Genomic DNA, 144179 nt, shown 5'->3' on the forward strand with positions numbered 1-144179 from the left:
AAAAGAAAACTATATACAGAAGACAAAATAGCCAGCCTAAGTAATTTATGTTCTTTGCCATAATTGGTATCTTACATTATTAGGAGAGACATCTTACTTGGATGACAGAAACAAATCAGACAGTAATTTTACAAAGATTTATCCTGAAACAATACACTTAATATGCCTCCTTGTCTGTTAACTTTACGTAGTAACGGCTGTGTAGATTCAGTAGCAAAGTGGCTGAAGAGTGCTATAAATCACTTGACTTGCAGAAATAATGTAGCTTTCCTTTCACTTAACACTGCTTGGGGATACAGATGTTTTCTGCAAATTTTAATTCTTTGTAATACTTATTGAGAAACAGAACACTTATTTTTCTACATAGCAAAATATACACGAACCACTTAACATAGTAAGCTGGCAGGCAGAAAACACTCCTTCGATAACACATTCGTTGTTATTAATCTTGCTCCTGATCCTCTTTCACACTGAAATAATCTTACCGACATCACTATCACTCCTGATTTACAACAGTATAAGCAAGGAGTTAATCTCACTTTATTATTTCTGTTGTATTACAATAAACAAAAAATACACATTGGCTTGAAATCATGGAACCATGGAATCACGGAGATTTTGCTACTGAGTTTATTAGGGTTGGATTTTATCCAATGCGCTATTAAACCTGTAAGCGTAAAACACAACCGCAATTGCTGAGTTACATTTGACAGCAATTCAAAATTATTTTTCCCATTTACTACGTGTGCAATCCAATATCGTTCTCGTGGAAGCAGATGAGCATTTTGAAAGCATAGCAAAGGGGCTCGGTTTTCACCTAGATTAAGCGTTCCCAGACTGCAAGATGAGTGCCACCAGCAATAGGCAAGACCTTTCAAAATGGACTGCATCAAACCCAACCAGCTGAGTATTCCTCCGAAGAAACAGGAACAGTCCTTCAGCTGGCGAATGTTTTCTCTTGTAACGTGTATACCACGGCACGGACGTGGTATACACAGGTACACTTGAGTGGAGCATGACTCCTCTTCATGCACACAACATGGTGATGTGTGCTGTTGCTGCTGCCACAAGAGTATTCAAACACAACTCTCAGGTCCACTGAGGGGCCTGAACAACAAAATTCAGGCATCCCAGACCTAGAAGGACAGGCGTCAGGAGCAAGATTTCCCCCTTTAGATATGGTTATTAAATGAAAGGGAAAAGAGAAACATTTTAAGTAATTCATTTTTCTGTTGATCCCATGCATCTTGGTAATTATCTCTGTTTTGGTGTATTGATTCCAATGTGCGGCTGCTCTTACTTCAATCAATAGTGAAATTTCAATTGCTTCAGTTAAAGCAGGGCTGGATCATAAGGAGTAATACTGAATTTTGTGTTCGAGTAGCACTCGCAATGCAAAATACATACAAGCTACAATGAATGTTACTCTTGTATGAGCTCAGGACCATCATAAAAAATCCTGAAACAAATGAGTGAAAAACATCTGAAGATCAAGCAAGGTTAGAGTGCTTTAAATTTCATGGGCTGGCTCCAGTGATTGTCCTCATTTCCAGCAAAGGAAGAATCTCTAAAACCAAAACAAACTTTTGAACTTGTATTCAGTGTTCGTTAAAAACCTTGAGCTCTGTTGAAAATCCGCCAACCTGAAGTGTGTGAGTCATGACTTTGAATATCTGCTGGAGATAACTATGTAGAAGATGGACTGAAGACAAGGCACAGCATCATACTCCTGCATGTCTGGCTGTGAATCAAATAGCGAGGGGTGCATAGTTCCGAATGTAACTCAGTCGGAGGAGAGGCCACTATGCTGCCCTCTTTGAAGATGGCTTTATGTTAACTTCAGATCCAGCGATCCAGTCAAATGCCCTCCCTTCATTTTACAGATGACATCAGTGGAGGCACAAACATTTTTGACGCTTGCCCAAGGTCACGCAGTGACTTACTCAGAAAATTCAGGGCTTCTATGCTTGTTGCCCTGTACCTGAAGAAGGCCCGGCTCTCTCAAGTGCTGAATCAAGTGTAAAATCGTATGACTGCACTGAACTTTTTTTCACCTTTGATGAGCAATTCTCATTCTGAGAGATCTCAAGAGTTCAGATGGAAATTAAAAGCTGTTCAGCTACCTGACATCCTGTGCTCACTCGAGGCTGAACAACATGGATAGGAGGAAAATAGAGCAACTAGGAAAAAACCCGTCTCCAAAATGTAAGCGGTAGTCCAAGTTCCAACTTGGCATGGGACCAATACACTACAGAAAACATCATGCGCTGGGAGAGCAGAACCCAAGTAGCAGCAGCAGCACATGCAAGGATAGGAAACGTTAACAAACGCCAAATGCAAGGTGCAACACCCTGCAGAGACAATTTAATATATTTTGTATTAAAAAAAGGCTCATTATTGTTGCCTGGCGATAGAAGAATACCCGCAAACTGTGCTTAAATGCTTAACTCTGTGAAGCGCGTAAGGGCGCCGGTGGCGCAGGGGCTCCCCGCCGCCAGCTCTGCGGTGGGCGCGCTTTGTGCGGGGCCGGGACCACGCGCCGCGCCCCGGGCGAGCACGCGTGCCAGGCGGCAGCAGGCCTCCCGCACCCGCCGCTGCTGACGGGGGCCCAGGGCAGGTCTTGCCGCAGCGGACCTGCGGCCTGCGGCGGGCGCCGGTGCGGGGCGGCGACGGCCGCGGCACATGGCGCTCCCGCGGGCGGGCGGGCCGGTGCGCTCCGCGGCACCGCCCCGCTCGGTCCTGCCGGGACCGCTTTTTTGGCAGAGCAGGGGGGCAGCGGTGGGTGGGAGGAGGGCAGAGGCCGCCAGCCCCCCGGCTGCCCCCAGCCCCGCTTCACCCTGCGCGGGGCGGGGGCGCGGCCGCCGAGCGGGGGTGGGGGGAAGGCGCGGCCGCGCACACAATGGCCGCGCCGGGAGCGGCCCGCAGGCCCGCGCCGGGCGGGGGTCGGGGCGGGGATACGCCGCCGCGGGCTGCGCCCGCCGCCGCCGGGCCGGGGCGGGGCGGGGCCCACCTGGCCGTGTCGCCCAGCCGCGGGGCAGCGGCGGGCAGGCCGCGGCGAGGGGCGGGGGGGGGAGCGGCGGGCGGCTTCCCATTGGCCGGGCGGCGGAGCCCCGCGCGGCGGCGTCGCGCGGTGCCTGCGCGCCGGCCGGGAGCGGCCGCGGCGCTGTCGCCGCCTCACAGGTCGCGGAGCGGCCGGGGCGCCGCGGCGGCAGCGCGGCGGCAGCAGCGGGTGAGGGGCGAGCGGGCGGGCGGACGGGCGAGCGAGCGAGCGAGGGAGGGAGGGAGGGAGGGAGCAGGCGGCGGGACCGGCCCCGCGAGCCGCTGCCCGGCGTCGGCGAGGGGATCCCCTGCCTCGCCCTCCCACCCTCGCCCGGGGTCAGGTGCGGGGATGCCCGGGGGCTCCCGCCGCAGGCCCGGCGGCACGTTCCGGTTGACCGGGCAACAGAGCCTCGGAGGAATGCGGCGGCCGGGCGGGCGGCGGTGCGAATGCCGCCGCCGGGGAAGGGGCGGGGGCGCCGGCGCCGCTTTCTTCTCCCGCCGTCCGGGCGGGGGCAGGGGAGGTGCCCTCCGGCCCACGGGTGCCGCTTCCGTCGGGGGTGGGGAGGGCGGGGGGCGGCCCCGGCGCCGGCCCCGGCAGGGACGCCGCCCGGCCGTGGGCAGGGGCGTTCACCTCCGCGCTCCTCCGCAGGGCGCGCAGCCGAGCGTCGGGCGGCTCCAGGGCGCTGGTGATGAGGGCGCGGAGCAGGGGCTGAAGCCGGCGGCGGCGAGGCGGCGACCATGACGGTGTTCAGGCAGGAGAACCTGGAGGAGCACTACGAGACGGGCGAGGACCTCGGCAGGTGGGTGCGGGCCGGCGGCGGGTTTGGGCGGGGGGGGACAAGGGGCAGCTCCTGCCGCTTGAAATGCCCCCGCGTTGCCTTTCCGCCCCCTCTCAGGTGCCCGAAGACGAGAAAGGGAGTTGGGTTTTATGCTACGGCGTCTCTGCTTTTTTAGTACGGGTCTGATGGGATTTTGGACTTGGGCAGTGACCAATCGGTACCTTATCAGCCTGATGCCCGTCTGGGCGTCGTGCGGCGCGTACGGGCGTACCTACTGCCTTCGGGCCAGAGGGGCAGCTGTGAAGCTGGAAGGCTTGCTGCTGTTAGCCCCAGGCGGGCAGCTGGAAACGCGGTGGGTTTGTAGGATGGAAGTTTACATTGTGTTGGTAGTGAAGGACTCCGTGCGTATTGCATGTCGGTTTTCCTTTAATAACACGATTAAAGAAGTGAGAGAAACTCTGTCTTTCATCGATAATGCCGCGGAGAAGATCACTTTCTAGGCATCACTGTTGGAGCTGGAAATCAGATCGGGGGATGCGTTGCAGAGTGCTGCAGATGAAACGCTGCCAGCTTGAACCTTGGTTCTTGAATGCTGTGTAGCGATCTCCTCCTGCCACGCTATTTGTGTAAAGAGCTCAACCTGTTAGTCGTACCTTGTTTTTTCAGTGCTTTCCGTGGTTAAAACTGTTAGTTTGACACTGTGTTAAACATTGTGTTATGTGCGAGTCCTTTAATCTTCCTTCCCCCTTCTTTAAGGGGGAATCTGATGGCATTTTAGCACACCAGTATGGCAGAATCCTTTCCTAGTGTTCATCTTGGCGATTTCAAAGCTTAGGATCGGTGTTTAATTACCGCAGGGCAGTGTATGTGGGGCAGATGATCCCATGTCTACTTGTGTGTACCTTAGTGAAGGGTCCAGTAATAGCAAATGTTGCAAACAAGGTGCTGGCATAGGCAGGAACTTAGAAATGCAACACTGTTTCTTAAAAAAAATCCAACCAACCAAACAAAAAGCCCACACATTATCAGAAAATTCATTGCACTGTATTTAAAATAAACTTCACCCCATTTATGTACAAGCTTGTTGCCGTGACTTGTACATGACAAATTGTGTATTTTTTTTCTCCACAGTGCTCTGGGTTGACTTTTTCACACATCTAGAATGACAGGCTGTGTGGGACAGCGAAGTCGTATTAACTTATTGAATATCTTGTTAGAAAGATGTGTTATTGTGCTAAACCGTTAGGTTTAGGTTGTGTGGTCTAAATGTTTTGTTTGGACACATAAAATTGTTTGACTTGATTTCCATTCTTTTTGGCAAGAATACATAAAGTGTTCTGAAATTCAGGTTTAGGTTTTTGGACTCCTAAAAATAAAACTATGCTTGTGCTTACTGACACTGATGCATGATTTACTCTATAGAAGAAAATAAAGACACAGATCTAGAAACGATCTATTGTGTTTTCTTAAGGTTCTTCAGGGAGAAGGCTATGTCAGTATGCTAGTTTAGAAAGTGTTAAGGTTTATGTAACCTTTCCTGTATTTATTTTAAAGAGAAACTGTCAGTGCGATGCTTCGTCCCCAATACATATTTATGAAATAGAACAATTGCCCTTTGGCCAATTGCATAAGAAATGTTTAAATATATGGGGATTTTTCAAAAAAAACCCCATGCTTTGGAAGTCACATGTTAGCTCCAGAACACAGCAGTGAAGACCAAGCGTTCAATTTTTACAGTATGGGGAAGTGCGAACACTGAATAATGTTATATAGTTAAAAAAAAAAAAAAAGCTTTTTTCCAGTTGGCGGAATATTAGGTGATGGAGTTCAGTTAAAAAATGGCGTATTAATGTGATCAGTTACAGACAAGGTATTACAGTACTGAGGTGGGTTTTATTCATCTTAATGCTATATAAGCTTGGCATGCAGTCTAAACCTATAATATTTTAAGCATTTAAAAGAATGTTAAACTCTGCTCTTGTTTTTCCTTGAAAAAAGTAGAGAAAACTAATAACCTCATCAATTTTACCTACTTTTGTGAGAAGATACCAGTGGATGGTAAAACATTGTGAAATGTCTGACAGAGCTTTTGCTTTAAAAATGGAGTGCACTTATTTAAAAGTGCTAAAGCTGGCACTTCAGCATCATTTTGAGAAACAGGGATTATTCCACTGCGAAGTGTTGCCATAAAACCGTAAGAGTAAGCAAATCCCAGGATAGTTGTTGTACGGTTTAGTTCAGTGGTGTTTTAACTTCTTCTTAAGCTTAAATTTTTAGGGTTGGTTGAAATACTGTCCTGTAAATCCCATCGCTTTTCATTCCTCGTTTACCCCTTAGGTAGGTTTCTTACCGTTATATTTGCATATAAATGTAGTTGCAAATGTCAACCCTGAGGCTTAAAACTCAGAAAGCAGTGAACATTAAAAACACCTTTGACTTTAACATTTCTTGTGTTCATTTGGGAACCCCGAATAGTGATTTAATACTTGAGCTAAGCAATGATGAAAGGTTCCATTTTGCAAAATCAACCAATTTTTCCCCTTGTTAGAGAATAATTCTTTTATTTTCTCTTACTTGGCTGCAGTCATGCAGCAAACAAGGTGAATAAATGAACAGATGAGGTTTTATTGATAGAGGTGTGTTTGAACGGATCCTGAAGTTCCTAGGCCAACCTGCCTTTTGAGAAAGCTCAGTGAAAATGCAAATACTGAGAAATGTTAATAATCTTCACTATTTTCCCTTTTAAATTATTTAGCAGTCTTTCTTACCTTATAATACTTCTGACAGTAACTAGAATAAAAAATCATTTTAATAAGAAAGTAATCTAAGAAAGGTGTCTTGAAGAAGGTAAATGGGTTGTGTAAATGAAAATTTTGATTGAAACTAAGAAAGGAGGTTTAAATATTGCTTAACATAAAACTTAGAGTTGTTGGAAACAAGGAAGAGGCATAATAGTGTGCCTGGGCTGACAAAAAAAAAAAAAAAAAAGCACTTTCTAGTTTTCTGATATTTCACAGTGCCTTTGCAGAGAAAGTAATAAGCAGTCCTCATCCTGTTACCAAAATGTTCAAGTTTTATTCTGTTCTTCAGTTGGTTTTGATTTATGCCTGGGGAGAATAAGAAAAAAGGAACTTGGTATTGTGAATACTGACAGGATCACCCTTATTTGTCTTGCTTTATGTGATTTCTTCTGACCTGTTTGTGGCTGTTCAAGTAGTTTATCTTAAGCTTTTGTAGCAAAACAGTCTTGTGAGACTTGTGGATCAAATGTTGTCTTTAGCACAGAACATAAAAGAAGATTGTGCTCTTGATCATTGTGTACGTTGCATTGCATACGCTTTTTTTCCGTCTTACAAATTTGAAGTGATACGTATTACGTGCATTGTTCAGATGCAGGCTACCTACAGCTGTGTTAAATAATCATCTAACCATGAAATTTCAAGGGGTAGTAGAGACTATCCTGACAGAGCAACAAATTTACTAAAGCTATTTTGTTCATTTTAATTCTGCCTGCAGTTGCAAGTGGTGTGACCGTGCATTTTAAATACCCTGCTGCAGTGCTTTTACTTCAGGCTGCCCAAAGACAGGAATTCAAGTTCATCAGTATTAAAAACATCACCGTGGTGAGCATGCAAGTAAAGACCTTGAAACCAGATCAAACTAATCAAAGTATTTTATTACCCTCCTGTGACTGGCCTTACTTGGGAGTTGCTACAGTACTGTGAGAAATGACGCATTGCTTAAATAATTATAGGGAGAGGTACCCAAGCAAAGCTGTGGTATAGATCCATACTCTGTCTATTTATGTGAATTGAAGGGGTTTAGTTCCTGGTCTTACAAACAGCTCTCTCCTCCTTCTCCCCCTGCACACCCCCACAAACAGATGCACCCCCCACTTCCACCACCACCCCGCTCCCCCACTGGTTGTTTTGGTTTTTTTTTCTTTAAACTTTCATGTGCTTCCTAAAAGAAATGCAGATTGTTGAAATAAAGTTTTGGAATTGAAGAATGCTATTTGCATTACACTGTGGCTTGCAATTTTTAGATTCTTGTTGATTCAAGAAGTGGGAAGAGGTATCTAACAATTCTAAACTTCAGGCTTGTTTGGACCTGTTGGACTCACTAGGGAAACACTTGCAACCTATTGTTGAATAAAAACTATGATGAATATCAGCAGTTTTAGAAACCAGTCTGTTTCTGCTTGGTTGCTCACTAAGCAGAGATAGTAACAGTAAGAAGCAGTTAGCTAACCCTGCTATCTGAGGTATCTAATCACTATCAGTTGTGAGAGAAAAATGCATAGGATAGCATGCTGAAGATGCCAATAACAGAGAACAGGAAGTTGTGCAAATGTATATTTACAATCTGAAAAATGTTCTTTTACCTTTGTGTGTTGGGTGAAAAGAGATATTCCTCCCCCCCTGACGCTGGATACTGATTTCTGTAGTAAGCAGGGAGTATGTAGGCAGAACATATGTGTGTATATATACATGCATGTATGTATTTTTGGTTATTCACATACCAGTTTAGAGAAATGCTTTTTGGGACTGCGAAGGCTGTCCATCATCTATCCACATAGCATAACTGTAACTACATTACACTCTGTGTTGTGAGGAAAGTAAAAACACCGAACAAAAAATACTTGGATGGCAACTAGAATTTGACCTTCATGGTGCTTTTCAGGCTTGTTAACCTAAACTAATTTTGCTAACTAGCCAGTGTACTAAAATTGTGTGAGTATTGTCAAGGTCTGTTGTGAGATGTGTAGGATATGAAATTCCTTTGAGATCATACTTCCTTTCAAAATGGTCACATTTAAAACCCATGCCAACCATCTTTAATAATGTTATAGTGTAACATTTTTTCCTATGAATTACCAGATTGGGGGGGGAAGGAGCAATGTGAAAGATGGTCTGGTAAGGCTAAAAGTATTGTGTGTAAGATATAAAACTTTTAATTGTGATACATGGAAATTTCCAGTTTCTGTTTTCTTGGATTTTCTTGCTGTAACCTCATCTCCATTGCTCCATTAAAAGGCATGTGTTAACCTTCCTTTTCATGCAGGGGTAAAATGGTTAAATCGTGAAGATGCAGAAGGCGCAAACAGCTGCAGTACAGTTTCCTGTGTTATTCATACAGACACAACACTAAATACTGCAAGAATTCACTGCTTCTGTAACTACATGTATGCAAATTCCCATAGAACATGATAATTAATTATAGTAAATTGAGTGGGCTATATGAGTTTTTCAGGGACGAGGACCTGGGAAGGAACCCTGAAAACGTTACCACATAAAGGAAGACGCAGAAACGTATTGCACAAGGATATGGGGAGATACCTGCCCCTACAATTCATCTCCAGTATTAGCCTGTTCTTTAACTGCACCAAAACCAACAGGAATATCACCCCAACAACTGACCAAAAGATGCAGGCTTCACTCTTGCCATGTCATCCCCTAAGTGATGAGATCTCAGAGTTTAACAACATTACCTGTATTAGACTCCTTGGCACAGGCCCTTGTACCCTGTTCTACTAGATTTCACACCATTTATGGTACTCCAAAATTTACTGCATTAACAAAGACATGCAACAAAATAGTTTATGCTTGAAGATCTTTAGGCTTTGTCCATACTCCTCTCAGCTTCTGCCTACCTCAGCCATGAACTAGTGATGGTTAAGCAGGATCTACTATACTGCATAGTAAGTCGATGAACGCTTTTCAGGTTTGTTGGATAATCCTCATTTGCGTCACCTATCTTTCTGCAATGGGGTCAAAATACAGTTTGAGAAACAACAGTTTTATTTGAGACAGAGCTTCTATGCAAGCCACTACCATCCAGGAAACAAACTACTGAGCCACTTCTTTAATCGGCACATTTTCTTTGGAATATAAAATTGTACCAACAAGTTGCACAGGTTCGCCAACCAACTCACTTAAAACCAGGAGGACACCTGGCCAGTAAGCCCAGCTATGGGTCTCACAGGAAACATGTAGTTTCCTCCAAAAACTGTTACACCTTTGAATACCTGTGACCAATTGCACCAACTGTTTGTCAAGGTTATTCCAGAACCGCTGTACCATCTGTCATTCTCCTAATTTCCACCTGAACTTCCTTGTTGTCGGTTTATGTTCTTCTTTTGTAGTAACCTGACTTTTTATCTCTGTCGCTTGTACTTATTTAACTTGAGGTAGATTTATTGAGGCAATCACAACTCCACACAGGCTGAGATTTCACAGTACTTTTAGCTGATCTGAGTGTGCACTGCTGCCATAAATCATAAAAAAAGATATGAGGTGGGGGTGTTTTCCCCTTTGACAGCACCGCTGCCTCAAAAAAAAAAAAAAAAAACCACCACACAGAAACACACAGCAGAGGAAAGTGATACTGGCCCTTTCAGCCACCGATAGCATGGACTGCACTTGGCACACAGGTCTCATGAAAACGCAGCCTCAGCCTCCTTTTTCCTAAGCTAAAGGGACCTATTTCTGTTGGCTACGCACAGCTCCAGCAGAGGAAGTGATAAACTTGAACATCTGTAAAGGGACGTAATGGGCAGGAAAAAAAGAGAAACACCAAAAAAACCCCACAAACACAGAAGGCCAAAAAAGCAAAGTCCGGAAAGTCGGAACGAAAGTTTCAGCACACCACTAACACACCAGCTCTGCTACTGATCGTGCTTCACTGAGCCTGGCTAGAAGAGAAATCAAAGATGAGCTTTTTTATCTGCTTCCTGATGAGTTTAGATTTACAAAGATTTGTGCGTTTAAACTGAAGGCACAGAATAATCAGCAAGCTCTAGTTTTAATTACATTTTGTTTTAAAAGACCTACAAAGCAGGCATTATTCCCCCACCTCTGAGCGAGAAATAAACTAAGCAGTACCAAGCAGTTGTTATACCCAAAAAGCATCTGCACCTCTTGTGCTTTTCATGCCTCCATTTCAAAGAGATTGCTGCTGTTCTGTTCTAAAGTAAAGAAGAAACACTAAGGTGGTGAAGCTGTGGGAAGAAGCTTTTTAAGAGAGGAGACTTAAGACTGTGGTACATTTAGCCTTGCACCACAAAGCTTGGGATGGTATGATTTTTAAATACACTGGAAGAACAAAAATGCTTGGAGAAACTTTTGAAACTAGATTTACATTTACAGTGCTCACAGGTGAGTCTGCAGGCTGGAAATTGAAAGGCTGTTTGCCTCCAGGAGAGTGAATTTCAGGGCTTGTCTTTGAAATGAAGCCAATGTGAACTGGGAACCTAAATTGTATCAAGACTGAGCTTGTAAAATAGAAGGAAAGGATTGCATGTACTGTCTTGGGGAAGGAGGAAACTGGTAAGATACAGTCATTGTAGATATCTTAGATCAGTTTTAACTCTTTCAGAGTTTCCAGGCATACTGCAGTCCTTCAGGATGTTGTCCTTTTGTACTAAAGGTATTATATTTTTAGTGTGTTGGAGTTTGGTGGGTTTTTTTGATTGTGGCATACATGTTGGGGAGAATGGGTGCTTTTCACCCAAATCCAGAATAGTTCACATGGTTTAGGATTGCTGTAGAACGCCACACTGAGTAATCCACATGATGATCTGCAACCTTATACTTTTGGTTTTGATGGTTTATTTCCTTCCCCTTATTCCCTCCTGATTACGCAAGAAAATGTGAGACAATTTCCACTTCAAGAGGCAATACCATGTAGGAGGAAGCATTGTTGCACGGCTGCCCAGACCACGTGCATGCATTGACCACTAGCAGCAGGGACATTGCAGTGCAGTGGTGTACTACTTCACTAGAGCGAGTCTTCTGCAGTATGGTCTGCCTGCAGGTGCCAGTCTGTTTCTTTGTTAGGAAGCTTAGATGGTCTTGCCTGTATGTTAACATAAAGGAAAATAACTCTTACTGGGCGATCACAAACATAAGGGGACATATCCAAAGCCTGGAAGAGTTCCCAGTCAGTCTAAGTTATAACTGGGTGTACAACCTGATTGAAAGGTGTAGTTTAATTGAATTTTCTGCTGAACTATGCAGAGAAGTGAGCCTTCGGAAAGGAAAAAATTTGCTTTGGGCAGTAGCGTACTTTCTGTGTGCTTCTTGCTTAAACAGGATGCTAAGTTAGCCTTTAACTGAACTGGTGTACTGGAAATACTTGATTTCCACTGCACCTTTATTTGTGAGCAACTAATTCTGTGTTTCTAAGTTTTCACAAGTTAGTTGAGGAGCCCTGCTTTCTGTCTGGCATGTAAATTGGCTTCTGGGCTCTTGTCCCTTTCCTCAGTATCAGTAAGTAGACCTTGCAAGACTTGAGGTCCTTGGGTGGGTGTGCCTGTGGAAGTGTTCACTTAGAGTATCTGCTTGTGTGCCACGGTAACGGGTAGTGGAGGGACATTTTTCCCTGGTCACACAGTCTGTTGAAGCTCTGGTGTTTTGAAGTTGTTAGTTTTACAGGACAGAGAAAGGGTGTTCATTTTCTGGAGTCTTTGGTGACTTTTAACTGTCTTGTGATTATAGAGGAGCAGTATGGGGCCTCTTACCTCCTCTATTCTCTTCTTTTTTTGTTTTTTGAAATTTTTAGTCTCGTTGACTATTGCAGGGTTGTCTGCAGCTTAAGAAGATTGGACTTAATTGCTGAGATGGTCTTTTGTAATCCTAAATGAGACTAAGAAAGCCAATGCTTAAAACTTATAATCATATGTATTGTATGTGGTGTGTGTTATTTGGTACTGCACTTACTTTGCTTAGTTATGTAGGTATAACTAGGTGGAGCTGACTTTTATGTTAATTGATAATATTGTATTCTGTTCTGGCATGGTTTACAACTAAATTATTCTGCCCAGTTTAATGGAGATTGAGATGTGGGGTTTTTCCCCTTTATCCACAGAGGTAAATAGTATTAGTGGGTATGTTACTTGGGTCTAACAACTTTGTGGCCAAGAACTCAGCGCTTTCCATAGCTTCATCAACAAAACTGTCAGTTTGTTATTTCCTAAGAAAAAACAGTACATGGGAGTCTTGGACGGTAATAAATTTTAGCCTGCTTTTGATACCTTTCTTCTTGCTGACTCTGATTCCTTTATTGGGACACTTGGCTCCTGTTACCTTTGATGAAGATGGTGCAGATGTAATCCCAGAGATGGATATTTCACCTTGACTCCCTCTCATTTCTTTATCTTTTGGGGGTTTTTTGTTTGGTGTTTTTTTTCTACAAGCATAGACTTCAAACATTTTGGTATAGGAGTTAGGACTTTTTTTGTATATTATCTGTCTGGCAGTATTTTCTTATCTCCATGAGCAGGGCCATCTGCGCAGAATTGCTGTTGATTCCCTGGGAAAGGAAAGCACATCAGGCAATGGCTTAGTTCCTTATGTCTCATCTTTTCTCACTGCTTTTTATTTGAAAGGGCCTTCTGATACTGTTTGCTTCACATTCCTGCCTAAAAGAAGGATGGCTTTTCCTGCGTTTGTTGCCAGTTATAACATTAACTGGAGAACAGACCATTCCAGATTATATCTTACGAAGCTGGTGCATTTCTGCTGTGCCTTTCGTTCCTTTAAACAGAAACCTTTACATTACTGTCCCTCCTGAGGGTGTGTTAGTTCCTGGTCAGCACTGCCCTACCTGCCTGCTAGCCTGCCTGCGTGTTTTTACAGGGTGGATAAACAAGCATACTGAGAGGCCAGTGGATGGGACCATCCTATTCCTCACCCACTGAGCTGCATTCTCCTGCTGCTTCTCCTGTGCTGACACTGGCACTGTCCCGAGTGCAGCCTGGAAGTGGGAGGGGATTACAGATTGAGCTCCCTGCACTGGGTCATCGTGGGCAGGTCAGGTAAGTATCAGTGCCAGCCACCAGCATGGCATAGGAATGCAGGGCCAGGGGGGTGGCAAAGCCTCTGGTTGTGACGGATGCTGGCTCAATCTACTAACCCGCACTGTAAAGCCCACGCTCCATGTGCTCTGTCAGTGCCATGCAGGTGTGGCCGGCTAAGACTGTGGAAGAGCTGCTCTGACCTGGGAAGCAAAACCTCACTGTTGATTAACCCTGGACAACAAAATCAGCGACTGCACGGTCTGAGTATGTTTTACTGCAGCAGCAGCCGTAGGGTAGCCAGACAAGCCCTTCTTTGCACAGAGGTCAGAGGGGGCAACTTGGAATATTTTTTTAAAATGTTCTAAATTTCTAGGTACCCAAGCTTGTCTGTGAGAGTGAGTAGTTGTGAATAAAGGCTGAAGAGCTGGGGAAGTGGACAATTACTTGGCTGTAAATAGCAGCTCATAAAACCATAATGTATATGGACAGTTGCTAAGGCACTTGGTATGAGATTTGTGTATGTGACACAAACTGTGCTTTGTTTGTAATGCCATGTCTTCTTAAAAAGCTGTCTTCAGTCAAGGAAAAATAGTATTTTCATCACTGGCTTAAATTTTTTGGTTTAAATCATGTGTTTATAGATTGTATTGCTTGGTGAGTTTCTTATGTATTTAGCTAACATCAAGTTAATAATTGGAGGAGAAAACCAAGAAATTCTCTCACGCGAAAAATGATTGCCATCTTCTGTGGAGTATAAGCTTGAGATTGTATTTTTCTCCTTGTGCTCTGGTACTGAATGGTTAGTAAGATACCTGTGGATTTTACAGTGATTCTTCGTACCTGATGGGAAGTAATGAAACGTGGTGAAATCCATTCTACACTTTTAACTCTATCGTTTCTTGGGAAAGCTGAGTCATAACCTGTTTGGGGCTTTGCAGTCCATCCTCACTTCTGCTTTTCGTGATTAGATTTTATCCTTTGTCTAGCAAGTGTTTGGTGAATGATCTATACCCTATCACCCTATTAAATGATTTTTCAAATATACTGAAAAAGCAACATTTTCTTACATTAGCATTGTTTACTGTATCTAACAGGTGCAACTGTGCTGCGAATGTCATGCATTTGTGTATTTTTATTTGTGGCCATTCAACATAGATATCTTCCAGAGTCAAAATCTGCATAGAAACGCTGCCTAGGGGCACATTGTTATTGCTCATTAAGATCATAGGTTGTATGCTTTAAAACAGGGAGGTTCTGAAAAGGTAAAATAAAGGGAAGCTGCTCATTGCAATGAAAGAGTGGATGGCGTAACTGAGATCTGATAAGCATTATCACTAGACTCTTCCTCTCCAAGCTGAAGGACAAACGTCCACTTCAGGCATGCTTTAGAACCCATTGCCACAGAAGAGAAGCAGGAAACTCAAAACATTTTACTTATGAAATAGCAGCAACAACAGTCTTTAGCATCACCAAAATCAAATGTTTGTTCTGCTCATATGTTTTAACATTCATCCCAGGCTCCTGGCTTAAGAATTTCTGAGCAAGTGATGACTGAGATTTTATGTTCAGTTCTGAGTCAAATGTACGTCACATGCATCTTCTAACATTTAGCAAGACTAACTTATGATTTAATGTTAATTGCTGAGCTAGTTTACAAATTTCATGAAAAGTCCAAATGAAGGGGAAAATGAAGTACTAAAGAGCAATAGAAGCATTAAGACTCAACCTCTGGCATTAAGTACTGGCACGGTGTATTATGTTCTTTATTTATATGAGTATGTACTTAGGCATTGATCCTTTTAGTATCCGTATGCACAAGTGCCTTTTTAATACTATAAATGGCAGTCAGGGTAGCACTTTGCTTGAAAATCTGTGCATTTCTCTGCATTATCCCACCTTCTTTCTGTCTTTTTCCTTTCCATCATAGATGTAGTTATTACTTGAACTGTTTACAAGTGTGAGTACTCTGCCTTTCATACTACAAGATGGTCTCTGAAAAGGCTGTAGCAGATGTACATGTATTCAGACCAAATGGGTTTCAGCAAGCTCTAGCCCAAGCATCATTAATAGGAAATGGCTGAGATCCAGCTGCCTTGGAAGTTTTACAGCCAAACATATTTCCCCAGCTTATACGTCAAATACCACTACACCTCGGCATGGACTTCACATTGGTATTTTAAACCACTGTGTCTATGAGTAGACTGCTGTCTGAAGTGTTTTCTTGAGTCCTTGCTTGGGCAAATAAGATAATACCTAGTTCTTCGCATTCTGTAGTTTGATAACCACTTAAATGTAAGTGCTTGTGTTGGACTTGAGGCATGGGACCTTCTCACATTTTCACTTTTCTGTGTGTTTGCCATCTCCAAGTTTTACAAGAATGATTCATGTGTGTTTAGGCTAAGTTCACTTTCATACTGGTTGTGTACATCTTCTTATTTGTCATGTGAGATAACTGACATGACATTTAGTGAAGAAAAAATTTTTTTTCCACTGCATATTGACAAAGGACCAGCTCCAAAGTCCTGTAGAACAGGTCAGTACTTTTTCCTTTTTGTCACAGTGTTATCGATGCATATGTCAAAGATCAGTGACTTGGAAGTGTTCATTGAGAGAGGACCACAGAATACCAAGATTCAGTCAATCTGATGCTATGCTTGTGTTTTGTGAACTGTAGAGTACAAATGAGAGAGGCAGAGAGAATGTGAAAGTGTGGTTTAGCCCTGCTGTCGTCTGTATACTAGGAAGCTAAGAGTTCTTGAGCTTTGCAGTATGGCTTAGTCTCATATTAAAAATAAAAATCTAATAAAAAAAAAAGAAAAAGGATTGAACATACGATGAAGAAGACTGTTTAAAAACTAACTCTGAAGTTTTCAAACTGTATGTATAATAGCTGTGCACTTAGGCCATCTCACATTGAACTATATTAGCTGAAATTTAAAAATGAAAAGTAATCATATGGTAAAATGAATTCTCAACAAGGAACCATGAAAAATTGTTTCTCTCTTGAGCAGTGAGAAATTTTACAGCTCCTAAAGAAAGCAAGTCACAGCATCTAGAGATTACACTTTTGCTTAGAAAGGAATAGCCAGCAACTTGAAATTTTTATTTTTTTTTTTCCTGTTACAATTGCAATTCCTGCCTAGGCAATAACTGGATCAGAAAGAAGAAAAAAAATCGTGTCCGGCCGTTGCTCAGCCTCTTGTATAACGTTTCAGTGTTGTTGATAACTTGCATTTCTTGTCTTGTCTACTGGCACAGTGACAAGCACGCATGTCTGGTCTTACCCAGACTGTACAAGTGAGTGTTGGATAGATAGTATGAAACTGAAGACACAGCTGAATTGTTTATATACATACAGGAAAGAGGGAAGGTTTTGTCTGTGCCTGTCTGGTGTTTGCCTCTCACCCACCTATTCTAACCATTCAAAGCAGTATAAAGAGCAGGAAAGAGAATTTAGTCTTTGTTTGGCTACTTTCAGACTTAAATAATTCAGTGAACTTCTTATACTAACAGCTTTACAGATTGCTATGTCTTTGTTTTGTATCTGCAGTAATTTATGGGTTTCCAGGAGGACAGAATCATCAAACTTTCAATAATGCTTCCAGCTTTTTCAGTGTGCCTTCTCTTCTGAACATCTGCTACCAACGTAGACCCAGAGTACTTTATTCATTCAAATTTGCATTCCAAAACCCAAATATGAATGGAAAAAAAATCTGACATCAGAATTCCTGCTTATGCAAGAGAATCTGTTTTAAAAAAACAGGATTACAGAACTCCATAAAAGCATGTAATATCTCTTTTGCTCTGGTTAACAGCAGCAAAAATCTGCTTATTTACCTGACTATTAAGCCACATCAATCCGTTGACAAAAGTGTAATTTAGAATGAACGAGACAGTACTGGTGAGCATATTGATGTAAAGGAGTTCCTTTCTGTTTCTGTGTACAGCTTGTAACTTGGAACAACACTTTCTCTGTTTGTACACAGATGCCAGTTTTTCAGTGCCAAGAATGATCCTTTCATACACTATAAAGTTCTAGCAACAGTGCAGCTCCTCTTTCTGGCAAGGGCTTTGTACGTGCTTGAGAGTTAAAATAAATCTTTCTGCTCCTTTTCTGCCTCATCTCCTCCCCCGCGTGCTTTCATTCCTTGACCTTCAGCTGCGCTAAACTAATTTTCAAGAGCACGGTTTGACCTAATTGCTTAGCAGAGTATGATCATGGAGAAATCCCATACATTGTCTGCTAACCCAGTGGTCATAACTTCTTTAAAGTCATATGCTCCTTTGAAAGAAGACGACCACATTGATGGGAGGGAGGGCTGTGTGCTGGTGCTGCCTGTGGAGGATTTAGCAGCTGCAAGATCTCTCCTTTTTGTTTCATTGTCTGAAATACCATTGTCAGTGCCACCTTTTCTTCTTGAAAACCCTTGTCCTTCATGCTGCGTGGCACTTAAGAAAGAGACAAACTCTTAAATCTGTGCTGGGTTAAATCATGATTCTGTTCTCTCTTTTTCCATCCAGATGAAAAATACCTGGGCGTGCGTTCCTGCATGTTGTTCCTTAGAAGGCTTACGTGCAGCCGTAGCGTAAATTTGAAATGCTCTGATGATTTGGAAACAAATAATAAGAGACCAGAAGACAAAGTAAAGCAGGAGATGTAGTGACAGCTATTAGCCCCCTTGTTCTGAAAACCTTCGAAGCGCAGCAGCAAGCAAACGTGGTCAGAAGAGAGAGGGAGCGTGACTGGCTCTTGTCTGTGTGCTCACAGCCAGGGAGCCCGTAGTGCCTTCTCACCTGCACCTCACCGCAAACCTCCAGCCTTCTTTTCAGTACTGGTGGTACTTTCTGTCTAGCTCATCAGGGCCACCTCTCAAAAACGTGAAGCTGTAGGCTGCCGTAGAATGAATCCTCCATCTGTTGAAACCTGCATTTCCTGCCGTCGTTCATTACAGTGATGAATGTGGGGTTACACCGTGAAAACTCTCTTAACAGACTTCTGGTTTAAGCTGTGCGTAATGGTAACATAAATGAAAGTCAAGGAAGAAATGTTCTCTCTGGCTCCTTTGTGAGGTAGATGGAAATTATTTCCGAGTTCCTTGTGTATGTCTATCTGTACTAAAACAAGTCCCAAATTAAGTGGGGGTGTGGGAGTTTTTCTAGCCTACGGAGTAGCCTAGCGACAGGAAACTCCACTTGTTAATAAGAAAGACCTTCAGTGTCAAGTATGAAGTTTCTAAGGATTATTGAAGTTAATGGTCTGCAAAGTATGGTGCAAGGAAAAACATCAGTGTTTCCTGGCTGCTATTGGATTCATTAGCTAAATAAATTAGTTGTGAGCTATTAATTTTTGTCTTTTCCTGGAGGACTGATCGAGCCTCTGTAGGAGGCTTCTCTATCATTGTGCAGCTCCTGCTGAATTCAAAGCTCGTCTGTTGTAGCAGTTAGTAGTATCCTCCATGCTGTTGTCATGCCCATGTTTTTTGAGGAGAGAAAGAAATCTGAGGTGGCAGAGCTCTTCTGTCACTTTCAGTTGAAAATTAGAATGCAAACTACATTGATTTGTTTGTTTGTTTGTTTGTGTGTTCCAGCATTAGTTATACCATTTTTCTGTCTTTTTTCATAACTTCTTAAAAAAAAGGAAAATAAATGTCACGTGTGTATGGTATGCCAAGTGTTGTCAAGGGTGTCTTTTCAAATTAATATTTTTCTGTTTATACAGTTCTTTGGTCTGTAATTTATACTGTAAAGTTTTACAGCCCAAACTCCTTGACCATACAACCTTAAGTCCTCCTGTAGTAGGTCTTTTGGAGGTAATGAGAGGTAAAGGCAAATGAGAATGTATTTTTGAGGGAGTTTACTCGCTTTGTTTCTTACAAACAAGGGTGGAGTGGAAGAGGAAAAAGACTTTGTGTGCCTGTTTGTGGTGACTTACAGGATGTGTGGTATTTGGGTTTCTGTGCTTGTTTTTTCTTCCATTTTTACCCCACATATAGATTGTATTGTAACTAGCATGTTGTGAGAGGTCCTGTGTTTAGTCAGCTGCATAAAATGGTTTAATAATAAAGTTCTGTTCCCTCACCCAATTCTTTTGCTCATTTGGGGGGATTATGAACTTTTAAAAGCCTTTTAAGCTGTCTCATTTGAATGCAGCTTTCTTATATCTACTACGTAGTGTTATCTTTAATAGTGTTCATGTGCTGGTGGTTTTTCATACGTTCTCAAGAATTACAAACTCTGCTGACATAAAGAAAAAGAGGTATCTTACAGAAACAGTTTCTCAGCTACAGTTAGAGCTGCGACACTGGAAAAAGCAAGATAAGATAATGTAATGTGATGCTTCTTGAACTGAGAATTGAATACATCCTTCAGGGAAAGGGATAAGCTTTATGGGTATGGTTAATATCATCCTGTTGGTGGTTATAAAATGTGCATGAGTTTGGGTGGCAGGTACCTACATGGAGGTAGTAGATAATGCACATTTATCGGATGCGCTGTGTGAGTGAGAGCAGGTTTACTCTAGTTTTACAGTGGGTATATGTAATGGCTCTGTCCTTGTGCAATGTGGAGCAGGGTGCTTACTCTTAAGAAAAGTGAAGCAGAACTGCAAGTGTCGGGTGCTGCCTGGAGTGCTGCTGCTCACCTTACCTTTTCAGTAGCTTTCTCATGTTTCAAGATTGCACAGAGAGAGAGGCTGGTTAATCTTTGTAAAGCTCAGACCAGGTTAAGCACATTTGACAACTTGTTTATAAGTGTAGCTTTGTTTAGATCAATTGTTTTCTGCCCTTTCTTCTCCCTTCTCTTTTTTCCTTGTTGTATCAAGGTTCAGTTGTTTCTATACACCATCAGAAACAACACATCACTGCATTCTGGTCTGTGTCTTGGGTGTTATCTTTGTTTACACTTGCCTTTTGTCCTTTGCACTTTGCCAGCTATTCAACCTCAACATGATACTCACTTCCTGCTGCCTGTTGGATTTTTTCCTTGACTTTATCTCCGAGTGTCAAAATGCACCATGCTGTCCTTAATCACTTAATAAACACCCAGAAGTTGGGATTTTTCAGGATGTACACAGTCGTGAAAGGATGGAAACGTCTTCAGTTTTAGTCTGAAAGCATCTCCTTCGTTTGTGATGTGGTCTTAGCCTGTCTTTCTCCAGCAACCTATCATCTGCCTCAAAATTGTCTTGTGTGGTAACAAGTTCACCTTGATACGTGGTCAGTTCTCATCGGTTGTTTTTTGTGGGTTTTTCTTATCCAGTCATAGCTGTTTTAACTGAAAGTTCCTAGAATATTGATACTTCGGCTTAAAAAGCAGTCATAAAACAATGGTGAAGCTGGGATCATTAGTATCAGAAGACATCTTATAGTGAATTCTTGCATCCATCTTAATTAACATTGCTAATTATTAATATTTGTCTTGCTTATGCAGATGTAAATGTGATGGAAAGTTTCATTTCTCTGTAGCCATTTAGAGTATGTATTCTGAAAATTGTAAGGTTACTGTGTTTTTACATAGGGTAGGAAGATGTTGAGAAAAGAATTAGTGTAAATGTCTTAATGTTTTTCACCTTCAGGTGCTTTTGGGAAGCCTCTAAAGGTCAATTTACTGTCTCTTCCTTGCCATTTGCAGTAGCTGCATTGCTTTTAAGCTCTTTTTTAGGTGTTCAGGGTGTGCAGTCTTTTGCATTTTAGGTTAGAGGAGGTTATGACACGCGGAAACAAACTTCACAACTCACAAAGAGTTATAAAGCAGGCATGTTTATTGTGGCACTGGGTGCAAGGGGATTTCTCCTCAAAGCTTGCACACTGGGTTAAAATCATGACAGGTATTTAAAAAATACCCTTTCCTTTCTCAATCATCCAGGTATAGACCGAATCTATTCTTTCCCATTCAGTTGGTCGCAGTGTCATGTTGTTATTATATATTACCACAGTTGCCAAATTCAACCCGTTTAGATCCTTTCCCGAACTTCCTGTATACCCAAAATAAGCGTTTGTCCAAGGCCACTCCCAAGCATTTATTAGGTTACAGTTCAGCAGAGTCATAAGAACCCATATCATCGCTTTTGAATGCAAAGCTTCAGTGATCCCATAGGTGTCGATTCCCATCATGGCTTAGCAGCTTTCTTCACTCTGGTGTGGTGCACCCACGAGGTCTGCTCTTTAATCTTGATCGCTGTATGGGATGTCAGCAGCACCTGGAAGGGGCCTTCCCATTTCGGTTTCAGAGGTGAATCTGTAAAGGACTTCACATACACATAATCACCAGCTTTAATATCATGCACCAGCCCATCAAGACCTCGGGCTCTGGTTCCTAAGACAAGTTTCTCTATCTCCTGAAGTTGTTTTTGCAGGCTTATCACATAATCAGATAACGTTTCGTCTCCAATCTGAGTTGATATTCTCACCTGTACAATATAGGGCCTCCCGTACAGTATTTCAAAAGGGCTCAACCTCTCTTTAGTTCTGGGCTTCGTTCTAATCCTCAGGAGTGCCAAAGATAATGCTTGTGGCCAGGACAATCCGGCTTCCTGCCCCAATTTTACAATCTGTAACTTAATTAAGTGGTTCATCTTTTCCACTTGACCACTTGCTTGTGGCCTATATGACGTATGTAACTGCCAATCTATTCCCAAGAGTTTACTAACTTGTTGAACAATTTTTGCAATGAAATGTGGTCCTCTATCTGCGGAGATTGTTAAAGGAATCCCGAATAACGGTATTATTTCTTGTAGTAGTGCTTTAGTTACGTCCCTAGCCTTACTAGTTCGGCAAGGGAATGCTTCTGGCCAGCCTGAAAAGGTGTCTGTTAGAACCAGCAGCTATCGGAACCCCCCTTTTCTTGGAAGTTCTGAGAAATCAGTTTGCCACTGCTGCCCTGGATAGTTTCCTTTCCCTATTTGTCCAGGTTGGACTTTAGGGCTTACTTTAGGATTATTTTTCAAACATATTTCACACTGCTGTGTCACTTGTCTAACAGTGGTGTAGAGGTTCTGGGCAACTATACGCTGACTCAAATGTTTATACAATGCGTCAGCTCCCCAATGGAATTTCCTGTGTTCTGCTATAACTATGGCCCACAATAACACAAATGGGATTATTATTTTACCCTGCGGAGTCTTTGCCCACTTACCTTTCTCTATTTCTCCACCTCAGTCTTCAACTAATTTCTGATCTTCTTTGGAATACCTGGGTTCACAATCGATTTGTATTTTACCATCTGGGACCAAAGACTGCACCTGTAATTCACCTTTCTCAGCTGCTCTTTTGGCTTTTCAATCCGCCATAGCATTGCCCAACTCTTGAGCCGTATCTCGTTTCTGATGAGCCTTGCAGTGCATGATAGCCACTTTTTCGAGTTGCTGCACTGCTTCCAGGAGCCTAAGAATTTCTTCAGCATGTTTTATATGTTTCCCTTGGGTGGATAGGAGTCCCCTTTCTTTCCATATGGCTCCATGGGCATGGACTACCCCAAAAGCGTATTTGGAGTCTGTCCAGATACTAATCTTTTTGTCTTTGGCTAGCTCCAACGCTTGGGTTAAAGCGATTATTTCTGCTTTTTGTGCCGAGGTATTTGGGGCAAGGGCTGCGGATTCTGTTACCTTATTCACGGTGGTTATTGCATGCCTTGCTCTGCGGATGCCTTGTCGAACAAAGCTACTTCCATCTGTGTACCAGGAATCCTCAGCGTCTTCCAGTGGCTCCTCCTTTAGGTCTGGTTGGCTGGAATAGACCGCTTCAATTGTTTCCAGGCAGTCATGTGATACCGGTTCTCCCGTGGTTCCACTGAGGAAAGTTGCTGGATTGACAATGTTAGTAACAATTATTTCCACATCATCCTGTTCCACCGCAACAGCCTGATATTTAAGGAATCTCTGTGGTGAGAGCCAATGCCCCCCTTTTACCTCTAATACTGTAGATACAGTATGAGATATCAGCACTGTAATCTTTTGGCCCAGTGTAAATTTACGTGCTTCTTGAATATTTAGCACCAATGCTGCTACCACCCTTAAGCAGCTAGGCCAACCTTTACTTACTTCATCAAGTTGTTTGGAGAAATACACCACTGCTCTTCTATATGGTCCCAAGTTTTGGGCTAGGATTCCCAGGGGTATTCCCTGTTTCTCATGGGAGAACAACCAGAATGTCTTAGTAATATCTGGTAACCCCAAAGCAGGGTCTTCCATTAATTTCCTTTTCAGTTGCTGGAATGCTCTTTCTGCTTCCCCATTCCAGGTGAGGTCTTTTGAATTAGATTTCGACAGTTTATAGAGTGGCCTTACCAAGAGTCCATAGTTGTAGATCCATAGACGACACCATCCTGTCATCCCTGAAAACATACGGAGTTCTTTAGCCATCTGTGGTCGAGCAGTTTGGCAGATGGCCTCCTTTCTTGCTGTTCCTAGGGTCCTTTGGCCAGCAGTTATCTCATATCCGAGGTAGGTTACCTGCCACTGAGCTATTTGGGCTTTCTGTGGAGAGACTCGGTAGCCATTAAGTCAAAGGAAATTTAGCAGACTGACTGTCCGTATTATACATAGTTCTTTTGTTTTAGTGGCTATCAATAGATCATCTACATATTGTAATATTATTCCATCTCCATGTGGTCGCTCCCACTGTTCCAAGTCTTTGGCTGGTTGGTTCCCAAAAAGAGTGGGGCAATTTTTAAACCCCTGTGGTAACACGGCCCACGTTAGTTGTGTCTTTCTCCCAGAGTCTGGGTTTTCCCACTCAAATGCAAACAGCATCTGGCTCTCTGGACTCAAAGGTAGGCAAAAGAAGGCGTCTTTCAGGTCCAATACAGTAAACCAGGCCAAGTGTCAATTTAGTTAATAATGTATATGGGTTTGCTACGACAGGATGCAGATCCTCAACAATTTTATTAATGGCGCTGAGATCCTGTACTATCCGATAATTACCATCCGGCTTTTTGACAGGTAGAATGGGAGTGTTATATTCCGATTCACATTCTGTTAGTAGCCCATATTTGATAAATAGGTTAATTATTGGTCAGATTCCTTCCCTATCTTCAGTTCTGAGGGGATATTGCTTAATTCTTACAGGCTGCGCCCCTGATTTGAGCCTGACCATTATTGGGGAGGCATTTTTTGCTTTTCCTAGTATTTCTGAGGCCCGTACCCCTGGATATACTTGGTTCTGAATTTGCTCAGGTACTTCTGAGCTAACAGGATTATCTATGAGGGCCAGACTCAGAAGTTCAATTAGCTGGCCATCCCCCACTCGAAGTTCTACTTTTCCTTTCTCAAATTTTATTTCTGCTTTTAGTTCCAATAAGTCTCGCCCCAGTAGAGGTTTTGGTGTGAGTTAGGCATATATAAGAATTTGTGTATTCCCAATTGTTTTCCGAATCTAAATTTAAGAGGTTTTAAAAAGTACGCCTTTTCACTTTGGCCAGTAGCTCCCTTTACCATTACAAAATTATCATCAGTAGGTGTTAAAGCTTGGTTGATAGGATTTATCTTGAGAAAATAAAATCAAGGACAGGGTCTGCCCTTTCTCTGTGATTCTTAGCAGCGGGGCTGCTGCCTCCGAGAAGCATCTTTGAGGTGGGACGGCCCCCTTGGGCGCTGGTTGGGGCACACACCACGCAGCACCACGCTCAGGCCTCATCACAGTGGTTTTATTGGGCTCCAGCTCCCTCCCCAGCGGGAAACAGGGTACCGGCTCCCCCTCAGTTGTCGGTGCTGGCTGCAGCCTGCCGCTCCCGGCAGCGCTGCAGGAGGTGGTAGGTGTGGACGCCGTGCAGGTACCCGCTGTAGATCGTCAGCAGCGCCATGGAGCTGGAGAAGGCCTTGTAGCCAAAGTCGTCCAGCTGCTTGCCAGACACCATGGCTGCACCTGTGCCCTCGGGCTCCGGTACCACCAGCGCGCGGTTCTGCTGCAGGGTGCTTCCGAATCTGAACTTTCAGTTTCTCCTTGTTTTACTCCTACCAGCAATTTACAATGCTCGGGCAGATCTCCCATCCCAGGGTCCCTTATTTTCTCTAACTTTGTACATCTCTGCCCTATGCTGCACGCTGAACAACATCTCCTCATCTTTCCTTTTCCCTCTCTCTTACTTTCTTTCTCCAAAGCCATTACCATTGGGTCCTGTGGGGGTATTAATCCACAGTCCTTTTGATAAGACCTCATCCCATTTCCCTTCTCTCCTCAAAAACAACATACTTATGACACTCCAAACACTTAGCGCAAACAAACAAGCAACACCAATGGCAAATCGGACAGGCACTCGTCCGTGCTCTGTGCCAAATAAACCCGTCACTATTCTGTTCTACATTTCCCCTACATACCAGCGACATTTTTACTGATTCCTTATACCTTTTATATTTCTACCAAGCATCTGCCTGAGCACTCAATCTTATTTCATTTCCTTGATGCTCACTACGCCAAAAATCGTCTCGTCCCCAAACCGTACTCAAATGTTCTGTTTACAACCAAAACATTCAAAAACATATATTGGGTTGCATGAAAAATCCTGATATCCGTGTATAAGACAATAAGAGTTAACAATCGGTTCAATTAACACAGTCTGTCACATGCTTCGTCCGTCTCCGGACGCTCTCCTCACGGAGAACACAGAACCGCGGATCAGGACTCCACACTTGCCCTGCAGTCCGACTGCATCTCACTCAGCTAAACACTCACCCAACTTAAAACAACTTACAACAACATTAATTGTATAATGAAGCACTTTTCACAGAATACACGGTATCGGGCACAAAACTTCTTAAGTGTACAGATTGTAATGACGATCATAAAATGCCAATTATAGCCACAATAACATAAATTTAAATTCCCATGGGTTATAATAGTTGGTACAAACGATAGCTATCCCGTACTCCCACAATTTCAGCGAAGAGCACCCCCCGCGTACGTCCCTTATTCAGGGATTCCCGTGTTCGCGTACTTCCCTTAATCGGGGATTCCCGCATCCTCACTGCTGGATTCGAATCCCACCCAGGGTGAGCATCAATGCTCTTTACCTCGCATAGGACGCCTCCTCACAACTTACTCCTTACCTGGTCCGCTGATGGTCCTTGCCTGTCCCTGCAGTGATCGGGCGAGCGAGGGAGGTCCTCCGAGAAATCTCGGGGCGCGCCAAAGACGTCCCACTCTCAGCCGGTCCCACAGCCGGACAGAGAAGGTCCCATCTGTGGTGCCAAAATTGACACATGGAAACAAACTTCACAACTCACAAAGAGTTATAAAGCAGGCATGTTTATTGCAGTGCCGGGTGTAAGGGGATTTCTCCTCAAATCTTGCACACAGGGTTAAAATCATGACAGGTATTTAAAACAGTTAACAAAGTTAGTTATGCCTACTGGTTCTACCCCTTAATTAACAATTGGTTAATACTTTTCTTACTTCATCTTATAGTTCTCTTTTAATTCACCATGCATGCTCAGAGAGTAGGGGGCTTAATTGGGTTGGGGGCTTTTCTAGCTAGGAGGTGTGTTCTTTAGCATTATAATGAGATTATAATGAGACAAGTTAACTGTAGGGCACTATTTTGGCATTCCATTCTATTTTTCTAAGATTCGTCCTTGTGCTAATCATTATTGCTAGTTAGCAGAGAGTTAGTGGAGACAGTCTTTATCTCTAATATGTCTAGGTGCCAGGTGCAGTTGTTATGAAGCATCTTCTTTACATTCTTCTAATTCTTCTTGCTTGGTTTTAACACTTGTTTTTCAAGATGTCCTGTAACACTTATTCTGAACCTGAACGAAGAACTGTTTCAGAGATGGGCTACAACATGGCCTTTTTGTCTGCTCATAATGAAGCAACATTTGAATTAATCACTTTTTTTCTTTGGCAATACCAAAGTTGGTCCTGCATACAACCTCACTGTTGTCCATACAAACCTTCCTGCTGAAATTCACAAGCATCCAAACTGCACACCAATACTCTTCTGGGATGAGAAGACTACAGAATAAAAGCATATATTTATTATGTTACATATTTCTACTGGATTTTAGGTTACAGGGACAACTGTGAGTTTTGACCATTCTGCTCACGTAAGTGGCCTCCACAACCATTGCAATGAGACCCTTTTGTTTGTTTTCTGTGGAATTTAGGTGTAGTTTGCCAGCAGTGAAAGCTGCTGGAAATGTTTGGTGTTAACTTTGCACTTTTTAACGTATGTGGTTTGGTGTTACTGCTGGAAAGTTAGTGTAACAATATGTAATCTTTTCAGTTCTGTCTTCAACTTCATAATTCAGGGAGGAAGTCATCTACAGCGAAAATTTTTTGACCCGTTCTGCTTTTTTTTGTCTGCAATAATTCAAAACAGTGAGCTTATATTTCATTTTAGGTAATCAGTCTCTGTAACTGCCCTGTAAAAAAAGAAAATTTGATGTTTCCAGAATATTCCAAATGTAGTGAATTAGCTATAAAGTACTTCAGTTTTGTTTAACCTCACAGTAATTAATTTTCTGTAGTTGGAAGAAAGTGAGCATTGGAAAAGTACTGGAGCTTTTGACGGAACCCCATGTAAGTCCTAGTGAATCTCCCCTTAGTCACATAGTATTGCATAATAAATAACCTCATCTTTGTCTTTGGAGCATTTTAAAGGAACGCAAATTTCAGAAAATTATGCTGAATAACTACTAGTTGCTGAGAAGCGGAAAAAAAAAAAAAGGCTCTCATATGCACCCCCAAAATTTATTTCCTCTGACTTCTCTAGCTAACGTTAATGATTGGGATATGGCTGGCCAAGCAGAAGACTTGTGTGAGAGGTTTTGCTATCACGAGTGAAAACTGAGTGAGTAGAAAGTGAGACCTCTGTAACAAAAAAAAGAAGTTGAAACAATCTCTGATACGTTCATGTTCTAGTCTGCCTACTTTTCCAAGGTCTCTCCTGCCTCTTTTATAGTGCTGTTGTTCCAAGTCTAGTTGCAGGATACAGGGCAACGTTGGCTTGAAGAATTTCAGCTCATTTGACATTTCATCCTAGGATGTGCAGTCGCATTTTCCTCCATGACTTGCGTGAACACTTTTTTTAAATTATCTTTTAAACTGGATCATTGAGCATTAATGGTTAGAAGTCAATTTTGATCTTGCAAGATCAGTTGAAGAAGAGGTGTGACGGCAGGAACAAGTAGTTGGGCATGCAGGAGGGTAGGTAGCGTGTACACAGACGTTTTTGAACCAGCTTCACTTCAAGGCAGAGGAGGAACATGTTCGAGACCCTTTCTGTAGTGCCATATGCTGTAGAATTGCCACCGTGCTAGCAGTCCAGCCCAACAAACGTGTAAAGGATATGATGTTAATATGAAAATTAGTTAAACTGAGTGATGGAAAAATACTATTTTGGGAAGAGTGTGAGAGTGGAGAAAATTATGAATTGATAATAAATTGCATAGACAAGTGTCCTGTTGTTGTTCTTCATAGTACTGCTTTTTAAACTAATTTTATATACTCTCCTCCTGATTTACTTAAGTTTGTTTAATGTGTGGCCTACATAGGCTTTAACTTTGGAGCAGAGCTTTAGAATTCAAAATGCTACTACCTTCTCTGTTTTAATTTTTAGAGTTCTAGTGTTGGCCTTTTTGGTGCTACCCTGGTGGTGCTGGCTGAAGGTTATTTCTTCTGCTAGTCATGTGGCAGATGGGGAAAAGAGTTTCAGCATTATAGCATGAAAAATCATGTGAAGCCAGAAAAAGAGTGACTGTTTGTTGGTGGCTGTCTGGTTTCCATGTGGTTGTGCATTTTCTGTAACGTCTTTGTGTCCCCTGTGCTTACTGTAATTCCAGTACCCCCTGTACCTGCGGTCATGAGAAAGCTGCGTTTGTGCTTAGGTAGTGCCTAGTGGTAGCGTCTACAGCCTTCTCAGCAGAGACCATGTTACCTTTCATGTGGGTGCTGCTTCACGCCATTTTGTCATCTAGCTTCATCTTATCGTCACATTGCCACTCTGATAAATTGTCTTCTTCTAGCACCATGGTGAGATGATTGTGTGCAGGGTTGTTCACAGCTGCATGGTAACTCTTGCTTTTCCCATGCAACCACAACTGTGTTATGTCTTCCAAAAGGACGTGGATTTTTGAGGAACCTTTGTTGGGACGAGTTTGTACTTGCTGTGAAGACAGTTTATGTTTGTCTGCGTCCCTGACAAAGACGGTGTCTGGCTGCTTGCAGCAATGTCTGTACTTACCCTGTTCACTACACGGTGGAAGCCTGAACCCACACACCTATCAGGATTTCAGCTTGTTTACTAAATGTTCTCTGAGACAAAGCTTGAGATAAACTTTCTCTGATGCTGAAGGGTTTTTTTTTATTTCCATTCTTTGAGAAAGCTTTCAAAAAGAGCAATAAATACCTTAAGTTGTACCTAGTGGGTGCATTGAGAATGACAGTGAATTTAAGCCTAAGAAGTGTTACTGAAAAGCTAAGGCTCACTGGTGTTGTCTGTTGTTGCCAAGAGAACAAAAAGTAATTCAGAAGCTTTTCTGACTCTTCAGGTGTGGTTGTACGGTTTCAGACAGGAAGGTGTTTGGAGATTCCCTGTTCCATTTCACAGATTTCCACGTCAAGCCTACAAGTTGATTTTTGACTGCCAACCCCGCAGTAGTCACCGTGCACTATGGCAGCTGAGCTCTGCTCTCTTTCTCTGTCACCACCAACACACTATCACTTCAAGTGATGTTTCTGCCAGCTACACAGTGTTACGGTTGCACTTGGAGTAGCACCTGTGCGAACTCATTAACTGCTAGAGAAATTTCACTGGTGTCACTCTAGGAAGTAGGAAGGGAGCTGTCTTTATTTGGTGACCTAGTGCTTTTCCACTTCTGGCAATCCTTTTTTGTTTTGCCCCCCTCCCCTGCACCCCCCGCCAACCTTGTTTTCCTTCTCGCCCGTTGTTGGCATTCAGCCGTGAGGAAACTGTGAGGCCAAAGTGGCTCTCGCTGTGAAGATGAGAGAAACACCTGACTGCGAGGGAAGGGGGACTTTGACATGCAATTGTTACTCTGCAGATGCAAACTCGGGTGCCACCGTGTTTTCTGGACAGGCTACCAATACCACGGGTGGCTTTCGTTAATTTTTTTTGTGACTACTGAGGAGTGTGCCACATAGGGTTGCTCACAGCTGGTCACAGTGGATGTACTCCACAGGTTGCCATGACAAAGCAGTCTTTCCTGCAGTGACAGACAGTCCATCCGGAATGCTGCTTGCCCACCAGCACACTTGCCTTCCTGACGTGTTATAAGGCACTTCACCTGGAAGCGTGAGGCCAGCAAGGGTAGTGGAAGAAACCAAAGCATTCTGGAGACCCGGGCTTTCTCTCTTTGGACAAATGGGGTTTGAGTTTTGGCCCCATATGTTTGAAGTACGTACCAATAGAGACGTTGCCCCTGTTCTGGGCGGTGTGTGCTGCCCTGGCGCCGAGGGCCGCGGTCTCACCAGTGCAGCACTGCCTGCAGAGGGTTGCCAACGGCACACTGGCTTCTGGCCAGCCAAACGCTTGGTTGCGTTCCTCGGTGTGTGCCGGGCTCTCTCTGGTTGCCCCGGCAGGAGGGAGTGATTCGGGGGTGGTACCAACCCCATTTGTGCAGTGTCTCTGTCCTGCTGGTGGAGGGGCCTGGCTCCGGACTCCCAGCTCTGCCAGGGGTGACACTGGCTCCATCAGCTTCTGATCAGCTAGGAGAAAGGGCAACATTTTCTGGCACTCAGCATTTTGATACTTGGTGAAATTGACAGAGCAGTGAAAATAGTTTCAGAAACACTGTAGGGTGGAGGGATAGCAGGACTCCAACTTGAAAGGGAGAGTTTTGCAGACTGAGTAACTGAGAAGCAGAAAGATGAGGTGGTCTCGAGGCAGGTTACTGAGACGCCGTGAATAGGGAGGGAGCCATCCTACGAAACACCGGGCTGTCCCCCGGTTTCACAGAGCTGCGTTTGAGTGCTGACCTCCTAAGGAGCAGCTGCTGCTGCCTTTTCTGGCTGGGCGTGAGACCTTAATGGGAGGTGAAACAAGAAAATGCTGCTTGCCTGACTGCCTCTGGCAGCACAGGTTTTCTTACCGAGTACAGTTAAGTCCTTCTTAAAAGACGTCTTTCCCCAGAATGAAAAAGGGCAATTAAAATTTGTTGTTCTTCGTCAAACTGCTCTGCAAGGTCAGCTGTGGCAAATGCACTACCACGCTGATCTCTTGCTCTCTTGTAGTTCCTCATTGACATTTTTCCCCATGTAAAGAGCCAAGAGAAACCCCCCATCAAAGCAATTTTTCTTTGTCTGACACCTTAACATGAGAAAGAACAAAATGAAGCATGACACTGGGGGAGGGCACATTGTGCTGGCCTCTCTGAGACAGATGTGTTGAGCTGAAAAGCTGGTGGCTGGCTGTAGGAAAGGCAGGCTGCTTACCATTTCACTGGCACAGGGAGTGCATGCGGAAAGCTGTCAAGAGGCACATGGTCATCCGATATAATGGTTTTTATTAGAGATTCATGCTTCTGTGAAAGAAACAATAGCAGTCCCTGCTAAGACAAACCTTGCTCCAGGTAGTGTTTCAAGTAGATGCAACTCATGCAGATGAATGCTGCTTTATGACAGAAAAAGGAAGGAAATGCATGAATGGATTTTGTGTTCTTGAAGCCAAAATAAAATGCCTCTGTGAACTGGATTTGTAACAAAAAATTGCAGCAGAAGTTAGTTACAGCTTTGCTTGCACTGCTGGAGCTTGAGCCATTTCTGTGTTTCCTTGTGGGGAATACACTTTTCTCAAGAAGGCAATAGATATAAGAAAATTTCAGGAATTAGTGCTGTTTAATATTTGAAGTCTTTACTTGAAAAGTCGGTATCTAGAAAATCAAAGATCAAAGTAGGCTGTGGCTTGTGAAGTGAAATACTTCAGGATTCTCTGTCATTTATTTCCGTGTGCAAAAAATATGTAGTAACTAGAAAAAAATGTATCTTCCATAAGGCAGGCTGTCACTTGTGGGCCACTTTATTTTGTTAGAATACTACGTAATACAGAAATGTCTGACCAAAACTTTCCACAGAGAGCTTCAATGCAGAGTTAAAATTAACTGAAAACGCTTTGTACCCTTCCAGCATGTCAAGAGTACTCCTCCCTAAGCCTCTGAAATCTATTACATAAAGAGTTAATGCTTTTAGGAAGTTAATTTCTTACGTTGTTTTTGAGGAAGTCATGACAGCAAAGGGGGTGCAGTAAAATACCTCTTGAGGGGTGGAGGGGGAAGTGATGTGCAGAGAAAGTTTATTGGAAATGCTGAAATGCCACTGGGTGACTGGTTCTGCTTTTTTCCAGGGCCCTGCCCATCTTCAGTTGGGATGCAGGGAGGTCCTGAGTAAAGGCAAGATGAGGAACTGAATCCAGGGAGCGCACTGCTGGTCGTAGCAGTGGGGTGGAAGCGCAAATCCCCTACTTGCTCGTTCGTAACTCTCTGAAACAGAGCACAGCTAAGGGATGGACTCAGATACTGCTCTCAGTAGGGGTACTACTCTCTCGTTTGCCAGCTCTAACTGGACAATACCAGCTTTCTGGAAAAATACTCTTGTTAAAGCTCCATTTACAACATCATTTGTGAATTCAAAAATCATTGCCTTGTTTTGGAGCTGTGTTGAGACACACTTCATCCCTTTACCAAGTGTCCCCAGGTTATCCCACTTGTTTTATCTCTGGTGTAGTATTGCATATCCATAATATATAAAGCAAGAGGATGGAGGGCAGCAAGGCCATGTTATGTATGACAATTTCCAATTCTGCAGTGTAAAAGTCTACAGAAGTGCACCTTCATTAAGATCGTAATTTCTAAAATGTGTACTGTAGTTTGTGTACTCCTTTGCTCTCAGCCTTGTAACAGGGGAAGAGGGATTTCAATTGCAGCTTGCAGTGACTGTTATGCTGATGTCCATGTGACTGCATTTTTATTCTGATGTCTAACTCTTCATCTGAGCAGAAGGAGATGCAGCGCTGGAAGCTGGAATTGATGCATGCAAGACTTTTGTAGACTGGCTGAATTACTGTGGAAAGTGAAACTTTTCCGATGCAACGTTAGTGATTATAAATACACAACTGTTTGGAATGACAAATCTCCTGGCATCCTGTTAGTCAAAACCAAACTCAGAAAAAGGCTTTCTGTTTTGGCACAGAAGCTGAATTTTAGGAAACAACTCTTTTTAGTAATGCTGATATGGCCTTACAACTTTTTTTTTTTTAGTAGTATTTGTTCTTACTGTTGATATTCATTGAGCATACTGCTTGTATTAATGAAGGTATATGCATTGCTTACAACAGTCTCTGACCTTTCATGCAATCTAACAGTTTTCATAGCTTTCATAAAGGTCATCGAAGTAGGCATGTGGACTTTGGACGGCTTCAAAAAACTGACTGTTGAAGTCAGAAATTGAGGTGTTGTTAGGTCAAAGCTTACAGGACAGAGTTTCTGTGCGCGGCATCCACCTGCAGAACTGCAGCTGGAGTAGAGGAGGCATTCCGTGTCCACAGAAGATCACCGAGAGACAGCTGTTACTGAAAATCGTAACCAAGAAAACTCTCCAAACCAAATGATAGTTTAGAAAGCCGACATTGTTTATTGCAGCGCTGGGTGCATGGGGGATCCTTCCTCCTAGCATGCACACCCAGTTGAAATCATGACAGGTATTTAAACAGTTAACAAAGTTAGTTATGCCTGCTGGTCCCACCCCTTAGCTAACTATTGGTTAGGATCTTTCTTACTTCATCTTGAAGATACAGTTCTCTTTTAATTCACTACGCATGCCCAGAGAGTAGGGGGCTTATTTGGGTTGGGGGCTTTTCTAGCTAGGAGGTGTGGTTTTTAACATTATAATGAGGTAGGTCAGCCTTAGGGTGCCCATTTGGGGCATTTCACTGACTTTGCTGTTTGGCCAAGTCTCAAGTTTGCATACCAGCCATTATCAGGAGACCCAGAGGCTGTATCAGGTGCTAGATCTCAGTATACTTTTGTCTCCAGGTAGACAACATTAACATAACCCAATAGAGCTAATCGCCACAGCCAGTCACAGCCAGCCTGTTTCCGGGAAAACTAATGCATATTTCAGTTTGTGCGGGAAAACTAATGCATATTTCAGTTTGTGCGATTCAGTTATCAGTCTTAACTCATCTGTACAAAGTTTGCACAAAGGGGTCTGCTTTTGTCTGCTAACTAATTTGTTTAAGTCTTTGGTATCATTCTCCCCTTTGGGGAGAACTTATACAGGTTCCTATAATAATTACAATTATGACCACATAAATCATTATCCACGGAGTGACTCCTTCAAGCTTGACAGCTGGTAGGCGGTGAGTAAAATCTGGAAAGGTCCTTTCCACTTCTCCTTCAACGGCTCATCTGACCACATCCTCAGATACACCCAGTCTCCAGGTTGATATTGATGCACAGGCACGTCTAGGGATAGCGATGCGCTCACAGTGACATACCTGTGGAGAGAGGACGGAACCCTTCCCAGAGAGATAACATATTCTTTCAGATAATGTTTTCCTATGATTTCAGGATTAACTCCTGTTTCGGTCACCTGACAAGGTTTACCACATATGATTTAAAAAGGACTAACCTTTTCTTTAGTTCTAGGCTGGATGCATATTCGTAGCAAAGCTAAGGGTAAAACATCCAGCCACTTCATCTGAGCCCCTTGGCAAATTTTACTTATCTGTCTTTTTAGGCTTTGATTCATTCTTTCTGTTTAATGGCTTCTGCTATAAAGTGTGGACCCCTATCCGAAGATAGTCCTATGGGTACCCCAAATCTCAGTATTATTTCCTTAAATAACATTTTTGCCACTTCTTTTGTCTTGTTGGTGCGACAAGGGAAAGCTTCCGGCCAGCCTGAAAAAGTATCTATCATTACTAAAAGATACCGGTATCCATTTTGCCATGGTAATTTGGAAAAGTCTATTTGCCAGTAGTCTCCTGGACTGTTTCCTCTCTTTGTTACCCCTGGTAAAGGTCTTCGGGGTAAGTGAGGATTGTTATTCCAGCATAATTCACATTTCTTCACTATGTTTTTTTTTGACTATAACAGTCATTTGTACACTTAGCACTTGTGTTTTCAATGCTTCAACCATTGTCTCAATTCCCCAGGGAGTTTCTTGGTGTTGTCTGTTAGCCAATTCACGCATAATTTCCTGTGTAACTAATGCTTGATGTGAAGGAGTCACTCACCACCCCTCTTGGTTTTTATTCACCTTCAGTAGATGAGCCAATCAGTTGTCTTTTGGTGCATACTGCGGATTCTTAGGTCCAAACCTCTAGACCTTTTCCAGAAAAGCTAGCAATATTTGACCTTCAGCTGCTTCTTTCACAGCTTTATCTGTGATGCGTTTTCCTATATGCACTGGGCTATTTCCAAATTGATGCACCTTGCAATGCATAATTGCCACTAATCGGGGTAGATTAATTGCTTGTAATAATTGTTGGATCATTGGCCCATATTTAACCAGGGATCCTTGAGATGTTAGGAGTCCCCTTTTTTTTTCCAAATAGCTCCATGAACATGGACCACTCCAAAGGCAAATTTTGAATCTGTCCATATATTAACAGTTTTACCTTTTGAAAGTTCTAATGCTCTCAGCAGGGCTATGAGCTCTGCTTTCTGGGCCAAAGTGTTGGATGGCAGAGCTTTTGCATCAGTTATTCCTTAATGGTTACCACTGCATAACCTGCTTTCCATGTTCTGTTCCGCGTAAAGCTGCTACCATCTACAAACAGGTCCCAGTCCGCATTCTCTATTGGCATGTCTCTCAAATCTGCTCTGCTGGAATACATCTGTTCTACTGTTTGCAAACAGTCATGAGTTAATTCTTCTCCACCAGGATCAGTAGTTAAGAAGGTCGCTGGATTCAGGATCATGGTTACTTTCAGCTCCACATCGTCTTGTTCCAGAAGAACAGCTTGATATTGCAGCATCCGGCTTGGTGACAACCAGTGTCCTCCTTTTTTGTTCTAGCACTGTTGTAACTGCATGGGGCACAAATACAGTTAGCTTTTGCCCGAGCATCAATTTTCGGGCCTCTTGGATCAGTAGTACTGTAGCCACCACTGCTCGGAGGCATGCTGGAGATCCTTTGCTAACATTGTCTAATTGTTTGAAAAAAAAAATACCCTGCCAGCCCCAAAAAGTTTAGGAGGTCTATTGTAATTTTTATGGAATCCTCCTTGTCACTTGCTGCTAGCAGTATGTCATCTATGTACTGCAGCAAGGTGATATTTTATGCATCATTTGCCAGTCTTCTATTCTTTGGCTAATTGATTTCCAAAGATTGTAGGGCTATTCTTAAATCCTTGTGGTAATACTGTCCAGGACAATTGAGTTTTTCTACTGGTCTTCGGGCTTTCCCACTTGAAAGCGAACAGTTCCTGACTCCCAGTGGCTAGCGGAAGGCAAAAGAACGCATCTTTCAGATCCAATACAGTAAACCATTTGTCTGTTTCCTTCAGGGTGGTCAAGAGAGTATACAGGTTTGTCACTATCGGGTGGATGTCCTGCACAATTTGATTTATAGCCCTTAAGTCCTGAACCAATCTATATTCTTCTGAATGCAGCTTTTTAATTGGCAAGATCAGGGTGTTGTATTCTGATGGGCATTCTTTTAATAACCCAAAATTTATGAATTGTTCTATTAATGGTTCTAATCCTTTTCTTGCTTCTAATTTAATTGGGTACTGTTTCCGTCTTACCGGTCTGGCATCTGGTTTCTACTGGATGATTACCGGTTCTGCTGCTCAAGATCGTCCTGGTGTTCCTGAAGTCCATACAAGTGGTGTTACAGCATTTTCAACTTGTTCTGGTATCTCCTGTAACTTGGCTTCCTTCTGTAACATAAAAACTTGAGGATCCAAAGCTTTATTTTCAGGAATATGGATTTGGATTTTCCTTTTTTTCAAAATTAATTTGTGTATTCAATTTACTTAATATATCTTATCCTAATAGCAGCATAGGGCAATCTGGAATACAGAGAAATGAATGGGTTAACACCCTTTTCCAAATTCCAAACTTCAAAGGATGGAAAAACAGCCCATTTTCTTTCCGCCCTGTGGCACCAATAATTGACATGCTTTGATTACTCAAATTACCCTTGCATGTATTTAATGCTGAATAACTAGCCCCCATATCTACCAAAAATTTTACTTTCTCATTCCCCAACTTACTATAACCAGGGGTTCTGTTGGGGAAGGTTCTGATTCTTCCACCGGTCCTCCTCAGTCTGAATCTAATGTCATCATGTTAACAGCCTGCCTCAGTATTTACTCAAGGCCCAGCTGACTTAACTGTGGACATTCCCTTTTCTAGTGTCCTTTCTGCTCCACTGGGAAACCATCTCCCTGTCTGGCTCAGATAGCCCTGTCATCTGACCCCACCAGTTTCCTGGGCTACGGCTGCTGCCAGTATCTTAGTATCTTTAAGCTTCTTGTTTCTCTGTTTTTCTTCTTTCCTCATAAGACACTAAATTGTTTAAGTTAACTTGCAGATCCTTCCAATCCAGATCCTGATTTTCAACTATAGTTTCCGTAACATTTGCTACCCATTCAGGGTCCTCCCTGTATATGCCTGCTGTCTCCTTCCAAGCCTTTAAATCTGATACCAAAACCAACACTTTTACCCAAACTGGTCCACTTGGTCCTACCACTTGGCTAAGAGGGGCTTGTATGTTCCAAGCATTTCCCCTCCTAGTCCTACTTGCTACCAAACCAAAACCTTCTTCCACGTCAGAGCTATCAGAATCACACTATTCCTTTGTTCCCTTTTCCTTCCACTCACCCCCCTTTCAACCTGCACTGCTATATCCTTCTCATTTCTCCTTCCTCCATTACCCCTTCTTGGTCCAACCAACATCTCAACGTCCTCCTCTTACCATTTCTCTTTATATTTATTGCATCGCCTGCAGATGCTACATGCCAAACAACAATGCTTAGGGGCTTTGTTACTTTCTGCCTCTAGTACCAATACACCACTTTCACTTACAATCAAGTCACATTCCTTACATATATCAAAATTATCCCATAATGCAATGAACAAATTCACATAGGGCATCTCATCCCATTCTCCTTCACATCTACAAAACAGCATTAATTGCAACACAGTATTGTAGTTTATACTTCCTTTCTTAGGCCATTTCTCCTGATCATCCAGAGTATACAAGGGCCACCAATGATTGCAATAGTCTCTCAAATTTTTCCGAGTGAGGGGGGGTCACCCCCAAACTTGATCCAATGTTTTAATATACAACCCAAGGGAGAGCACTTAAGAATTCCAAAATATATCCCATTCTGATATTTAGAATCCACTAAACCACATTTCTTTCTGATTTCCCAGTCATTCCTTGAGAGAGAAAAATAAAAACAAATCTACATATGGAATCTCATAACCCCATTTATCAGTTCTTCTACAAAACAACATCAATTGCCGAATAGTATTACAGGTTAAAGATTCATTTTTCAGGCCTTTTTCTTTTTTTTCCCTTTTTTTTAAAATTTTTTTTCCATCTTCCAATCGATATTGCAGCTGCTATTAATTATAATATTTTTTCAATTTATCCTTAGTCAAGGGGATCCCCTCCAAATTTATTTCAGTATTTCAGGATGCATCCTAGAGGGGAACAAGTGGGTTTTTCCTGAGAAGCAGTTAAACCCATTTCGGTACCGAAAAACAAACCAGTGTTTCCACACTAATTGTTAATATTGCGTATGCTCAATAAAACAGAAACCAGACCAGAGTGTGGAAACAATTATCCAAGATGAACAACCACTTAGCGCTTTATATAGGGTGAAACATACCTTGTTGCACAACTTTCCCAATATGATCTTACACAAGGTAAGTATATCCCAGAGTCATACAAAGTTACCACGTACGTGCACCCAAACCAAACCAAAATCCGGACTCCGGGCGTCCCCATAGTAGCGTACGGATTAGACAATAGTGCACTTCCAATACCAATAGCTTAACAACACGTACTTAATTCAAATACGATTTACTTGTAAGGAACCAATACCAATACTTACAACCAATGTCGTTAATCTCCCAGGTAGCTGTCACGGAAACTCACCCGACCAGGGAATCAGAGGGCCTCCCCGAAAATAATTCCGTGCGCGCTGGAGTCCTCACGATTCCTCTGGTCCGTTGAGATTCTGGAGAGCTTGTCCCATCTGGGTCGCCAAAAACTGTTACTGAAAATCGTAACCAAGAAAACTCTCCAAACCAAATGATAGTTTAGAAAGCCGACATTGTTTATTGCAGCGCTGGGTGCATGGGGGATCCTTCCTCCCAGCATGCACACCGGCTTGAAATCATGACAGGTATTTAAACAGTTAACAAAGTTAGTTACGCCTACTGGTCCCACCCCTTAGCTAACTATTGGTTAGGATCTTTCTTACTTCATCTTAAAGATATAGTTCTCTTTTAATTCACTACGCATGCCCAGAGAGTAGGGGGCTTATTTGGGTTGGGGGCTTTTCTAGCTGGGAGGTGTGGGTTTTAGCATTATAATGAGGTAGGTCAGCCTTAGGGCGCCCATTTGGGGCATTTCACTGACTTTGCTGTTTGGCCAAGTCTCAAGTTTGCATACCAGCCATTATCAGGAGACCCAGAGGCTGTATCAGGTGCTAGATCTCAGTATACTTTTGTCTCCAGGTAGACAACATTAACATAACCCAATAGAGCTAATCGCCACAGCCAGTCACAGCCAGCCTGTTTCCGGGAAAACTAATGCATATTTCAGTTTGTGTGATGCAGTTATCAGTCTTAACTCATCTGTACAAAGTTTGCACAAAGGGGTCTGCTTTTGTCTGCTAACTAATTTGTTTAAGTCTTTGGTATCACAGCCACTGCTTTGGATGGGCAGCTGCCTGTGCACATGCTGCCTGGCAGCATAGACCCAGTCCTGCTGTGCATAAGCAAGTTGCTTTCTCTAGCAAGTTTAAGCTTAGGATCTATGCAGCAGACGAATCTTTCATCCCAAGTACAACTTAGACGGAAAATAAGGCACCACTTGCCACTCAAGGAACTTAGTCCTTAAGTAGGTTGTATGGTTGTATTAATACTGGACGCATGAAAGTCCAAATCCTAGATCATGGGATTCGAGTAAGTTCTGGATGTTGCAGAGTACTGCTGTCTCCAGAGATCCGTTTGTTCAAATAACCTTAAATCTGGATCACTACATCCTCACTAATCTTTCTTAAGGCCCAGTAATTTTTCTACCTACATTGAGTAAAATACAGATTTAGAGTATTTGGAAAAACGGGTGTTTTTAACAATGAGTTGGTTTATCTAAAGTATAAAGCTAGAACATGATGACATCTCTAGAAATCACTTAATCCATTTCTGTGCTTCAAAAGAAGATCAACTCAACTGCCTATAAATATAGAAAAAATGTTTATGGTATCCTCTGCATAGCAGCACTAACATGGAAAAATGAAGCTTTTAATGCTCTTTTTTAAACTAAATGCATATTGCTGGCTTTTTCAAAGTAAGCGCTTATAGCCAGAAAGCATGTTAAAAACCATGCAAGCAAAATTAGATGTTTTTTGAGAGGACATGGATACCATTAATAATCTGGAACAAAAATGTATGGAATCCCAATGGGTGGTGGTGGTGGTGTTACTGTTTTATTTCAGGCAATTAAAGAAAGCCAATAGATTAATAAAATGATGATGCACCTATTTCTCTTACTAATTTGATTCAAGCTTTTAAATTTTCCGTGATCTGCTGTTATTTCTCGTTTTTAGGTTCTGAAAAAGTTAGCTCATCAGCCCTCCAAAGACTTGACGTTTTCCCCCCCTCTTCTTAAATTACATCTGGAAGTCTAACTGGAAACCTCATTCTTGTTCCACAAGGAGCACTCATGCGAGTAAAATGCACACTTAACCTAAGCCCATGTAATTATTCAGCAGCTGTGCTCCAAATTTGCTGTCTCTCCAGTGCTGTGTAACAGCACTTTCAAATCCTACCAGGGGAAGAGAACGCTGTTGTTTTTAATGAAGGGAGCAAAGTGGCTGGTTTTGGCGCCAGTGTTTTTCATCCATTACTTTCACAAGTACACTGTGATTGTTGTTGTAGCACAGAGTCCTAAACTGAAGTATTTCCATGTTAAACAAAACCAATACCAAAGTAACAAAGAGCAGCGATCTTCAGCTTAAACATATTTCAACATTTTTATGTTTCAACATAGAAATGCATAGATTGAGTTGCTAGGTCACAGACTCTATTTTCCCTCAAAGAAAGGGTGTTGCTGAGTTATGTGTTATGTTAGAGAGTTACAGGGGTTTGGGTAGAAATGGTTTTAAAAAAAAAAACCACCACCAACAAAAGCTTGTCGCTGTCTTTTCCCTCCCCTCCCTCCAGCCATTGAATCTGTACAATGCATTCAGATTGGACAGCATACAAATGCCCCAGCCCTTTCTGTCTTTGGAGTAACTTTTAAAAAATATTTAGATCCTGTAAGTTAGAGCTATATGCAGTAAGCCAAAGAAAAATTAATTTTCTGTGTTTTTGAGTAATTGTTCCATTTAATTCAGTTATGGTGAGACTGTTGATACCAATACTTGGAATAATGGGGAGTGGGAGAGAAAGGAGGTAAAGCAAACCAGGAGAAATTATGTTTACATCTTTGGAAGAATAGTGGATTGGAGTTAGAAAAGAGTTGTGAAACTTCATACATAACAGAATTCCTAGAAGCGAAGCATCTTGGCAAATACAGGAACTTCAGATGGTTTGTACTTTCAGTGGGGCAGTACTTAAAAGTGGACTGGCCTGGGCCCAAAAGCAAACAGATAAGTAAATATCCAAGAATTTCCTACTGAAATACCATTGCTTAAGGAACAGAATTTTTTTTTTTTGTGCAGGTCAGATGGGGAGGAGGGGAGAATGCGGAGCGGGGGCAGGGAGGCAAAGGTGCATACTTTCTATATTGCTGCTGGTTATGCAGCAGGATTTGTAGATTAATCCCCTCGCCAATGCTGCAGAAAGATGGGTAACCACAGGATGTGCCATCTGCCACTTAGCAGTTAAGTTAAATTTAGACTTTGTGCATATAAGTTTTAATTTTTTATTTATGTCTTAAAACACTTATTACAAGTGCTATTCAGCTATCTAAATAAAAGAGTAAACAATTTAAAAAGTAGTAGATTTGTATTTTCTTAATGAGGTATAGAGAAGCTTTAAATTATTAACTTACAGTTTACTGTTTATTCCTTTATTCAGATTATGGTAAAGAATTGGTTTAAGATTGTGTGTTTTAACTTGAATATGCTATGAGTCCACCCATTTCGTACATCCATAGTTGAGAACTTTATAGGTTCTGAGTCACTGTTTCTCTCTACATAATAAATAAGCTCTACTGAGTGTTAAAGGTGCTGGGAAGGTGGGAATGCCACATCTGGGGTGCAGCACTCTGTTTAATCCAGAAAGGAAGCATAATTGACAAAGGTTTTTTTGTTTGTTTGTTTCAGGTATGTTTCTTTGGTGTGCTTTGTCATTTTATCATGAAGATAAGCTAGGCAAGTTGGAAGGAAACCAAGTATTGTGCTCAGGACATAGCATATGCAGCAAGAGGGTGATCTGGAAAAGGGTGTCTCTCCCAGGAGAGACTGTGGGGAGTGCTGATTAATTTCTTTAGTTATGCCTCAGGAAGAGACCTGAGTACCTGGACATCCTGCTTGAGTCGGGTGACTGTGTAAGCACAGGGAAAAGCAATAAAGAAGAGAGCAGAGTTGGAAGGAGTGAGGAGAAATTTGTAATTTTTCCAAGTTTATGACACCATGGCTTAAATGCCTAGGTCTAGCGAGGTACAGCAGAGGTGTACTCGAGAGTGCTGAGGTTCGAGGCAGAGGTGGAGATCATAAAAATCCGGAATTAAGAGGACTTAGCAAGGAAAATAAATACAGTGCCTGACAGTTGTGAAAATAATGAGGAGGAAACCTTTCAATTGTATTAAAAGAGCACAGCAAATGGGACAAAGAGGGCTGCAGGTGGTAAACACCAGAGATAAACAGCCTATGAAACCACGCGGTTTATTCAAAAATTAATGTTTAAAAAAAGGTGAAAGGGAGACAAGAGGTGTTTCATTTGTGTTGCAAAACATTGACCAAGAATGACTACTAGCACTCCAGCACAATGAGTGGTGCACGTTGCACTGTGTCTCATCACATTGCCACAGTGGGACACCTGGTGACAGCAAGCCTCGTTCATCAGATGTGTTGTAACCAGGAAATCGATTCACGACTGGGGTGGAAGAAAGGAAAGGAGGGTGAGCAGTAGGAGGTAAATCTTGGACTTGTCAGTTTTGTTACCCCTGCCATTATTTCTAATCAGGAGGTGGAGGTTGCAGCTGTATGTTTAAAGCAATAAAACATTTTATTCAAAGGTCTTCAGTGGAAAGCAGACACAGTATTACATATAACAGATGGGAGCTGTTTCCAGGAATCTTCAAATGCTTCCCAAAATGATTCCGTTTATCGGTGCTGAAAGGAGAAATACTGCCCAGAGAAATAGTTTGAAGACTTCTGTGTGAATGCTTAAATGTTCTACAAGTATCCATCAGTATTAAGTCTTACACATTTACATAACGTTTTCTATGAAGTTGTTCTGTGTCATGTCTCAATCATAAAGTAATGATTTAATGTGTGGGTTTTTTCACTTATTTTGCATCTGAGTTGTATAAAACCCTCGTTTATTGGCTATGGAAAAGAAAATTATAAGGATTATTTTTAATGCCAAAAGACATTTGAAGACAACCTGGGAAAACAGAACTTAAATTCATTTCACAGTTACCTAAATTGAGGGAAATTGAGTCATAAGAAGTTTTTCTTTCCCTTGAAAAAGATCAAAAAATCACTAAAAATATTAAGCTGAATTTAAGACTAAGTAATGTAGTACATAAAAACACACAACTTGGGCAGCTTCAGAGGTTAAGGTTAAGGACTGTGCAGAGGCTTTAAGATGCATCTTTCTTGCAAAGAATTTTCTTCTGACCAGGTGGCTTTTGAAGGACTTAACTGAAATCTCTGTTATGCTGTTGAGTTGTTATCTGCCAATTTGAGTTTACGGATGTTAACTCTTATTTAAAGTCCTAGGTAAACTTCGTTATTTAATATTTTTAAACAATGATGAAATGCCTTGGTAAGCCTTGTCTGTGCCTCACAATTACATGCTTTGTGTGGCAGTTCAGTTTAAATAATAAATATTTGTTGAAGCTTTGTATATACAAAAGACTTTTACTTGGTTTGCACAGAGCTTTCCATTCTTCACTGTAACTCCAGTATTTTTCTTCCTCATTATTTTGAACTAAGACCAATGGTATCTTTTAAACAGAGACAAATTTGTGTTCAATGTGGATAAAGTCTTCAGAGGTGATGTTCTTCATGTGATTTGTTTATATTAAATTTGCTATACATGTTTCTGTTTTAATGCTTGGTTATAATTTAATAACTTTGCCTTTATTTTGGGTAATTAAAATGTTCTTGAACACCCTTTACTTTTTCCTATATTGTAATGTGTGATGCATCGTGACTCAAGTACTTATCTAAACATCTCTTTAAAGCCGTGAAGTATACCACAGTTCAGTCACATCTAACTAAATATCAAGGAGGTGGACTACATGAGGAAAATATAAATGGCCTCTGTTTCAAACAGAACCTGCACTGCTATTTTTTTCAAGTGTTTTCATACTGAATCACACAATAAAGCATCTCTAACTTTGCTTTTCGTAATTCCTTCCACTCTTCTCCCCACTCCAAGGTCATATGCCAATGCTTGGGAATCGCACAGAGCAGATATATTTCCACTTTGTGGGGAGATCTGGTGTCACCCATCCAGAACACATTTTGCACACTGAAATCCTGTTCAGTTTAGAGCCCTGACTTGAAACAAAGACTTCCTTAAAGGGAAAAAAAATGTGAAGGCGCTCTCCCGGGATGAAAGAAGAGACTGCGCTGTCATTTGGTTACATAGCAGCCCTAGTTGGCAAGGGCTTTGCATTAGTCTTCAGGCAAAGTACATCAGCAGGATGCAAATGTTGCAGGCTTTTTGACTTTTTTAATTTCTTTTTCAAGGTGTTGTGTTTCTAATTAAAACCCTTTTCAAGGACAGTAACTCAGTTACTGCTTACAAAGATAGACTATCTCAAATATCTGTCTATTCATTCCACAGTATAGTGTGTATAAAATAAACTAAACAAAATATCACGCAGTTGTATTTTATTATTGTTTTTACAATGCTCTTGTCATGTTGTGTAGAGAGATACTGACATATTTCCACGTACCGAGAGAGTGGGTGAAAGCATTTATGTGTATTGCATTTAAACAGCAAGGAAAGAGATGGATTTTTTCTTTAGCTCATCCTTTGTTCCACTTCACAAAATTAAGCCTAATCGTCATGAGTTTACATTTTTTCTAAACTTCTTGTTTCTAAATGTGAACAATTCTTCAGTCATCTGCCCTTGCAGTTTACTGTCAAATTGCTGATACATAGGATCCACTTCCCATCACCTCTGCGTGACGGACTGTACTTTTCAGCTCAGCAAATGTATGCACAGGTGTGTGCATGCATGCATGCTCCAGCAGTTTAACTTGCTTGGCATTAACTATGTTGTCATAGTTCTCTGAGTAGAACGAGAAAATCCCGAGCACATCAGCCCCCTTCCTTTAGGTGAGGGTGTTGGGGAAGGGCCATGGGGAGGTGTACCAATGTGCTTGATCTTACTTTCAACATGTAGGTAATGATACACTAAAAATGTTCCAAATCTAGCTCTTTTTCTTCATCCCCTTGGCTCTGAGCCAGCCAGAGCCATCTGATTAATCTGCTTGTGCTTAACAGTGATTACTATTCTGGGGAGCCGTGTTCAGTGAGATGCGATCTTGACCGAATCTGTGCATGGATAACAGTCTGCATAGTGAGCCTTGGCAATGCCAGTCACACCCTTGATCACTTGCATTTTTAAATGTGTGGCCCAGAAAGTGTTGTAATACTATGATAAACTGGTATCATGAAGACACTTCGTAGCATAGTCTTCCATTTGGTTCTGGGTACACATGCATACATGTACACAGAGAAAGAGGTAGTCTTCTGTATTTCCATCTCTCACTCTCTCTCTTTTAGTCCATCATCCCATGTAATTATTCCTCTAAAATTTTTCATACATGACTCAGAGCAGTATAAAGCACGTAAGAAATAACAATAAACAGTAAACAATGTGGTATATTTATTGTGTTCTGCCATAGATAAAGTTCTTTATCATGCTGTTATGTCCTCCCTTAGGACTAGTGGCTCCTCTGGGTTTCTAAGAAAACAATGAAGAAACTGGAAAAATCACTTTTCTATAAGCTTAGTAAACATCTAGAGAAGTCCATTAGCAGCCTAATGAAATTGCAGAAAGCAGCAGAGCAACAGAGACCTCCAGATTCATCAGCGTAATGTGCTGAGGCTGACAGCACAAGAGGATTTCTGCAGGAGATAAATACATAACTGAAATGCACAGTGAGTTGCTTTTAAAATAACCAAACCACAAAAATATGAGGTGTGAGCTTATAAAATGCTGGAGGAAAGAACATATGGGACAAATTCCCTATTTCTGTGATTCTTCACTTTCTGGTCTATCCTGCAACCTGACTTCAGTTATACAAATTTATGGTAGGTAGTTGAGTCTATGGATATGCTTAAAAAGTTAACTTAGCCCACCTGGTTCTTACAGTGTTTGAAACTTCAAATTCTGACTGCTTCATCTTGTGATACCATCTGTTATAGATACTATCAGAGTGTTTCTCTTTCTATTAATTTCATTAATGAGTTTATAGTTACACTGTTCGAACTGTATTTGAATAGGTAGTAAAACAGAGGTTTCAGTTGATTTATACAGACAAAAAATGGTATCTGATAATGCAGTGGTTTTTCTAATGCAGTATTTCATAAAGTAGTAATACAGATTACATTGAAAGTTGTTTGTTGGGGTTTTTTTGCTTAAAATGTTACATGAGGGAAGAAGTCCTTTTTATACTTTGGATGTCTTGGTAAAATAAATGAAATATTTTATGTATTCATATTGAAAGATAATCGAACTATTTTATCATCATGTACATTGAGTCACTGTATTGTGATCAGGGTACTTCTGAAACTTGGCAATTTGACAGCAAAAGATACACCAAGTCAGAAATAAGGAAAGGGAATTTAAGAGATGCTTAGGGAGTTCATAAGTTTATAAACACATTTATGCATAATAAGGAACTCAGAAGTTAGGAGATACCAGTTGTCAGTATGTTCATTTGTCTTTGCTTTATAAATCTGTCTGATTTTCCCCTCGGCTTCCCCTTCCTTGTTGTCCTTGCTCTTTTTGGCTTTGCTGCTTTTCCAAAATATTTCTAAGGAAAGCGTATCAGCATGCGTTTTACTGGTGGATATAAACTACAACTTGATTTAAACTCTGTACATGTTGGAAATGTACTGCACAACTGCATAACATGTTGTACTCTTCTGCCTTTGTGCTTGCAGCACTGTACTATTTATCATTTCATGGTCAAGTTTAATTACGTCATATTTGCTTTTGTGTATTAGTAGTAGTTGGAAAAGACTGGTCCTAGCAATGATCTGTCTGGTGTACCATCAGATTTCAGCTGGCTTATTCTCCTGCTTAGTCACTCATACAGCATTTGAGGAGTATTTTCTTTTTAGCTTAAATGCTGTATCACGTTGAACTCCTCTTTTGTTTCTTTTCTTTAGTACTGCTTTTTTCATACGTCTCCCAAAGTTACTACTTTTACTGTGTTATGGCCAGCATGCCCTTTCCTACAATCAATGTTTATGTGCAGCTGAAACATGTTTACAGTGATCCATAGGCTTCAGGTGCTTGCTGCTCTTTCTTCTACCGAGTAATTAGGTGCTGTTCATTCATGTTATAGAGCAGTCAAGTACTTTGAGTGGACTGTGAAAATGTATTTCTCCACCATGGACACAAAGCAGACACAGCTCCACTGTCAACTGTGACATGTGTGTCTGTGTCAGCACTGGAAGTATAAACTTGTTACTTACGTTGAAAAATGTTTTGCCAGAGCTGTTGCAAAATAAAAAATATATAAATAGCCTAATCATCTGTCCAGGATCCATGTATCCTTCAGATACAGCTGTCCTGCGATGTTCTCATCTTCATGTTGTTTGCCATTTCTTTTCAAAGCTCTCCAGTATTTGGAGAGCTTGCAGCTAAACAATACTTCTAGCATTCTCTCAGTGTCTGTGCTAGAGAATTAAACATTCCGGGGCAAGGGAATTGTCAGCACTATACAAGTATTTCTGACTTTCAGAGCCTAAACAAATACGGTACGAGCTTATCAGTCAGTCCTGCATTCATTCCCTATGTGCCTGTACTCTTTGGTTGGCTGCAAAATTAAAAAAGTGATTTGGGGAGATGGCCTTTATGTTCCCCAACATGTCCTCTCAGTGGAGGAGAACAGATGTGCATGCACGCTTAGAGAAACTCTACCTGGCAAGATACCTTGTTTTAGAGTATCACAGTTTCTTTGTCTGTTGAGATCAATGAGGATTTTTCTTTGCTGGTGTAATGCTGGTAGCTAGCACTACAGCTCCTATTCCATCAAACAGATTGTCTTTTGAGCATAGTACATATGCAACACTACTGCTTCCCAGTTGCACCTGCTTGAAGTGCTCTGTTAACCCATTAACCATGGCTTACCCCACCCTGCTAATGCTGATGATAGTTTATCTCCTCAGCGGGGTAAGTGTAACGCTTTGTGCTAGTGACTCTCAGCTGCACTACTGTAAGCATTATACACGCAAGAGAGGGTCTCAAGTGCCTCATAAAGTTTACCGTCTTTCGCAAGACCGTGAAGAGGGAGAGAGGAGGGAGGGGGAAGAGGTTGCCTCCAATTTGGCATTGCAGCTGAACTGAAAAGACGTTGTTTTGCTTGATTTAGAAGGCAGAGAGGGACTTAATGTAGCTATAACCCTTCACAGTTTGTGGAGAAGTCTTCCTTTGGGAAAGACTCGGGTACTGCTGCCTCACCAGAGAGTTTTGTGAGAGTTAACCTTATTAGCAGAAGCAGCTTAGATGCCCTTGATGACAGGCAGTGGACGTGGGTGGCGGTGGTGACTGATGGAGCTGACTGACGCTGAGACGCGGATTGGGGGGGGCATCTGCTTGATTGGCCTTGCCTGCACAGATCTCTAAGGAAAGACAGAGGTGTAACTGTTTTATTGAGGAAAACAAATTGTTCTATGGTTGAGTTGCAGTTTCTTTCACGGCCTAATCTAACAGTATTATGTAAGTCTCCTTCTGTTGGATTAGTGTAATTTTAAGAAGGAAAGCAGTCAAACAAATAGTAAAAGCAGTTGGATCTTAATATATCGCATTTTCAGAGTTGAGTAGTGAATACCAAATTTTTAAAATAGAAGAAAAAGTGTGTAAGTGTCAGAAACATACTACGATATCTTACTACTCTGATGTCAACGTAACGCCTTTTCCTTATTCCTATCCCCAGCTCCCATTAAACTTTGTCTTTTGAATGCATTCCTCAGAAGATGGCATGAAGAATACCCCCGTGCTTGCCCTATTGGGGCAGTAAATACTAGCAAATTGGTCCCTGGGGGTTACTTGAGCATCTCTGTGTTCAGCTTGGACCTCTTTTGGAGGGTTCTTGGGGCAAGAGTTTTACTCCTTCCAGAAGGAGCTAGGTGGGAAAAGCTGGTGCAGAAAGCTGGGAGTGGGGAGGAATACAAGGTGCCTGCCACCCCTAATCAGTGTGATCATCCTTCTGAAAAAAATGAAAGGACTTTTTTGGGTTTTATTTCCCTTTGATTCTAAAATGTCCGTCTCTGTAGTTTGAACTGTCCATAATTCATGCTAATGAGTAGTTGTTTTGTGGTCCTGCTAAGCCAGGACCAATAAAGGGTGGAGTATAGGCACTTTATTGGTGATTCCATCACCCCACTGATTAACTTTTGCGTATATATATATATGTATTGTAAAGGGCAGTGTGTGTCATCTTACGGTGTAAAAAAGGTGGAGAAATGTAATGATTAGGTAATGGCGTAAGTACTTGTTCTGATTCGAGTCTGAAAAATCACTGGATGTGGAGATACCACGCCAAGTGTCCCAAAAAGAGTGGATTTAGGATAGCAGTTAACTGCTGGTTGAGTAAGAATTACAAGATCACAAAACAAATTACTGTTATTAGCAGAAGTATTTGTTTTCACATCAAGCTGTCATCCGCTTTGCTGTTTAGCCTGATTCTGCCACGTGGAAAAAAATTATGTCAGATACTTTATTAAGAGTGAGTCTGTGATTTACTTTTGTATTTTTTTTCGGTGTAATTGTCTCCTAAAATGGCAATCATTTTTTGACGCCACCCACTTTAAATCAAACCTACAAAAGCAAGGGAACTTAAAAAACTGACGGGCTTTTCTGACTTTGAAGATGCTGCATGAATGAATGCTGGATCTGAAACTGTAGGATTTGTGGGAGAATATTGCTGGATGTAAATGTGTTAGCCCATACAGAGCTGATTTATAAAAGCTTGTCACTGCAGTTCTATGGGTTAAAGCTCAGTAAATACCCTTTGATTTACAACTCCTCTGTGCTTTTAAACCAGGACTTCAGAAGGAGTTGTAAAATCATATGGCTTTGGGATCCCAGGCATGAAAAAGCCCCTTTGATTGCAACTTAAGTGTGATCTGCATGTACAGCATTTAATAACAAACAACTAATTATGGGGTTATGTGCTGAATACCACAATAGCAACAATAAGGTTATTTCGTGTATAACTGGCACTTACTCTAGGTACCTGTTAATTGATAACTGTCTTGCAGTCTTGAGCAATGTCACAGATTTCTGGAGTCTGACATCCTAATAAACCGTGGGCGGGACTAATCTATAAAGTCATGTGGCTTTAAATGATGTGTTGGTCTTCTGATAACACTTTCATATTGAATTGTGATAGATCAGGACATCCTTCAAACAGGTGGCTGTAGTTGGAGAAAAAAGTAAAAGACTGAAAAAGTAAGGCTACATAGCTCAAAAGAGGAGAGAGGAGACCTCTATTTGTCTTACCTGGTCCCCAGTGTTTCAGTCGGTCAGCTTCATGCTGTAAGGTCGTAGTTGACCCATTGAAAAAATAAGATTAAACAGCCTTAGCCTTAAAGGCATCAGAAGCATGAAGGGGCTTTGGGGAATGGTGTAATTCAAATATGATACTGTGGAAAAATCATCTTTCTTTAGCTTACTGGTCCACACTCAGTGCATGTTTAAAAACACTTGCAAAATGTTTTTTATTTAGAAAGAAGCCTAAAACGTATTACTCTCTCCAGTGAAGAAGCGCTAATGGAAAAATTCTATCACAGGCTAAAGACTGGAAATTCAAATACCATAATTTTCCAAAAGTCAATGATATGTGCTTTGTCAGTGAAACATAGATAACTCTTAATCACAGTCAACCTTTATAAGTAAATCTTCCTAGATATCAAAATATATTGTATGTCCATGTACCTCAGAGTTACTTTTCAGTCCCAGCCTCTTCAGAGCTGATTTTGGTTTTTAGTCTTTTAAGGTTTGTTGTTGTTGGGTTTGTTTGGTTTGCATTGTGGGTTTTTTTGTTGTTCTTTTTAAATGAAGCAGTAGCTTTTGCCAAACTTACGAGGTGAGCATTGATAAGAACGTGGTTAGCCACGTAGCATTAAAGCCTATGGATGAATCATAAGCAGAAATAAGTTTCTTCCTCTATCAGGCGGTTTACACTTCTAAGCCTGAAAGCCAGCCAGGTGGCCAAAAGGCAGGCAATGGCTTTTTACTTCCTTCTGGTCTCTGAGCTTGAGTAGCTGTTCAGACTTGTGGTGATGCCTAGGTCTGTCTAATGCCTGACTTTGCAGTTTCTCTGGAACTGTGAACTTTCTGAAAAGCTGATCACTTCTTATATAAAGCTGAGTATCTCTGTGGAGATTTGCATATTGTGGGGGAGAAAGTGAGAGAATCACTGCTTCCTGCCCCCGCTCAGTAAGCAAGGGCCAGAAGACCCTGTTGGCACTTCTCTGGAGCAGTGCGAATACCTAAGTGCACGCTCCACTCTGCCTGGCTGTCCCACAGTGCAAAATTCCTCAGCCCTTGGAGATCAAACCCAGAGACGGTGTTGCAGGAAGAGGTGTTGTGGAGTTGAACTGAACCAAACAGAGAGGGTTGATGCACTTTAGGGTATGTTGTCTAGCCCTCTGCTGCCAGTTTAGGATGACACAGCTCTTCCAGAGGTCCTGTGCCTTATCTGCCAGTCCCACATGAATGTCTTAGATGTCCAAGAGCATCTCAGGTAGCACTAGCTGACCAAGTCTAGGCGATTGAAGCAGGTCTTCCAGCCTACCTGTAATTGAGAAGAGGATATGGTACGGTCTAAAGCAAAACTCTGTCCACTGTGGTTTGTAATAACACCATGTTGGGCCCTGTCTGGTGAACCTGGCCCTTGACAACTTTGTGCAGAACTGGGGAGGTGGGGCAGTGAGGCAGAATTTAAGGCAAGGAATTTTTTAGTGCAACATAAAGTCATCTCACAAGTTCATAAACTGATTTCATGAAATAATGAAGACTGAAACTTGAATGGTGATCATAACATTGAAATAAAACCAAACCTCAAAACTTAAAAGTCTGTTGACTGCTTCTCTCAGAGTTTACTTCTCTCACTGCCCGTGGCTGCATTCAAAGGTTTCCCAGCTGGTGGTGGCTACTCCAGAGTCCCTTTCTAGGAGTTCACAAGAGAGGATCCATCTCTGCCCTGCGTTCTGCAGGTGACAGTCATTTAGCCTTGCCCAACTGCATGTCCCAGCTCAAGACAATCTGTCACTCAGGGTTCTGGATGGGGTCAGCATACTAATGGTGGCAGTGGTGACCCAGCAGCATATAATATTCTCAGCTTATCATCCCTCTAAATTAAAAAATCATGAGTGTGATTTTCCGTTACAGGATTTTATTATCTTCGTTTATTGCATAACACTGTTGCTGATCAGTTATCATCTTCTATTTTCTATGTGTCATGCATTCCTTAATCGCTTAATTACTCTCGGTGTATTAGGCACATGCTCATTCTCCAATAATAAAGCAGTATTGTGCATGGAGTTCATGCATGAGATCTGTAGCTTTGTGTGATTCTCACTTTGCACTTTGTCATTATGTGATGCCCTTTTTGGAGGTGATGCATCTTCCTAGAGATCTGTCAGTTGTAATTAATTACCCATTAATAAAGGTTAGCTCCTATTCCAGGTACTGGGTGGAATTATACATGCCTACATGTTACATCGCTCTGTAGATAGTCAAGCCTACTAGGCTTAGCTTTGATTTAACTCTGTTCTAAGTCTACTATAGGGGACACCACTTCTTCAGTTAACAGGGTAGGCTAACTTCAGAAAATTTTCTCATTGGTATCATTCTGTAATTCTGTGAATTCTTCATACAGTGAAATAAACCAAGAACAGAATTGCTAGAGAATCCTCAGCAAGAGATTAAGAAAACTTAAAAGGAAAACTCAGCAGTGTTAGAAATCGTGTTCTTGCGTTAACTCAGCATTAGATTCCTGGAGATTTGTGATCTGAATCAGTGTGTACATCTAGCAGCAACAGGCTTATATGTCAATGATAATGTACTGGAGTCACAGCCAGCTTCCTGGAGTTTCCTCTGGTTTGTAACACAATCACAGGTTTTTGTTCCTCAGTGCCTCGGTACTTTTCTCACCTTCAAGCTCTTCCTACTTAAGAAGATGATCCAATAACTGTAATTCTTGATATTACTGTGTTTGATCAGTGCTTTTAAAACTAAAAACCAAAGCAGTGTTCTGAATCCCAGTATTGTTTTAAAAACTTTTAAAAAAACAAAATTGAGGATAGAATAAAGTGAATATTGACAGATCATATAGATTGGAAGAAACTAAGGACTGTCTCTCTTGCAGAAGAAAAAAAAATTATCAACGTGCATATGGAAGGAGAAATCCAGAAACCATTACTTCTTCCTAGTAATCCCCAATGCACATGCTTGTCAAAAATCTAATGGTCTACACAGATGTTATCTTTTACTTACAGATACGCTGAAATGTGTATGTATGTACGTTTGTGTGATGTAAAAGCGCTATCTTACCTTTTCTGCCTTCTCTAGGTTTTTTCCAGGTATTATTCTAGATTGTACAAAAAGCAGACATGTACTTTAGTCAAGTTGGTATACTATATATTCTGTATACAGAGGTATAGCTGTTTCCCCCACTGTAGTAATTAGAGGCTACTCTTGACTCTAAACTTCCTTGGACCAAACACTCATCTTCATTCTTTCCCTCTTCTTTTTGTTTTTTTAGTGGGCAGTTTGCTGTAGTGAAAAAATGCCGTGAGAAAAGCACTGGTCAGCAGTTTGCAGCAAAATTCATCAAGAAACGGAGAACAAAATCCAGCCGGCGCGGAGTGAGCCGGGAAGATATCGAGCGAGAAGTCAGCATACTAAAAGAGATTCGACATCCTAATGTCATCACGCTGCATGACGTTTATGAGAACAAAACAGATGTCATTCTTATTCTGGAACTGTAAGTATCTCTACAGACCTGGGGAGGAGTAACAGAATATTTTTTTGTTTGTTTTAAAACAATAGACAATTTCTCTGAGAATCGCAGTGATTTAATGGATGTTCCTTACCACCCTGAAAGAAGATAGGTAATAGCCTGAGAATTCTTTATTTTTTAATCAGAGTTGTAGCTTCTTGATTTCTACACATATTTTTTCACTGTAAATACACTACCATGGTTAGAAAAAATAATCCAGCATATTTGGGAATTTTTTCTGCTTGTTACTTTAATCATTGTTGATGTTACGGATCCAGAAGAATAGCTAAATAAACTGTTTGAAGATAAGTGCAGAGGGAAATAGAGATTCTAAGTGGAGGTTAGCTTAGCAAATTTTACTGTGTTTTATGTTGGTGTAAAGTAAAGTAGCATCACTGAATGCTTTTTCTCTTCTTTAACCGACATAACAGAGAACAGAATTTTACCAGTTCTGTCCTGTTGAAATGTAAATTGAACTTTCATATCCTTGTTTTAGTTCCCATTTCTCATCCAAGGTTATTACTAATGGATTGAGGAAAATATGTCTGCAGAGAATACTTCTGCATTGTTTCACGTCTGGCTTCAAGTTCCTCAAAGATTGCAAGCTTAGAAGTTAAGCATTTGTCACCCATTACAGTTTGGCAGTGTCTGCTGGTGGGACGTGCATGTCTTTACAGAGTTTGCATGCCTGACACTGTATTATTTCCATACTTGCTCTGTATCAGTTAAATGTGCTTTAGAATAAGTATTTCTTGCAAGCAGATGATTTGGTACCAGAATCTTGGGCAGCACTTGTGTCTTTCCCTTGGCTGTTTGTGTGATTTTTCTTATGTAGGTTATATCTTCCTGTTTACTAACTTTGGTAAATTATATTTCCACTTACCTTATAGGGATACTTTAGTGGTGCATGCTTTCAGTAACATATGTGTAGATTTACATTATAGATTTAAAAAGAAAACTGGGAAGTAGTTTTTAGAGTTTCATCTTTTCTATGGTATATACATACATGATACTGCTTTGTTAAGTTAGAACATACTTTTACACTTCTAGTCCAGCATGTGATGGTTTACTGTAATGCTTGTTGTAGTCTGGATTGGCTTTTTAGTTCCAGAAGTATACGCTTGCATTAGTTTGTCAACTTTGGATAATTTAAGCAAGTATTTTTTGGAAAAAGCTAAATTATCAACGTGTATGAAGTAAACTTCCTTATATTCTTATCAGAGTATCTACTACTCCTGGGTTTTGTTCAGAACTCTTTAAATGTGTTGTGAATACACAGTAAAATTAGTGTGATCCTTCTTCCTCTCCCCCCTTCATACTAGCTCGCACATTCTTCCTGTCTATAACTTTACTGTCAGTGTATCACTGCTTCTGTGGGGCTTGCTTTCTGCTCAGTAATCTGTTCAGATGAAATCAGGCCAATGTCTGGACTTGGAAGCTCTGAGGAAGACTCTGTAATCATGGACAGTGGTAGGAGGAATGGGGCTGTTCTGCCTGCCCCGCCGCCCCCCCTCCGCCCCGCTTCTACATGGGATAGGAGCTCTTTTGACAGCACAGTTTCTCTGTGTGTGCACCCACTAATGTTCATTGAATGGAAGCAGATACTGCTTTTGACAACGTATGTTAATATTTTGTAAGCTTGATAGTGTGAAGCTCAGAAAAATGTTTGCATTGCAATTTAGCTAACTGTTTTGACTAGTTAACAATTTCCATGTAGTTTCAGTTGGAGACTTTTTTTTTCACTTTTCCAAACTGCTATGTGAGTCTTTTAAGTTGAAGAAGTGGTATTTGGGCTATCACAAAGGTAACAGATTTATTCAGTTAGAGAGTGAAAGAGGAAAAGATGACATGTTAGCAATCCCTTTGTAAACTGAATATACTAATTGCTGTAAAGTTTTGTAATTCTCAAAATCACTATGATATTATGTAAGGCTATTGAAAAGGAAAAAGATTGTCATTTTACTCGCATGCTTAGACACTTAAATATGTAATCCCTTTCTTCTGATGTTCTAGTATTCGCATTTTGCCTGGGGACCTACTCCCCCGACATTCTTTGTTCTTACAGAACAATTTCAAACAAACAGAAATAAAGCTGAAAGCTCGTTAAATAACCTGTTTTGCTGTCCTCAGAATCCATCCGTAGTGACCATTTTCCCGTTTGATTAGAACACGGCATTTTTCTTGGGACTTCTCTTCCTTTATGACTACAACATGAGACAGTATACCACATATAGACAGTGTAACTTAACTGTGTAACTTAATTTTTCTTGAATTTAGAGAGAAACTAAAAATCAACATTCCACCTATGTAAGGGAAGTTCATAACAAAACAAAATCCAGAGGAAACACTGATTTCATATTAGTAAGCAAGTGTAATGATGTGAGCAGTGATGAGGAAAAGTATCTCTGGTTTCTGTTTTTTGTAGAAGCTGCAGCCCACAGACGTCAAGCCACTGTAGCTGCCCTTTTGGTGGCTGCCAGTAGATGTTGATGTGCACAGTCCCTGGGCAACAGCTTCCGTTGCCCTTTCACTATTGATTTTTATCTCCTGGTTCAGCAAGAGCTTTGCAGTATTGCGTACAGCCTCCTAAACATTTTTCTGCATCATCAATCAGCTGTCTTTCAGAGGGGAGTGACTGACTGTAGATGTTTTCACTTCATTCCTTCACAGCAAATAGTACGTCAGCCAGCAAAGTATTCAAGGTGGCAATTTGTGTGCAGAAATATGTGGGCAGTTCATTAATGATTGCAGTGGCAAGGTCCTCACAACACTGAATGCAAAACAGAGCTGCATATCAAAAACTTTATCCACATAGGTGTTTGGAGGTTTTTCTCTCAACTACCTTATGTCAGGAAACTGACCTACAAAAAAAAATTTACAAAACATTTAATTTCTGAAGCTTTAAAAATCTAATGCTTCCTTCAAAGTTTCAGCAGTCGCACACAAGCATGAGATATCCTTGAAGAGCCTTACTATATTACAGTCTTTGGTATATTTAGAGAAACGAGGTGTATTTTCATATTTCTAGGTCTTACTTAGTGGCAAGTGTCTCCTTGATTTGGAAATAACCTGTGAAATGCCCACCCTGTGAACTCTTTCATCATCTTGCAAAGAATGCTGTGCATATTAGATATGAACTGGAAGACACTGCACTGTCTCTTCCTCATCTAATTTAAAACTGTAATAGTTGTTTTTTCTCCTATCACACAAGTAATTGAATTAGTCAGAATTTTATAGTACTTTTTTCTATCCAGCTACAGCAACTAGTCTCTGTTACATGTTAGCAATACTAAACTATTTCCAGTGAGCTCTGCTGAAGCCGTCATTTTATCAGGCTTCACCATCTAGATAACACAGATGCCTCTGTTGCACAGTGATAATTATTTTCTCTCAAACACGTTTTGCACCTACTTCGTTCCCCTTTTGCTGGCCTACTGGTAACCTTGGATGCATAATCTCTGTCTCTTCTATTTTGTTTTCCCTTCCAATTTGTTATGTCTTCATTTAGACTGCAGACCTACAAAATATACTCAGTGTATGGTGCTTTGTAGAGCCTTGGTTATGGTTTCTGGTGCAACTGCAAGGAATAAATACCCTTATCCTAAATGATATAGTAGCTCCTTAGAATGCTCAAAAGTAATGCAGATGGTCTCGCCTTTTAAAATAGCTTGATAGCGATAGCTGGCTCTTTTCACTGGAAAGCTATGGATGGAGTTAGATATTCGTACTTTTCTCTGCAAAAGAACATACCTTCATTTCTGAATTAGAAATCTTAATTTAAGACCGTTAGCTCTTGTAGCACTGTTCTGAGTGATGAATATCTGTTTTTAAAATTCAAAAAATATCTCAGAAAGAGTTGCCTCCTTGTTGGTGCCTTCATAATATTAACCAAAACAGAACAGAGCAAGGAGAGAATGGTAGATCCATGTATAAGAATTCTGATGATGTCATGAGTTGCCCATTGAAAGGTAAATAAGAGCAAATAACAATGAACACTTTAAATTCCTCTTTTATCTTATTGGGGAGTTAATTTAACTTATTACATTTATAATAGCTTGGCTTCAAGAGAAGCTTGAAGTCTGCACAGAGTTTCTTTAATTTTTAGTTGTCTTTTGATAGAAATAGCTCAGAGGTTTTTGCTAATTTTACCTGTAAGTCATAAGAAAGTTGTCCTTGAATGGCCTTGTACTGAATTTTGAGAGGAGGTTTCAATCTTCGGTGCTTACTGGGATGTAATAGCAGGTAAGCAAGCTCTGCACCACTTACTTGCAGATGTCGTGCCACCTTTTGACTTCAAAATCCTGAATTGCAGGCCCACAGATAGATGTACAGAGGACATGTAGACAGGTGAGAATGAAGGCTTGACAGGGCTGAAAAAAAAGGAGCTAGAGCCAGTGTGACTCTGCAACGCACCAAGCGCATCTTGGAGGCAGAGCGCTTGGCTTCTGGGCTCTGCAAAATGCATGGCACTCTTGTGTGCTAAGCCTGAACGCTTCATAAGTTAAATCTGAATGTCTCAGGCGGGATCAAAATATTAAGGTGCTCCACTGGGCCAAAGTGTCATTAACCATGTGCATTATCCATACTCTGGACACTTAGGGAACTGTAGTGATGAAAACCTAAATACCAGCCATGCTTGGGTGCAGCAGAGATTTACAGGAGTGTTCAGGCCTCCCTTTTAGTGGATCTTCACTGCTTAAATCTTAGTCCAGGTTTTGGTGCCTGTGTTCTTCTGGCTGGCCATTCTCAGGCCAATGCTTCTTCTTCAATATAATTGAAGAATTTAGGCACACTAAAGAGAGGATTTCATGACAGTTGGTGTCTCTAATAGAAGCTGGACAAGTGAAAATGACAAGGCGTAGTGATGCAGTAACATGCCTTGATTTTTTTGGTAGCTCGATGAAGAAAAAACTAAGTACAGTGTTGTTCACTGGGTAGGTAATGTAATGAGCTAGCAGCCCTTTTCTGCTTTCAAAATATTTGGTACTTTGTACTTCTGAGGAGTGGGTTGGTAACTGCACAATTCATAAAGGCTGTGAAATTAAGTGGATGTAAAACCCCTTAACCTTAAATAAAACGGAAGTAGCAATATTTCAGTCTAGTGTTGGGCAGACAACTTCTGTTTCAAAATGATGCAAGGAGTCATACAAGAGACATTTGACCACAGAATCCTTAAGGAAAACATTTCTTCTGCAAGTTAACAGAAGAAATTTTTGAATGAGAGAAGAATTCAGATAATTTGTCAAAGTGAATCTGCTTTAAAAAATGGAATAAATTGCTTCTGCAATTCTTCTTTAACTTTGCTAGTTTATGTTGGTTTGAAATCTAAGCAAGGTAAATTAAACCTTCTAAGCTTCAACTTACTAGGTTGTTTCTTTAAACAAGGGATTTGGTCTTAGGTTTTGGGGTTTGTGGGTTTTTAACTTTATCAGAAATCCTTAGATAATCATTAATTATCATTTAGATGCTATTGCAATATAAGCAATGTGATCAACATGGCATGTGACTGAGTCATTACAAGTTAACCATGCTGACTTTGAAGGTTAAATGGTTCTAAGTTCCGTGTGTAGGTTCCCATAATGACTTCCTCTGAGATCTTGTGATCAGTTCTGTTTCATAGTTAAGAAAACCTGGTAACTTGCAAAAGCACTATACAGAAATCCTTTTTGCACAGATGTGATGTTCCACAGGTGTTCTTTCCCAGAGGGAGATACGTGGGTTGCAAAGACATCTGTCAGCCTTTCTTTGAGAAGGCTGGGAAATGCTTTTACCATTATTGCATTTTGTAAGAAAGAATGCAGTTGACCCAAAGCTTTATTTTACTTCTATCAATTCGGGAAAGCTAGCACCTCCGCCTAGAAATATCGAGGAAGCAATATATACCAGCTTTGCTCTTAGTGAAAATGTTTATAGAAAATATTTCTAAAAACATGTGCTCCGCTGCTCAGAAACAATATAAAATGTAGTCATGTTGTAACAGTGAAAATGGGTTTACTCAGCCCTTATGGCTTTCTCTGTTATAACATGGTCAGTAAGAAAACCTGTCCTTTAGAATTAAGATGTGACCTCCATCAATCACAAATTCTTATTTTATTGAGCAAAGTATTTGAACAACCTGTTACGACTGCAAAATCATGACTTAGTTTAAGGGTAAAAAGAAAGGTTTTGTACAGGAACATTAAAGAATTAATGCTTTAAAGGAAAACGGTATGTGAAGGTAAACATAGAGGCTTTGCAGCCGTAAAGGAATTTAGCTGTGACTTGACTGTAACCAAGTTCCTCTGTTAATCTGAAGGGGTATAGGTTGTTGCCCATCAGTCACTTGCTAGCACTTTGGAGATCAGAGTTGCATTATGGCTCAGAAAGCTGTCTGTTAATTTCTACCAGCAAACAGAGAAATTTAAAAGAGAGAAGCTCTGCACTTCCAGAGGATACTAGGTACACATAACTCCAAAGTGCTGTACAGGAAGAAACACTTGTGCTTAGTGTAGAGGCACCTCTTGCCTTTGCATTCCCTTCAGGAAGCAATCTTTAGCCAGTCCGTGGTTGGCAGCAGTCTGTTAGATGCTGGCTGCATGGGCCCCCCTGCAGAGCCCCAAAGGCAGGCTGGGAGTGAGTTTGCATGGCTCTGGAAATGCACACAATGATCTGGTTTCAGCCAGGTTTCAACAGGGTGTTCATGCACCAGCAACCCCAAAGCTGACGTAGAAACAAGGCTGCAGCATTGTAATGGAGGTGGAACCAGTGCGCTTGGGAGAAGCTGGCATTCAAAAAGATCAGTCATAGGCACTGATGTATGGAGTTGTCTGCCCCTTCTCCTTGTGATTCTCCCCCTCTACTCCGCTTTTTGAGACCCCACCTGGGGTACTGCCTTCAGGTCTGGGGCCACCAACATAAGGACATGGACCTGTGGGAGCGAATCCAGAGCAGGGCCATGAAGACGATTAGAGGGCTGGAGCACCTCTCCTATGAAGACAGGCTGAGAGGGTTGGGGTTGTTCAGCCTGGAGAAGAGAAGGTTCCGGGGAGACCTTATAGCAGCCTTCCAGTACCTGAAGGGGGCCTACAAGAAAGCTGAGAGGGACTTTTTAAAAGGGCATGTAGTGATAGGACAAGGGGTAATGGCTTTAAACTGGAAGAGGGTAGATTTAGATTAGATATAAGGAAGGAATTCTTCACTATGAGGCTAGTGAGGCACTGGAACAGGTTGCCCACAGAAGTTGTGGATGCCGCAAACCCTGGAAGTGTTCAAAGCCAGGTTGGATGGGGCTTTGAGCAACCTGGTCTAGTGGAAGGTGTCCCTGCCTAAGGCAGGGAGGTTGGAACTAATGGTCTTTAAGTTCCCTTCCAACCCAAATCATTCCACGAGTCTATCTATGATTAAGACTGCCTCTGAGCATGAGATAAGATATGCACAGGTACATTGGTGGAATGGGGCTTTCTGCTTGGCTTCTGGCTCCACCTCTGAAGGTGACCACGGGATAGTAAAATGTGCGGTATTTATTTACCATTGTACTGTGTTATCCTGGCTGAGGCACAGGGCTAAGCTTGAAAACCCAACAGCATTTTAGGAGGTTTGTGAAGACTGCAATAGCTTACGTAGCTGGTGTCTTTAGTGGCTTGTTCTAACTCATTTCTTGATCTGTGGTACCTGGAAGTCCAGTCAAGATCATCTAGTGATTCTAGGTAACTAATCTGGTTATGAAACCTGTGAAAGCAGACTCTGCTGGTAGACCTGGGGGCACTATAATCCAGTGAATTAATTGTGGAAGTGAAACTTGTAAAGGATGTTGAGTATGGACCTGTATTAACCCTCTACGATTTGCTTCAAGTAATTGCCTTGCAGTGATACCATGGTTTTCTGTATATCTGTGGTGGTACAGCTTAATATTGGACCTGATGGAGTCAGCAGGAAGGTAGGGAATAAGCAGTCTTCTGATGAGCGTGAAGAGGAAGCTAAGAAACACAACCTGCATTACTGAGCTCCTGTGGGGACGTGGGTTGCAGCCCTTCACGTACTGGAAGGGCCTCTGGAAGCCGCCTGAAGCAGAGGGACCTTTCTGGGAAGCCGAGCTTTTCTGAGCTTCCAGGTCATCTTGTGTGTTGTAGTTAAGATTTTATTCACTGTTGCTGTAAAACCCCATTTCTCTCATGCCTTATGTCCCTGTCGGTAAAAGTTAGCAGGAGGAGAGGCTGGCTGGGCACTGTGCTTGCCAGCGGTGCCAGCGCCCAAAGGGAGAACACGGGGTCCTGAGCTCACCCCTCGCAGCTGAGGAGTTACTAAGAGGGGAAGTCGCAATGGCCTGCTCTCTGTGGTGAACCCACGTAAGATCTCACCCTAGGCATTAAGCATGAGGTGCATAATGTGAAGGGGCAGACTAAAATCCTGCAGACCAGAGGTACAGCTGCTTCTAGAAGAAAGCTTTGAGTGCATTACATCCAGTCCCTCCTCACTCGCCTACTCCTTAAGCAAGGGCTGCCAAGTCTCTGAGTACTTAAGCATCTAAAGAAGCACACACCACTTTGGAAAGATACACCTCTTTTGCTAATTAACCTCCAATTCTAAGGCAAAAGAATATTGTAATTTTTTTTTAAACTGTTAGCTTCTCTGGACCGCAGTTTCAAGACTTGCAAGCAGTGGGTATGTTACCTGTGAAATACAGGTAACGTTTTCTTTCATGCTATTCTAAGGCCTATGATATAATCATAAAAGAAATGTCACTACAACTAACCTGTGGCAAAGAGGAGAATAGCACTCAACAGTGCTAGAGAAGAGCTGTATGCGATCTCATGCAATTAACTGTTCACAAATGTGACATCTTTGCGACGCATAAGAACGCAAGTAGATCAAAGTTGTAATTTCATGTGGTCTAAACTTTCAGTCTGTGAAATTGCACAAAACTGAATTATTGCAGATAAGAAGAAGCTGAAGAGGCTTTTTCCATTTTACACAAATACAGTTACGTTTCTTTGTTAGATATCTCAAAAATAGGTAAACCTTGGGAATTAAATCTTTCTTTTGGATCTAAAAGGAATGTGTATAATCAATGCTGCTGTTCCTAGATGACTAGTAAGTTTCACAGAGACTGTGTATCTTTAAAATGCCAACAGGAGTAAGAGCAAGCTGTAGCAGCCATAAAACACACCCATACCTCTGTGACGTTGTCATGGTCTGGTTTAGACTGCAGAGTAGGCAGCACAATGTTGCAAGTTGGCATTACTGAAGATGCATGCTCTGAGTACTTCTGTTGCATTTGTGACAGCTGATGAATGCTTTAAGCATCAGCAGGCGCTTATAGTTTCACAGGGCGGATGATCTACATGAAAAGCAGACCGGATAATGATGTTTTTGTTGCAGTCTTTCTGCCTCTTCCTCAGCCGAGGGTCCAGCGCTGCCGGCTCACCAAACTGTGACAGTTAGCCTGGTGCAAACCATGCTGAGTGCGTAAAGGTGCTGCGTTTTGCTGTGACTGGTGCCATGGCTGCCCACGGCTGGGGAAGTAGCCACAGTGAGTCTGCCTGCTTTGCGTGGCATGGCTGTGCTCCAGTTAACAGCCTCCCGGCAACTGCAGCAAACATCTACTTGGAAACATGTGGAAATAAGTTCCGTGTGATGTGCAAGTCCCTTAGCCCAGTAATTGGAAATGAAGAAAAATGCCAGCACTGTGTTACCATCCAGGTTTCTGTTCGTCATCACAAAGTGCTGCAGAGGTAGAGACCTTAGCCTGAAAACCTTTTGCTATTTTTTCAGACAGAAGCAAAGAATGAGAGAATATGCATGTGTATCCATTTGTAAGATGTTTCTGACGAGCCTTTGTAAAATAATGAACTGTATTTAATCTTTAGGAATTTCATCTTAATGTCTCCACAACAAAAAAATTATTAAAATTACCTCTCTTCCTTCCAGTCTATAATTCTTATATTTAATGTCACTTTGTTTCAGTAATGGCTTTCATGCAGAAAATATTACAACACAAATAATACCCAAAACAATACTCTCATTATTGTCTAGGCAGCTCAGTGAAAGCTCCAAGAACTCATTAAAATACACTTTTCATGCAATTTGCATTACAATAATGCAGATTAAGTCTCTTGAAAAGTAGACATGATAAAGAAGTCAAATGTATTTCCAGAAATTTGCCCAGACTGTTTAGCTGTTGTTGTATGTTAATCCCATTATTTTTCATAATCAGAACTTTAAATCGTGAACAGATTATTTTTGTCACTACAGAAAGGCAACATAAATTAGGCTGTACTTTCTGAAATTTTTTTAATATCGTTATAATGCAAAATGTAGGGGATAATATGACCATCTTTGCGGTCTCTTAAGACATTTCTAGATAATAGTGCTGCTTTTATAAAGAGGAAAAACAGTTTGCCACAGTGGACAGTCATCTCAGTATATGTCCTTAAACTGAAAGGAGATTGGTTGGTTTCTAAGAATAGTTGTAGTTCATATTTCCTATTCACTTCAATATCACTTTTTCTGTAGACAGGTATCATCACTCCTGCCAGACTGCTGACTGAACTGAGAAAAGGGTCAGCTTCAGTTTATTCCTCTCCCTCCCATGCAAAAATCTGGATGTGTTTGTGTACTTTCCTCACTTCTTACCTCTTTTCTTCCTGCCTGTGCAGCTAAAATACTTGATGGAAATAGTCATAAGAGGAGTAATGGCTTTTCCTTGTAGGAAAGGTGTGGTGATGTTAGAGTACAAATACAACACACATGCTGAATGTAACACACTATTTCAAAGAATAGAATATATTTTCAAAGAGTTGAATGCTTTGAGGAGTTTAGAAACTGAATAGTAGGACAGCTACCAGTAACTATTTCAAATTAAGCTTTAAATTTTGTATTTTTCAGAGGGTGTGTGTGTGGAAATCTGATGTTTTACTGGTAGTATGAGCCAATTCATGTTTTATTTTCTAGATGTCCCATTACATTAGTATGTTTTGAGTATACTTACTTCACATTTAATTTTATTCTTTTAAATGTGCATACAAGGAGTAAGTGGCTTTTACTTAATTTAAATTTAGATCGAGCCAGCCATGTTTGTTTGGTTTTTTAAAACCATTTTTATTTGAAAATCAGACTTTTTTTATTGTATTCTTTTCAGGGGGAGGAGGGGTAGTTACTAATTTTTTGGGGTATTGGATTAAGTAATTTTCATTTTCTTTTTCGATATTGACAACATTTAAAGCATCTGGATCCTTTTTAAGGCTGGTCTGAGAATAGCTACGCTATAAGGAACCCATTGGTTAAAGCAAGCTTGTCAGTAACTCTGCTTCTGCTCTCCAAGTGTTGCAGGTGGAGAGCTCTTCGACTTCTTAGCTGAGAAAGAATCTCTCTCAGAGGAGGAAGCCACAGAATTTCTCAAGCAGATACTTAATGGTGTTCAGTATCTCCACGCTCTGCAAATTGCCCACTTTGATCTTAAGGTGTGTTGAGCACATAAAAACTTTGACAACTGTAAGCAACATCCGTTAAAAGTCCTTTGTAACACCGGCCACAAATCTGCCATTGTACAGATCTTGGCCGTAGTTTTGTTTTGCTGGTTTATGTAGGCAGGGGAAGGCTCAGCCATTGAGAAGAAATTACTGAACTGTAAATAGTTCCTATCTGTTTTTAATGTAAGATTCTTCATGGAAAATGGCAACTTCCAACAAAATTAAACCATTCTGAGGAAGCAATCTTGAAATAAAAATTATGATTATGATTTTATGGAATGCAAATGGGATCTGGATGAAACATTCTGAACAGGGTGCCTTTTTTCCAACTTCTTTTTTTTGCTGTTGTATACATTTTATATATACATGTATAAATGAACATTATTTATAGGTACTAAATTGAAACAGTACAGAGTTAAGTACAAAGATTCTTACTGAGCAGACAGAGCAGATAATTTCCTTTTCTTTTGTTGCTTTTGGGGCTTTTTTGTTTGTTTTTAGAAAAACTGTTAATTGCATCCTTTTGGTAATGAAAAGAGAGCTTTTGTATCTAAACTCAGTTACTGCTTTTTTAATGTTTTGATTCCAGAATGTTTTCCTCTGTAAGATTTTTTTCAGAGGTAGGCAGCTGAACATTCCCTGAAGTCTGCTGAAGTTGGCAGCTATGTCTATAATAGGAAAAGAAGGCATAATTATCATATTGCAGTGCAGTTCTGAAAGGGATGCTGTGTTCTGTGGGTGACGTAGGGAAGGGAATGGTTTTCAGGGTAAGCATACCTTTTCCAGTCTCATCCTTGTTACCTACAGTAATATATTTGGTCTTTGTATGACAGTCAGCAAGAGAGAAGAATTGTGAATCTAGTAAGAAATACATTTCTTACAATATGAAATGTAAGTTTTTGCTGATGTGCTTGTAATAAAACAAAGCATCCTTACACTAGATACCAAGAATATGTGAATTGAAGTATGCAGCAAGAACTAAAGTATGCAGAGCAATAAAAATATGCAATAAAAATGTAGGGAGGAAAGGAAGAAAATTACATTTGCATGTATCAGCCCCTGTAATTGGGGAAGAGAGGTGTAAGAAGGGTCATGATGAAGAGCTGTCCTTAAGGACTCCGGAAGTCCCTAACAATGTGAGCAGGATGGATGTAGCTCCAGGAACACTTCAGAGCATGCCAGCTTATGGACATGACAGGATATGGAGAAGAAGTAGCCGGTTCTGTATGCTAGTTCAAGTGGTGGAGTTCAGAAGCAGGCTCCTTTGATGATAATCTTGACACTTTATTTTCTAACTTTGTTCTGTTTTTGCAAATCTTTGTTGTAAAATAATCCAGAGTCCTTATTTTAAAATATAGCTAGAAAAGACATGAGAACCTGCTCTTTATTTACCCTTTTTTGTTAAGTATGTTGAGCCTTAAAATCTGGGAGATGGACCACTCCTAAGTTCCTCTTGGAGATCCAGAGGCAACAAGGTATACCTCCCTGATTGCTTGTGCAGTGTGAAAGAAACGTCTTTCAGGGAGCAGTGTTAACCAAGCCCAAATACTAGTTTACAGGAGTTTGTTTCTTGCAAGCTCCCAGCACTGCTCAAATGGCTGTGGAGCAGGGGTTGTGGTCTTTACTGAAGACAGCATGTTTCACTTAGGGTCAGTCCACAGGAAAACTGCAACTGTTGTATCTAGAAGAGGTAAAATCTTGGCCCTGTGGAAATCATAGCATCCTGTCATCAACCGTAAAATCCTAACTTGCTGTAGTTAATCTTTAGCATATGTTAGATTATAATAGGAAAAGATGGGATTTTTCTGCTGAAGAGATAATTCAAGAGGCTGAAGGAGGTAGAGAAGTGTTCAGTGCTGAAGAATGCTGGTATGTGTCAAAACATTTCATACTTAAGTATCATCTCTCTTTCTCTCCCCTTTCCTCCTTCTCAAAGCCTGAAAACATAATGTTGTTGGACAGGAATGTACCAAAGCCTCGAATCAAGATTATTGACTTTGGTTTAGCACACAAAATTGACTTTGGAAATGAATTCAAAAATATCTTCGGAACGCCAGAGTTTGTTGGTGAGAAAACTGTTGTTTCTTCAAACTATTCTTTCTCAGTCTGTGATACAGTACATGTGGCTTAGCTTGGTTTGGCTGAGCTACAGATTATGTAATTTGTGTGCAATTCATGACATTTTGAAATTTAAATAAGAAATTTGTAGCATTCAGTTCCAACTTAGACTTGCATTAAGGTGTTTTTATCTATCAGCATCTTCGCTTATTATCTCTGACATACATAGGCTCAGAGTGACATAGATCTGTTCTTTGACTAGGTACTGATCTTCCTGCTTTCTCCTTTAGCTCCTGAAATAGTAAATTATGAGCCTCTTGGTCTTGAAGCAGATATGTGGTAAGTTATTGGATCTTACTTGAAATAAATCTCTCATGATTGTTCTTATGTTCTAACCTTTTTTTTTTTCTCTCCTCTCTCTCCCTCCATCTATTTCTCTCCCCTCTGGCTCATCCTTTTTTCCCACCCCCACCCCCCTTCACTCCAGGAGCATTGGTGTAATAACTTACATTCTGTAAGTACCAAAATCTATGGGTGGTTCTTGCAAATGCTTATTTTTTAATTCTGATTCTATCCTGTGGGTTTTTGGTGGTGTCTGTACAAGTCAAACCATTTTGATTGCACATCATGATTCAAGTTGAATGATCATAAAAGCAATAGTATAATTACTGAAAGAGTGGCCATTAATCAGCATAGACATAGCATGGGAAGCTGTGTTCAAATCTGCAGGTTTTCCACAGCAGCTTTGTCTTAGTCAATGTTCTGTGAAATTACAGCAAAGCTTTTTGCCCTGCTAGATCACAACTTCCTGAAAGTATCTTTGCAGTCTTAAAGCAGAAAAGAAAAATGTTCACTTTCTGGTGTTATTTGATCTCAGAGGGTTGAAAAAGCAATGTTACAACATGTAATGAGAAGAATGTTCTGTCTTCCTTGCAGTCTAAGTGGTGCATCACCATTTCTTGGAGAAACCAAACAGGAAACATTAGCAAATGTGTCTGCTGTAAATTACGAATTTGAAGAAGAGTTCTTCAGTAATACCAGTGCCCTAGCTAAAGATTTTATACGAAGACTTTTAGTCAAGGATCCAAAGTGAGTTGTTTCTCTTGTGTATGCACTGTTGTAGCCTATGTCTCTAGTATTTCAAATTACATAGTATTTTGAGATGTTAGTTTACTAAACATATAGCAGTATATATTTTTATTATCTGAAACAGTTCTATCTTTTATTCTATTAAAGGAAGAGAATGACTATTCAAGATAGTTTGCTGCATCCTTGGATCAAGGTTAGCATGTAATTCGTTCTCTGTTGTCCTGTTTTTAATCACTCTTCGTTTCATACTTTGCTTTCACTTTTCAGGTTCCTTAACAAGGAAAATTGACATGATCATTTAATATAACTTACTGCTTTAGAAAGCTGTCTGTATGAAAACTAATACATGCAGAATGTGGACTTCATTAACATATCCTCTATATAAGTTAGCATAGGGAAGTAGCCCACTATTAAGATTAAAATCATGCTCAGGCAGAGAAGCTGATCTTCAGGGAGCATTGCACTGACAAAGATACATTCTCTGAATCCAGTCCAATTTCCCCTCACATTTTTCATCTTCTAATCTCCTTATTTAGATTGGGCAAAAAAGGGTCATCTGTCTTCTGTCCTTCCTCCTTAGACTGAAGAAAGCAGTCGATGCGGGGTGGTGGTCCACTTCTTCTTTCAGTGTTCCACAGTGTTTGATTTGGATCAAGCTGTTGTGGTGCTGCTAGGTTGAGAGGGAGAAAATGGGACCTATCATTCTTCTTAATGTGTGTGGTAATACCTGCCACTTGATTTTTTCAATTCCATTATCACATTCCTATTGTGAGTAGTAAACCTCTTCAGTGCCATTGATTTCCCAGGTCTTGGGAATGCACAGTGGGTATCTGACCCCATTCCACTTCCCAGGGAAGTGAATATTTACCAATGCCACAGCTGCTCCAGTTCACAGTTCAGCATCCTAGGGCAGACATTTCTACACCAGTACGCCAAACTATAAATTTGACTGTGCTTTGCTGACTTTTTGGTGGGGTAATCTTAAACAGTTGAAACATGTTGAACATGTTGAAATGATCTTTTAAACTGCTGAACCAAGCATTGTCCAAGTTTGTCTCTCACGGACTAATGTCTCCACTACTGCAACAAGACATGTTGATTTGTACCCTCTTACGTTCCTTTGTATCTTAACTTTCCATGCATTCTCCCCCCACTGCACTGGTCATATCCTCTTTTGCCCCTTCCCATCACTACCTATACCTGCATTTCTCCATAAAAATGACTTCAAGTGTGGGATCATATAGTGCAAAATTTGCTATACTCCACTGGTCATTGGTGCTTAGTATTAGCCTATGAGAAAATTCAAAGCATGCAGCCTTAGAGCTTGCTGCGCAGGTAGGTAGGATGAGATTTTTCTGGGTCGCAGCAGCATCCAGCTGATTACACTGAGACTGGAACAAAGTTTAACTGCATTTAAAATCAGCCAGGAAATCTTCCCAGAAGAAAAGATTTATCTAGGAGAAGATATCCAATGCCTCTGTAACAAAGGGAGGTAAAGGATAAAGCTGAATGTTCTGTTGGCTGTTGGCTTTTTTTGTTTAAAAGGAAGAAACAAATTTTAGTATTGCCTGAAATACTCTTAGGTCTGGATTTCCTTTATGGCATTTTCTCAAGAAGTTCCATCTGCATGCTCCACTAGGCTGTGGATGTTAAAATGATGTGCTTACCATTACTTTATTATTACAGTATGATTATACTATTACAATGTAAGTGGCAGTCATCACTGAACGACAGAGTCCTACATACAGGAAAGTGCTTCATGAAAGTTCTGGTTGTAATTGTGGGATATTTTACAACAGCTTTATTTTCCTTTTGCGCATAGCCTAAAGACACTCAGCAAGCACTTAGTAGAAAAGCATCTGCAGTGAATATGGAGAAATTCAAAAAGTTCGCAGCACGACGAAAATGGAAAGTAAGTCATTCAATAAATCTTCAAAATGTTGGTGACATACAAATGCAGTAGTGTTAACCTGCTCCAGAGAAACATCAGTGCCTTTTCTGAGTGGAGAAAAAGGAAGAAGAAACCCATTCCTCTGTCATTTGGAATAAATTAGGTGCTTGAGTATGGTGGTACTGGAGAAGACTTCTTTGTTAAAGATCTGCATGCAAATGCTTGTGTGTGAATTATTTGTTTTACGCATCTAGCTGTATGCTGTCATCATCTATCTTGGTAATGTTTACAGAGAAAAGGCACTTCTAAGTGTATGTACGTTTTTTTGACAGTGATCCCAGTAAATCAAACATCCCTTAAGCAGGCCTCACAGACTTAATTATTCCAGTAGTTATGCCAACACTCTACAGAGTAGGAAGGAAAAACTCCTCTCTTTTGCAAAGGGTTTCTGGTCTGAGACTGCCAAACTGTTTAGAAGGTTGACATCACTTAATCTTTCCAGAAGTGGGGCAAGGTATTAGCTGAAAGCGTTGATCTGTGCAAGGAGCAGTTCATCAAGACAGTTATCCCTCCTCCTTCAGTGTGCACATTGGGGAATTCACACTGGTACTAAGTGAGGGCAGGATTGTTGTATGAGAAATCTGTTTATCATGAGGAGAGATGAAACATGAGACAACAGAGGTCGCTATTATTAGAAAAGGAGTTTCATTCATTGTCACACAGGCCAAGAAATAGGGTGATTTTGCTAAGCTATGGTCCGAAGGCACAAAATACCTGGCTATGCAGTACAATTCTTTTGCTGTAGTTTAGTGTCTGTGTTAGTTGAACATGTATGGTATTTGTAAAATTTAAGTGCTAGTCTGCTGCCCTAGAATGAAATAGTGGGTCTAGGAATATCTTAAACTGTTTTGTAATATGGTGTTTAAAGGAATGCTGTCAACTAATTTACACTCAGTTTAGGTTTTCTGTGTGTACATACTTTAAAATATGTGCATGGAAATGTTTTCTGGGTGAACAAGAGGATGCAATACAAATCTGTTTTGCTTTGTATTTGAACAGCTTGGTGAAATAGTAGTAATCCAAAAATACTATGTAGCTTTGCTTAGTGCATATGAAAAGCCTATTTGGGTTATAAATGTCAAAACAAATTGGAGGTTCAAATGCAGTATAAAAAGGAGATGGGAGCTGTTGAAGTCAAACTCTGTTTTGCTAATACGACAGTATTCCTTTGAAATCTCTGCATTAGCATCTTATCACAAGTATTCTGTTTTGATTTTTTTTTTTACATATAGCTTTTTTCTTCTTATTTTTAAAAAGCAATCAGTGCGCTTAATATCCTTGTGCCAAAGATTATCAAGATCTTTCTTGTCCAGAAGTAACATGAGTGTCGCTAGGAGTGATGATACTCTGGTAAGTGTGTACTTATATGCTTAGAATGCTTTACTATATCTGAAATGTAACATTTTCTGAAATTATTCTAACAGAAATATTGGGCTATTGAAAATGTGCATAATTAATTAATCTCATATGTAGGAAGAAATAGATTTTAAGGCTACAGAGGTCAGTTATCTATAGTGTGATCTTCTGCATGACACAAACCTTGAAATTTATGAATTACCATGGTGAGGCTGATAGCTGGTACCAGTAATTCATCTGTCTTGGTTTTGAAGTTTGACTCAGGAGGATTTTTTGTACTGTAGCATGCTTTGTAATTACAAATGCTTGTAAGTCGAAAAGCATTCTTATTTAGCTTACTCTCCAGGTTTTAATACACACTTCACAAATTCCCTGTGATCAACAAAGTATGTATGTTAATATGTTTAGAGCTGGGTAACCTCATCTTTTCTGTGCATTAATTGGTATCAAACTTCCAAAATTCTCAAAGCTGTTTTTATCCATGTTATCTTCCCTGTGTCCTTCCTGTGCAACTCCATACTGTTGTTTCCACTTTGCCTCCTCTTATCTTTCTGCTTCCATGCTCTTTGTTGTCTTGGTCTTGCCCTCCTTTCCCTGCCTCCCCCACCTCAGCTATCAGTATGCCTTTTAACATTGGATTAGCATTTCATACCTGTGTTGCAGCAGAAAGGATTGTAGCCTAATGTTAGTGTTCTGAAAAATCTGAAACCTCAGGAGAGAGGAGGTAAGAGTGATCCAAATATGGGGCTCAGGGAATTTCAGTTCTTTGACATTTTAGCACATGGAAGAAAAACAAAATTATACCTGGAGAGGTGTCTAGGCTCATTACTTATGTTCTAGATTTTTGACTGATCCATTTGAATAGATGAAAGCTTGGTCCAAACTACCTCTTCTGTGTCATATTCCTCGATGGCATGGAACTTGATATTCCAGTTTTTATTTTTGTACCTCTTGGGTTTTTTAATGTTCACATATATATTTGGAATTAGTTTCACTTAATGCAAGTATTGCATTTGTTGAAAGTTGTAGGAGGAAAAAGAAAATACATCTAATGAAAGAAACCTGCTTGGAATCTCAATGAATAACAGGTTTGTGTGTGAAGAAGAGAGAAGCATATTGTACTAGAAAAAGTGTGGGGAGTTTGGTGTGGGTTTTCAAATAACATGTGTATATGTTAGCCATATGCTTCACGCAGGATTTCAACTTGCAGCTGAAGCACTCTAAAGACTTTGAAAATTTTACTGTTTTAATTTTTTTTAGATGTGTTGGCAGTTGTTGAGATAGGCATTTTTGCCTTGAATCTAACAATTTTTCTTCTTTCTCATTTAATTACAAGGATGAGGAAGATTCTTTTGTGATGAAAGCTATTATTCATGCCATCAATGATGACAATGTTCCTGGATTACAGCACCTTCTGGGATCTCTGACAAATTACGATGTCAATCAACCCAACAAGGTAGTGTGGGTCTGTGTTGAGGTGCGTGGGGGACTAGCTATCACCGTGTTGAATAGAGCAACGTGGTTGTAAAATAGAAATGAAACACCTGAAATGAAAAGGAAAAGACAAGTGAATGCAAAATAATTCTGCTTTTCTTCAAGAGAAATTTTAATGTATTCTGTGTTCAGTCTTCTGAAACTACCTGAAAATGGAGCCCAAAATGGGGGGGTTTTGCCGTGGCCTTTAAAAAAGTATTAATCAAATCTATTGTCAAGAGCTGTGGTATATCAGATATCAGCCTTTGCTTTTGTTTGTTGTTGTTGTTTCTTGTGCAGGTGAAGATGGCAGAATATGTAGGAATAACCAGACTGCCAAAACTGACTTTGCAAAGCACTGTTAGAAACAAAAGTCCCATACTGCCGAAACTGGTTATGTGAACATAATGTTCAATGGTGGCATTCATTTTCAGAAATTAAATTACTTGCCTACGACAGTATTTCAGTGTGCTGCTGCTGTACTAATGGGAGTATTGGAACTGAGACCAAGAGGCCAAAGTTCTGTTGCTGGCTCTGCTGTTTAACCTTGGATAAATCATCGCTGCTTTAATTTTCACTTTTTTGAATGGTTGTACTGACCTTCATTATAAAATACTTTGAGAAATATTCATGAAGAGCACTACAAAAGTAAAGCAATGGGGTCTTGAACCTTTCGAGAAATCACTGTATTTTTTGTTTTAATGGTGCAGTCCCATTTAACTTTCCCATATGTTGCTGGTGGCTTGTGTCTTTGAGGTGGTGTGGCAAACACCTTAGGTAATCTGGCTTAAAACGTAGATATAAAGAAGTTGCAAAGGGGAACATCCTTGCCAAATTGGTCTAATGAGAGCTAACATTAATATTCCTAATCTGAAAAGCATGTCTTTAATGTGTGGGGTATCATTTAGTAAATGTGAATTCATCCCAAAAATATGGAAGATTGCTGTGCAATAAATTTCTCTGGACAAAGGGACAAATTATTTTCTATAGAGTATTCCCTGAAGACTTAATTTGGAACTGGAAGTCCAGAGATGCCATTCAATGCCTGCCTTCTATTCCACTCTCTTTTCTTAATTCTTCAAAACTTAAATATATCATTCTTGCTTGTATTTCATTGTTAGCATGGAACACCTCCGCTACTGATTGCTGCTGGCTGTGGAAACATTCAGATGCTTCAGTTGCTTTTAAAGCGTGGATCTCGTATTGATGTTCAAGATAAGGTCAGGGTTCTGCTTTGTCACCATTCCGTATTAAGTTTTTCAATACAGTTAGCAGAGGACAAGCAGTTCAGACCAAGTTGTATTGGAAATAAAAAAAATGGGCTGTAGACTCTGTTTTCTGTCTTCCACAGCAAAAAGATAAAAGCAAATCTTTAATAATGTTATTTGTTACTAGTCCATATCCTCTGATTTTGATCACTTTATTAGCTGACGTAATTTGAATGATAGTAATCCTAAAATGTAGTTAGTGCTTACAAAATTGCCTCAGTTAGTTCAAATTAGTGATTGCCCTAAAACACAATGGTGAACTTTATTCAGTATGGAATGATAAATGCACATTTTATTGATGGGGAATATCACAACTATAACTCATATGTGATGGAGGGTATGCTTTGCCACAAGGTTTCTTTCAAAATGTGTTATAATGATCTGGGGCTCATTTAAAGCAAACTTGAAGCACTGTCTGCTTCTCTGTCTAATGGATGGTAAAGTAAGCACCAGAAAACTTTTTGTCTCATAACGGTTCATCCCAAAAAATTCCCTTGTAAGGGGGAAGAAGATTATCCTTGCAAACAGTTAGTGATCCTGTTAATCATCCTTGCATAGAGGGGGTTTTGTTGTTATTGTTGGTATGTGGGGTTGTTGAACCAACTTGAAGACTTTTTTAAAAAAGTAAATATATTCATATAAGCTTGAATAGCTGTTCAATATATCTGTGTACATCTACATGCATGTATACCTCAGTTGAAAACCTAGAATTAGGATTCTAAATAGATCGGTAATATCTGTAATAAAATATTTTTGACAGGCTGGATCTAATGCAATCTATTGGGCTTCTCGGCATGGTCATATAGAAACGCTGAAATTTCTCAGTGATAATAAATGTCCTTTGGATGTTAAGGATAAGGTAAGAAAAAAATTCCCCTCATTTTTCATGCAGAGAGCCTTTTTTTTTATAACTTTATCTTAGCAAAGAGAGAGGTCTTTCAATTGGAATGATTTTCAGGTGTGCCAAAATCAGCCAAGAATATGACTGTCTTTTTTTAGTGTGGTTTTATAAGCTGACATACAGGGCTGCAATAACACAGCTTTAAAGTAGCTGGATGTACTGATTATTTTCCTGACAAATGTTAACTAAGCACGCATATTAAATGTGGTGAGTACATGGTGGGTAGGTGGGGAAGTACAAACCTAAATTAATTTTCACTTGAAGACGAGATTTCTCATTGGAACTAAGGGTAACATCGTGATTCTGTTTTTCATTCCTCTTGATTGAAAATCACTTTTGTCTGACAAGTAAATTTGACTGTTATTAAGTTGAGTATAATGAAGCCTAACAATTTATAGCTGATGAGTACTTACCTTGTCTCCAGGAGTGTTACTTGAGCAACATTTGCATTAGAAACTAGTTGCTGTTAAAATCTTTCACTGTAGTGATGTTTTTATACTAGCCAAAGCTCCAGTACGGAGGCAATTATGCTTGTGAAACACAGTTTGCTTTGTTGAGGGAACTAGTGCAAGGCAGGGCACATTAGCAAAATCAGTGTTCACCTCCTGATAGGGCTACTAGGAAAGAGATTGCTCTCTTAATAAAAACACCATTTCTTTTTCATATAATTTCAAAAAAAGGTTGCCAATAATTACATGTAATGACCAAAATACACCAGGATATGCCAAGATGTTAGGCCAACTCCTTACATTTGTATATATGGGGGAAGGGGGGGCACACAGAAGTATATGAATAGAAATAGGACATCTGTTTCAACACCAATTGCACACACAGTTGCCTACTGATATTGCTCAGAAATCCCATTGTGGCTGTGACCTGGAAGAAACTAAGTAGGAAAATAAGTTCTGAAAAAGGAAAGCCTTTGAAGAAAATAACCTGTCAGGTGGTGGTGCATCTGTCATGTACAACTACATTTTGTAAGCGGGAGTCCTCTACTGACCGCAGCTGTGCCACTGGGAGAGAGGATTACCCCGTGCAGCCTACAGGCATTCAGGCTGTACACAGCAGTGTATATATAGGGTTGACATATGAAATTACACTGGCCTGTTCTTCTGTAATTGCAGTCTGGGGAGACGGCTCTCCACGTCGCAGCTCGGTACGGGCATGTGGATGTGGTTCAGTTTCTCTGTAGCATTGGATCCAATCCAAACTTTCAAGACAAGGTGAGTCATTGACACTGTCCGTTTTTCTTCAACAAATAAGGCTTTAGTATGAGTGGTCAAAATCCTTAGTCTTTCCTTGTAGCCTCTGGCATGTTTGCATTTGAAAAAAATAACAGAATTATGGGAGGTTTTGATACCTCTTAATGGATGAAGACTATGCAAAAAACTGTGTGTGAACCAACTGCTGTTACAAAACACAGGTTCTCTCAAAAATGAAAACTTAAAGATGGAGAAACTCAACATCGCAAAGGTATGGGTGGTGGTGTGTGCTCTGTGAGTTCAGCTAAAGCTTTTTATTAGTTTCTGCCTTGACTTCAGCTTGTTTTTAGCTGTCATGGGACTCTTCTAGAGTGTCAAGCAGTCATTTTTGAAAATGAGAGGAGGATGCAGGAGGGCTTCTTTAGAGCTCTAAACTCTCATGAGAAAACAGGAAAGAAAAGGCTTAATAGAAAAAAACATCCATTTGACCCAAATTTAACTGTGTGTGGGAGTTCCACAAGGCTCCCTAAGTGTTGCAGCCTGCAGGACTAGCTTTATATTGTTTAAGCAGCAGCAGGCCAAGGGATCACAGGACGTGCTGTTCGACTATTTCTTTTCCTCAGATTTTTACAGAAACCTTGTATACAGTCCAAGTCCTCTAATATTATCAGCATCGATTGTCTTCTTATGATATTTGCCAGGTACAGAAAGGATATCCCATTTCTTAGAATTTGGTAGAATGACTTTTTCGGTGGGTTTCAATCCTCACTGCTTTTCAGTGGGCTACTTTCAGTAGCGTATTTTTGTAAAACATCTGAGTTTCTTAATGATGTTCCACGTAACTGTTATGAAGTCCAAGAAGAAGATGAATATTTTGAAGCTTCCTGGGTTCAAGCAAAAAGCAAATTAGAACTTCAGTCACAACTGAACTCAAAATGCCTGCAGTTTCAAAGGCTTGTCGTGATGCACATTTAAAGGACTCGGGTTTCTAAATACCCAAGTCACTGCCTACGCTCCTAAATCATTAGGATGTGCTTTTTGAACATGGTAAGCAGAGTGGTCTGCCTCAAACTGCAAGTCTAGTGGGATTTGCATCTCCTTGGTGAGCGATCTGTTTTAAACACTGGATTAGTCCCTCAGCACACAGGATGTAGGTGTTGCTTATGAATGAGGGTCAGTTTTCAAGTGAGAGAACCAAGATAGATAGTTTCAGGAGCATGGAAGCATCTAAACAGACTGCTGACAGGCAAGGTGTTGTCAGTAGATAGTTTTGTGGTAAGAAATATGGACTCTCAGAATCCAAATAATGATGAAAATCTAGTGCGTTATGATATCACTTGGTATGTCACCAGGAGTTATTCTTGCTTTGCGAATGACAGTATTAGAAATTACATCTTTTTATAGGGTTTACTTAGTAGACTGTCTTTTTTCTTTCGTGTCATTTTCCTGTCTTTCTAAGTTAAGCTGGGGAATTGTTCTTCCTGGCATTTTGTTCAGCTCTGTTGTTTGTTTTTATTTTCCATGTTGATAGGAAGAAGAAACCCCACTACATTGTGCTGCTTGGCATGGCTACTACTCTGTTGCCAAAGCACTCTGTGAAGCAGGTTGCAATGTGAACATTAAAAACAAAGAAGGGGAGACTCCGCTCCTGACAGCATCTGCTAGGGGTTACCATGATATTGTGGAATGCTTGGCAGAACACGGGGCTGACCTTGATGCAGTAGACAAGGTTAGTTTGAGTTGCTTTTGGTCACGAATTACGTTGAGAGATCACAGGTGTCACAGAGCTGTATCTCTGAATTGCTTCATTTGAATGCTGCAAGCCAGCATTGTTTCCCTGACATGGGTTTTCTGAGCAGTTCACACGGAGACTACTGATGACTGCAGTAGTCTTTAAAGTTGCCCACTGATTATTTTTCCACGATTGGGTTTTTGCTGATTCATTATCACCTTATCCATTACCGCCTTACGAGTAACACTGTGAAAAATGGCAGGAACATTGGGTTCTGTAACTGGCAACGAACTATTAACTTAAGAGAAAAAAGATGGATTTACTGTTTGCCTTTGATTCCTGTGGGTTGGATAAATCACACCTACTTCCAATAAGCTAAATTCCAGCTATTTAAAAACACAACTCTATTTGATTCAGAATAATTTTTTATCTTTCATGGTGTAATCCCAATGAATAAATTTTGCATTTCATGGCTTGTACTCTTGGTATGCTTATCCTTTTAGCTACCTTTATAGCTGATAGTTACTAAATAGTTATTAAAGCAAGTTCAGAAAAATGCTTTTGCTTCTAAAAGAATTAAATTGTTTTTTCCAGTCACATTGTCCCTTTAGGTTGTTCCACAGAGAGGAAAAGCTCAGTCTCTAAAGTTGCTGATGAATAAGCAGATTGCATGATTTTTGCATCACTAACTTCTGTCAGTAAACACTAGAGTGGTTTACAATATTCAGCTGGTTGTTACAGTTGGTCACTCTCCCACCTCCTAGGGAAGTCGTCAGCAGAGAATGTGTATTTGTATTTCATCCATTCCACTGCAAAGCCCAGTGCCTTAATAGAAATTTGCTTTCATCCCATAGCTGATTTGTTCTGACAGATACTCTACATCTCCCTGCCTCCACCCTCAAAACAAAAATAGAAACCATTGTGACTCTTGAGGCAAGGAAATGCACCCAGTTACATGAAATGATTGTGACTCTGCAAAATGCTTTGATTTTTAGCATTATTAAATCTCACAAGCTGTCTTGTGATTTCAGGATGGCCATATAGCCCTACACCTTGCTGTGAGAAGATGTCAAATAGAAGTAGTTAGAACTCTCATCAGTCAAGGATGTTTTGTAGATTTCCAAGACAGGCATGGCAACACTCCATTGCATGTGGCCTGCAAAGATGGGAATGTTCCTATTGTGATGGCACTCTGTGAAGCAAGTTGTAATTTGGATGTCACTAATAAGGTAAATGGAATACAGGTACTGAACTTCTTTGTTTAATAGCTCACCTGTTGCATTAGATGACCTTTTCCAGGTCTCTGAAATGAAAAATGTTTTTCATTTTATTTTTTTACCTCTTAAAGTGGCCAGTTGTACCAAGCGGTACATTTTTATGAAAAATCTGCTTTGAATTCTTCACATTACATTAAAAGATCTACACTGTCATCTAACAAGGAATTTAACTCAACTGCAGATTCTATTCCCGGTTATAAAAATAAGTGTCATATTGGCTGGTTTATGTTTTTCTGCATTGGGTTGATTTATTAAAATAAATCCTAATCAAACATTTATGTTAGAATAGAATAGCTGTAATTTATCTATTAAACAAACTGTCACTGGCAGGGTACAGGAAATCTCAGAATTAAAATGTTAAATTTAAAATTATTTTCAAAAGTTTAAGTCAGCAGTCTGACCGAGGTGCTTTTTGGGAACTTTCTTAGCAATCGTTGTTTTACAAACACGTGACAATTGCAGAAACACTTGGGAAACATTACAGCCCTAAAAATGTTGATTCCAGTGCATATCACTGGATTATTACCAGCTAAAAATGTGAACTGTCCATAATTGTTGCAAGCACTTTCCAAAGAGAATATTTAATAGCCTATCCCTAAACTTTGATATACTAGTGCCCCGTTTGCTTCTTCTGTTCTGCTAGTGCTGCAGTGTATGGGATCACTGAATGGGATGCTTTACAGGTTTAATATTCTGGCTTTCCTCCTAGCGATATTTAAAGAGAGAAATAAGCTATTTCAGGAAACTTTTCCTTTGGTTAGTTTGAATAGGTTACAGTCAGCCATTGGACACTGCTGACAGGCTGTGGGGATTAGAGCTTGATATTTAGCTCTGAATGTCTTCCTCTGCCCTAATTAATTTTTATATGCTATAAAGTTTAAAAGTTATTCATAGGAGTCTTTATGTTGGTATCTTCAATTTATTTGATTCAGGTGTTGTAGCTCATTTGTTTTTCTGGAAAAGTTACATATTCTGGCAATAATGTTTTGCTAGTTAACACTTCCATTTATTACCAAAGCACTGACTTACTCTGTATTAGCCAGGGTGAGTTTGGGTCTTATCAAATAGAGAATCTTTATTTCTACTGGTCTTCTTCAGCAGTGAGGCCTGTAATGGGAGTGCATTAGCATAACCATTTGTCTTTGGTTGTCACATCTGGCATTGTCCCACATCTGCCCACATGGCACTGTTTGTTTCTTCCACAGACTATGTGCAGTAGAACATTTATTTAGAATCATAGAATCACAGAACCATTTAGGTTGGAAAAGACAAACGTTTAAGATCATCAAGTCCAACCATTAACCTAACACTGCAAGTCCACCACTAAGCCATGTCCCAAGATGCCACATCTACATGTCTTTTAAATACCTCCAGGGATGGTGACTCAACCACCTCCCTGGGCAGCCTGTTCAAATGCCTGACAACCCTTTCAGTGAAGGAATTTTTCCTAATACCCAATCTAAACCTCTGCTGGCACAACTTGAGGCCATTTCCTCTTGTCCTATCACTTGCTACTTGGGAGAAGAGACAGACGCCCACCTCTCTATAACTTCCTTCCAGGTAATAGTAGAGAGTGATAAGGCCTCCCCTGAGCCTCCTCCTCTCCAGACTAAACAACCCCAGTTCCCTCAGCCGCTCCTCATAAGACTTGTGCTCCAGACCCCTCACCAGCTTCGTCGCCCTTCTCTGGACACACTCCAGCACCTCAATGTCTTTCTTGTAGTGAGAATACCAGTCGAGGTGCAGCCTCACCACTATCAAGTACAGAGGGACAATCACTTCCCTGGTCCTGCTGGCCACACTGTTTCTGATACAAGCTAGAATGCTGTTTGAGTTGAGATGTAGGGTTTTGAGGAACCGGGCATCTTTTCAGTGTCCAGTTGTCAGAAATTTAGCTTTGCTTTCAAATACTCTTTTGTGAAGTAATTTTGTGAGTTTGTTTCTGAAAGTAGGGTTGAAACAGGGAGAACAGTATTGAAAGCATGAAAATAAGTGAAGTAATAGTAAGGAGAGTTACAACAAGCAGAGAATACGTGGTAGTGATATTTGTAACAGTAGCTCTGAACATGAAAGACCAGAAAAGGATGTTATGAGGACCTGTTGTCAGTGGAGAGATTCAGTGGGAAAAGCAAAAATCAGGAAGCAATACTTACAGCACTTTCCCTCTGTCACTGAAAGCACAAATTCCTTCAGGCTGACTTCTTGCATTCATCCCTTTTATTCCTTTGGGTGGAAGGGGGGACACTGCAGATAGGTAATCTTCAGTAATACTTGGATTGAAATGGAATCCAGAGCTTTAAAGGTTGAGGACTTAGTGTTGCTTAACTAGTTCATACTTAATTAAGCAAAATGCAACTAAATTTATTGGAATTAGAAAGGCATTCTCAAATATAGCCAAAAAACTCTCAAGGATTCCTCCACAGCTGGGGGGGATTTACCTATAAAATTGCTTCCCATTTTTTAAGTAGTCAATCTAGCCTTTGTTTTTAATTGAGCTTTAAGCTGTTGTGCTTCAGCTGTAGTCAAAAGTACTTTTTCTTACCGCTTTTGCAAGACCTTTGCTGTGTATCACTATGTATAATTGTACAATAAGTTTGATTATTAGTCATAAAATCTGGAGTGAAGTTCTTTGACTAACATAACGACACTTTTTTCCCAACATTAGTATGGAAGAACACCTTTACATCTGGCAGCAAACAATGGCATTCTTGATGTTGTCCGGTTCCTGTGTCTTACTGGTGCCAACGTAGAAGCTTTAACCTCTGTAAGTATCGAGAGATACTGTTATGCTTCTTGCTTCTTTTATGTGTGATAGTAGGAAACGAATTCATCTCTTAGAGGGGGCAAAAAAAAAAAGACAATGGTCTAATAATACTACATTTTGAAATTAAAAAAAAGAACTTAGGCTGTTCTATGTCCACACCTTGAAAAGCATTCTCTGTTGTCCTCTTGTTCCTTTCTTACAACTGAATTTGAAACTGATTAAGGTACAGTACAGCTACCACTTCATCTACACTTAAGAATTTCTTCATCTAAGAATTACTTGTAGCATTATGTATTCTCTAAGCATAGTGGGCCACTGTCATTAAGATGTACGTCATTTCACATCACATACAGTTACCGCACAAATGTATTGTATGTATCTTAAACATTTTTCTTGCTTTCAGGGGATTAAAAAGTTTTGTTTTCAGGGGGGAGATGTGTGGGTGCATGGATGAGTGAACTAGCATGCAACTATCCTTGTAAAACAAATAATTGATGTCAGATCAGTCAGCACCACTGCTTCCAGTTAGCACCACTGAAAGTATTTTTCATTCTCACTAAGGTGAGAAACGTTCTCCTAGCTGACATATTGACACCAGGAATGAAGCGTCCTTCATCACACACACCTCATATGCACATAATACATTATAAGCATTATACCCGCCATTACCTGTGTTTCAAACAAACTAACCATGTTTTATTTTCAGATGCGTTGGATCAGTGTACATTGCCACTCACCCTAACCAATGCATTCTGCTCAGAAATAACTATTGCTCTGTATATTGAAATCATGTTGTGATTAGATTTAAGTTGAGTCTGTGTTTTTCAAAGTTCTTCTCCTTATGAAGTATCCCTGAGATGGCTGAAATGGAGGAAAAAAGGAGAAAACTTCTGTTTCATTAGCTTTACCCATTTGGTAGAAAATACGAATGTTTTTGTTGTTCCCTGTACATTTAGCACTGTGGTTTTTTGCCTCTAAGTGTGTATCTCATGTGGCAGGAGGAAGCCTTCAAAAAGCAGTCATTAAAACCAATGAACTTGGAATTGTGGCTTAAACAAGTTTAGCATCTAAAAATAACTTTTTGATAACTACTAGATTGTAGATTGCCATGTCCCCTATTAATCAATAATAATGAAATATGCATGCAGTGGACTTTGTGGGGTGTTTTACAGATTTTCCTTAGTCACTTGTTTTTGTCCCTTTTTTTCCTCTTTTTTCTTTTTTTTTTTTTTTTTGATATGTCCCATGTGTATCTGCATTTTCACTACTACATATTGTAGAGATAAGATAGAACAAAAACGTGATGGGGTATTCTTGAGCTGTATCACTTCATTTATGTCAAGACAGCTGTATTGGTAAAATTATCTGTGTGGACCCTGTCCTTCCAAGATAAAAGTATTTTTTATCTCTTTAGTTTAGATCAGTTTGAAGGAGATAACGAAGTAAATCGTGCTGATACTAAATCTGGCAGGAGAGGAGGACTGAATATGCATAACTATCCATTATTCCAGCAGTCTTGTGGCAGAGAGAAGGGAAGAGGAGGAGAGGAAGGGAGGAAGTGCATGTGGTGATTTTAATAGCATTTCAGTTTTGCATTAGTTTGCTAGGTGGATGTTAAACTGTTCTGAAAAGTCTTATTAACAGCTCTTTCCAAGCCAGTGCAGTAGAATTAATTACATTTTTCTTCTCTCAGAATGCCATTTCTGAGGAGTTAACTCTTTCGGCACGGTTCAATAACTAGGCTGCAGTATGATTTCACTGCCTCCTCCCCAGGCTAAAGCCCATTTTAGGACTAGTTTGATTTTGAATTTGATTGCATGAATGTTGTTAAGTGACCGTACAAAACCTTACGCTCCTGGAGCTATACAATCATTTCCAATGTTTTAATATCCTCCAAAAAATTCTGTTGTGCTCACATGCTAGCTGTAGCTGGCACCATGTTCTTGGCTTCTCTTCATGGAAGTTTCTAAAATTATACCAAGTTCAAAATTGTCAGATTACTTAAAAACTTTGAATGATGATGCTTGCAAATGGCCAGTTAAACTCAGGACCAGCTCTTGCAGCCATAGCTGTCTGGTTTGCAACAAAGGAACCAGTCAGCAATTGCGATGAAATATTACCACCAGGTGTGAAATACGCTTTCATGGATCCTGTAACCAAGGCCTTTTCAGATGCCAACTTTGATTACACATAGCTATTCCAGTGTATAGGTACCCTGTACTTTTCAGGAAAGCTTGACTAGGAAAATAACTTACTGAAACCCGTTTGCTATTTTGCTTGTGTATGTATTTTCTAATTCTTCTTGTGCTCTACTGTTCATCCTGCAGTGGACATCCGGAGAATTAAACAGTCTCATCTTGTTCACAGTTTTGGACAAAAAAGGGAACTTTGTTAATCTATTTTTCATGGAAGCAAATGCTTTTTCCACTTGTTATCTCAATCAATAAACTGAGCTTCCAGATCTGAGTCTAAATTCTCAACAGACATATGAACTGAACTGCTAGCATCAGTCCATGTAAACATCTCAAAATGCTTTTTTGGGGTAAATCTGACCTAGAGTTCCTTCTGCTGTACGTGGTGCTTGTTGCCAATGCTCTGGAGTATCCTTCACCTACTCCACAGGCCTTTCTGCATGTTCTGTTTACTGTGCGGTCTGATGACCACGGACTTCAAAAATGATGCTTGTCAGGCAATGCCCTTGCTAAGGCATTGGTCCCCAAGAGAAGGTGAGCTAGAAGCCAAGAGTAACCAACAAGGCAAGCAGGGACAGTGTCCTCACCAACAGGGGCCCAGTCCCACAGTACCCAAGCAGGGCAAGCAGAGCAGGTCCAGTGATGGCAACCAGCTTCAGCCAAGAGTCCAGGTTGCCAGACACAGGTCTGAGGTTAAGTAAAGGTCAGGTATTGGGCTTGGTGACCATGGTCAGCCAAGGGTCTAGTGATTGCCAGGCAAGTGCATAGTGAGGAGATGGGTTTAGGGTCAAACCCAGAAGTCAGGGGCTGGGTCACTGGGATACATGGCCACACACAGGCATATAGCTGTAGTGTTGCTCAGGTGAGGACCAAGGACAAAAGCCTCTCAGCCTAAGAGCAACGCTTGAGCAAAAGGTAGCGCAAAAGCCCCCGGCGGGGCTTCTTTTCAGGTCTTCTTCCTTCACAGCAGTCTGAACAAAGACTAGACAGCTGTATCGGACAGCTGGTTCTGAGCTCAGACACCTGTTAGGAAGTGGGGAGGGAGCTCTGGGTCATGACAGTGCTATCTCACTGTTACATGTAGGCTTGCTCTGTGCACACATCTGCTTAGACTTTTAGCAATTTGAACCATTCCTCTTGCCATTTTCCCAGTTATGGGAGCAGTCACCTCCATCCCATTATAACCATGCTCACCAGTCAGGCTCTGGCTGAGCCACTGCCATCCACACTCTTTGCCAAATGCCAGATGGTTATTTCCTTTGTGTTTGTGCCCAAATAGCTGTGACTGAGCTAAACAAACAATATATCAGAGTACAGCTGTTTAGCCAAAGCCAGGCTTGAAGTCGGAACAAACCCCCGTGGAGCAATGAGACATGGCAAGCAAGGGTGCGAGGTTACCCAAGCCATGTCACAGCAGTTGTGGCATACCCATCAAGAGGTGCGGGACCTGCTCTGATTCAAAGGGACAGTGCCCATGCAGGGATCTGTCGCTGCCTGTGTGCTTGGTGCTCAACTTTGCTAGGCCGTCTCCAACCTTATTTTGCAACAGGAACATACTGTGCTAGGGAAGAATGCAGGGCCAGGCTGTAGCAGTCCTGCTTTAGACTTAAGAGGAGGCCAAAGATTTGGGAATCTGGATAAAATTCACACTTTAGGTTGGTGAAGTCCACATCCTGTTACCACAGGGATTCTCAGGAAGGGGATCAAGGTTTCCCGTTTATTTGAAGGTTTTTGATTCCCCTGGATGTGCCCAAGACTGTAAACTCAAGAAGCACTAGAAGTATTGAAGCAGTTCTCCTGATGGCAGGCTAGCTGTTCAACCACTAGACCACTATTCCTCTCATCCAGCAGGCACTTGAGATTAACTGGGATTGGGACGGTAGGATCAGCATAGACAAAGAGATTGTTCCCCTTTGATACATCTTCTCTAAGGAAAATATTTTAAAAAAATACATTCAGATGTTTCTTTACTAAAGTTGCAATTACATGTCAACTATGGAAGAAACTTAAGGATAAGAACTTAAGTTCACACCATTAACTACAATTTTGGCTGTTCTTGCTAATGTTCTATTCCTGTTCTGTCTGAATTATCTGAAGTTGTGGAGTACATAATAACTTTTATGGAAACCTGAAAACGGCTTCTGTAGGTGGACACTCAATTGTCAAAAATACTTACTTCATATGTAGGTGTAATAATTACCGTAACCTCAGGAACTGCTTAAGACAATGCAAGTTCCACATGAAAAACTAGTAAAATCAAAGATAGAAACCCAAGAAAGAGATCTTAGTTTTCCAATACTACTTCTTAATAATTGAAAGCTCTTATCTGGGAGAGTTAAAGAGGCAAAGTGGTCATAAATTAGTTACCTCTTACCAAAATTTAAAACGACACAATAGCATTAATGTAGTTGTAAGAGTGAAAGTATTCAGCAGTTTTTCTTTCAGCCTATTTCATATTAAACTGCTGACCTGTGAAATATGGGTAATTAAGTGGCAAGACCAGAATGCTGAAGGCAGGTTTGCTTCTTTTAAATTTGCTGATGCAATTTAAACCACATCCCTTACAATGTTCTTGCATTCTGGAAACATCCAGTGACTGACACACCACTGTCATTCTTTATCCATTAGTAAACAAAATTGACCTGCTATTCATGTGAGTGAATATGCTGATGTGTCACCTCTTTGTGAACTGTTTAAAGTTTTAGATCTATTCAGTATGTAATATCTAGAAATTGCTGTATACCTCTGTGGTGGGTTGACCCTGGCTGGATTCCAGGTGCCCACCAAAGCCACTCTATCACTCCCCTCCTCAGCTGGACAGGGGAGAGAAAATATAATGAAAGGCTCATGGGTCGAGATGAGGACGGGGAGATCACTCACCATTATAGTCACTGGCAAAACAGACTGGACTTGGGGAAGTTAGTTTAATTTATCACCAGTTAAAATCAGAGTAGGATAATGAGAAATAAAACCAAATCTTAAAAAACCACCTTCCCTCCACCCCTCCCTTCTTCCCGGGCTCAACCCCCGATTTCCTCTACCTCCTCCCCCTGAGCTGCACAGGGGGACGGGGAATGGGGGTTGCGGTCAGTTCATCACACGTCTTTTCTGCTGCTCCTTCCTCCTCACAGTCTTCCCCTGCTCTGGCGTGGGGTCCTCCATGGGCTGCAGGGGCACAGCCTGCCTCACCATGGTCTTCTCCAGGGGCTGCAGGGGAATCTCTGCTCCGGTGCCTGAAGCACCTCCTCCCCCTCCTTCCCTGACCTTGGTGTCTGCAGAGTTGTTTCTCTCACAGATTCTCACTCCTCTCTTCTCCCACTGCTGTTGCGCAGTTGTTTTTCCCCCTTCCTAAATATGTTATCAGAGAGGCGCTACCACCGTTGTGGATGGGCTCGGCCTTGGCCAGCGACAGGTCCTTCTTGGAGCCGGCTGGCATTGGCTCTGTCGGACATAGGGGAAGCTTCTAGCAGCTCCTCACAGAAGCCACCCCTGTAGCCCCAGCGCTACCAAAGCCTTGACACACAAACCCAATACATCCTCTAATTGATGAGGAGTTCAGATGGGGAGTATTAGCATCTCTTTTAGGCTCTGAATTTGAAGTATCTTGTTACAGTAGCATCCAGATGCCAATTTATAAAAGAAATGCCATTGTTCTCCATCATACCGGGGGTTTTTTTGACAACTTAAAGAACGGATTCTGGTGGGGGGTAATTGTTACTGGTTGGTTTAGGTTTTGTTTTTCTTCTTCTCGCTATTTCATTTGCATCTGACAGCAATTCTGTTACTGCCTTGAGCAGCTGAGCTATGTTGCACTTGAGTTTTTTTATTGTGGGCAAAAGGAAGGAACTGCTGCTAATAATTTGTTTTTTAACAGGATGGGAAAACAGCAGAAGATCTCGCCAGAGCAGAGCAGCATGAACATGTAGCCAGTCTGCTTGCAAGACTTAAAAAGGTTGGGAATGCATGGATTTTAACTGAGGTTTTCATGTTTTTAAGATAGTGAGAAAAGTTTGACCATGGGAAATCATACGATAAGATATTCATCAAAGCCATTCTAAAAAGCTGTTGCAAAAATCCTTGCTGCAATGCTGTCTTTTTTTTTTCCTCTTCATTTTTAATTTGAAATTATGCCCTCAGTTAAAGCTAGTATGTACATATTAAGAAAAATGGCTAAGCTGGTCTGCACCACTGATCTATTTTATGCCGTCTCTGACAATGCCTAGCAAAGCATTTAAGGTGTTTAGAAGAAGCTGGAAAATAAACTATTAAGAATTAGTACATCCCACAAGAGGACTTACTTCCCCACCATCACCATTTTAGTTAGATGAGCGTTATGAAGTATGAGGGGTTTGTGCCCCTTCTGGAAACTCTAATACCATGTGGAATTGTTGCATGAGTTCTCAGTGTCTTTTTTTTTAATTCCGCAATTTCGGTATCTCCAAATCCCCTGACAACTAGAACGCAAAGCTGATCTGGGCTTGTTGTAAGGTAGTAAGTCTGACACATCTGATTATTCTGGATAGGCAGCATCACTTATGCCATGAAGGTTCAGGGACCACTTGCCTAGCGATTCCAGGCAACAGCCAGACCACTTAAAACAGTCCTGTTTTAATTATGATGATAAGCCTGTGGAAAACTGAAATAAATTATCATTTCAGAGTAGCAATAGAATATGGTGTGTACCATCCATTGCCAAGGTGGAAGTAGAATCATGTCCTTTAGTCCTGCTGGTAAATCTGTACTTGCTAGGATTGTATCAGTGAAGATGTCAGAAAGTCACAAAGTTAAGACTTACTTTGCAATGATAGCTTTTGTAAATGTTCGCTGTAACAGGATCCATTTTGCGTAGTTGTATCCCCACACCAAACCCTTGCCTGTTTCTGCATGCAGATGGATAAATTTGGGTTTTAGTCATGATCCAAATACCAACTAGTACGAATTTACCTAGAACACAAGGGAGAAGATCAGATAAATGACTTCTGTAAGAGATGTTAGTAGCTGTAACTCTCTTCTTGATAGCAGAGTATACTTTATTATTGAAGGCCTGCCTATATATATGGGGAAAATGTATGATAATTACATACTTCATCAGAGTATACTTTGCAACAGAGAATCTGATCAACTGAAATTAATATTACTACATTAAACCCCTGAAAATATTCTAGTACTACTCAAAATGGTCAGTATAATCTAGTAGAGAGCATACCTGACACTTGTTTTATTTTCAGTGCCTGTGGAGGGTTTTGTCCCTAATAGCACGCACATGAAGAGCCTACTGTCATAGTGGCTTTTGTGGAGGATTCAGTATTAGCCATGAGGGGGTGCAATATTTGCATTGTGACTAACTTATTTAATAAATGCCTGTTAGCGAGGAAGGAACGAAATTATATGCAGTACTATTTCTGTCAAATTTCTCAGCTTAATTGCTGCATGTTTATAATTTTGGGGGGCTGTAGGTGCTCGTTTAATGACTCATCCTACATGTTAAACTCCATACAAATGCAGAACAACAGAGCCGCTCTCTCAGCTCCAAATGGGGGAATGAAGGAAGGGAGGATGAAGCTAGTTCCTTTGCCCTTCCACCTTTCTGCTGTCTCCCTGTTTCCTTAAAACAGGTCTTTCTGTTGTGAGAGACACTTCATAGTTTGCTGACCTGCACTGCATTCCCTTGTTGAGTTGATTTTTCAAGCTCAGCTGGTGTGGGAAATAGAGTATCCATATCTGATTGCCTCTTGCTGGGCGAAGAGAAAAGACAGATTAGATTTGTTCATTCCCAGCTCTGTCTTCAGCAGGAACCGAAGGAGTATCCTTCAGATACTGTAAGACAAGATACAGATGGGTAACGGGGGAGCTCAAAGTGGAAAGCTCTTCTGCAGGAGATGTGATTGGGTTTGAGGAAGGCCTGTGTAGGAGGAGATTGCAGCTGTGGAAGAGACAGTGAACGCACACAGGGAAAACTGTGAGAGAAGTAAGTAGGGAGGCAGATATATTGAGGCCTGGGAGTAAAGAGGGAAACAAGTCTGGAGGATGTACACTTGCAGTAGAGGGGTAGAAAAATGGAAGGCGAACAGTATGTGAGAGGTCTTTTAAGTTAAGAAGAGTAAGTGTGTGGGGAAGGGAGAGATAAGAGTGGTCTGGGAAGACCAATATTTACCTTACAAAGAACTGAAGTGGAAATAAACAGAGAACTGAGCGGGGGAGGAGGGAGCGGGAAGGGGAGAATTCTTCCAGATATGAGAAGTACAGAAAAAGTTGATGTAAAGAAGAGGGGAAATGCACATCAAGTTTTCGGGTTGCTCAGGTGATAGCTGTCACTGCAAAATTCTTCAGTGCTGCATGTATATTATATAAGATTATGGATATTGGTTATGCTACTGAAGACTGACAGGTAAGAAGAATGGGTACTGAAAGAGGCTAGTTTTTCCTCCTTTGCCCTCTCCATCAGAGGTCAGAATGATCCCATTCACTGATGTTGAGCCTGAAGTCATGTGTGACTTTTATGAGTACTCAAAGTGGCTGTTGAGAACAAGCAGTCAGCTGTGCCTTGTCTACCTGTCCCCGCCCTTCTGCCAGTAACTGATCATTTCCATGATGAAGCAAATGGAGGAACTGATCCAGATGAACACCAACCTGGCAAGAAAGCAAAGTGTTATCTAAACACTGTGTTTTGAGTTTGTTGGGAGACAGAAGTTGTCTGCCACACATTCTGATTTCTTCTTTATCTTGAATTTTAGGATACACACCGGGGGCTTTTTATCCAGCAGCTGCGGCACACACAGAATCCACAGCCCCGGATCAAACTGAAGCTGTTTGGACACTCTGGCGCTGGGAAAACAACCCTTGTGGAGTCTCTCAAGTGCGGCCTGATACGCAGCTTTTTCCGAAGACGTAGGCCTAGGCTCTCCTCCACAAACTCAACCAGATTCCCCCCATCCCCTTTGTCTTCCAAACCTTCAGGTATGGCTTCAAAGATGTAACATTTGAATGAAAAAACATTTTCCTCTTAGTCTGTGTAGCTCCTAAGGAAGAACTGTTGGCCGCACTGCAAAAGACAGGACAGGCTAAGCATGCAAGAAACAAAAGCAAAGCAGAGAAGGTATTGACTTCTCTGTGCACAGGCTCATACCTTAAGTAAGAGCAAAGAGGAGCAGCAGGTGTGGAGGGTGTAGGAGTAGATAAGGTTTTGTTTACTCACATGCTGCAGAAGTGAACTTGGAGAGTAGAGGACAGGACTTTTGAACACTGATGTTTATTTTTCACAAAAAGTCCTAGGCTACAAACACCAGTGTTGTGACCAGATTCCACTGTCATGGTTTTGGGGATTATGTTTTGTCAGCCTTTTTGTTTGAGTAGCTTCAATAAACTGTGCAAAATGCTCCATCCTTATGTGGTCTGTAAGTAATAATAGAGGATTTAGAACTGCCTCTGAATCTTTGGAGTGCTTTTGCATAAGGTACAGGAGTGGATTAGCCCAGTTAGAGGTGTCTAAAATTGTCTCCAAACAAGAGCTTTGGGGTTTTCTAAACTGAAGTAAATGTGGGCCAATAATAGGGAAACTTTGCCCATGTAGCACCAGTTGGCCTGTGTGAAGTGGGAAGAGCTGCAGGATGTGGAGGAACTAGCTAGGTTTACACTTCAACATGTGCCTGGCTTTGGAAGAACCCATAGTTGTGGCAGAAGGACACTGGAAAGAGCAGTGAACTATTTGTCCACATCTTTTTTCTAACACTGAGAGGCTGTGCAGTGTGTACAAACTAAAGCAGGCACTTTGAGGAGCTCAAGTTTAAATCGATGTTTAGAAGCAGTCTTACTATGTAAGTTTTAGGTGGGGTCAGGGTTGCCTTTTTCTTTAAAAACCTTTGGATAATTCTTGCAGGTTTAGGTTTCATTCATCATTTTTAAATAGTGTTAGAACAAAGCTAGTAGTGAACTTCATCTCCTCTTTAGTCACCTGAGGAAGCTGTAAGGTTCTCACAGAGTGGCTTTAACAAGACAAGATACCTGGCACAGAGATTGTTATTGCATGTGCTGTTTACTTAACACAAGGGGGTCACATCTGTGACAACAGAATAAAGACATTGATTAAATGAATCAGTCAGAAGTTTTGATTTATTTATCTTAATTTACTGTGTCATACAAGGGGACATTAAGTCACTCAAGGAGTACCAGTTCCTGGAGGCAGTGCAGGAAGGTTTTGACTGAAGGCAGATTTTATGTTGCTTGGTACCAGAACCAGAGGATAAGTGTTAACATGCTTACACCATCATAAAATCAGACAAGGCTACCAGTCATGTTGGCAAATCATTATAGAAAAACTGGTGAATTTGAAGCATGCACTTGAAAATAGCTTGCCTAGATATAAAGCCAGAAAGTTGTGCAGTGCTATGTACACTTGAAACTTGTGCAGTTGTGTGTTGTTTTAATGTTTGGATTGTTGGTTTTTGCTTGTTTCAGTATCTGTTCTTTTTTGGATTAAAATCTTTATATAACATGTAAATAATATTATGGGTTGAGTGACATAATCAGATAAACATTTAAACCAGTACAGTTTGTTCTATACTTGATCATCTGCTTAGGTTTGTTCAAATTCTGTAAAAATAAGTGTGTGAATTCACCATGTATTTATTTACAAGAGCCTAAAGATTTAAATATTACACTAGATCAAACATGAAGGTATAGTTTTACAGCTGACAGGTAGTTTCTTTCTATATCAAAACCCAAATACTAGAATTCAGCATCCAGTGGAGGAAAGAAATCTTTACTTTCTCCACTAGATGGTGCAAGTCAATTAAAAAGCCCTTTTTGTTTCTCATTTACTCTTAGGGAATCTGAATTAAGCATGAGCTAAACAAATTGCTTACTAGTAAAATAATTTTGGTTAAGGGCCTGCTTTCCTCCCCCACCTCTCCAGAAACAGTTGTTAAACAGTGATATTTTCATCCTTACTTACAGGAATCAAGTATATGAATATGAAGCATTTCCATACCAACAAAAGTAGACCATGCTATGAAATTGCAGCCCTTAGCTAAAAAAGCAGTATATATTTGCAACATAGAACAACTTTAACTATTGAAACCTTTCATTCCCAAATCATTCAGGTTTCTTCTATGTTTACCAGCCAGTGGTATATCTGCTAAAGGGCAATAAGTGCTATATGGGATCATTCTAATATTTTCCTTTTCATCATTCAGAATAAGGTTGTAGTTGTGTATGCTTACAGGCTGGTAGTCATCGCCTTTCTTTGAAGAGCAGTTTGGTTTTTTAATCAGCTTTTATGCCTTGCATACTTATTTTGAAGTGATCTGGTTGTGATTTTCACATGGTTTGTAATCTCGTTTTCCTTTCCCTGACCCAGTTTCAGTAAGCATTACGAATCTTTATCCTGGTTGTGAGAATGTCAGCGTGAGAAGCCGTAGTATGATGTTTGAGCCGGGCCTGACCAAAGGGGTATTAGAAGCTTTCGTTTCACCCGCTCATCACTCTCACTTCTCTGCTGATGACCAGTCCACCAAGGCCATTGACATTCAAAATGCCTGCTTGCATGGTAAGCAGAGCCCTGGGATGGCGTGCATTAATGCTGCAGGATGGTTAATGCCATGTTGCTTGTTTTTAAAAATACAAAAGAAAAAAAAAGTCTTACTTGGTACGGTAGTGACTGTGGTTGAGAATCCAACACTGGTAGGGTTTGGTTTGTTTAAGCAGAAAGTAAATCTGCATGAAGTTCTTTACCTGTAATACACACAGTAATTACATGTGTCACATGCTTATAGTGTCATACAGAAGTATTTTTTAGTTGAATAAGTGGGGCAGGAGGAAGGAGGGATTTGGTATAATAGGAGTGGGTTAGCAGACAGGCTACTAGTGCAAAGGCTCCTTCACTTATACTGTATGTCATCTGGGAATATTATCAGATTTGATCTGGTCCCGTAGACCCAAGTGTCCTCACCATGGAAGTGGTTCCCAGCTGTATGAAGGACCTACCATTCTCGCCCCATGACAGGACTGGAGCATGTTTGCTGGGTCCTGGAGCTCACTAAACATGGTGGATGGAGCTTCTGACTTCATTTTTGTTGAAAGGTGATTCTTCAGTCCTGACTTAAGAACGTGACGTGAATGGTACAATTCTGTAAAGCAAAGTAGCTTTTTTGAGAATGTCCTTCAGCTGTTTTTAATACCAGTGGTGGCATGTTAAGGAGAAAAATCAATAAAAATGTTGAGCTTTTTGGGTGAGCAGGAAAAGAATGGGAGTCATTATTCTTGTTTTTAAGCGGAATTACAAGAGCTGTTGCTGTTGTGCAAGGCAAAGGCCAATTTAACCTGTAAGGCTGCATGCGTTTACCACACAGGTGCTTCCATGTGGCATCCAGCTGAATGTCCTAGAGAAGTGAATGTGAGAGAGGAACAGATTGTGAGGACCCAGCTTCTCAGCCTCTGAGACTGACTGAAAGCCATTCCCTTTGTTCATGATTGCATTTGCAGTCTTGCTTTCTCACGTGCATACGGTTTATCTTTGTGAACGTTTAAATCAGATTAACTCTTTTATTTGTCTTTCCATGGCTGAAAGATGCTTCGTGCTTACTGATGAAGTGTGATCTCTTTATCTGTTTGTCTGTTTTTCAGGAGTTGGTGATTTCAGCATCTGGGAATTCTCTGGGAATCCTGTGTATTTTTGCTGTTACGATTTTTTTGCTGCGAATGATCCCACTGCAATTCACATAGTGCTTTTTAGTCTCGAGGAGCCTTATGAGATCCAGCTAAACCAAGTGACCTTTTGGCTCAGCTTCCTGAAATCATTAGTCCCAGTTGAGGAGCCAATAGGTATGCTTTTCTACCTGTTGGTGAAATAGTAGGGGACTATAAGATACAGCTTCTTGTGTTTCTCTGCAATTTTGCACATCCTCCATGTTGAGTGCTGTTATGTGTCTTCATCCCCATGTATTCAGACAAACTTTATACAAGGTTTATTAGAGAAAGGGAATTTTATCTGTGAAACAAGCCTGAAGAGTTTTACACGCCACTTAGTCCAACTAAAAAGGGTCATGAGGTACAGTGCAGCCTCTTGTGGCACTGGGATTTACATCTGTAAATGGCAGATGAAGTTGTATGTCAGATAAGCTGCATGGAGAAGTGTTTCAGAGGGTTGGAACCATTTAAAACCAGTTTTAGACACATTGCTTAAATTCTACTTATATCTAACCCCAATTAACAGTGTTTCCAGCATAAATTGTGTCTTGTCAGTGAGAACAGGACAGAGCAACGTTGTGAAGTGGCGTTACCTCTCAGTACAAGCCACTTTAACATGTTTAGCTAGAGTTGTACTTGGGACTTCAAATATGTTAACCTTTGGTGCATTAGGGTGTACAGAAATCAGTATTTCTAGTAAATTTCAGTTCACATATTCTCAGGCTTTGCACAGGTTTTAAGTAAGTTTACTTGGTTTATAATCAAGCTTTCTAACAAACTGAAAGTTTCTTGGCAGGCAAACAAATTAGCTCAAATGACTTTTTTTTTCTTAAAAGGTCTGTAGGTCTAGGTGTATATACCATATAAATTTTTTGTGTTTGTAGCTGAGCATTGGTCTGCAGATTGTGACAGTTTCACGGATGAACCAGACTCTGACATGTGTCTTGGTTCTATGACCCGCAAGGTTATTCTAGCCAGTGGATCTAACTCAGTACTCATGGACATTTACAACACTGCTAGGGGCTCACCAGACAAGCATATCAGATCCTTACATAGTGCAAAGAGCATTTCCCCTCTCGCTTTGTTTTCTGCTCGATTCTATGTGCATTATCATTATCTGGATGAGATAATGATGAGCCAAGGCAGACCTTCAGTTTTCATTTCAGGAATCTGCATGTCTTTCAAAGGTTAACAATAGAAGCATTTTGATATAACCAACTTGAAATTACTTCTGGAAGTAAAAGCTCAGAAATTTGCACAGAAGTATCAAAGCTGAAAATACAGTTAATTTGCAATTGCTGAAAGCTTTTCATGGCTCCGCAGTTTAGCAAGGACACTTAGTTCTTGGTTTGACCAAGTTAGAATTTGAGTTAATCATTTCTTCTTGCTGATCTAATTATCAGCATTATTTAGATACTTAGCTTAAATCAGTGTTTATACTGGTCAGCTCAAGTTGGGTACCCATGAATTTTTATACTATTACAACTCTCTCAAGTAATATGTAGTAACTGATGTTAGCAGAAAACTTAAGCTTTTGGAATTACTTTCCAGTTATTTTGTCGAAGTCCTTCAGCTGCCAAAAAAAAAAAAAATTACAATTACAAAATACTGACCTTGAAGTGCTATGCAGATACTTGGGAAAATGTGGCTTTTTATGAATGAATCAACATTCTGTAGCTCTTAGTTGATGAAAACTGAGCAGTGATGTAAGTATATTTCTCCCATGTGAAGTTTTGTCAGACTAAACCAGCAGGATTGGATGTACTATCTCTTTAAAAAATAGTCTAATGATGTCTCCTCTTTTCTGGAAGACCAGTTTGAGAGGAGATTGAAAACTGTGTGTTCCGTACTGTCACCTCATTCATGCCATTTGTATCTTTCTTTCTTTCTCATTCTTTTTCATGGTTTCTGCCAGGCTTTTCTACTTAACTCTCACCTAAGTGAGAGGTCATTGTGTAAGTACTGCAAAATAGCATTCATACCAATGTATGAATGTTGTAGACATTTTGTGTTCTACTTGTAATCCTCTACTCTGCACCTCTAGTATTAGGGACCATCCAAAGATTAAGTGAAACCCTTTCAAGAAGCTGGGTTTTTTAATTATTTTTCCTCACACTATTATAGTTTGTTTGTAGTTAATAGATGTAGCATTAACGATATTGATTAATTTTTTTGCTAAAACGATGAAGTCATGTGATACCAATGTATCTGATGTTATTCAAAGAGTCTAGTTGTTCAAATTGGACATTATGTAGATAATCCTGTAGGCAGATAACAGCCGAAGCACCAGTGGTGTAAGCACAATATGGCTATGCTTAGAGTTGGTAAATCCACTGCAAAAGTGATTGGTATGAAGAATGTAAAATATATTGCTACTTTCCCGACTCAGCCATCTCCACAGGCATGTCTCATAGTGAGGGAGTGCTCTTGTTTCTTTTCTAGCATTTGGTGGAAAGCTGAAAAGTCCCCTATGTGTTGTTTTGGTCGCCACACATGCTGACATAGTGAATCTTCCTCGGCCTGTGGGGGGAGAGTTTTGGTATGACAAAGACATGTCATTGTTGAAAGAAATCAGGAACAGGTAAGTGAGGAGTGTATTTATATGTAGTGTTTAAAAATGTGAATTGGATAGAAAAAATACTAAAATGCATAGGAATATGTAGAAGGTTTTTATGTAGCTTAAGCTTTATGATATTTTGAGTATGTTCAGGAAGCTTATATTGTGCAAAAATTGAAACATTTACTCAGTGAGTGAGCTGCCTTAAGTGGGCTAAAATGAGCCAAATGGTGCAAAAATTAGTTGAGGCTCAGGAAGTCTCACCCTGTAAACACTGGGATACATCCAAAGGCCTGTGTCAGCCATCTGTCTGACATCTTGGTGCTCAGGTTTTGCACCACTGTCAGAAAAATGGGCAGTTCTCAGCTACAAGCTCTGGGTACAAAAGAGGAATCTTTACAGGAGAGCCACCCTTTTCTCTGAATTGATTTAGGATGGGTAGGACGAAAACTTAAATGAGACCTGGAGGTACTCCATATACAGTTTGTGAAAAGCTGGACGTTGTGGAGTCACATAGGTGACAAGGTCATCCAAGAGGTACCTAGAAGTTAGGGAAACTTATAGCCTTCTCCAGCAAGTGTTTGGAGAGCATGCTAATTGTAGATGGAAATAGGGAATTTTTCACAAACATACTATTGTATAAAGTAACAACAATTGATATTCACAGTGAGCACATAAGTGGGTAATACGTGGTACAAGGAAACATCTATACCTGTGAGCATAGACACTTGTCTGGACTGTGCAAAAAACAGATGTAGGAATTCTGGCACAATAGTGGCAGGGCAGTATCTTAATTGAAATAAACCAACAGAAAATACCTGTCAGTAATCTTTGATGTTGGAATCCTTTGAAATGCAAATCAGCCCAGAGCTAGGAAAACAAGTAGTGTGGTTGAAAAGTCAAAAGGAAGTGAGAAAGAGAGCTGGTGTCAATAGCAATGACAACTAAACTATTTAAAGTGAGAGGAAAGAAAATAACAAATACGAAGACTTTAGAAAGAATTAATTCCTTCTGTCACTTCTCTGGTAAAACGTTTGGGTTTGTAATCGCAAGTCCCGTGATGCAGTTGTAATTTTCTTACACATCTTCAGCCTTCTTCCTTAGGAAAGACAACAATTTTCTCTCAATATCTATTCATTTTCAGAAAATTAGAGAGCAGCTGTACTCTCCGTGCTTATAAAATATCTTGGCATAATCAGTGCTTAAACTTTTTCATCATTACTTGAGGAAAAATAATTCTTGTGTAATTTAAGAATGAAGTACACCTGTATTAAGAAACAAAACTGGGTTTGGGACTAAGTAAATAATTGCTCACTTTTTCTCTTTTAGATTTGGAAATGATCTGCAAATTTCAGACAAGTTATTTGTCTTGGATGCTGGAGCATCTGGGTCTAAAGATATGAAGCTTCTCCGAAATCACTTGCAAGAAATAAGAAGCCAGATAATTTCTGTAAGTAATGTCTAATGGTCTAGGTTGGGCCAGCCAAATTGTGAAAATCTTGTGTAATAATTTACTGTAAATTTAGTACTTACATTATGAAACTGAAAGAAAGGAGTGCTGTTTCAATTTTTTTATCGGCATGCAGGACAGGACCTGGTGATGAACAAACTTCTGACATCAAAGATTCAGTCAGCATTTTCAAAATTGTAGGTGTTTTGTACAGGTCATGAAAATGATCTCTCTTGAAAGAAAATTATTTGAGATTTTCAGGTCAAAGCTACAGTTTCGTATTTTAAATCTATAGTGATTGCATTTCAGTGCTGACCCCTCTTTTTTGTTTTGTTTTGTTTTTAATCTTTTTTTTATCAGTGTAGTATTACAGAGATACAGAATGTATTTCAGGCAAGTAAGTTTTTCGTAAAAAAACCCCACCAGAGTAGAACGGTTTCCTCGTCTGTTAGAAAGATGATTCCCAATATAGACGTGTGAACTGAATATGCATTAACTTTTTACCGCTTTTTTTTGCTGAAAAATATGTGCTTGGAGTTGTATATATATGTGTAGGTATATGTATATTAGACTAAAAGTAAAATAGCCATGGTTTGATGTCACCACCATGAATCCACAGAGACTTCCATATTCAGGGCGACCAAGTCAAGTTGTTATGTAGCCTGTGCTAAATGAGTGTAAATTTCTTCATACCAAAGGCCCTCTTGTGTGACACACCAAGACTTTCTGCAGCTACTTCAGATAGGTATTATTTTAAAAATTAATTAAAAGTTAACGTATTACTGAGTTCATTCTGTAGGTCGAGGAAAATGTTTGGGTTTATGCAAAATTTAGCCTATTTTATGTTCCAAATGGTGTCTTGATTTAACAAGGTTTCCTTCTCTGACAAAACTACATTGTAGCTGTGGTCACTAGCTTGAAATCTGAAGGGCTTTGCTGACTAAGAAGTGAGTGCTGTGGCTTGAGAGTGTAGGATGAAGGCATCAGTGATGTCCAAGACAATCAACAGATAAAGTACCATCTTTACTTCTTATCTGGTACTCTGCTGTCTCACCTGTTGAAGTAAATTGGTCCTGTGCAGATATTGATGAGTACAGATTTGAATTAAATATTGGCAATTTCTGAAATAAAGATGCATGAAGGCAATTGATACATCTTGAAGTCACTGTTTCAGGTGCTCAGCACATTTGACAAGGCAGGACTTTATAAACCAAACTTTGTTCCATGTGTCAGGATTCCCTTTGTAATCATGGTGATATTTGGAAAGTTTGCATATTTCAGCTAAAAAGTTGTTTCTGGAATTCACATTATTAAGAAAAGTTAGATCTTATGGCAAGTGAATGCCAGATGGAAGAGTAATGGTCTATCACAAGGGGAAGAACTCTTTAGAGGTGAATATACGTCATGAATACATTAGATCTTGTAACCTCCATTTTAAAAAAAACCAAGACGACTAGTACTGTTATTCTCAGCACAATAGATTACAAATGCATGTTTTCTGTGCCTTTGTAAGACTTGCCCACCTATGACTCATCTGTGTGAAAAAATAATCTCCACACTGCCTTCATGGAGAAAAATGAATGGACCCAACCAGCTGATGTCCTTGCAGCAGTTTGTATATGATGTACAGGAACAGCTTAATCCCCTGGCAAGTGAAGATGACCTACGGCATATTGCACAGCAGTTGCATAGCATAGGAGAAGTAAGTGGTTTTATCTAAACTGCGTATCTTCATTAGCAAGGTACTGCTCTGGTAGGACATTGCTTAATGAGATTTAAGCAAATGTCTCTAGTTTGTTTTTTTTCCTCCTTCCTCTTAAGACATCATAAGAAGTAGAGACTGGTTAATAACACGTTTTGTTATCGTTATTGTCATGTGGCTCCTATTTCATTCAACATTATTTCTTTGAGACAGGAAGAATCACAGTTTATTGCTGTAGTTGTAAGAATATAAAATGCCCAGAAAGGATAAGTATGCTATCATCTTAAATGAGGTAGTGCCTAATGTGTTCACTGCATATGAGAAGTTTATGTGTGTCCATTAGAAATTGAATCGTAGGATAACACCTTTGCATAAATAGCTTGCAGGGCATGGCTAGGCTTTATTGCTGTTGGGCTTTAATGGCTTTGTTACTAGTGGAAATCAAGAACAAGATCTGCTCTTTGTTCTGAATACTTGCAAGAAATTAAAATGCAGTGTTTGTTTTTCTCATGTCAGCAATGTTAATGAAATGATTGGGTCAGTAAACTAGGAAAGAGATAACATGCGGTATCATCTTCTACTTCACAAGGTGTAAACAGTAACTTTCATATTTATAAACAGATTAACATTATGCAGAGTGAAACTGTCCAAGACGTTGTGCTTCTGGATCCTCGCTGGCTCTGTTCAAATGTCCTTGGAAAAATCCTCTCAGTGGAGAACCCAAAAGCCCTCCATCACTATAGAGGTCGGTACACTATAGAGGACATCCAGCGTCTGGTGGCAGATAGTGATGTGGAAGAACTGATACAGATTTTGGATGCCATGGATATTTGTGCAAGGGACCTTAGCAGTGGAACAATGGTGGATATTCCTGCTCTTATAAAGACTGACAATCTCCACAGGTCTTGGACAGATGAGGAGGATGAGGTGCTGATTTATGGTGGTGTTAGAATCGTTCCTGTGGAACATCTTACCCCATTTCCTTGTGGAATTTTTCATAAAGTTCAGGTGAATCTCTGCAGGTGGATTCATCAGCAAAGCACAGAGGGAGATGCTGATATACGTCTGTGGGTAAACGGATCAAAGATTATGAACCGTGGAGCTGAGCTTTTAGTGCTGCTGGTCAACCATGGTCAGGGTATAGAGGTTCAAGTTAGAGGACTGGAAACGGAGAAGATAAAGTGCTGTTTACTCCTGGATTCTGTATGCAGCACCATTGATAACTTAATGGCCACAACCTTACCAGGCCTTCTGACTGGGAAATACTACCTTAGTCCTCAGCAGCTGAGGGAACATCATGAACCAGTAATGGTCTACCAGCCTAGAGACTTTTTCCGTGCACAGAGTCAAAAGGAGACATCACTGACTAACACTATGGGGGGATATAAAGAGAGCTTTAGCAGTATACTGTGTTTTGGATGTCTTGATGTCTACTCTCAGGGAAGCCTAGGAATGGATATTCATGTTTCTGATCTGAATCTACTTACCCGGAGAAAACTAAGTCGACTTTTGGATCCACCTGATCCTATGGGCAAAGATTGGTGCCTTCTGGCCATGAACCTGGGCCTCCCTGATCTTGTTGCAAAGTACAATACAAATAATGGGACACAAAATGACTTTCTCTCAAGCCCAGTCCATGCCCTTCTGCAGGAGTGGAGTAATGCTCCTGACAGCACTGTAGGTATCCTAATGGCTAAGCTGAGGGAATTAGGTCGAAGAGATGCAGCAGACTTTTTACTGAAGGCATCTTCTGTATTCAAAATAAATTTAGATGCTAATGGTCAAGAGGCTTATGCTTCCAGTTGCAACAGTGGCACATCTTACAACTCGATTAGCTCTGTAGTGTCACGGTAAGAGCAGGTGTTTTGCATGGACATCTTTTCAAACTGCAGAAAGGATGAAAGACACAGTATAAGAGTTTCTGTGCATTTTCATTTATGAGGTTTGAAATCAAAGGATCTTCATCCTTCTCCAGCACCACCGTTTTTGTGCATAAACTTTCTACTTCTAACTGTGAATTGTTGCTCTTTAACTATTGAAAAGGCTGTTGTACTAATGGTGTTTTAAAATTATTCCTGATATATAATGTGCGACTTAATACTGCCATTTTAACTGGAAGGTTTTAACTTTTGGATTGCATACTGCAACTGTTTTCTAAAATATTTTGATTCTCCCCATAAAAGGTAGGGGGAGAAGAATAGCACATATTACCTGAAATATGTATTTCTTACGCCCTTTTTTTTTCTTTTCATCATGTCCTCTGCTTAACATTTTTTTATATTTTTAAGGAGAGAAATCCACCATTTGTGGTCAATCTGTCTGAATTTAAACCCACATTGTTTATAGCTGAAAAAGCGAGTGCCTTTTGCAGAAGGGAGGGTGCAGTTGATTTGAATGACCCTGCTGGAGTTAAAAGAATATGCTACCTCTGTTTCACTTAAATTGTCTGCATGCTTATCATTGCAAGTGGTGCTTGCCTTTTAATTTTTCCTGCACTTCTAAGACATTGGTGATGACTCACACAGAGCATTCTTGTGCCAGTACTATGGGTATAGATGTGTGATACCTAATCAACTTCAATTACAGTCAAATCATAATGTGAAAATCTCTTAAACTTGCCAATTACCATGTTTCACTATTTCCATGCACCTCAGGTAAAAGTTCATATCATTATAGCGTTCAAAAAACACAAGTGTTGGATACTGCAGAATAATATTGTATAGCTGTCAGTTGTAATTTGCGTGTAACAAAGGTTTTATACTGTCAGATCCTGCATTACTTACTTCCTGTACTTGAAAACTTTGATGGGGATAAAAAAAAAAAGGAAGCAAGGTTTCTTGCAGGGATAACTTTTAATTGATATGAGGGAATATGACCCATTCTGTTCTAAAAAGCATGTAATTTTAATGGTGCGATGTGTGTTTGTTTATATATATTGTATGTACATATATTAATACTATTTTTTCCTTAATCTTACAATGTAGTAAAATTTTAAAGCATTTTTCTACAAATAAACTGTTGCTTGTTGCATCCTTGTCATTCATATTCTGTAGCTGAAAGGGACCGAAACTTCTGTTTTCCGTACAATTCTGTACAATTCTGTCGCAATCCTGGAGAGGCAATGCCAGGCTTCTGAAGTTCTGGGAACCTCCTGTTTCACTTCGGGGCAATTTCTCAGTACGCTGGAGGAATATTTATTTATTTGTTTACTGCAGAGGTGATCCCACTGCAGCAGAGAGATTTGCATTGATTTCGACAGATGGCAAGCCAGAGCAGTTTGCTACATAGCTTTACCTTTTCGTTCTTTTTACAATGAAAGACAAAACCGCAGATGAGAGTCTGTCGTCGGGAATCCTCCAGATTATGCTGTGTTGCAAAGGGGGAGGGCACTGCAGTAGACCCCATGCCGCGCTAACGGACCTTTACATTAAGGATTCCCTCATCACACGAGCGACTGTGCTGTTGCTGCTTATTTAAACTCTCAGCATCACTTGCTGATGGCTGCACAGTCTCTGTACGGCACGGTCTGCAGGCAGCTCTGCACAATACCTCCTCCCTGTGTATACTGCAAAGGAATTAAACGGACTCTTCTTAAAATGCTAGTTGCCATTTCCCACTGCCTTTCTTTGCATATTTTACCCTTGCTTTATTAAATCCTTCCCCCGGCATCGCTGGGCTCCTTTTTTTAATAATTTTTAAAAGTCCAGTCCTCAGTGAGAAGTATGGTTCATGAGCAGTCCTACCCTGAGGTGTCTCTGCTCTGATATTCTGCCTCTGACGAACCGAGTTCAGCATCTCAGAATCAGGGACTCATTAAGGTTGGAAGAGACCTGTAAGATCATCAAGTCCAACTATCAACCCAACACCACCATGCCCGCTAAACCATGTCCCGCAGTGCCACGTCCACACATTCCTTGAACGCCTCCACTGATGGTGACTCCACCACCTCCCTGGGCAGCCCATTCTAATGACTGACCACTCTCTCAGTAAGTAATTTTTTCGTAATACCCAGTCTAAACCTCCCCTCGCGCAGCTTGAGGCCATTTCCTCTTGTCCTGTCGCTAGTCACTTGGGAGAAGAGACCAACACCCACCTCTCTGCAACCCGCTTTCAGGTAATGGTAGAGAGCGATGAGGTCTCCCCTCAGCCTCCTCCAGGCTTAACAACCCAGCTCCCTCAGCCACTCCTCATAAGACTTGTGCTCCAGACCCCTCACCAGCTTCGTCGCCCTTCTCCCACCACTGCTTGAAGTTGCTCAGTGAAGAAGAGCCCAGCTTTCCGCAGCCTGTATTCCTTCATGGTCACCACCATGCTGCACCTTCCAGCTGTGGACATGTTCAGCCCTTCTGGTATGTGGAGGGATCTTTCTCATCACATAAGACTTTCTGGTTTTCTAGCTGATTTCTTTAAGCCTGTTCCTCAGGCATCAGGCTTGGGGTTAACCTTCACTGAGTGCGTGACTACAGAGGAGCGGGACTTGATACAAGAAGTCCTGTGAGAGCAGAGACTGCTGTGAGATGCTTTTCCCATGCAGGGCTGTCAGTGGTGTCTGTTAGTTTGGAATTTAATTCACCACTGTACTGCTTGTGGTGGAGTGGCAAGATTTTCAGATAGCAGGTAGCTCCTCCCCTGCCTGCCTCCCCCGATGTTTTATGCGCACTCAAGATACATGGTAGACTTACCAACACTGATGCAGTGGTTTTTTCTCTTTTTTTTCTTTTTCCCCTTTTTTTTTTTTCCCCTCCCAACAGCACGTTCCTGACAATTGTCTGCTTCCATTTACTGTAAAATGCAGCCCTGGGAGTATAAATTGCTTAGTGGATGCTATGATGGATTTTTGAATGGCAGTAACAGCCTATTGCATCATTTACAGTTTTCATGGTAATAGGTTCAGGAAAGTGAATCACAGTCATAGGATAGCTTTGGATTGCTTTCCTATAAATCATGTGCCACTGACATTTAAAAAAAAAATCATTGTTGTCCTAAATGACAATTTTGACAAAAAAAGGTTAGCAAAGTGATACAAGTGGGCATCCCTTCAGTTGCTTGACTTTTACTGATTTCCTGTTTTGTTTTGTGAATACAACTAGGAGCAGAGCTTCATTCCACAATTTTTAGAACTGTGTTTAAAATGCCCTGATCCTGCCTGACTCACTCCACAAATGGGGGAAATGCAAGTCTTTTCAAGATCAAAAAAAGTTTAGCCATAAATTTAAATTATGTATACTTTCTGCAGGGAACATGCTAAGCTCAGCTCCTGCTGGTGAGGTAAGTGAAGCTGGATACTAACCATTAGGAGGCTCTCTTCCTTGCACTTCTGTGTAGCTTCAGAGCAGAACTTCTGAAACACAATTTTGAGGGTAAAGCAGATTAGCCCGAACGTTCATTTTGTCTTCAAAATCCTTAATACAAACGCTGAAGATTGCAACACAGTTGCTTAAGGCCAGGATGCATTGCAATTTAGAAATACATGTTACTGACATCTGGACTCAAATTCTGAAGATGTTTTCTGAAGAAGGTGGGGAGGAAGCAAGCATTTTAGTGCAAACCATTTTTCCAAGTAGACTCTTCTCCCTGGCATGCAGCAGCATGCATAGGATAGAAAAATGCTTCATACTGCTATTTGTATTAGGGACTGGTTTTACTCTCTGTGGGAGTTTTGCTTCTGACCTGACTGGTGAGTTCGGAAAGCCACAGGAGATCAGTGGCTACATGCAAATGATTTTGAGGGTGGGACAAGAAGGGCATCCAGAGGTGACCTTGGGTGTAGGTGGATATATATGATTCTTCTCGCTGTAAGAGGATGTAAACCAGAGACAGCCACAGGTTTTAGATCCTTGTGATTCAAATTATTGAGAAAGACTTATGAAACTACAGGGGTTTAGCAACTGCCAAGAGTCAGAGATTGACAGAGCTAGGAGGCTCAGAGAGGAGCCAGAACACAGTTTCCTAAAAGGTCAGGTCTCTAGAGAAGGCAGCGGTGAAGCTGCTACAGCTGGCTGTGCTGGAGGCAGTTCCAGGTCCTAGACCTGTGCTGGCTGCATTGCCTTCTCCAAGGAGAAGTTACCTGTAAGTTCATTGCAACCTTTGTATTCCAGAGATGCTATGTTGCAGCATCGTTGTTTAAAACAGGTGCCTCGATTCGAATCACATCACTATTTCAGCTTTGCCAATGAAATGGAGGAGTAATGCCCAGGTTGTAACTCCAAATAAAGTAAATGAAGCGTCCTGTTGGCTGAAACCTCTCTTTAGGTCAGAGAAGATGGAGCAGTGCAGTGTCTTCTTTGAAGGTGGTCAGAAAGCACTATGTACAATATTAAAATTTATTTCTATTTGACTCTTTGTTAACTCAGTCCAGCCGGTCACAAAGAACGTTAAAAAGGACCACAGATTCACTCCCTTATCTTTTCAGTCTTGGTCCAACTTGGAAGGCAAGGTAGTGGGTAGAAAAGAGGAGGAAAATCAGTTTTTAACAATTCCTGAGGTACTTGGTTTCCAAAAAGGTTACAGCCAAGCCTCTCAGACTTTGGATGTAGAAGTGTTTGGGTCTCCAAAAGTCAGATGAGCTGTAGGTAGAAGAAAACTGATGGTATTCCTCTGTGTGGCTCCACCATTTATTGTAACAAGTTTTACAGGTGCAGTGGGGCCAGCAGCTAATGCTGCCTCAAAGCCAGATGAGGGTCTCAGTGGACCTGGTTCAGGTTTGCATTAACCAAACTGATGTGGTGTTTCTGCACCAACCAGACTACCTTGGGTGAGATCCAAATCCAAACCATGCATATTTGAAGATCATTCTTCAGAATGCAACCATGTTGCTGAGTCAGTTGGATGTGCCTTAAAAATCACAGCCCTGCCCTGAAACAGGGCAAACCTGGACTGTCTTGGCCAAACTCTGGGTCCTGCTGTCACTAAGCTGGGGCACCTACACAACTAATACGCACTCACATCTCCTAGGCGGAGGGTAAGCCTGGGAAGAATCCTGTGCAGGATGATAGGGGGTCTTGAACAGCAGTAAATGCTTAGGCATGCTGCATCTTACTCACATGGGTTTGCTGGCAAAGAGATGTTGGCAGCCTGGGCCCATTCTTCCTCCTTCTGCTGAAGAAGCATAGCACCTGCAATAGTTTGGCCATTTCTAGTGGCTCTGTGTCCAGGTCCAGGAATATGTACTCTCACATCTACACAGGATCCAGAGAATGCAGCTCGGTGAGGCATCTTCCCTGCCGACTCAGGCACTGTCACAGCTGAGTGTAACTGACCTCCAGAAGCTTTAGGCCAGATGTGTTGGAAGTATAGCGAGGATGCTTCTGCTGCATCTCAGCAGTTGAGGCTGGGGGGGGTGGTTACCCGGCAAAGGGGGTGGAATTTGCATGAGTGAGTAAGGGCTGGGTGAGACACCAGCATGTGGTGCACAGGGAGGGATGAATAAAATTGTGCTTTTCCAAAGTGTTCTCAGAAACATGGGAGAGAAGGGAGGGAGGGCTCTTGCATTAGGGGGCTTAGACTGCTGATGCTGTTAAAAGATCGCGTGTGTATGACTTTATGAGTCACTCTGTGCTTCACTTTTTGAGCTGCTCATTGTATTGCAAAATCTGCTATCTTTTGGCCACAAAGAAGTACACTTTGATCATTGTAGTCTGTTTCCCCCTAGAGATCAATCAGTCTCACTTGCACACCCCCTACGCAGGACTGCTTACAAGCCAAAATGCATGTAGCAGAGTGAATCAGCTAAGCAAAGGCAGTGCAGAGAGAAGGGTCATCTGCTGGGAACACTGGGATAACATCAGCAAATCCTGCTATTGCTAAGTTTACCTACAAAACACTACAACTTTGTAGCATTGGCATCTGCTTTTAGTTCTTTCTATTGGTTGCAAATGTGAAAAAAAATATATTCTGCAGAGTGCTGAGTGCAATCAACTACTGCTAAGCCAAAGCTTTTATTACTGTGGAAAAGAGAGGGTACAGGTCTTGAATTTTGTGCTGAAGGTAATGTGTCAGTGCACGTGAAAGCCAGCGCCAAACCCAGGTGAGTTGCAGGACAGAACCAGGTCCTACTTTCCTGAGCCTATAGTGTGGATTATTTCATCATTCTTAAGGTAGGTATCGGCAGAAGAAGTGGGAAAGAGATTATTTTGGAGGCGTTCCCACCCATTGATAGCTAGGATTTGATTGGTTATACATAAGGAGTTAAACCACCGTCCTCTACAACTAGAACACTTTGAATCAAAATTTTCTGCAGACCCCTGGGGACTGTGTTGACAACTAGAGAGTTTTGTAGCAATGAGCCTGGAAATTGTGGAAGGGGGTGAGTCACCATAACAAATTAGCATTAGATAGGATGGGCTAAATTTCCTGGGTTGCACACAGTCAGAAGGAAATATGGCTTGCAGCTGTTAGACCTGGCAGTCAAGTGCCAGCAAAGATTTCAGAGAAAGCTTGAGGCCTGCAGCATACCTGCAGCATCAGTCTGCTTACAGAGGTTCAGAAAGGAGCTGTGTGGATGTCTAAACTGACGGATTAAGACAGTTTCCATGTATGCTTCAGGAACTGAATCACGGCCCAGAGCTTGGAAGTGTTACCAGGAGGACTTCCAGACCTTTTGATCCCAGGTAATATTACCTGGTTAAGAAGTGCTTTGCAAAGAGGTTGTTGCTGCCTTCTCAGGAAAATATTGGAAGGAACCTTATCTACTGGTGTCAGTTTGGGTGTATAGGACGGGCGTAAAGAACGAACACAAAGCCACCAAGTGACCTCCCCATTTGCCATTCATTTTCCAAGGACCAGTGTTCGTTTGCACTTAATGAAAGAGGGAGAGCATTTTTCCGAGAGTGGCAGAAGGTCAAGGAGTGTCACAGGAAGAACCACTTCCCCCGCCGTGACTTAGCGCTATGCAGTTATCGTATTTCTTACTATCGTGCCTAGGAAAGCTCTGTAGGAACTCCCATAGCCACTGAAGAAGGTGTAAGTGACAGGGAGAAATTCTGGCTTGCTTTATATATTCTACTTCACTAAGGATGTTCAGTTATTTAAATAGTCCAGTCTTCCATGTTAGTGCAGTAGTTTCAGAATTCCCCTACCAGACCTGCCTTTCTGCTTTAAATTACTCACCGCAGGAAAGAGTGCTACATCACTCATGCGAAATGCTGTCTGCAGCACCAGGTGAGTCAGATGTTGCACGGAGGAAGAGCCCAGGGCAAAGCAAATGGACATAATGGCTGCTGTCCCCGGCCAGATAAATGCATATTTTTTATTATGGTTGCAGAGCTTCTCTCTACTGTCAGTCAAACTGTGCTGCTGACTCCAACACAATTCAGCTGTGCAGCGTGGATATGATCTCTCTGGATTTCTCATGGCATTAGCAGCAAACACAAAATACCACATATATTACAGAGAATAGAGGGTAGGCTGTCTTACGCTTCTCTTTACGGTGTGATTGACTTGAAGCATCTTTCACATTCCACCAGTGAGGTCAGGAGCAGGCATTGTCGGCACAAAGGGATCTCTCTGAAAACCACGTTTGACATTGATGTGTGTTTGTATAAAGCCCAGCACCACTGCGTTACGCAGTAAGCAGGACAGTCCTGCCTCGCTCAGTGTTCATTGCGCTTCACTTTTTTGCTTTTATTCCCAGAACTGAAGCTGGTTTCTATACAAGTGCTGGAAACCACTTGTTTTCAGCAAGTGTTTATCATCTCCATCTCTGGTCCACATTGATTCTAGGATGTGGTTTCAATGAAATCTCTAAAAGAAAAGTTTTCCACAACGGAGAAACAAACCCTTTGGCAGCAATTTTCTACTCATACTAATAGAGACCGCCGCTGACTGTTACTTTGACTGGTAAGTGAAGTAATATGCAAATTGTTTCTGTCATTAGAAGAGTTCATTTCAAAACCTGATAGAAGAATCTCCTTTAATCCACTGTCAATCTGGAGCCACAACTCCTTGTTACGCATCTACATAGTAACTACCACAGCAGAGTCATGACTTCTGTATGCCTCTGCATAATAGATAGATATGAATAATGACTACCCTCCCTAACAGGTATTTAGAGACTTGTAGATCCATGCATACTCAGTAGGTGTGAAGCTTGTGGTTCCTTCTACAGGTGGTCAGACCTACAAGGACTGCTTCTGCCATTGCAACCTTATTGTTAATATCCACCAGGCCCAGAGTCACATTTTGCATAAGTTGAAGCCAAGATTTCCATTTGTAGCTTGGAGGAACTGACCCACAGACCTGGTCTCAGTCCTACTCAAGGGCTTGTGTTTCTCTGTCTATCCTTTTACTCCTATTATCTGCCTGCAAGTCCATGTGTTTATCCAGCTGAAGTGAGCCTCAAAAAGTAAAGTGTGCAAACAGTGCTAATGACGATTTTGAGAAGCTGTAAGATCAGTAAGGTCACTTCAGTTGCCATAACAAGCTGGTTTTATTCTCTTTCTGCAACTTCCAGTTTTAAAAAAAAATGCTAAGTAAAGTAATTTGTCTTTTTTGAATCTGGGAAATGTAACAGAGTCTAGAAAGCTTGTAGTGTAAGCGATTTGGGCTATATTCTGAAATACGACTGTTAAGAAATTCGTCTGGAATTGCTCACTGCAAACATTATCCCAGAGCACTCTCTCTCCAAGCAAGAGTCTGACTTCTCTCTCCTCTGCTTGGTAGAAATGATTCCTGTCTTTGCCCAGCAGAAGAGTCTCTACATCGAACCACTGTTGGCCAACAGAATAACCAGCAAATACATGCATCGCCTCACAAATATGATTATCACATGTGGCTCTGGGTCACTATCAATGCTTGAGGGTGCTTCCTAACACTTGCAAATCCCAGCTGGAGACATACTGTGTAGGTGCACATTTCTGTACTTTAGAAAAGGCCTCCATTAGCACTGCCAACAATAGCGACTTCTTGACGTGCGGTGTTGCCATCAGGCAGGGTGTGGTGGTAGGTTATTAAACTGCCTCTGTCATTTAGTTTTCATCTGACACATGCTTAATTGTGAGGATGTCCTTCCTCTTGTTGGCATTTGAATCAGTCCAACTGTTGATGAGGGATGTTGTCCAAATTGTGTTAGAGTAAAAATTATTTACAGCCACAGCCATAGTGTTATGGTAGAGCCAAGTTCAGACTCTTGACATGTTGTCTCCTCACATTTCCCAGCATTAGCCAGGGGTGGCACTGTCTTATTCCTGAAGGGCAGAGACATGGTAGTTGGTGTGGCCAAGGGACTGTCCTGGACTCCCCTGTGAAGAGATGAGGACTGCAGTGTAAGCCATAAGTGAGAGAGACTTTATTCGGTGTTCTCTGTCACCTCAGACTATTCCTATTTATTATAGAAAAGGGAGCTGACAATGACAGTAAAACCAAAATGTGAAAAATAAGGAAATCTGTGAAATCAGTGGCTTCTTGACCTTGCCATATGGTTGGGGATGTTAAGTACAGCTGTTGATCAAAGATGCAGTGTTCAGACACCAAGGACTGAAATTAGAGTCTAGGGTCAACAAAAAGGTTGGTGTTCTCGCACAAGGAACAAATTTCACAAGCTATCTGGCTTTGCTATACCACAAATAGCTATAGTCCTTTCTTCCGACTTTTAATCCATTGAGGCAAAAAACTTCAGGGACAATTTCAAATCTGGGAAGCCAGATGTGCTCCTCCTAACCTCTGCTACATGAAGCCTATCTGTGATTGCCCGCTGCGAGGAGCTGAGTAAATAACACATTTGGGGGAGTGGAAATGTAATATTTAAGTGTTGAAATAGCCTGATTAGAAAGCATGTTGATGGCATTCACCTTTGCAAAACATGTACACTGCTTTCTGCAGGGAGCAGAAACCATTTTAAATGGCAGCAGGAGGCAGTGACAAACACTCTGCATTACTCCCTGTGACACAGACAGGGGCTTAGGAGAGGGAGGCCCTGGTTCATCCATAGTCATAGTAAACAAGAGTTGAATGCACCTGATAAATCAGATTAAACACTTCCTGAAGCCAATCCATGTTCTGGTACGGGTTCCTGGAGAGCCCTGTACATCCAGTTCTGGCAGAGCCCCTTTTGCATCGATTGCGAAAGGGATTCCAATTCTGCCAGTTTTGTAAGCGCCGTGTTCAGCTTTACCTAAGCTGTCTTGGAAAAGAAGCACAGCAGAGGTTAGTGGCAAACAGTAAACAAAACTAAGCCTGCAGCAGCTAACGTAAACACGTGTTTGGGGCAGAGAGAGAGGAGCAGGTGCTCTTTTGGTCAGTAGCCACAGCTCAAAGCCTTAGTCCATGTATTTTGGTCAGGAGACTGCTGGCAACTGATCAGCAAATCCATCCAAGGCTGACGTCTCTTATTTGCACAGTAGTTGGTGTGTGCGGATGGTGCATGTGTGTTTGTAACTACACTCAGGACAGCTGATGGAGGTTAGATACCCTGTTGCAGCAACCTCTGTGTTTCTGACATTTTGCTTTTTCTTCTTTTTATCTCTAATCCAGAATATTTTTGCAACAATGAAGAGAGATAAAGGGAGAATTTGTATAGGTAAGGGTAGGTGAATTTAATACTGGCTGGTCTGAATCACTGCTCAGCTTGACACAGAAGAGACTTTAACCAAGTTCTTCCATATCTCAGGTCAGCACTCTAGTCTCGACACGGTAAGATTTGACAGTCCATTTTCCCAACTATCTCAAGCTAATCTAATGCTGTGTTCCACTGAATGGGGAAGTCCTGTTCTCTCCACCCTTGCACTGCAGTCTTTTTGGGCTTGCACTGGCACCCGTGTGGTTGCATGCTCAGACAGTTCAGCTCACTGATCCAGCAGGAAGCAACCACTTTGTTTGGTAGGGTTTGTCTGCAGCCTGATGAGCTTGCTGCTATGGCTTAGAGCAAGAATGAAAAGTCACAGGTGAGGGGAAGGGCCAGACTGCCTTTTTTCAGCAGTTATGCTCGTTCAAATTGGCCCAAGCTGCTTGGGAAACCACACCCGTAAATAGTTTCAAACCCTGTAAAGGTTTGATTTCAATATTTGTTTTAGTTAAAAGCATTTCCCCAAACTCTGATAAAGCTCTGGGGAGATGCCAGTGGCCCTTGGCAGAAAAGACATTTTTAAAAGATTGCAGTAAGCTAAACCAGTCACCTACCCCCTTCTAGGGAATCAGCAACTACCCCAAAGCCAGAAACACCAGCAAACGTGAGACTGGTGGAGCCTGTACGCTCAGGGGTGTTTAACCAGGAAAGCCAGCCGCAAGGAATGATTACAGCTGCTCTGCTGTGGAGGGGAGGGCAGTGCAGCAAATGCACGGCTGTGGGAGTGAGTGCTCCTGACTCACGGCCATCTCTGAAGTACTAGGAATTGCAATTTGGTTTACTCCTGTCAGCGAAGGAAGAATGCTATCCATAACCCTTTTCTTCTCTCTTCAGGGTCTCTTTGGGTACAGCTAATTCTGGTCCATCTGGTGATGAGGGCAAGGTTAGGACTGAAGCACAGGAAAGGGAGTTTGCTGTGCTTCCACCTGTGCCACAGAATTACTGCGGCATTGCTGAAGTCGCAGAGTCCATCCTTGACTCAGCCCTCTGCAGGACACAAGCCCTGCCTGCGAGGGCTGGGCTGAGGCTCAGCACAGGGAATATTTCTAAAAGGGATTGAACTCAGTGCTGCAGGACCTATACGCCTTCAGATGGCCGTCGCTTTTGCTAAACTCTTTAGAGCTATGCAGGGCATGCTGTGGTCCTACAGCACTGTCCCAGAGATGTAGATGTGGGCCATACTATCCTAGCTCCGTGGGACCTGAGCTTTGCATGCTGTAACAAAACAAACACGAGGAGGAAGAGGCTAGCTGGAGATGTGGATGGAAAGACACACAACATGAAGAAGAAATATGGTACTACTCGCCGTTATTTTTTCTGAGCAAAACTCGTCTCTGCGTCATCTGACCCCTTTCGCCTCTTTCATTATATCCAGGAGATATTTTTAGTCGATTGGCATTTGGATTTGTTGTTTTCCTTTCAGTCAGAAAAGAAGGGAAATATCCCCTGATTTTACAGATATGTAGCAGCTGCTGTAAATGCTGCTTCTTAAACCAACATAATGAGCAAATTGAATTAAAAATCAAAGTACTGTTACAAAGTAAGGCTCAATCTTCTATTTCTTGCACACCAAGTATTGCCGTTGGGTTCAAGACCTGAGTCTAGGTCACCCTGCCTGGGAAAGCATTAAAAAACCAAACCAATAAACCACGCTGATTCTCTAAGCGAATTGTAAAGCACTTTACCTAGTATTTTAACAAACCCTGATGAATTTAAATGATGGTCTGTGATCCTGCTTCTGAAGAATGGTGTTCATTTAATCTGTTCATTCTTCACCCTGAAAGCAGCAGGGATTGCCATGCTGTGGCTCACACACAGCATGGGTCTTCCGCAGGGGCCACGCTCCAGGACCAGCCTTCCCACGAAGGCACCACCCCAAGAGCTAGAGCAGAGAACAATTCGGTTCCCGACACCAGGTCAGGTGTAACCAAGGGTCAAGGTATTGCTTTTGGTCAGTGGGTTCCCCAGGTATTGCAGCTGGATACCAGACTCTGGACAATATCACAGCCAAACCATAACCGTGGATTAGCGTGAACTTTTCTCTGAGTGGGCCATGTCTTCTCACTAAAGAAGTTACAGCGACTCTCCTCTTGCCCCCCAACCCTGCCTGCAGGGAATAGGTTTTTTCTTGTGTAACAGCATCAGCTGCAGATGTATCAGTGATGCAGCCTCCTCCCGACTCTCTCTGCCCCATGATGTTTTCTGCATTGGTTCTAGCTGATTGGCAAGATTTGCAGATTGGGAAGGTCACACTGCATGTGAATGGGAGAGGACGTCCCTTTGTACAACTTCCAGAGTCTACGTGTCTCCAAGTAGTCTGTATATGTAATAAAAGGGAGTACAGAAAGCTATTTGTAATTCTATTTACCTGTGGGTTTTGTCTTTTTTTTACAATGTATGGAAAACCCCATTAATTTAGCAGGACTTAAGGAGTCTGAATTTGTGAATTATTTTCCTCTTCACTTATAAAGCAAATGTAAGGTCTCATGAAAATAAGTAAGTAGGAAGGACTGGGCCATGCTGTGGGAAAATGCTGTTAATTTTAGGACAGGCAAGGGATCTGTCATTGCTTCAGGTGTGGATAACACTGGCCTTCACACACCCACTTCCAAAGTACAGAGGTACAAACTTTACCTTTCCAGCAGTAAAAAAAAAAATGCATTGGCTAGGATCTGAGATAGATAGATATATTTACATTGACTTAGGAGATAGAAAGTCATCTTCCTTGTCTAAAATGGAAAAGAAAAGAAATAAAAATTCCTTCAAGTGAAAAATTGAAGTCAGGTGAGCAGGGCAAAATGTCAGCAAGAAGGTTTCCCACAGGAAGAAGTTCTTCCAGGCTTTTGGATAGGCATTTGTCTATTTGAACAAACTGCTTTTTTTCTTTTTTTTTTTCCCCCCTAAGTGTTTAAGGGTGTTTTGTTTAAACTGCTCAAAAAAAGCTCCAGTGGTTGAGTACAGGGAAAAACCAACAAAAGAACATGTGTAGTGCTAAGCAGAGGAGTCGTCCAACCAGACTGTGTAAAGATTTTTCACTGCACTTTTAAGCAGTTTAAGCACTTGTAGGAAAAAACACTGAATAGCCTTGAGGACTGAACTGAGAAGTGTGTACATTGAGGATTTTGTTGGAAGCAAAGATCTTCTTGGAGGGTATAATCTTTGGACGCTTCCTTTCCTGATCTTATTTTCCCCTGGTAAGATAGGCAGTAAGCCAGGCATTTTCACTAACTCGATATTTAGCAAGGGTCTTAAGGCAGGAGTGGGAGTGTAGTCCCATATTCTGAAGCCTCCACACTGTGTTTCTGTAAAGAAACCTGACTTTTTGATTCCCCCAGAACAGCTGTTTTTCCAGTGTTATCACGTGCAGCTCCCACAAGTGCCAACTGGAATATGATGAGTTTCTAAAAGTAGATACCCAAGCTGCCTTCCGATGGCATCAACAGGCGGGTATACAAAGCAGTGACCATCTCTGACCTCTTCCTGGCTGTAAGAATTTGCTTATCAGTAGCGCTGAGAGAATAACATGTATGTCTCTCAGCAAGGACTGATGTAAGGAGGCTGCCAGGAGGTGCCTAGAGCCTACAGACACAGAGGCAGACGCTGTCGCTGGCAATCTAGCATAGACACAGATAAGAAAGTTCAGACTTATCATCAAGGAGGAGCGGGAGGTGGTGTGAGGGACTTTCTGAGGGCATCCTCGAAGAGCTCTGATGTGGTATGATACACACCAGGTAAGAGTTCAATGTAATTGCAGTTACCACATAAAAGAGAAGAGAGACTTCAAGTGACTACGGAGAGATATGCAACTGTGCAAACCCCTGTTTGTCATGAGTCAGTTATAAGCAAGCTGCAGCTTGGAGTGGAAGGATGCTGCAGCCACCTTTTACACAAGCCCCGCTCTAAGTTAATGCAGTCCCAGAGCCAAGAGCATCTTTGATGCTTGTTTTCTCATTCTCAAATGTTAAAACACTATTTGCTGCTGCGTTTGTCCTAAAAGTAATGCGAACTAAAACTGCAGGTGCTGCACTTCAGTATGAATCATAGCATAAACATCGCCACAGTCACCGCTCGTCACAAACAGGTTTATTTCAAAATTACCATTGCAACATTCCTCCTTTGTTTGGCTGTTTTACAATCCTTCCTCGACTCCTGTCAGCACACTTGCCTCTGGGAGGTGAGAGAGAGGGTCTCATTTCGCCCCCGGTCACCCCTGGAGGCACAACCTGTTCAATTCACCTGTGAAAGGAGGTGAGGGGTCTCTCATCTGACCATTCTGTAAGATAAACAAATGTGGTGATTTCACACGGTCAGGTTTTTTCGCAATGTAACCGCGTATCTATTACATCGTATTTCCTGCACAGCCTGTATGCGATGCATTCTGGTAAAATAAGGGGAGGTGTCTGGTGCAGGGAGATGCTCGAATGCATTGCTGCACTGGCTTAAGTCTCTGCCTGGGGACATTGCATTGCACAATCACCAAACCACAGAGCACAACGTGCCCTGACCCCCATCTCCCCCCACCACTCACCTCCCGTCCGTCTGTACAGGGCCTCCTGTAGAAGTATGGAGGTCATTGCAGCGCAGCTTTGTGCCTGAACAGGAGGGACGCATCTCTCATCAGAGGACTGTAGCCATCTCACTTCCCTTTGCAACATCATGCCTTCAGGCTCTCTGTCAGCCAGGGTAAGAATCCAGTAAACAAGAGCACAAATCAAAAAACAATGTTGTGACCTATTTATGGGAAAAAGACTATGTCGACCCAAGCTACTGGCAGAACTCGTTTAATTGCTATAGCTGCTAGCCAAATAAGTCAGTCATGTGTGGACACAGGCATCTGAAGTCACGAAGCTAGCAGGGCCCTGCTCAACAGACTTACACATCTCTGTAAATGCTTGGCTGGAGGGGAATATATCTAGGCACATGCTACTTCTACAGCAGCAAAAGAGTCTGGGAGTTGTTTCATCCTTCAAAGGGAAAGTATAATGCCTTTCCTTGTCCAGCACTCCGGGTGCCACATCCATCCATGTTAGTGAGGGTGAATTTACCCCATTCTGCTCAGGCTCCATGCTGTAGAAGGCCCTATAGAGGAGACTGCCTCTGCACTATTTGCTGCCTCATGCTGTCCTTTCAGTTACCCTCTCCACGTACCTAGATAGTTGGGCTTCTCTGTCAGAGGAAACAACCTGGGCAGTAGGAAAGCAAGAGTTTGCAGGGATGCTTGCAGCACAGGGGATGGCTTATTTAGTCAAAGAGGGAAAAAGACCCTACCAAACACATCTATTCCAGCCCAAGGAAGCTCAGAAGAAATTAAGTTCATCAAGCGACAAACAAAACTACAGAGGATGTAGGAGAAGAAAGTAGATAAAGCAAGGCTCAAAGACAAGTGAGAAAAAGGTTGTAACAAGGTCTATGTAAAATAGCAGCTCTGCTCTTCTGCTCTCACCCTGCCAATCTCCATCTACAAGTAATGTGAGCAACCACTAATCTCATCTGTGAGTGGCATTGCTTCATCAATTCTGCCTGAAGAAAATGCTCAGCTCACGATGCTCCGAGCCTTCTCCTCCCCACAAATAACCTCTGAGGGAAGACAAACAGGAGGGTTTGGAAGAGAATGAGAAGCATCCCCTAGCATGAAACACATTGTGCACAAACAGCAACACCACCACCATCGATTCACCATGTTCAAGCCCTCAGTTTGGACTCTTTGGACGCTGGATGTATACAACTATGAAATATTACTGTAACACTTGTACATGTTGGAACAAAACACTAATGATCCTTATACTCCGCATTGCAGAGAGTAACACCTGCAAAAACTGCTGCATGACCTCACAGCAGCTTTGGGACAGGGAGAAAATTTCCTCTCACCAGTTCCACTTGGCCTCCATAGCATGCAATTTGCTTACACAACTCTTAGAAAGTTACTAATCTCTCAAAATAGGTGTTTCCACAGCAAAAACGTCCGGTTACTCTCCACTTACTCCTCTGAAAAATACCATCTTAAATTATACAGTTCAAAATACACTTTCTTCAGAAAGACTGCATATGTGTGCCCTATAATTATTTTTCATTTTACAGTCTTCATGCAATTTAATGCTACAGTGCTGAAAAAAAATTGAGGCACTGCATTACAAGTGGACAAGAGACTTAGTTTTATCAGCTATTCCCTGAGCACAAAGAATTAATTCTGCCATCTCACTGAAGCAGACAGCTTAGGTGTTTAGGGCTCAACCCTGCAAACATTTAAACATATGTGTGTTATTTTAATCATGTGAGTGAATTTACAGAATTATATGAAAACACCTTTGTGGATAATATTACAGGGCATGGTTTTTCACTGTCTTCAGAACTAGGATGGCTGGAGGTTCCTGCCAAGTGTTTTAGAAGTGACATCTATAGACATGGGAAAGTGTTCTATTTTTAAAACTTATATTAAATAATGGATTCCTCATGCAATATGTTGAGCTTTAGTGCTGATGCTTTCAGTCTAACTGCTTTTTTAAGATGTTTGGTTAGAAAAATTATTTATGTTTATTATCATTGTTGGTTTCTGCTACTGATGAGAAGTACATTGTCACATCATACTTGGCAGTCGCAGGGTGTTCAAACTTTACAGTGATTTCACTTATTTCAGAAGACTTCATATAATCAAGACCAGTCAAACAGAAAAGCACAACTTATCCTGCCTTTGCCTCCTTCTTTGTCTATGGTCTGCCTGCTTGCATTGCAAAGGCTTGATCTTCCTAGCCAAGGATAGTGCACTGCCCTTTTACTTCAACACAGTTCAGTTTCTTTACAAAAGAAGTGCAGACAGGAATGTGCTCCCTCTTCCTCTTCATAGCTATGATTCATCATTTCAAGGATCTGTCTGTCTTCAGTAGTCACACAGTGGTAGCTATAGAATCATCTGCAAGTCAATGAGAGAACCAGTTGTGGAGACAGCTGGGCAACATAGATGGCCGAAAAAAGTGGTAGGAGGGCAAAACCAATGAATTCTCATTATCGTTGGATCTCTCTTTTGTCTCCTGTTCCTCCTTTCCTCTCTGTATCTTATCCTATCCCCACTGAGCAAGGGAGAGCTGTGCCACAGATAGTCTGGAGCTGTACGTGCTCAGACGGGGGAGCACTGGCAGCTGCCAAGCACTATTTTGTGGCAGTTGTGGTCTGCCTGGCTTTCCCCCAGTGGAGGCTCTGGTTTGGTTTTCTTCTCTCCTACCAGACTGCTACCTTCCAGACAAATTGGAGACTTCTCCTCCCTTTCACACCTGACTGGCAATGGCAAATGTGCTCAAAAGATACAGGAGGAGGAAAACAGACACACGGATGATGTGATGCCCTAGGTCTCATATTCTTAGTGAAAAAAACCCCAGAAAGTACCGATGGTCTGACTAAGGGAGCAGGAGCAGGGCAAGCATGAATCTTACCGTTTATTCTGCATTGCTTACCTAGCAAAACTCTTACTGCCACTTCCTGAGCTCAGCCTGCGTAAGGATGCAGTGTAAGGCACTGTGTGCTTCGCTATGATTCATGCGAAACTGAGTTTTTCTTGTCTTTCCAAAACAGGATAATGGAAAAAACTAGTTGTGCTGAATTTCTGCTTGCACTCCGTGTTTATAGGAAGCCCTGCTTCATGGCACACTCAGCAATTTAGTGAGAAAAGCACTGGGGTAAGTAACTTCAAAAAGCTGTTTGAGAAATGTGAGGTAACCCTGGCTGTTCCTAGAACCAGTGGCAGGGAGGAACAAAACGGAAACACGGGGGAAAACAACAGGCAAGAGGCAGGTGAATTACGCAGGTACACAATTGCAAGTACATAACCAAAGGTGAGAAGAAGGTTGTCCAGGGACTTGAGGACAAAACTGTGCTTTTATGATATATCCCACCTACTTAGCATTCACAAAGAGCCACCCACAGCCCCCCTATCTGCAGTCTCATCAGAAAAAAAAGCACTGCACAGAGCAGCTGGGTTTCTATGAATATATTTTTGCTGTAGTATGTGAGAAGAAGTAAACAGCATCCTCAATTCCTCTGTTTGAGGAGAACAGCAACAGCTCAGCCAAGACCTCACTCGACTGTGATATTGCCATTCTGCCATTTTCTCCTCCAGGTCTGTAGTGAATTCAGGATGCAGAATTATGTCTGAGTTGATAAATTACAAATCTATTCAATGAATTCTTGTAATCTTTCCAGTGTTTTGCATGAAACAAATGGTTCTGAGCCTTTTTCAAAGAGCAGACTAACATTTTATCTCAAAAAAAACCCAAAAAAGAAAAATCAGCTTGAGAATTGGCTTTCATCTTCTGCCACTAAAGTTTAGGCAACCCTGCAGTGACACATACGCTGATTTGTCAGCTCAGGAATTTGTCTTTTCAGCCAGACTTTAGCTAGGAAAATATGTAGGAAAACATCCTGACAGCTATGTGGAGATTTTGTAGCGACACCAGTCCCAAATTATTTTCAGGATTGATCCCCCACTCCCTCACAGGATTTAATTAACAAAGCATCGTTAGTTAACATTCATGGAAGAGGAAGGCATTCAATCAATGCAAAGCATTACATTTAGTAGTGTTATCATTACAGTGAGGTATTTTATTATCTCCTTTTCATTTTGTTCTGATTATCTTCAATCAAGATTTAGATTTAGCCGAAAACATACAATGTGCATTAACACAGTATCGAGCGTGGCTGCTGCCCTCTGCTTCTCCCAAAGGATAGTGGTAAGTTAAGGCTGACACTTAATGAAACCAAATTTTACAGAGTGAATGGTCTTGCTGATAAAGGTTGGGGGCAGGAGGGAGGGAAAGCTTATTTTTGCTTTTTTTTTTTTTTAAGAAGTTGAGGCATAAAAGAGCGCTCTAAAGGACTATGAACTGACCTGATGGGTGGAAGAGAAAAAGCCAGGGAAAATGTTAAGAAATCCCATGTATTCTACTTAAGCCAACTATCAGTTGCTTCTGGCAACTCTATCCTTTGTTTGTCTTCATTTTCACTCAGTGCAAGGAGCCGACAGCGCGCAACCTTTGTCACATGAGGAAAGGTTAAGAGAAAGACCACTGGCGGCAGGGCGGCCCGCAGCTGAGGAAGTGGACTCCTACCTCGCCGAGGTTACCGCGGGAGGAGCAAACAACATCAGCAGCGTTGGGTTTGTACGGGATCATCTGCGAGGCACAAATTTATCTCTGAGTCTGGGTGAAAGGGGCACATTACGGCCAGAGCTAAAACATACAGGCATATCCGTGCTAGCCATTCCAGTATCATTTAAAAAATGTGTGTATATCGATTCCTGTTTAAAAGCAAACATGGAAAACCAGTCAGTTATCTGAGTCTGAATTATCCAAACTATTTTTAAAAGAAAATCTGTACGTACCAGCCTTTATTTGGTAGCTCTTTAGAGGTTGAATTAATGTTTTCAGCTCCTTCAGACAAACCAGGCAACTGAAGACATGGATACTGGGCAACAGGCAACGTTTTACACGTAGTTTTTAAATGTAGTCAAATACAGAAAGAAGTATGGGCTAGTCTCAGCTGGACTTTGCCACTTCTGCTTGGCTTGCCTTTGGGTGAGCAGTAAAGGAGAGGAGGGGAAATAAGCTTTCTATGTGGAATTAGAAATCCTTCTAGCCAGCTCAACCAAGTCTAATCAGGTATCTGACTAGAGAATTCTCTAGTTTTATTTTCAACTACGGCTTCAAGAGGAGAAATTTTTAATACTATTATGAAGGAGCATTTTAATTTAAATTATTGTAGTATACTAAATGCAGAACATCACTAAAGCATGTTTTTCCATTAAAAGTTTACCCTTTCTAGTAATTATCATGTACATTCTGTGAATGGTTTAGGACAGTACAAATTCAGCCCATTGAAAAATACATTAAACAATGTGTGTGATGTTATATGTAAGTTATGGATATATTATTTTGTGAAACAATTATTGGTCATGCAAAAAAAACCCCAAACCAATTCCAAAAATACTCTTCTTGCCAGGAAAAAAGAATAATTAGAAACACTTTTTAACATTTACATTGATATTTTCCACTGTACATACAGTCAAAACAGTCACAAAATAAGGTTTTATAGGTAAACTCTAGACAGCTATGTGTTGGATATTTTGTATATTTCTTCCTTTCTTTCTCCCTTCCTTCCTTTCTGTCTGTCTCCATTGAAGTATTTGGGGATTAACCTTTTGCAGCCAGATGGTGAATGTACCTAGTTCTAGACCTGAGTGTCAGGACTGAGGGCCTGTGTAAATTTGCATTGAAAGCTGTAGCAGGGAAAGCATCTGCCATCAGAGGTGGTAGCTGAAGCAGCCTGCATTCATCCAGGTGGACTGATTCCCACAGGGTAGAGGAGGGACGTGTCAGCCAGTGGCTCTTGTGCCCCCTCCAGTGTGGCTGCCCCAGCCTTTGCCAACTAAAGAAAGCTGGCAGGAGCCCAGACTGTTCTTCCTTAAACACAGGCTGTGTTTTGAACAGTTATTTGTTTAGTCAAACACAAAATCCTTAAAAAAAAAGTTAACTGGGGGAGAGGAAACAGCCAGGGCTGTGTTTGGATTGCAGTGTGTGCTCAGCTGTCTGCCCTTCATGCTAATGGGAGGCATTCGGGACCACTATCAGGGGCCAGGGGAGCAGAAGGCAACCCAGGCACGTGGCATCGGGACAGCACCTGGGCAAAGGGGTTTCATCATCACCTTCCCAGCGATGAGCAAAGGTCAAATTTTTGCATTAAATCATGGATATTGTAGGTAATGGGTTGTTTGCAAGCCAGTGTGTAAAACAGCTTACGTGGCTGATACTGGAGTCTCTGACTTGCAGCAATACTGCTCAGGGAGGCAGGAGTCTGCTAGTAAATGATGCTGACATCTGAATGGTGAGGCTTGGCCTTCAGCAGGCCCAAATTTTAGGCAGCTGGGCCACAGTCCAGCACAGCTGTATGCTGCCATAGGTCCCACAGCGATCACCCCATGCCAGCCCGCTGTTCTAGCACTACATGACCACACACCAAGAGACTGCCTACTATAAGAGCAGTGATCACTCGGGTGATGGGGATGAGAAGTGATTGTATGAATGTTGTGTCAGTCATGCACTGTGCTCTTCTGCAAGCCTAAGGGTAAGGTCTAGTGAAATCCCTGTGGATGTTCCAATATGGAGCAAGAGGAAATTGCATAAGCTAATAGATGCTCATGAGACAAGTCAGAGAAGCAGTGTTCAGCTCTCAGCTCTAGCTGCTGCACTATGTATGGTCTTGTCATGGAGACACCGCTGCAATGTGAAACAATTTCCTAAAATATCTTGTTTCATGCTGGCCACTAACTAAACCAGCTTATTCTCGCATCCATATGAATGTCCCCTTGCGCACGCTTACTTTCCGCGCCCCTTAAGGACCAGCGCAGAAGTCCTTTTCCTTCTGCAGTGCTTTCCTAAAGCTTTGGGGTATACATTTAAGAAGCTCCACAGGTTGAGGGTGATCAAAGAGGGAGAGATCAAAAGAAACCCTTCTCTACTGATTGTGAGAAGATTCCAATCAAGCAGGTCCTTGGTGGTCAGAAAGGTCCTATGACAGACCTGGTGTAGTGTGTGTCTGCCACAGTGATTAAACAGTGATTAAAATATTTGAAATTATTATGTAAATCTGACAGCAATTACCAGCATCCTGGTGTTCAATGGGCTGAGTGTGCTTCAACTGGCTCTCAGAGACAGGCAAGGCAATGCATATTGAGCTGATTTGTATCACATCTGTTCACCTTCCCAAAACAAGCTAACCCTTGCCTTTATTTTGATTAGCAGAAGGGGGAAAAAAGATGCACTATGATTTACCATGGCTAACCTCTGTATTGAAGAGCCTGGAGTGATGTATCCACGGGTCATTCATTTGATTTCAGTGGCTACAACAGTGTGGTACTGCTTCTTTTTGGCTCAGTCTTCCCATTTGCAAAGTGGGAATAACAGCAGTTGTGAGTCACCACTGCTCTGACCCAAAAAGCTCATGCACTGGCCTCTTTTTCTTTTTACCTGATTTTCACGAAAACAAACTTTAAACCAGTATTTGATTGTTTCAATTGCCTCTCTCCTCTTCTGCAAGCAGCTTTTGTTTAACCTTCCCTCACATGATCTGTTAATGAAGCCCAGCATGTAACTTTTAAGTTTAAAAATAATTCCTCACATCACTGGCAGTCTCTAACCTTATCATGGGAAATGCTTTCCAGCATGTCAGCTTGCCCTTTAGACACCACTGCTCCAAGAACAACAGGAGACAAACAGATTTTTCTTCCGTGCTCTGCAACTGTTTACAACAGCTTGCAGGAGCACAAACATCACACTCAAGCACTTAAAGATTTATACTTCTCTGAAATTTATTACTGCTTCCATTTCAAAACAGAAATGTTGGATCATTCTTTAAATCAAAATACTGCTTCAATAGTAGTATATGAAATACTCCCCAAAGCCTTCTTTGATTTCTGTTAAAATGCCTTCACTGTAATCTCTAGAGCAGAGATGGGTGGTAAAAAAATGGTCTTGGTCAGAGGAACTTTACAATACAGACAGGACTTGCAACTTCCAACTTGTTACAATAAAATTTTAAATTAAGAGAGTCGGGAAATAGTAAATACTTCTCTGTGAAGATTGAAAAAAATATCCTTTTTAGTATTAGGAAAAAAACCATCAATATCGTTTAAATGTTAAAGAAACATCAATACAATGTGGAAATTATTCTAGATTTGTGAACTTCTACATCAGCGATTTAATATGATACTTCCCCACATCCTCTCACTATTTCCCCAGGTTAGCTTTTAAAATCACAAATTTCCCAAAACTCAGAAATGACTATCCACCAGAAATCAGGAGGAGACACTGAGTAAAGAATGAGGAATAATCAAATTAAGGTTTGAAATTTTAAGTACGTGAGTTACACCATGGTCAAAGCTTCAAAGCTGACTGCAAGTGTGACTCAGTATTTAGCCTCTATAAAAAAATATAAGTCAAGGTAAAAGAAGAAAGAAACCGAAACAACTCGTTTTTTCCACACATGCAAAAATAACTTCATCAGAAAACCTCACAGGAAAATAATACTGCTTTTGGGAAATCTAACGCTGAAGCAGTGGCGATAGTAGGACCCCCACCCGGTCTTTCTTGCAAGGCAAGCAATCCCTTGCATCATCCCCAAATCCTGTGACCAGGTAAGACATTGAGATGCAAATGAAGTCGCCTTTGCCTTGTGGGCCAGCAGAGAAGCTGGAATGCAGTTTCTTATCTGGCACTTGGGTGAGGAAATGATGGTTCTGGGAGATCACAAGACTGCTGAAAACAAAGAAGTGTTTCAGAAGGGTTGTGCCACTGCTCCCCAGCCATCTACCAGGTCTTCAGAAAACTCACAGAACCCTATCTATGTTCCCTTGGAGCAGATGCCGCTTCCTTTTCTAATGATACAACTAACTTCATTATGGGTGTTCCAGCTGAAGCACAGTTTGAATCTGATTTTTTACTAGGGAGAATCCAAAACAAAGATTCTTAAGTGGGTACTTATGAACGTCGTTAATGCTGGAGGGACATTATAAACTCCAGAGCCAGCTCAGATCTTTGGTGAGGTATGCCCAGGTTGGGGAGGAAGGCTGGTTACTTTTCATGGAGCTGCAAGGAAGAGAGAAACTGCTCATGCTTTTTTGATGGCCTTTTTACCAGCCGTGTTCAAATCTAGTTAGGTAAAAAACACCTGCAGTTCCTAAAACTTTTCTGAAACTGGCACTAAAAATAAGATTAAAGTGAGTAGCATTTCTTAAGATGGCATAGGGATATCTATTCTATAATTGTCTTCTCACATCTTCCTAGCTTTCTGAAACAGTCACTCTGTTGTTGGAAATTTACTGTGCTTTTTTTCTGTAAGAAGAATCTTTACTGTAAAAGAGAATAAAAAAACAGGATTATTTTTCTGAAAAGAAAGTTGACCTGTTTTTTTAAAGTTTCATTTTCCTACACACGAATATGACTTCGGCATTTCTTACACATAAACCACACTGTGGCATGTAAAATCAGCACAGTGCTCTCTGAAATATACCTGTGCTTTTCGAAACTGGATCAATGTGTGGGTGAACAGAAGTACGTGTGACTGGAATTTGTTGTTGTTGTTGTTGTTGTTGTTGTTGTAGCATCTCATAAAAGTTGGTCAGCTGAAGCTTTTTATGAAATACAGTAATTTGCATTTGAGGGTGGATAACACTTTAAGATATACCTTGACTAAGGCCATGCTGCTGTAGAAGTCCATTCTTAAGTCATGGTGTAGGAAGGTAAAATGACAGAAATCAGATTTAAGCCAGAGGACTTTAATATGGTATAAATAAACATGTTCACAGTCATAGCCTTTTAAGTAAGTCAGCTCAGCTTTTTGTATTCTAGGAATAAAGATCCTGAATTTAGTCTTCATAGTAATGCAAAAATCAATGTTTGCCAAAATAAAACGTCCTTCCTTTGCTGTTTGGAGAAATGGCATCCAAACAAACCACTTGTTTTTACTTCAGGAAGGATCACAGCACATGAGTTACCTTGAGCTGGCTGGTCTGTGGGAGCTGCTTGTGCCACACTCTTGTCACAGTTAAGTGTGACATAGCTTATTCTGTTCACATTGCACAGATGTTTTTGATACATCACCAGCCTGCTGTAGCTTTGCAAGCCAACTACCATCACAAAGGAGCTTTGCTTTTCTGATTTTTGGGTCTTTTTCTGGCAGATACAGGTTGGCCCTTTCCTCTGTGCATTTGTACCAGGAGAACAAAGATTAAAGGGTTTAAAAGTACAAAACAAGTTTCAGAAATCCTGGATTCAAATAAGCAGAGTGGTTCCAGAAGGGGCGGATTGTGCTGCACACCTGGGATGTGCAGTGGCAGCTGAGTTTCATGTTGATGAGATGCTTCCCTGGAGATCAATGCTGAGTTCACTCCTCCAACTGCAGAGGCAATACACCACTATGCAAGTTCTTGGGACTATTGAGAAATGCATGGCCTCTGTCATCTGGTAATGTAGGTCCAGATACCTACAGGGCGGTTGGCAATCTTTTGGCTGTCGCAATGGAAACATGACCAGTTATTAAAAGGTGGTGTTCCTGCATCTTAGAAGAGTGGTTTGCCTTTGGCAAAATAGCTGGAGTTTTGCATCTGTAGAGTTCCTCAAAAGCTGTTTTTTTCAAAGCAATTTGGAAAGTTACCCTCCAAAAAGGAGAGATTTAAATTAATGGCCAAGGGTTGTCTTCCTTAAAAGTTTTGATCTTTAGGTTACTGCAGAAAGGACTGTGAGTATTGTGATTAGCATAGCTATCTAGGTGTCCTCTGGACTGGCTGGCATGGCTTCAGTTGAGTTTTTAAGCAGAGGAACTGAAAGAGCTTTTGATTTCACCCCTTCTCTCTGCTAACCTGGAAGGAGTGCTTTGCACAGAAGACTCCCAGCGCAGTTGCTAGTCCCCACAGAGATGTTTTCAATAAATCAAAGACTGCGCTGTCTAGTGTGACTGCAGCAGGGTGTCACAAGGTTGCACGGTTTGATGGAAAATGATTTCTAGCAGTATCTGCCCAGTTATTACCTCTAACTGCTGCCACTGACCCCCTGTTCACTTCAGCAGACCACCACCACGCTGGGCTTGCAGTTTAGCATGTGAACACATCATGGAGCACAGACCAGAGCAGGAGAAACAGTGCTGGGACAGAGGGATGTCTAGTAACTGTGCAAGATGGCATTTTTACTGAAGTTGTGAACAGTCTCTGCAGCCTGGCTGGCAGTCTTCACATTGATGACAATATAATGCAACTCTTGGAGAGGAAATGTTCGTCCGGGAGTTGGAGGTAGTCCTAGGCCAGCTTCTTATCACAGGTTTCTAAATGGCACTCTCATGATGACCAGGTTCTGACCATAGCTGGTTTCCCTTGCATATGCTTATGTTTCTGTACCTGGGCTCCCAGGCTTCTTTCCCAAAATACCTGGGGAACTGATATTTCCACACAACAGTTATGACTCAGTGCAAGCCGAAAGCCAACGTGCTGAAGGTGAAAGTATTCCTGTCTCCTTCAAGAATTTCCACAAATTCTCAGTTAACATTTCCCTATGTATGGTACTTAAATAAAGTTGTAGGGTGAACTTATCTTCTTAGTAAAAATGGTGTCTGGCATTTGTGTGTGTCTATGTGCACTAAGAGTATTCACAAGGAGAGGTACACAGTGGTATCACATGCTAGCTGACTACATGGTAACTTCCCCAAAGAGACAGGACCTCATACCATATGGAAAAGCATCAGTTTGTCTTGGTGCATCTCAGGGCACATTACAGAGCAGCAGACATGTGATTTATGGTGCAAGACCTTCTGTAATTTTGACCTTACCTCCTATCATGCCAGCTAAATATTTTGCCCTTTTAGAAAAGAAGTCGTCGTCCATAGTTCATCATTGAGAACTTAATTGTAGCCTTTCAATGCTCAGCTGATATCAGATACAATTGCAGAAACAAAGCTAACATAAATAGGACCGAGAAGTCCCATTGCACAGAAAATATCAGCAAAAAGCCATTAAGTAAAAACTTTTCAAATTCTGCACAACTCAAAAAAAACCCCACAAAAAACCTAACTATGACTTAGTCAGACTATATGAAGTTCATCTAACTCTCATGAGGTTTTTAGAAGTGAACTGGTTAGGCAGTGAAAAGTTTCATGCTGGAAAGATACAAATGCATAGTCTTATCCAGTGCATGCATTTTCATTTTCTTTTACAAGTAAGGAAATGGGTCGTTTTCCTTTGAAAAGGCTGGTCTTGAAACTATTGATTGACAACTGGAAATACAAACGGTTGAACAGGAAGCACAAGGATACCTAGCTTAATTTTTCAAACTTACACACATTGTTAATTATTCTAACTTGTGCAAGTGTGCGATGTTGATTGTTGCAGTGTATGTCACACCCTTCTTTTTCCTTTCAGTCAGCCACTAGCCGTATAACAACTTAAGGCAAAACAAGAACTTTCAGAAATTTCAGCCACAAAGACCACGAGAAATTTGATAACACAGCCTTGCAAAGCAAGTAAATATTAAAATGATGAGCAAGTAATTCCTAAAAACTATAATGCATCGAGTGTGCATTTGCCGCAGTCCTATTTTGAAGACGTCCTTTCCATGTTTTACATCCCTGCTCAAAGTGGCATGGCTGCATATGTATAAACCGTCCTGACAGGCTAATCCTGAGTGTTCATATGCAAGCTTTCACTTAAGTAACTAGTTTAGCTTTAAAACATCTTCTTTTCTCAGAGGTTTTACAAGGTTTATTTATGATTACTAACGAATCAAGGAGCACCATTGTTGGGTGTATTTACACATTTTTTGTGGAATCAGTACACTAGTTCAGTGGCAGGAGACTTGCATTGGTATTGAGAAAAGACAAGACGACCCCTCCAACTTACCTTTATGTATCTGGCTCTGTGGGGCTTTCTTGGGCCAAAGACTACTCCTGGGATAATCTAGGTACGGAAACATGTATTGCTGGTTTTAATAACACACTGTGTGTCTTAAGACATCAAAAAAGGGAGAAGAACGTGTCGTATGATTTCTTCCTTTTTGCTGTTGTGCAACAGTCTACAAACCCTGTTTTTTACTCTAAATACGTGCTTTCAAGTTTGTGAGCTAAAGCCATCAGCAACGCTGGCTTTACAAGAGTTTAAGGGGGAATGTCGCATAGCTCTTGCAGGTATTCTACTACTAGAGGCAAGTTCCCTGTTAAAAATCAAAGTCTGTCTACTCCTGGTTAGACGCAAACCAAGTCCATGTGTAAATCTTTTAATATCTCACCTGTGCTGCAACTCTTGGTGTCACAAATAGTGTTTGCCAGCAGATATTACTGGATGCTACACATAAAAACACTAGCCACACTGGTGGCAGAATACCTGACTCTTATCAGGCTCGGGTCCTGAGGGCGGAAAAAGCAGTTTTCAGACATTAAGTTATGGGGGAATAAGAAGCACTTTCCTGGAAACATTTCTCATACCAGTGTAACCGCCATGCTGCTGGGACCCTGCCCAGGGGGAGATGCTCCCTCATACCTGCCAGGTGCCAGCATCAGGGAATTTGCCTCACCTGATGCGTTTTAACAAAAACCAGCAGCGTGGTTGCAATGGCGGCAGCTCTCCCGGGTAGGAGCTGGCTGTGGCATGGTCTGTCACCCCTCTGAGGGGGCACGGGGTGCTGAGGCACGTACACCCGCCCGGCTGGCGACCATCGGCGCCGCATGGGAGCCACCTCAGCGACCCGACCTGAGCAAGAGCCATCAACGGGAACACGGGGACGGGGCTGGGTCTGCAGCTGCAAACACCTCGCCGTTTTTGTCTTCTTTTCTCCAGGTTTGGGTTTTCTTTAGCCTGCCAGTTGCCAGCTTTAAGTCCTCCCTAGGTTAAATTCCAGCCGGCTTAGTGTGCTGCCACTATCTCCAGCCTGCCGGCACTCGTAACAAACATTTAGACAAACATTGCCCAACATAACGGCTCCGGCGGTGCGAGATGCCCCCCGGGCGGCCCCACATCGTCTTCAGGAGCTCCCGGCCACTGGGGCTGCCCGGGTTTCACCGCCTGGCAGCGGGGCCCACTCCCCTCGGGTGACCGCCGGCAGCCCCCGACGGGCGGCGGGGGAGCCCCGGCGAGGCCCCCCGCCCCGGCGCAGACCCCCGCCCTCTGCCGCGGCCCGGGCCCTGGCGGGAGGCGCGGCCCAGCGGGGCGAGGCCCGGCGCGGCCGCCAATCGGCACGGCGGGGCGGGCACGGCCGCGGCGGCTATAAGAGGGGCCGCGGGGGGTGAGCGGCGCTGGGCCGGGGAGTCGGGAGAGCGCCGTCGGGGTTGAGTGAGGTGAGCGGGACGGGGGAGGGTTGCGAGGAGGGGGAGCGCGGGTGGGCCCCTCCCGCGGGCCTTGGCTCCGTCCTCATCTTGCGGCGGGGCGGCTCCCGCCGGGAAGGGGCCGCCGTTCCGGCCGCTTCCCCGGGAGGCTGCCGGCCACCCGCCCGCCCCGCGTCCTGGCCCCGCCGCCCGGGCTTGTTTACAGTCGCGGCCGAGGGCCCCGCTCCCCGGAGGGGGACGGGCAGAGGCCGGGTCCGTTCGTGGGGCCTCCGGGAAAGGCTCGGCGCGGGTGGGGGCAGCCAGCCGCCCTGCGCGTCCGCCCCGGAGGACGTCGTTTGGGGTGCGCGGTTTGCTTTTCTCCTGTGATCGGCTTATGAAGGAGCGGGGGCACAAGCTTTGTGTCGGCAAACAGGCTCGTTTCGGGTCTGGCATCCCCTCCGCGCTCGGGGCTGCGAAGCGCAGGGCGGCTTGGCTGCGCGTTGCTCTGTCTGACCGCTGTGCCTCCGTTCCCGGCAGATCCGCCAGCATGAATCTGTGTCTGACCACGCTCTGCCTCTGTTTGGGACTGGCCTTCGGCGCTCCGAGAGTAGACCCCGATCTGGACGGCCACTGGCAGCTGTGGAAGTCGTGGCACAACAAGGACTACCATGAGGTGAGCACCCGGGGATATGTGCTCAGCTCAGCAAACACTGAGTGCGCAGATCTGGGCCCTGCCAGCTGAGTCATGTCTGCTTTGTTTTAACGCTGGCTATGGTCTGCACTTGGGAAGGATAATCCCCCTCTTTCTAGGTCCCTTTCCTGTGTTTGTGCATCGACTCAGCTGTACTGTGCTCTTGTTTTTGTTACAAGGGTAGCACAAAGACTGTCTCTTTAAACAGTGTTTGGACTTACCATTTGAGTAGTCTGCATTTGCCCGAGTTTGCTACAAGCTGTAGCAAAGCACGTTATTGTGCAAGTGAACTTTGTTTGAACTGCCTCCTTAATTCTCTTGTTTTCTGGCCCCTCAGAGAGAGGAAAGCTGGAGGAGAGTGGTGTGGGAGAAGAATCTGAAAATGATTGAACTCCATAATCTGGATCACACATTAGGAAAACACACTTACAAGTTGGGAATGAATCAGTTTGGTGACATGGTATGTATGGAGGCATGAAATACACAGTTCTAAACAGTGGTGTGTAACAGATGGTGACGGCATGCCTTGAATTTTCTTCAGACAACTGAGGAGTTCAGACAGCTGATGAATGGCTATGCACACAAGAAGTCAGAAAGGAAGTACAGAGGATCCCAGTTTCTCGAGCCCAGCTTCCTGGAAGTGCCACGATCAGTAGACTGGAGAGAGAAGGGATATGTAACTCCAGTTAAAGACCAGGTATTCTCCGATGGTGGATTTCTAACCAGTTATAGGTCCAGTTTCCTGAATGCTTCCTCCACTTCCATAGAGAGAAAAACACTGTGGACTTGTTTAATGAAGCCTAGCTTACTAGATTAAGTGACATTTTGATAAAATTGCTGTACCCCTTTAGAATTTTTTAGGAGTTCTGTACTAAAGGTCTAAGAACTGAAAAGGCTGTAGTATCTTCACTTGTGCATGCTAGGAGTGTGAAACTGAAGTTGATCTTGTGCCTTTTGCATTTTTCATGTTTAGATCGGTGGTAAGGGAACTATAATTGCCTAATCTGTCCGGATTTGTAACTTGTGATTTCATTTCTTGCTTCAGGGTCAGTGTGGCTCTTGCTGGGCTTTCAGCACAACGGGAGCTCTTGAAGGGCAGCACTTCAGAAAAACTGGCAAACTCGTTTCACTGAGTGAACAGAATCTGGTGGACTGTTCTCGCCCTGAAGGGAATCAAGGCTGCAATGGCGGTCTCATGGACCAGGCTTTCCAGTATGTGCAGGATAATGGGGGAATTGATTCAGAGGAATCCTACCCATACACTGCAAAGGTAAGTGTAATAGCTGAACTTGAATTGCAGGTGTCACGTCTTTTGTGTGGATGAACTATGTGTTGAGAAACTCATACCTAGAAGTGAAAATGTTTTAAGTAGTAATCATACATCTGTTCTTGCTGTTGCATCTTTCCTAAGAAAACTAGAATGACTGCTAGCCCCAGTAGGAATCACATCCTGCACTAGTCTTTGAGGTCAAAATCTTACCAGACCAGTTGGAAAAACTAGAGCAAATATTTTTATTCCTCCCCCTCATTGCTGCCCTCCTATCGGATGTCATGTCTTATCTTAGTTGACACACCAAACCAGGACCCAGCCCTTGCTAACAGTGCTACTTAGTCGTAGGGGTGCAATTCAGCTTCTCATAACTGAGCTATTATGGGATTGCTACCCATAGACCAGCTAATCCCTTGCAGCTGGTGTGATTTGTGTTTTAGCAATAGTTGTTGGCAATGCCTTAAGTTCTATTTCTGGACTAAATTGTGCATAAATGCAGATAATGGGCAGACTTCTAAATACCTCTAATGATCTAACATGAGAGGACAAAAGAGCAGTAGTAAATTGTGGTAGCACTTGAGAGCCTATGGTTTGGGCTCCTCACTACTTGGAGTTTTGCTCACTATAGAGTATCTTTCCATGCAGCTTATTCTGTGTTGACTGAATGTGCAGTAGCAATGACATTTGTGAGCAACATAGAAGCCTTTGGATTTGGGTTGCTGTTTGCCTGCATCCCTGTCATCTCAATTTTTTCCTAATCTTGACTCTTCCAGAGATCCTAGTTGGTTATAGGAAGTACCTAACTTGCTGAGTACAAAAACTAAGCAACTGAGGTGTATTCTGTGTTCCTTTAGTTGGGGGAGGCAACTTTAGTACTAATCTTACCACACAGGTAAGGGAGGGATGTGCTTACTTCAGTCTGTTTCAATTTTATATGGCCTGATGTCCAAACTAGGCATCTCCTGAGGTAAATGCCTGTGGCCCCAACAGTTCAGGCTTCATTGTGAAAGAAAAGTGAAGAAGCAGCACAAAATACATGAATACTGTATGTAAGGTCATGGTAATACAGGTGACTAACTTCCAAATAATTCTGTACATTTTGTCAAAGTATGACAAACTAAAATTGTGCATTTTAAGTGCTTGCTCAATGAGCAGTTTCTGGATTGCTTTGTAATTAATGAATACTTGGTTCTCTTCCATTGCCCATTAATGCTTTCTGGGCTGCTTTCCCCCCTGAAAAGAGATTTGTCCTGCCCACCAAAGAAGGCAGGGTTCCAGGGTGTGATCGTCCTTTGCATCCCAGTAAATCTTCCCTTTTGGGCCCCACTGTCCTTTGCTTTTTCTGTACCTTTGAGAAACTCAAAAGCAGCTTCTGTGTTCTCCCTCTGCTCTTTCAAAGTGCTGCTGAAGCAATTTGATCCTCTTCAGTCCCTTGTTTTCAAGGCAGCAAAGTCACAGAATGTCTGGTAGTTCCTGTGCTCACCTGTGTTAAGTGGAGAACTATGTAATAACTAGGGCTTTCTTTATTTAGGATGATGAAGACTGTCGCTACAAGGCAGAGTACAATGCTGCTAATGATACTGGCTTTGTTGACATCCCTCAAGGACATGAAAGAGCTCTCATGAAAGCAGTAGCAGCTGTGGGTCCAGTGTCTGTTGCTATTGATGCAGGCCACTCTTCATTCCAGTTCTATCAGTCAGGTGGGGATTTGTTAGCAACTTGCATGCAGAGAACTCTTTTGAATAGTCATATTCCTTACCCTTCAGTTTAACAGGTGAAAAAACCCAGCTATGATCCTGTGACATAGGACATAATGAGGAGTCCTTTTATTCTGGTCCAGGTTCTCACTTTGTACTTCTCTTGCATATCTGTGTACTTGTCTCTCAGTTTCTGCCATGATAAACTTATGACTCCTTTCTCTGACTCTTGAAGCTATGCATCATTTAATTTAAAATACCCAAAGCTTCTGGTGAGGGAGAAGGGTTTCCTGCAGATGAGTTGTTCACATGTGAACTTACACCTCCGCAGGTATCTATTATGAACCGGACTGCAGCAGTGAAGACCTGGACCATGGTGTTCTGGTTGTAGGTTATGGCTTTGAGGGGGAAGATGTAGATGGGAAGAAATACTGGATTGTTAAGAACAGGTAAGATCTCTGTGCCTTGTACCCTTTGGGGGTAGCGGGGGAAGGGAAGGTAGTTTGTCACTTGTAGTGGGGGGTAGGGTGACAATAGTAATTAAAATCTGCATGTAGAAAATCTGGAGACTGTTCTCGGATTGTATAGTATGACAAAAGTTAAACATGACTTATGGTGCTGGCAGCCTAATAAAGTAGGCCCAAAGCAGCAAACTCATTCTTCTGCTTCTTCAGTTAATTCAAGGAAACTCAGTACTGGAACAGCCCATGAAGCTAGTAAATGTTAAAGTGGTGGAGCAGAAGGAAACCAGGTTGTGGGGATGTAATGGATTTTTTTTTTTTGGAAGCAGAGTGCTGCTCACTGGAGTGAAATAGGGTAACACTTGAACTTTGAAGATGGAGTTACCTCCTAGATTGGAGGGAAAACAATAAATTAATGCCAAAGGGCACATCACATGAGCTTGTCTCATGTTCTCAGCATTACTGGGGCCCCACCCTGAAGTGCTGCATGCAGCCTTGCTCCTCCCTTAAAGTTGGCTGGGAGCAGTGTCTGAGCTTCAGGCACCTGTAATCAAGGATTGCACATCAAGGACTCCGCGAAGCAAGAGGCTGGCTGCACCCTTTATTTCTGTGAGCTTGGGGTGCCTCTTCTGTAACATGCATTTAATGGCTGGAAAGCACTTCAGTTTGGCTGCAGCTATCTTGATTTTTCTACGCAAATGTGGAAGGCAGCAGTTTTGAATTTAAACACTTATGGGGGTGTAAATAAGTCTCTTCTGAGTATGAAAACAAACCCTTTACTTCTGTTTTCAGCTGGGGTGAGAAGTGGGGTGACAAAGGATATATCTACATGGCCAAGGACAGGAAGAACCACTGTGGAATAGCAACAGCTGCTAGCTATCCACTTGTATAATTTGAAGACTGAACATTTCAGTGCGAGAGGGGTTTAAACTGAATGACCAAACCCATGTTCACACATGTGGTAAACGTGTATCCTTCAAAAGTCAACTTAATTTTTTAAACTTTTGAAGTATGTTTTACATGTTGGTGACATGCCACTTATTTTGAATTTATGTAAATGTTGGTATGTAAACAGCTTGTAATATTGCTGGCTTTTGACTGCTTAATCTAATAGATTCTTCTTTGTATTTTTTCCCTTTTTTTAAATTGCAATGTGCCCAAAGGCTTACTTTTTAATAAACACTTAAATTCCAGTGTGTACAGATGACTTGGCTTTTTGATCTGTGTTTTTCATCAAATAGGCATCCTAAATCATATTACGAACTGAAGCCTATATGTGTGCCTCTCCATCAGTTACTAAAATGCAACCCTATCTAGGAATGGCTAACAGCTGTTATAAAATGGAGTGTAGTATTTGTGACAATTTTTTTAAAATGGGCAGTGGAAAAATGACTTATCAACCAAAGTAGAAGTAACTGAAAAGCTGGCCTTCACTCTCTGAAACTACTTGCTCCCCACAATGTGTCTGCAAGTGAATTTTGGCTTAGTCCTGTGACCCAGAGGCAATACCATCTCTGGTTCTTTCTGCTTCATAACAAAGATTTTCAGTCTTTTCATGTCCTGCATGCAACATGTGATCTCCACTTAGCTTAATACCATCAATGTTTTCTTATGCCACCTTGAAGTACCACACTTCTGCAGTTAGAGCAGTTGTCTCCTTTTGAGACAGCAGCTGGGCTGTTCAAAGAGAAAGCTTGTTTCTTGATATACACAGTATACCTAATACTGTCTTCCACCTGTAACAGCTTTGGCTGGGGAAAGAAGTGGTGGGGGGAAGGAATGCTCTTCCTATGGAAAGTGAAGTTGGGCCACTCTGTTAATCCCTGGATACTGAATGGGTGACTGCACTGTTGTGACCCCTACGGTGGTGACACTGTATCCTCTTCTGAGAGGACTTTTCTCCTCTGCAGGTATCTGTGCTGCTGAAACATGATTACTAGCTGTTAAATAGTATTGTTTAGATGTGTTTTGGGTACCAGTAGTTTCTACAAAGAAGGATGAATTGGTAATGCCAAATCTTTCTACCAGGAGGGGAGGACTTGCCTTATTTTTTCAGTGCTGACTTGCCCCCTCTTGCATTTGGGCTGGAGAGGAAGGATGCTAGTTCTGCAACTTAACTAGCACCAGTTCAGAGTTTATGGACCCATAGGTTTTTATGCATAGTTCCCTTCCTGAGTCTGATAGCCAAGCATGCATGGGAACACTTGGACTACAAGTTACAGCAGCTGAATTTCTTTGTAGATAAGTCTCAAGCTTGCATTTCATAAACACTTTTTGAAAGAAAAACAAGATGAGGTATCTAGAAATATCAAAACTTCACTACTGTTCAGTGTGACTCTGTCCACGTGATGCTTATAGATGAGTTCTTTCAATCTGAATCTCCCTACAAACTTTTTTTTTTAAAAGGAAGAGCCTCCTTCAACTCAGTGGTTATTTAACAAGCCACAGCAGAAATACCGGTTAGAATTTAGCTATTAAGCTGACTTGCTAATCCTGTTATGGAGAGCATCTATACTGCTTGGCAAAAGCTATGGAGAAAATTAATATGGAGCTCAACTGGTGGTCCTCGAAAGGCTTATGTTCAGAAGGACATCACAATGGTCTGTACATTCAAAATGCGGGGTAAGATCAAAATGCTGCCGGGGAAGTGACTGCATAAACTCCTTATGCAGTAGCTGCTTTTCATTCTTGCTGCCCCAGAACTGGGGTGGACAGAGACCTGTCTCTAAACACTTCTGAGTCCTGGAAGCTGACATTACTGTGAGCTTAGTAGCACTTAAGGTATTACTGGTTTTCTATATTGATTAAAACAACAAGACAGAATATCCAGTGCAGGGTGAGACCAGTACAAAGCCTGCTAGGACTTGAACAGCTGCAAAAAATGGGCAGCAGGGAAAGGTGTTTGATTACAAAGGCCAAGGTTAATAAAAGTTGCTGGGAAAACAAGATATTTTTATGAACAGACGGGAAATGAAAAGGAAATAACTTTCCAAAGTATATGCACATGAATGGGAATGTAGCTTGCAAAAAAGGCATTGGCCTCTGATTTTTTTGGAAATAAAATGTGATAATACAGCTGTTTGTATGCATTAAAACTTGCTGACTATTCTGGCTGAATATCCTCTCTTTCGAGTGGAATAATCAAGAAGGGGACAGGGTAAGTCAGGTCATGCAGATAACTCGATATTTACACAGTCTTCTTAGGTAACAGCTTCACCCAGAATTGCCTTATATGACACTGTAAACATTAAAATTTTGTGTGAGTTGCAGGTAGGCATACTGGTAGAAATTTAAAACCTGTTACATTTCAAGAATTACATTAAATCTGGTTTTGTGATTCAACTGCAGTGGCCCTATCTTCTGTAGAGCTGTTTCTTCTTTCATTTACTTTAGAAGTACCATTATAAAGTAGCAAATGATTCTATAATGCTGTATGTCCTGTTAGGGAAAGTGTCATCTCTCTTCAAAATTGTTCCTTTCTGAACATACAGCAAATGCGCGTTATGCATGCACATACAGAAAGCTCCCGAGTTGTTCCCAGAAAAGCTATGGGTAATTAAAGCTCTTCATGACTGTGTTCCAATATTTTTTTCCAGGCTTTCTTAGGTTTCATATGCCTGCTGATAGCTGAAGTTGCATTTATTACAAGATTATTATTTTTAAAGATACTAGTGCACATGTATTATCAGTGAAACGTCCTATCTAGACTGCCCAGCTTAGGCCCTGTCTAAATTACAGCTACTGTTGTTACTGGGGTCTTAGACTCATGCATATCTATATATGTGATTTGGGCACTGTTACATGCGTGGTATATGGCAGTTCTGTACAGTGATAAAGCCTGCAGTCATTGCTTGCTTTCATCTTCATTGTGAAAATGAACTGTTTTATTTAAATTTGGGAAGCAAAAAGGTTTTGCATTTCGTTTCAGTGTGCTGGTGCTTCTTAGATAGACTGCTTGTCCTAAAGGTCTCGTAAGAATAACAGTTTCTCTGATCTGCCTGGTGAACGACTGTATTTATCAGTAGTTGGTCATGAGTTTCTAAAGACGAGTACTCTTGAGGAAAGAAAAACCATGAAAAGAAATTATTCCACTTACACATGAAGTGCTGCTTCTTTAAACTTCAGTGAGAAATGAATTTAACTGTCATGTAGGAAACTATTTCTTTTCCCTTTAAAAACAGTCATTTTCTCATCCTGTCTGTGACTGCTAAGTAGAATGGAATTTTGCTTTTTTTAATGTGCGTTGTTTTTCATCTTTGCTAATGTTAAATCAATTTCCAAACATAAACAGTGGAATAAATAAGCTTATTATCCCCCTACACAATCCATGCAGGAAAGTAATTTTCAAAATATTTTGAAGGACTGCGGTTACAAAGTATTTGTCATCTCACTCTACTGAAACCTCATAGGGAGGCAAACGTGATGAGTTCTGTCAGTGAAGTTTTACTCTCGTGAATGATTAACTGGTTATCTGCATAAGGGTGCTTGGCAAACACAGCATTCTGAGACAACCAGAGGTATGGGAAAATGGGAATATCCGCTTCAAAAAACCAAGAAGACAAAACCTCTAGCTTTTAAACATCAGCTATGCAGTATATTCTCTTTAGTTAATCTCCTGGATTGAATAAAAAATCCTGCCATGTATCTCTTAGGCTTAGTACCAGTTAACCAGTTTTTATATATTAGAGATTAACTGCAGTCAGTTTCTGGCTATTAACCAAGGCATTGAGCGTACCCTGATGGCTGTGATAATGTAGGCTGATGCTTCTGCTTTCTAGCTCTCTTTTCGCTTTATTAAGGTATATGACAGATTGAGAGCCCATTTTTAATTGTAGTCTGTCCCAATAGCCTTCACTCTTTTTGTTGGAAAGCCATAGCACGAAATCCTAAGACTTAACTAATACACTGTTTTGAAAAAAAGAATTGTTTAAGATTGAATCGCTAATGGGGATGTTTTCTCTCATTCTGTAATCAGGGCTTTATCAAATCATTAGTGAAATTTCAGGTAAGTGCAGGGCCACCTAAAGCATTTGGAAGAAAAGATATAATCGGACACAACCGCTGTGATCCAGGAGGAAGCAGTTAACGACCTGCTATGCCACCTGGACACTCACAAGTCTATGGGGCCTGATGGCATCCAGCCAAGGGTGCTGAGGGAGCTGGCGGAGGAGCTTGCCAAGCCGCTCTCCATCATTTATCAACAGTCCTGGTTAACAGGGGAGGTCCCGGATGACTGGAGGATTGCCAATGTGACGCCCATCTACAAGAAGGGCTGGAAGGAGGATCCGGGGAACTACAGGCCTGTCAGCCTGACCTCGGTGCCAGGGAAGATTAAGGAGAGGTTCATCCTGAGGGCGCTCACAGGGCATGTACAGGACAACCAAGGGATCAGGCCCAGCCAGCACAGGTTCATGAAAGGGAAGTCCTGCTTGACCAACCTGATCTACTTCTATGACCAGGTGACCCACCTAGTGGGTGAGGGTAAGGCTGTCAACGTTGTCTGGACTTGAGTAAAGCCTTCGACACTGTCTCCCACAGTATTCTCCTGGAGAAGCTGGCGACTCGTGGCTTAGACAGGTACACTCTTCGCTGGGTAAAAACCTGGCTGGATGGCCGAGCCCAGAGAGTTGTGGTGAATGGAGTGAAATCCAGTTGGTGGCCGGTCACAAGGAGAGTCCCCCAGGGCTCAGTTTTGGGACTGGTCTTTTTTAATGTATTTATTGACGATCTGGATGAGGGGATAGAGTGCACCCTCAGCAAGTTTGCAGATGACACCAAGTTGGGTGGGAGTGTTGATCTGCTGGAGGGTAGGAAGGCTCTGCAGAGGGATCTGGACAGGCTGGATCAATGGGCCCAGGCCAATTGTATGAGGTTCAACAAGGCCAAGTGCCGGGTCCTGCACTTTGGTCACAACAACCCCATGCAACGCTACAGGCTTGGGGACGAGTGGCTGGAAAGCTGCCCTGCAGAAAAGGACCTGGGGGTGTTGATTGACAGCCGGCTGAATATGAGCCAGCAGTGTGCCCAGGTGGCCAAGAAGGCCAACGGCATCCTGGCCTGTATCAGAAATGGTGTGGCCAGCAGGAGCAGGGAGGTGATCATGCCTCTGTACTCGGCTCTGGTGAGGCCGCACCTCAAATACTGTGTTCAGTTTTGAGCCCTTCACTACACGAAGGACATTGAGATGCTGGAGTGTGTCCAGAGAAGGGCGACGAAGCTGGTGAGGGGTCTGGAGCACAAGTCTTATGAGGAGCGGCTGAGGGAGCTGGGGTTGTTCAGTCTGGAGAAGAGGAGGCTGAGGGGAGACCTCATCGCTCTCTACAATTACCTGAAAGGAGGTTGCAGAGAGGTGGGTGTTGGTCTCTTCTCCCAAGTGACGAGTGACAGGACAAGAG

General features: G+C 41.6%; 2 protein-coding genes across 3 annotated transcripts; both read left to right on the top strand.

Annotated features, from left to right (window-relative positions):
* Window positions 1-3777: 3777 nt before the first annotated feature.
* On the top strand, window positions 3778-104273 carry DAPK1 (death associated protein kinase 1). 2 transcript variants are annotated; one of them, XM_059834422.1, is made up of 26 exons: window positions 3778-3839; window positions 54949-55170; window positions 66485-66623; window positions 68569-68698; window positions 68981-69029; window positions 69178-69204; window positions 69627-69779; window positions 69927-69972; window positions 71602-71691; window positions 72988-73080; window positions 74423-74542; window positions 75681-75779; window positions 76588-76686; window positions 77853-77951; window positions 79462-79659; window positions 80694-80891; window positions 83605-83703; window positions 86527-86529; window positions 89770-89847; window positions 92630-92852; window positions 95251-95439; window positions 96516-96713; window positions 99021-99159; window positions 100465-100585; window positions 102099-102287; window positions 102909-104273. In XM_059834422.1, exons 1-26 carry the CDS (start codon window positions 3778-3780, stop codon window positions 104139-104141), a joined length of 4296 nt encoding a protein of 1431 aa, XP_059690405.1. In that variant the 3' UTR covers window positions 104142-104273. The 2 variants fall into 2 exon arrangements, with proteins under 2 accessions (XP_059690405.1, XP_059690404.1); XM_059834421.1 differs by lacking the exon at window positions 86527-86529.
* Window positions 104274-133663: 29390 nt separating this feature from the next.
* On the top strand, window positions 133664-138972 carry CTSL (cathepsin L). The gene is made up of 8 exons (XM_059833639.1): window positions 133664-133698; window positions 134203-134338; window positions 134694-134816; window positions 134898-135053; window positions 135402-135626; window positions 137158-137326; window positions 137655-137772; window positions 138577-138972. Exons 2-8 carry the CDS (start codon window positions 134213-134215, stop codon window positions 138674-138676), a joined length of 1017 nt encoding a protein of 338 aa, XP_059689622.1. The 5' UTR covers window positions 133664-133698; window positions 134203-134212; the 3' UTR covers window positions 138677-138972.
* Window positions 138973-144179: the final 5207 nt, after the last annotated feature.

Source organism: Gavia stellata, chromosome Z (assembly GCF_030936135.1).
Source record: "Gavia stellata isolate bGavSte3 chromosome Z, bGavSte3.hap2, whole genome shotgun sequence".
NCBI classification, from domain to species: Eukaryota; Metazoa; Chordata; class Aves; order Gaviiformes; family Gaviidae; genus Gavia; species Gavia stellata.

Excerpts from the sequence above, each read along its gene's own strand:
- DAPK1 (XM_059834422.1), top strand. The coding sequence starts at position 3,778 with ATGACGGTGTTCAGGCAGGAGAACCTGGAGGAGCACTACGAGACGGGC. Across the intron at positions 68,699-68,980 it reads CGGAACGCCAGAGTTTGTTG|CTCCTGAAATAGTAAATTAT; the intron begins GTGAGAAAACTG and ends TTTCTCCTTTAG. Across the intron at positions 69,973-71,601 it reads TGCTGCATCCTTGGATCAAG|CCTAAAGACACTCAGCAAGC; the intron begins GTTAGCATGTAA and ends TTTTGCGCATAG.
- CTSL (XM_059833639.1), top strand. The coding sequence starts at position 134,213 with ATGAATCTGTGTCTGACCACGCTCTGCCTCTGTTTGGGACTGGCCTTC. Across the intron at positions 134,817-134,897 it reads TGAATCAGTTTGGTGACATG|ACAACTGAGGAGTTCAGACA; the intron begins GTATGTATGGAG and ends AATTTTCTTCAG. Across the intron at positions 137,327-137,654 it reads ATTCCAGTTCTATCAGTCAG|GTATCTATTATGAACCGGAC; the intron begins GTGGGGATTTGT and ends ACACCTCCGCAG.